The 126921-nt window shown below is 33.2% G+C and overlaps 8 protein-coding genes and 1 long non-coding RNA gene across 10 annotated transcripts in view; 2 read left to right on the top strand and 7 right to left on the bottom strand.

The window, feature by feature from the left end:
• The window catches only part of LOC111702601 (alpha-N-acetylgalactosaminidase), a 27896-nt gene extending 16585 nt beyond the window's left edge, over positions 1-11311 (bottom strand). The window contains exon 1 of the mRNA XM_023474342.1: positions 11156-11311. Coding sequence (XP_023330110.1) covers positions 11156-11311 — 156 coding nt within the window. The remainder of the gene's footprint in view (positions 1-11155) is intronic.
• Positions 11312-26200: 14889 nt separating this feature from the next.
• LOC111702579 (acetyl-coenzyme A synthetase) lies at positions 26201-44152 on the bottom strand. 2 transcript variants are annotated; one of them, XM_023474316.1, is made up of 22 exons: positions 43995-44152; positions 43283-43335; positions 42396-42497; positions 41741-41817; positions 41256-41395; positions 40928-40968; positions 40342-40463; positions 39648-39758; positions 39079-39152; positions 37911-37963; positions 37485-37616; positions 36190-36277; positions 35477-35653; positions 34908-35011; positions 34207-34317; positions 33536-33639; positions 31404-31478; positions 30889-30960; positions 29024-29109; positions 28437-28502; positions 26965-27061; positions 26201-26343 (listed from the first exon to the last, which is right to left on the bottom strand). In XM_023474316.1, the coding sequence occupies exons 1-22, from the start codon at positions 44138-44140 to the stop codon at positions 26302-26304; spliced, it is 2073 nt and encodes a 690-aa protein (XP_023330084.1). In that variant the 5' UTR covers positions 44141-44152; the 3' UTR covers positions 26201-26301. The 2 variants fall into 2 exon arrangements, with proteins under 2 accessions (XP_023330084.1, XP_023330086.1); XM_023474318.1 differs by lacking the exons at positions 26201-26343; positions 26965-27061; positions 28437-28502; ... (1 more) ...; positions 30889-30960; positions 31404-31478 and adding an exon at positions 32039-32131.
• Positions 44109-57990, bottom strand: LOC111702580 (ATP-dependent DNA helicase DDX11). The gene is made up of 23 exons (XM_023474319.1): positions 57818-57990; positions 56951-57093; positions 56566-56637; positions 56224-56265; positions 55751-55879; positions 55214-55282; positions 54898-54974; positions 54664-54704; positions 53978-54039; positions 53250-53346; positions 53053-53182; positions 51558-51688; positions 50918-51021; positions 50343-50449; positions 49764-50179; positions 48987-49220; positions 48496-48585; positions 48177-48271; positions 47686-47792; positions 47190-47314; positions 46644-46749; positions 44836-44892; positions 44109-44429 (listed from the first exon to the last, which is right to left on the bottom strand). The coding sequence occupies exons 1-23, from the start codon at positions 57957-57959 to the stop codon at positions 44348-44350; spliced, it is 2658 nt and encodes an 885-aa protein (XP_023330087.1). The 5' UTR covers positions 57960-57990; the 3' UTR covers positions 44109-44347.
• Positions 57991-59252: 1262 nt separating this feature from the next.
• LOC111702584 (la-related protein 1) lies at positions 59253-68873 on the bottom strand. The gene is made up of 13 exons (XM_023474326.1): positions 68713-68873; positions 68468-68519; positions 66879-66940; positions 65783-65898; positions 65350-65492; positions 65102-65150; positions 64585-64701; positions 63558-63630; positions 63065-63136; positions 62475-62540; positions 61466-61551; positions 60912-61059; positions 59253-60566 (listed from the first exon to the last, which is right to left on the bottom strand). The coding sequence occupies exons 4-13, from the start codon at positions 65821-65823 to the stop codon at positions 60378-60380; spliced, it is 984 nt and encodes a 327-aa protein (XP_023330094.1). The 5' UTR covers positions 65824-65898; positions 66879-66940; positions 68468-68519; positions 68713-68873; the 3' UTR covers positions 59253-60377.
• Positions 68874-69301: 428 nt separating this feature from the next.
• LOC111702600 (la-related protein 1) lies at positions 69302-80635 on the bottom strand. The gene is made up of 14 exons (XM_023474341.1): positions 80460-80635; positions 78647-79217; positions 78152-78228; positions 76263-76386; positions 75659-75710; positions 73210-73282; positions 72585-72768; positions 72361-72476; positions 72150-72273; positions 71122-71187; positions 70439-70561; positions 69952-70014; positions 69578-69752; positions 69302-69393 (listed from the first exon to the last, which is right to left on the bottom strand). Exons 1-14 carry the CDS (start codon positions 80633-80635, stop codon positions 69308-69310), a joined length of 2010 nt encoding a protein of 669 aa, XP_023330109.1. The 3' UTR covers positions 69302-69307.
• A 4898-nt stretch (positions 80636-85533) lies between these two features.
• Positions 85534-86929, bottom strand: LOC111702598 (uncharacterized). Its single transcript, XR_002765447.1, has 3 exons — positions 86802-86929; positions 85943-86017; positions 85534-85578 (listed from the first exon to the last, which is right to left on the bottom strand). It is a non-coding gene; the product is annotated as an uncharacterized LOC111702598 (long non-coding RNA).
• A 2700-nt stretch (positions 86930-89629) lies between these two features.
• Positions 89630-94351, bottom strand: LOC111702599 (uncharacterized). Its single transcript, XM_023474339.1, has 4 exons — positions 94243-94351; positions 92944-93073; positions 90643-90685; positions 89630-89781 (listed from the first exon to the last, which is right to left on the bottom strand). Exons 1-4 carry the CDS (start codon positions 94302-94304, stop codon positions 89630-89632), a joined length of 387 nt encoding a protein of 128 aa, XP_023330107.1. The 5' UTR covers positions 94305-94351.
• Positions 94352-102111: 7760 nt separating this feature from the next.
• Positions 102112-107193, top strand: LOC111702591 (barH-like 1 homeobox protein). The gene is made up of 4 exons (XM_023474332.1): positions 102112-102639; positions 104516-104676; positions 105289-105425; positions 106540-107193. Exons 1-4 carry the CDS (start codon positions 102399-102401, stop codon positions 106769-106771), a joined length of 771 nt encoding a protein of 256 aa, XP_023330100.1. The 5' UTR covers positions 102112-102398; the 3' UTR covers positions 106772-107193.
• A 7859-nt stretch (positions 107194-115052) lies between these two features.
• On the top strand, positions 115053-126781 carry LOC111702586 (glutamine-rich protein 1-like; the record flags this gene model as incomplete). Its single annotated transcript, XM_023474328.1, has 5 exons — positions 115053-115115; positions 124691-124771; positions 125086-125145; positions 126152-126244; positions 126636-126781. Coding segments are annotated over exons 1-5 (443 nt in total), but the record flags the coding sequence as incomplete, so codon positions are not given.
• Positions 126782-126921: the final 140 nt, after the last annotated feature.

The raw sequence follows: 126921 nt of genomic DNA, 5'->3' as shown, positions 1-126921 counted from the left end.
TGACGTATATTTTGTCTATATCAAAACGTGAATATTGTTCTAGTTTGACGTGTATTTTGTCTATATCAAAACGTGAATATTGTTCTAGTTTGACGTGTATTTTGTATATATCAAAACGTGAAAATTGTTAATGGCGAACGTTTCAATCAGTAAGTTTCCAACGTAATTTTAATTGACTGTCCAATTCTTTAAAAATCTAAGTTTGAAATATCAAAGGTTTGCTCCATCATGTTGCAAAGATATAGAGAATAGCAAATTTTAGTTTGTTGCAAAGATTTAGTTCCTTTGCGAAATTGAAAATTATAATTTTTAAGTAACGTTTGATAAAAAGGGTTATTTGAATTAGAGTATATAATCCCTTAAAGGTGTCACATTACACAATGATAATAAAGTACAATAATGGTTTGATGTACATTGTCTAGATTGTACATAGATTCTACATAGATTGTACAAAGATTGTACATAGATTGTATATAGATTGTACAAAGATTGTACATAGATTGTACATAGATTGTACATATAGATTGTAAATAGATTGTACATATATTGTACATAGATTGTACATAGATTGTACATAGATTGTACATTGATTGTATATAGATTGTACATAGATTGTACATAGATTGTTTATTAGACTTCTATTAAGACTTCGACCTTTCTAACCAGGAAGCCAGAAATAGAGAGTTAGGTTTGCATCTGATGCATAAATGCAGATCTAAATGTACATATATATATACATATATATATACATATACATATACATATATGTATATATATATATATTTATATATCACAGTTAATATCGCCAGCTTAATAAAGGGTCATTTCACGCTAGTTTGAACGAAGTCACCTTTAAGTTTTGATCGTTTACGATCTTTTTAAATAATAAATTAGAACTAGTTTTGTTATTCAACACTATACATACATACACTAGTATACAGCCTAATTCAAATTAATTGACCTTTTGATCCTATAATTCTTTAAGAACTAATCAGTTTTGATTTCTTAGACTATACAGAAGAAAAAAAAGAATTAATTCACATTATTTGATCTTACCCTAATCCAGTGGTTGACTTTATGTTTAAATTTCCAGGCAAAGCTGTGTGCCCAAGCTATTGTATTATAAATCTAACGTGTATCTAACTTTCTGTATTCTTACACAAGTAGTTTTTCACAAGAAAGTTTAGATTAAACCAAGAAATTTCAGAATTTTCAAACAAAAGTTAAATCTTTTAGGTAAAGAAAGAGTTTTCTTTAAGTTGAGAAACTTTTGTTTTAAAAAAAATCCACCAAATATTATATTACAGAAAGCACATTTTTATAATTCAAATTCTGAATTTTTAAATAATAATATTAAAATCTAATAAAATAAAATGTGGATTTAAAAGGAACCCTCCATCAAAACCATGCAGCAACCTTTTATTGTACAAAAAATAACGAATATTACGATTGTTTTTTTCAAAATTTCTGAAAATAAAACTTGTTTAGAATTTTTTTGACTATCTGATGATAAAACAATATAAAAAGTGAAAAATATCTTAAACATTTTTCCCGCAGTTTATCTAAATAAATATTAAATATTTGCTTAATCCGATCAAGGCAGCTATTAGCGCTACAAATACGTACTTTTGAATTGTGTGCGCAGAGTTTATACTGTCTGTTTCCTTATATTCATTTCTCCTAAGCAACTATAAACTTGTTTTTCCCCAAATTATTAAATAACCCATTTAAAGACCATATTCAAGGCCGAAGACCTAATTTAAAGTTGGTGTCGTCATATTTTCAAGTTTCAAGTCGTCTTCACAGTCGCATTCTTTGTGGATAACCATGTATAAAGTTTACTAATAAATATCTAGGGTATACGCTAGAGTGTGTAAACGAAGTAATAAAGCTAGACTAAATATTGAATTTGTGGAACATACGGCGTAACAAATAACAGCTGGGTAGTTGGTTGACACAATTCATTTCAGTTTTTAGAACCAGGCATTCGCGGCACTTCGTCCCACATTCTATTCTATTCAATTTCGAGCTTTTTTAGGTAAAAATTTTAAGCTTTGGTACCTTTGACGATTTATCTTTCAATTGTCTCTTTTTTTGTGAATTTGCATGTGAAAAAGGTGAATACAACTAAAATCCAAATTGAATTTATATTTTCAGCCTTTATTTTAACAAAAAAAAATTTTTAAAAATATTGTTATTTTTTTAATTAACATGATCCCGGATAGTATAATTACGGATTAGAATTTCAACCTTGAGATAGATATTATAGCGCAATGGTAGACTGATCTGATAAATAATAAAATTATAATTTATCATTAAAACTATATAAATCTATTTTATGTTAAACAATAAGTAAATATAGTTTTTATTATTGAAGACTTGGAGAAATAAAATGAAAAAATATATAGAAATGAAACATTTATTAATTAAAGAATTTAAAGTTTTAATCTTAATAAATCTATTTTTGTATTTAACTGGGAATTCCGCCGTTTTACTTTAACATCCCGAAATGAGTATACAAATCCAAACTCAGTCTGAAAATGTCATATTTTAACTCTGTATCCCATGTGGATACGTTATGCAATATAAGAATAAGAAACATTAAAAAAAGTGGTCAGCTGGGACAATAAAGTGGTCAGAGGGATATAAAGTGGTCAGAGGGGTATAAAGTGGTCAGAGGGATATAAAGTGGTCATAGGGATATGAAGTGGTCAGAGGGATATAAAGTGGTCAGAGGGTTATAAAGTGGTCAGCGGGGACAATAAAGTGGTCAGCAGGTATATAAAGTGGTCAGCTGGGACAATAAAGTGGTCAGAGGGCAGGTAAGCGGGGACAATAAAGTGGTCAGCAGGTATATAAAGTGGCCAGCTGGGACAATAAAGTGGTCAGAGGGATATGGTCAGAGGGGTATTAAGTGGTCAGCAGGGATATAAAGTGGTCAGCTGGGACAATAAAGTGATCAGCAGGGATATAAAGTGGTGAGCTGGGACAATAAAGTTGTCAGCAGGGAGATAAAGTGGTCAGCAGGGATATAAAGTGGTCGGCGGGGATATAAAGTGGTCAGCTGGGACCATAAAGTGGTCAGCAGGGATATAAAGTGGTCAGCAGGGATATAAAGTGACCTAAAATGGTCCTAAGTTTAAAACCCACTTTATTGGCCCAGCTAAAAACCACACCGGACTAAAAATTGCGATTTGTAATTTTTTCATGTAATTGAGTCGGGATAAGCTATAATTAGAAACATTCGTTACTTCTCTTCTGCGATTTAAATTGTAAATCGCGCGGCGGTACAGTCCAAAGTAGGACTACACAGATTGGCCTAGCTCGGATATACAAATGTACACCGCGGTGGGACGTGTCGTGAATTTAAAAAATTACTTTAAGATGGACAAAAGAAGAGAGAACCCTTAAAGGAGAAAAGGAGAAACTCAATTTCATAAGATATATATTTGAGGGGAAAAGTAATTAAAGATCTGAAAAATAAAAAAATGTTGAAGTATGAATCACATGGTTAGGTCTGTGCTTTGGATTAAAATAAAATTGTAGAAAGATGCAACGAAAACACTCAAAACAATTAGATTCAGTTTGAATTATCGAGACATTACATCTTTTTTCATATCTCTTTATATATTTATATCTACATCTACATATATCTTTAGATCTATGGTTCTGTCAATCTATATATAAAGATATATATCTATATATCTTTATATATTTATGTCTACATCTACATATATCTTCAGATCTATGGTTCTGTCAATCTATACATATATATCTATATATCTTTATATGTTTATATCTACATCTACATATATCTTCAGATCTATGGTTCTGTCAATCTATATATATATCTATATCTTTTTATGTGTGTATTGTAAATGTTCATGTTTGCACATTAGAAAAACCTAACAATTGTTCGTACATACCGAACGCATTGTTCGAACTAAAAAACAGAATGTAAGAGATAAAGAATATCACATGAAAATGTTCTTCCTAACAGTGTAACGATACTGTGTTTATATATATGTGTATGTTTATAAGAAGTATAATATGTTTAAAGGTGACTGGTTGACTGGTACTAACAGACTGTTGCCGACATGTAGAGCACACATATACAGCGCAACATTCCCTAGGGGGGAACAGGGAAACAGCAATCAGAGCAGTATTCCCTAGGGGGGAACAGGGAAACAGCAATCAGAGCAGTATTCCCTAGGGGGGAGTAGGGAAACAGTAATCAGAGCAGTATAAGGGGAGGAACAGGGAAACAGCAATCAGGGCAGTATTCCCCAGGGGGGAGTAGGGAAACAGCAATAAGAGCAGTATTACCCAGGGGGAGTAGGAAAACAGCATTCAGAGCATTATTCCCTAGGGGGGAACAAGGACACAGCAATTAGAGCATTATTCCCTAGGGGGGAGTGGGGAAACAGCAATCAGGGCAGTATTACCCAAGGGGATACTGAAAAAATAGTAATTACAGCAGAATTCCCCAGGGGGTATACGGAGAAACAGCAATCAGAGCAGTTTTCCCCAGGGGGGGAGCAGGGAAACAGCTATTAGAGCAGTATTCCCTAGGGGGAGAGCATGAAACTAACAATCAGACGAGCATTCTCTAGGGGGGAGCAGGGAAACAAAAATCGGATCTGTATTCCCTAAGGTAAACAGGGAAACAGCAATCAGATAAGTATTTCTCAAGAAGAACTAGGAATCATTAATCAGGTCAGTATTTTACAAGGGGGAAACAGCTTCCTGTGTCGCCGCAATTCATAAGTTTTAAGATGTCTATTTTCTACAACAATAGGCCAGATGCAAAGATATATGAATTTAGAAGAAAAAAAATTTGTGGCATAATTCCTTTCTATTTTCTGTTTTTTTTCATAACTTTTGAGTAAACCATAATATAAGTTGGATTGCGTGTTTCAGTGTATTATGACTTGAGAGAAATCCCAAAAATTACTATTTTCTATCTTGTAAGCAGTATATTTTAAAACATCTTTTTATAAATAAATATATTAATATATAAATGGTGGACATTTTTACCTTCTTTTGTAGTATTAAAACTAAACAAAGCAGCTTAACCTATGACCAACTCTATTGTCACTCTTTCCCTCCTCCTCTAACCTTTACCCTTGAAAATCTTTAAACGAGAGTATGAAGAACCAAGTTTGCTATCTCTGCATGTTGAATGGTCTAACAATGCTCTAAGATACATTAATTACTAGTATGGCAATTTTTTGGTTTTTTTGTATTGTAAATAAAGTTTAGGGCACACATAATTGTTAATTTTACAGTGTACAACCAGCATAACTTAGGTGTACATTGTGCATATATATGTAGTAAATATAGTAATAACCATACTTATGTGTCTTGTATATATACCTATTAACTTGGAACAGACCTAACGGTCAGTTTCATATTTACCTGTATCAATAAACCCAAAATATGGTTAGTTGGATATGAACTCTATTAAGGTTAGAAGTATTAGTGGACGGAAGAGAGTATAGAGTATGAGAGAATTATATCTGGATAGATACATACTTAATAATACAGAGAGAGTTGTATCTGGATTGATACATACTTAATAAGACAGAGAGAGTTGAATCTGGATTGATACGCACTAAAAGAACTACTGAAGTAAGGCATTTGTTATATATATATACACTGTACAGCGTATAATGCATACTGTGCAGTGAAACTTGTCTACTGTCCAGTGCCTGCACACACCGCGAACTGTACAGTGCCTGCACACACCTCGAACTGTACAGTGCCTGCACACACCCCAAACTGTGCAGTGCCTGCACACACCGCGAACTGTACAGTGCCTGCACACACCCCAAACTGTGCAGTGCCTGCACACACCGCAAACTGTACAGTGCCTGCACACACCGCAAACTGTACAGTGCCTGCACACACCGCGAACTGTACAGTGCCTGCACACACCACGAACTGTACAGTGCCTGCACACACTGCGAACTGTTTAGTGCCTGCACACACCGCAAACTGTACAGTGCTAGCACACACCGCGAACTGTACAGTGTCTGCACACACCGCGAACTGTACAGTGCCTGCACACACCGCAAACTGTACAGTGCTGGCACACACCGCGACCTGTACAGTGTATAACGTATAAAGTACAGTGCCTGCACACACCGCATACTGTACACAGTGTATACTTTAAAGTGTATATGAACCAGAAATGTTGGGTGTGTTAATGATAACAAAATGATATTTAAGTTTCAAGGTCAATAGTCTTTAATTTCCCAGCTTCCATACTTCTCATACTTCCCCATTTTTATTTTCCACCTTCTATACTTCCCTTGCTTCCCAAGTTAATATTTCACACATTCCATACTTTCCTTGCTTCCCAACCTAATATTTACGACATTCCTTGCTTCCCTTGCTTCCCAACCTATCATTTGCCACATTCCATTGTTCCCATGCTTCCCATATTTCCCATACTTCTAATGCTTCCCATGATTCCTATACTTCCCATCTGTATTGAGACACCTTGTAAATTATTTAACTGGAGGTTACACATCTTTAGTTTCAAGGATATGAAAAATACAGCATGGATTGTTATGAGAAAATACAAGATAGTTTATAGTTACAATTACAAAACGTAGCCATGTATTCTTTTATGTATTTATTTTAAACTAATCATATTATCATTTGTTTATCAACAATTCACCCCCATGGCAAAGACCTAGTTTCATTTCAGTCTGAAATTAGATAAGTATAACATCTTCTTCAGAAATCCACGGTTCACTAAATATAATGCCGTGACTGGATCAATTTTCACAAAGGAAAAGATAAAATCATCTTTTTAATCCTTAACCAAATTTTAGGTAAAGGTTTAATTAGAAAAATTGTGAATTACTGAAAAAAGCGTTGACAAAAAATATAAAATAACCAAAGAGAATAGAATATATTAGAGTGGAATTTAAAAAATCCCTCGGTATGAATTTTGTTAGTCCCTTTGTTCAAAGTGTACAATTCATGTAAATGTTCACAAATTATACGCAGTACATCACACTAATACAGTTTGATCCCTGGAGATATCCCTTCCAATTTCTTTGTTTTATAAAGTTGTTAAATAACTTTAAACGTGTGTATTTGCTATAGGTGAATTAATATAATTATTTTATTAAACATTAAAATGTAAAAATCGTCGTTTGTAAAGTGAATACCTACAGAATTGTTAACTTTTTTGCTTCAGAATCTTTTGTTTCCTGCAATTAATACCTTCGCGCCCACCTGCTATTTTAATTGTGAACATTTTCTCTTTGTATGTCATTGTAAAACAAAACAAACAAAAAGTAACAAGGGTGCAGAACACATACTGGCTGTCCCAAAAAGCAAAACAATTAGAAGACGACCCTAGCAAGGGGATTCTAACAAAGCTTAAAACTTAGCAATCATAAATTAGATTGGTTAAATGTTTTCCTTCCATTTCACAGTTTTATGAGTCCCACTGTAAGTTATGAATTTGAAATTAAAGAGTTAATAACCATTTACCTTCCTCATTTTCAATTTTAATATTTTAAGTATTTCAAAAATATGTATTTTACTGTTAGATTTCCTCGAATTAAAAAATATGTTTTTAATAAATAAAAACATCAAATTTATTTTTAACGAGGAATTATGCTGAAATGGACTCGGGAATGCATGACAGGCTATCAGAGAAATGATTAACAGAAAATCAAATAATTTTCAAGAAAACTTTTCTATAAAATGATGTTTCAGGGCCCAAAAGGTTATATAGCACAAATGTGTAAAGTACACCTGCAGTATGGAAACAGTACAACATAATGGGCCTTTTACACTTTTTTCGAGTAGCTTCCACTCTAGTATATTCTATTCTCTTTGAAAATAACCCCTTGGCGGTAAAAACATATTTCTTCTTTAAATATTCAACCTTACTCAGATCTAATTCAGCAAGAAGAACTGAAAGGAACTCAGTTCTTGCAACAAACTCTTATTTTGTAATCTCTTGATCTTTGAAACCCGATGTCGTCAAACAATGTATTCTGTTAGATCAAATAATTCATCTATCTATCTATCTGTCTATCTATTTATCTATCTATCAATCTATCTATCTATCTCTGACAGTGTAGACTATAATAAATCTTGTTGTTGACAGTAAACTATCTTCAGCACACCACTGTAATCAACTTGAAGCAAACAGTACACACTTTTTTCAGCACACCACTGTAACCAACCTAAAGTACACAGTACACACTATCTTCAGCACACCACTGTAACCAACCTAAAGTACACAGTACACACTATCTTCAGCACACCACTGTAATCAACCTAAAGCACACAGTACACACTATCTTCAGCACACCACTGCAATCAACCTAAAGCACACAGTACACACTATCTTCAGCACACCAATGTAATCAACCTAAAGCACACAGTACACACTATCTTCAGCACACCACTGTAATCAACCTGAAGCAAACAGTACACACTTTTTTTCAGCACACCACTGTAATCAACCTAAAGTACACAGTACTCACTATCTTCAGCACACCACTGTAACCAACCTGAAGCAAACAGTACACACTTTTTTCAGCACACCACTGTAACCAACCTAAAGCACACAGTACACACTTTTTTTCAGCACATCACTGTAATCAACCTAAAGTACACAGTACACACTATCTTCAGCACACCACTGTAATCAACCTAAAGCACACAGTACACACTATTTTTTCAGCACACCACTGTAACCAACCTAAAGCACACAGTACACACTTTTTTTCAGCACACCACTGTAATCAACCTAAAGCACACAGTACACACTATCTTTAGCACACCACTGTAATCAACCTAAAGCACACAGTACACACTATCTTCAGGACATCACTGTAATCAACCTAAAGCACACATTACACACTATCTTCAGCACATCACTGTAATCAACCTAAAGCACACAGTACACACTATCTTTATCACACCACTGTAATCAACCTAAAGTACACATTACACACTATCTTCAGCACATCACTGTAATCAACCTAAATCACTCAGTACACACTATCTTAAGCACACCACTGTAAAAAAGTTACTTGCAGATTCATGCTACAAAGACAAAGGGAAATTCCATATTACGACACGTTTTGCAATAGTTATCTTTCTCAGTGGTGCTCAGATGGAGGTTTAAAGGGTAGCCTATGTAAATTTCTTGGTAAAAAATGATGAACAAATGTAGCTGTTTGCGATCAAATTGAAATAGACAGAAGAATAAGGTCAAAGGAGTTGAGTTTTTGCCACAAACTCTGATTTTATAATCCCTATTTCTTTGCAACCCAATGTCGTAGACCATAGATATTTCAAACTAGGAATTCTGTTAGATCGAATGGTATAGGTTTGAAATATCAAAGGTTTACACTAATGAGGTTGCGAAGATATAGATATTAGTAAATTCGAGTTAGTGGCAAAAACTCAATTTCATTATGCAACTTACTAAACTTTGTAAACTCGTGGCTCCTTTAGTTTTCATTTAACGCATAAGTTTGAAAAAAAACAAATTTATATTTAGTTACATTTTAGAAATTCAAAATACGTTTGTTCCTCTCAAAAATCTCCTTTAAAAAAGGAATTATAATTGAACACAATATAGGATTTCAGTTCTAAATGTATGAATGTATATATACATATATTATTACATAGTATTGTCATGAATATAAGTTCCTGGTTTGGTTATAAGGTCAATAGTCTCTCTATGCTTCCGATCTTCAAATCTACTTCCGGTTCTATCTATATAACTGTCTATCTATCTATATGTCTACCTATCTATCTAACTACCCACCTATCTATATAAATATCTATCTATTTATCTATTTATCAACATATCTATCAATGTATCTATCTATCTATCTATCTATCTATCTATCTATCTATCTATCTTTCTTTCTATCTATCTATCCACCTATCTAACCAAATAAATAAAATCTTTTGAATACATGTCGAAATACAATCCCTCTTTTAAGTTTAAATTTTAGCTTTAAAATTCAGCTTTAACTGCATCTATTGTTTCAAAGTAAATTATAAAAAATTAACAATAAATGATTTCGCAGATTTTTCTGACTCTTCTATTGTCGGATTTTCAAAACATCATTGGTTTAGCTGTTCAGCTGTTCAGTGTTCAAATCCGAGTTAATAGATGATATTTACGCAAGAAACATTTATTTATTATGATTTATAATAATCATTTACCAAAACATATACTACAATAATTAAGTTATTTGGACCAGAAATAAGAACCAAAATACATGTAAGGTACACTAAATCAATCATATACATAAATACTTTTAAAATATATAAAAATTTGTATATATATACAAATATATGTGTATATATATACATATTCATGGCACTGGAATTAGCTAATAATGCCTAGTATAGCGTGCCAAAACTAAAATTAAATCTTCTGTAGTCAAACATCAATCCATACCACCCCCACACTCCCCTCTAGCTATAGCAATCACAGCTTTATCCATAAATATCTACAAATTGCTTAATATCATCAATATCTAAATATTTCTAAATTGCTTAATATCATCAATATCTAAATATCTTCAAATTGCTTAATATCATCAATATCTAAATATTTACAAATTGTTTAATATCATCAATATCTCACAAACCATAATTGATCCAACCCAGCAATCGTTTACATTAAACAAAACCATCTCAACCTTGAACTCTGTCATTATAGTTCTCCTTCATTCTTTCCCTTTCTATCCTTATCCTATCCATCCTTTCCCTATCCTATCCTTATCCTATCAATCCTTTCCCTATCCTTTCCATCCTTTCCCTTTCAATTCTTATCCTATCCATCCTTTCCCTTTCAATTCTTATCCTATACATCCTTTCTTTTTCTTTCGTTATCCTATCCATCCTTTCCATTCTTTCCCTTTCTAGCCTTATCCTGTCCATCCTTTCCCTTTCTATTATTATCCTTTCAATCCTTTCCCTTTCTATCATTATCCTTTCAATCCTTTCCCTTTCTATCCTTATCCTACATATCTTTTCACTTTCTAGCCTTAACCTACATAGCCATTCACTTTTCATTCTTATCCTTTCCATTCTTACCCTTTCTATCCTTTCCATTTCTAGACTCATCCTTTCCATCCTTTCCCTATCTAACCTTATCATGGCCATCCTTTCCCTTTCTATCCTTTCCAATCCATCCTTTCCCCTTTCCAGCCTTATCCTTTCTATTCTTATCCTTTCCAGCATTATCCTTTCCCTTTCTATCCTTATCCGTTCCATCCTTTCCTTTTTCTATCCTTATCCTTTCCATTCTTTCCCTTTCTATCTTTATCCTACACATCCTTTCACTTGATACTTATCTCACATGTCCTTTCCTTTTCCTACATATCCTTTCCTTTTTAAGCTTGTCTTCCCTTGTCTTATATATTCTTTCCTTTTCTATCCTGATCCTGAACATCCTTTATCTTTCTTTCCTTATCCTACATGGTCTTTCATTTGCTTTCCTTATCTTACACATCTTTTCCTTTTTCATCCTTATCCTACTTATCCTTTCTTTTCCCACACATCCTTTCCCTTTCTCTCTTTTTCTTCTCATAAAAAGACAGTGACACCCCCCTACCTGCTTCTTTTCAAATATAACCCCCTAAATCATAAAACTAGCCACACCCTAAAATCACTATTCAAATCAAACAGTTTAACACCTTTAGATCTTCAAAAGATATCTTTTCTTCCTCTGCCTGCTTTACAATTGCCTCAACTTCCTTCCCTCCCCCTCCCCCCTAGTATTTGTCTGGTTGTACACCCATGTGAAGATTACAGTGTATGTGTGTGCACCATATCTTGACGGTGAGCGGAGGGGAGGAAGGCCAACCACATCAATACCTCGTCAGAGCCAAAGTTTCCTCATTTTCTCGTCCAAGCCACCTCGATATCCTCGTCCCTCCAATATTATTTTCTTATAATGTCTAAGCCTTGCAGATAAAACATTTTTTGAAAATCTGGCGACATAAGGGCACAAATAAAATACTAAATTTTCCCAAATAATTTTTTTATTTGTGAATAATGAACGATTTTCTACAAATAAGCATTTTTATCAGTGGGAAGGACGAGAATTTTAAGGTGGCTCGGACGAGAAAATAAGGAGAATGTGGCTCGGACGAGAAATTGTTGTGGTTGGCCTTCCTTCCCTCGCTGAGAGATACGGAAGTGCGAATATATTTGCGCTTGAAATACTTTGCCCCTATCCCCACATCTTTAAGTTTAAATTGAGTTAATTTCTCGTTTCTAATTTCAGATTTGAAAAACTAATGAAATATTTTCAACGGTTGACAAATTACTCACATGCAATGCAAAACCGTGCAAAAGCGTGCAAATTCGGTTAAATTTGCATTAAGCAGAGTAATCTTTTTCATATTTTTAATCCAGGTTATATTTAAAGTCACTTGAATTTGTTAAAACGAAAGATAGAAAAAATGTGCTTTATAAAACTATTGTATTTTCTAATTACTTTTTTGTTTTTTGCAAAATTTATATTCTACGAAAATTGGTTGACGCTGATTTCTGTATTTGGCTGTTTCATATTGGATGTATTGCTGTTCACTTCTGTTTTATATTATAAACAGGTGGATGTATTGCTGTTCACTTCTGTTTCATATTATAGACAGGAACAAATCTTAATACGCAATATGCATACTTCTTGCAGTAAAGAAAATGTAATAATTAGCTTTTAGCTGTGTACTCTTATTCTAAGCTTTCAAACATTTTCTCTAATTCCCTCTCTTTCATTCCGTTTTCTCTCCATTCTCCTTTATAATTCCATTTTTTCTTTTTTCCCTCCATTCTCTCTCCTTTATAATTCCATTTTTCCTATTTTCCCCTCCATTTGCTCTCCTTAATAATTCCATTTTTCCTTCCTTTTCACTTCCTTTCCCCTTTCTTTTCTCCACCTTATCCATCCCTTTTCAATCCCCTTTCCCTCATTTTCCTCTCATTTACCCTATATTTACCAAATATATAAAACTTTATCAATGGAGAGTCTCTTAAAATTATGTTAAGAGTCCCTTTAACCCTCTTTCCTCCCTTTCCCTTCTTTTCCTCTTCTTTTCCATTCTTTTTCACCCTTCTTCATCCATGTTCTCAATCAGCACAAATCCTCTAAATCTACACCTTCTTCAATTTACTCACCCCTTTTTTAAACCATATGTACTGGTATTTGGAAATATTTTAGATTCTTAACAATTCCATATAAAACAAATGAAATAGTTTGTAGTTTAGATCCTGCTAAAAGTGAGGGTTTAGAGTTTAGATTATACTACATAGGAGAGTTTAGAGTTAAGATCCTGCTAAAGAAGAGGGTTTAGAGTTTATATCCTGCTACATAGGAGAGTTTAGAGTTTAGACACTGCTATATAGCAGGGTTTAGAGTTCAGATTCTGGCACAGGGTTTAGAGTTTAGATACTTCTATATAGAAGGGTTTAGAGTTTAGATTCTGCCACAGGGTTTAGAGTTTAGATCCTGCTAAATAGGAGGGTTTTGAGTTTAAATCCTCCTACATACGAGTTTAAATTTTAGATTCTGCTATATAGAAGGGTTTAGAGTTTAGATACTGCTATATAGAAGGGTTTAGAGTTTATTTAAACCATATGTACTGGTATTTGGAAATATTTTAGATTCTTAACAATTCCATATAAAACAAATGAAATAGTTTCTAGTTTAGATCCTGCTACAAGGGAGGGTTTAGAGTTGAGATTAAACCACATAGGAGGGTTTAGAGTTTAGATTCTGCTACAAAGGAGGGTTTAGAGTTTAGATTCTGCTACAGAAGAGGGTTTAGAGTTTATATCCTGCTACATAGGAGAGTTTAGAGCTTAGATACTGCTATATAGAAGGGTTTAAAGTTTAGATTCTGCTACAGAAGAGGGTTTAGAGTTTATATCCTGCTACATAGGAGGGTTTAGAGTTCAGATCCTGTAACAAGGGAGGGTTTAGAGTTTAGATTATACTACATAGGAGGGTTTAGAGTTTAGATCCTGCTATATAGGAGGGTTTATGAGTTTAGATCCTGCTACGTAGGAGGGGTTAGAGTTTTTATCCTGCTACATAGGAGGGGTTAGAGTTTAGATACTGCTATATAGATAACCATAAAACACTAGAATAGGAAGACGACATTTAAGACATATTGAAATCAATTTGACGTTGTTACAAAGCAAATAGCTTTAGTTGTAAGTTATTTAAGCACTTATTAAGTAAAATGGGTCTGTTTACACCACAAAACTGATGTTCTTCATGTTTATTCAGGCTCGTAGTGGAGGGGGGCCGGTACCCCTGTGCCCCCCTAGGCATGCACCCCCCTAGGCCCCCACCTAGAGCCAGAGGCAGGCTCTAATTTATTAAACAGTAAACTTACATATATATTCCGATTTTTTACTTTTCTTATTAATCGACAATGTCACAATTTGTCCATTTTATGATTATTTCTCAAATTCTTTCTTGTACCTTAATATTTTTTTCGCGGGGTTTCATTTAAAATGATTGGTAATTATGATCAGATGACTAATAGTCAGCCTTCAGGTAGATTAATAAAGATTTTAAACTTTTTTTTTTCTTAATGCCGGTTTTTTAGGGGGGTGCACAATGCACATCAACCTTTAGGGGGGTGCAAATAAATTTCGGCGCACCCCCTAAGCTAAACCTCCACTACGCGCCTGTGTTCATTGGAATATTTGAAGTCAAAACTGGAGTCTAAAGGTCNGGGGGGGGGGGGGGAGAGAGAGAGAACAGTTTATACAATACTTATACCTACAACTATAATGGGATCGGGTTCAAGCTGAAGAAGTAATTAAAACCCAAGCATACTTGAGTATTCTTTAATAGTTTGAAATAGAACCCTCCCTTCCTATTATAATTTTGGTTAATATTTAAGTTTTCATATCTAATATTTTAGCCTAAAGATATTTCCAAAGAAAATTCTCACAAATAGAGCCACAGTTTAAAGTTGAAATAGAGATGCGCGTGAAGGTCCCTTAAAGCCTAGTATTTCATACTCATTAAAAAATAGGCTTTTTTATTCCTCGTGAATTTAAATGAACAACATTTGGAGCCCAAAATAATGTTTCGATCCAAATGTAAGATTTAAAAAACCGATTTAAGTCTATCCTATACTTTAAAAAGTATCTTTTTATATCATCTGTAAATTTTTGGCATACACTATTTGATCATTCAAGAATCTTAATCATGTAATCGCTTGGAGCTGTATAAAAGTTTGGATTAATATTCTTATATTTTTGCGCTGTTTTGTCGCGTGAAGAGAGGGTATTTAAAAATGATTATCTAAGAGCAAAATCGTGGTTTGGGTCTGGGTATCATGTATCTCGTATACGGAAGTATTAATTAATGACTTTGATCTAATTTAATCTGAAGAGTCAGGATGCATGTATATGATGAGGGTNAACAGGCGCTTTAACAATTATGTTAAGCATTCAATACTAACGAACTAGCAAGTAGCAATATTCATTCAAAGGAAGCAAAATTTAAAATATCAGATTTTAACAAATAAGTGGTAGAAGAGTTATGTCATCTGTGTGGGTATCTTTGTATTTTGTGATTGTACTGTATAGGCATAACGATGTACTAGTGTGTGATTTTGTGCGTATGTATAGTTGTAATGTGTGATGAGGTGTTTATGTGTGTTTGATGGGTTTGTATGTTACTTTCACGACTTGGAGGTTAGGAGACAGATATATAGATATATGCATATAGAACACTTCCTTCAGGGGGTGTATACTTCCTTCAGGGGGTGTATACTTCCTTCAGGGGGTGTATACTTCTTTCAGGGGGTATATCTTTCTTCAGAGGATATATACTTCCTTCAAGGGGTAAATACTTCCTTCGGGGGGTGTATATCTTCCTTTAGGGGGTATATACTTCCCTCAGGGGGTATATACTTCCCTCAGGGGGTTTATACTTCCTTCAGCGGGTATATACTTCCTTCAAGGGGTATATACTTCCTTCTGGGGTATATACTTCCTTCAGGGGGTATATAATTTTTCAGGNCAGGTGTACTATATACTTCCTTCAGGGGGTATATACTTTCTTTAGATGATAAATACTTCCTTCAGGACGTATATACTTTCTTTAGGGTGTGTGTACTTCCTTCAGGGGGTATATACTTCCTTCAGGAGGTATATACTTCCTTCAGGAGCTATATACTTCCTTCAGGGTGTATATATACTGAGTACTGTATTACTCTTCCTTCAGGTAGATCTATACAATTACTACAATACTTCTTTCATCATGTGCTTATGATTATACATTGTATTCACTATATAGTGATAGACCCAGATTTATAATTTTTGAAAAGATATAAAAGAATAAAAAAATTTTACTCTGTTACCTACACTTCTAAATATTCCACCACCGGGCACCTAGTGTCAGTAGTGTCTGATTTCAATGTTTTCACTGCAACTACTACTGTCTGCAGAAGGGTAGACAGTATACACTGTTTATACACAACATAACATCAGCTGATCAATGTGTACACAATTTAAAGGAGAAACCTACTTAACATGACATGTCTCATTTTGAACCTGTTTTTTAGCTTGGAATGCATATAAGATTTTGCAAAGAAAAGACTATAAAGATTGATAAGAAATAATTAAAAATAAAAGATGTCAAAATCAGTGTAATAAATAAATACTTTTTATTCCATAAATTGCGAGTTCATCGTAAAAGAAAGCTGATTAGTAACTACCTACCAACATTCATTCCTCTTACTTTCATTCCCTTTCCGATTTTTAGAATTGGGGGGAAATATTCCCACAACCTCTAATTTTTTATTTTTTTTAACCAATTCCACCTTTAACACTTAATTTTGTATTTTTTGTTATCATTTATAAATAAATAATTACTTACTTAATATTCAATTTCGTATTTGACTATCTTTACTGGAAAACACTGTACACATGTACAGTATACAGTGTACATAATATATCGTCTGAACATCCCTCGAGCCGGAAATTTAAGAGAGTATTGTTGAGCGAAACTTCCGAGTTTCCTTTTTTGGGTTTATGCATTTGTGCAGATTTTAATTTAAGAAATCTAAAAACACAAAAAAAGCATAGAAATACTTCTTAGAAAAAATATTGATATTTACAAAACTGCCTGATCCCATTCATGAAACCGGGTCGTTGATACTGGGTTTCATCACAATACTCAGTCTTAAGTTTTGGGCTCCGGTCCAGTTGTACATTTTAGTACGGTTATTATGTACAAAGGTAACTTTATGCCTTTCACTTTACAAACGATGATTTTCCGTTATAACTATATATCAAATGGTGTTTTTTATTCACCTAATTCATTTTATAAAGTTTATTTAACAGCTTTAAAAATTCGAAATTGAAATGGATAGTCTAGAGAATATACTGTATTAATGTACTTTACTGCATATAATTTGTGAACATTTACATGAATTGTACACTTTGAACTCCTTTTCAGGCTGAAAATATAAAATGTGTGTCCTTAATGTGCGTCCTTAATATGCGTCCTTAATCTACGTCCCCAATGTGCGTCCTTAATGTACGTCCCTATTGTCGTCCTTAATATGCGTCCTTAATCTCCGTCCCCAATGTGCGTCTTTAATGTGCGTCCTTAATGTACGTCACCAAAGTGCGTCCTTAATGTGCGTCCTTAATGTACGTCACCAAAGTGCGTCCTTAATGTGCGTCCTTAATGTTAGACCTTAATGGATGCACTTAGTGTGCGACTTTGATGTGCATCCTCTATATGTATCCTCGCTGTGCGCGTGTGCGTCTTATAGTTAGAGTTTTTCCACTAGTCCGCCCTTGGAAACAGAAAATAATGATCAATGTTCCTAAAATAAGGGATATATATATATATATATCAAATATACAAAATAGACACATATTAATAATATACATCCTTAAATTTAAACAATTAAATCAGGTTCGAAGGTGAAGGCTTGCAGACCTTTAAACCAAATCTTTCTTATTTTGTTAACATTTTTAAGTTTCGAAATTAAATATGTCATTAAAATTCCAGATTTCAGACAGAAATTGTGGATCATCATTCATCATATTTATAGAATTCAGATCGTCTGTATACAGACTCATACTTTGGGAGAAGGAAGAACTCCGTAAATCCCTGCCATGAGAAGAACGATTTAGTAAGGTTAAACAACAAAAGAGAAAAAAAGAAAAATAAAAAGCGAAGAAAGACAGGAAAAAGCGAATAAAAAAGAGGAACAAAAAATATAAAGTTCCAAAAAAGAATCAAAAAAGTTTAAAGAATTAAAAAAATAGTAAGAAAAATAAAAGAATGATAATCCTCTTTTTGAGCCTTTAAAGTTTCGTTTTCTTACAGTGAAACCCTTAATAACGAAAACATCAAAAGAATTCATCAAATGTCGTATTCTTCACTTTCTGATAATGGAATGTTGCAGATATTTAGTTTTTTAATTAAATGATTATGTGGAGCTCTTTAAAACTGTTCCCGCATATTCATAGGTATTTATTTATTTTCGCAAATACTGAAATTTACGAAATATAGTATTTAACTCATTGAAAAATTTTCAAGACGACATTTNATAATAATAATAATAATAATAATAATAATAATAATAATAATAATAATAATAATAATAATAATAATAATAATAATAATAATAATAATAATAATAATAATAATAATAATAATAATAATAATAATAATAATAATAATAATAATAATAATAATAATAATAATAATAATAATAATAATAATAATAATAATAATAATAATAATAATAATAATAATAATAATAATAATAATAATAATAATAATAATAATAATAATAATAATAATAATAATAATAATAATAATAATAATAATAATAATAATAATAATAATAATAATAATAATAATAATAATAATAATAATAATAATAATAATAATAATAATAATAATAATAATAATAATAATAATAATAATAATAATAATAATAATAATAATAATAATAATAATAATAATAATAATAATAATAATAATAATAATAATAATAATAATAATGATACTTGATAGTTATACATAAAAAATGACAAATATTATAATAGTTTAGTAATTTTAGTATTAAATATTTAGAATAATAAACGTTTCGTGGAATTAAAAAAATTAACAAAAGTACCGGAACTTACACAATATTTGATATATCCGTTTTATCCAAACAAAAAACAATAGAAACATATGTATTATGTAATGATACAGTAAATTTGGAAAACTCACAGGGCGCTTTGCACCAATCTTGTTCCTGACTTAATTAAATAATATTAAAAGTGATAAAAAATTTAGAAATTTCCGTTGTTCTACCAAGTTTCCCAATTAAAATTGGTCCAGGGGTTCATGAGTTTAGAAAGGAAATTCAAACAGACAGACAAACATAGATTACTATTTTAGATACATATAATACATAGATACATAATAAATACATATTACAATGCCAAAATTATGTTTATCAAATAGGAAATGTAAAAAAATCTTTCACTTTTTAATTTTTAAAATTTGTGCAGAGCGGCGCGTAACTAGACATTCAGCAAGAGGGGGGTGGCAAAGTGCAAATAAATCGCTTGTAGTGCGAAAATTTTTGTTTGGCCTCCCCCAAATAATTTCTTTAGAAAAATGTGTATTATACTAAACAATGGGCAAATTTTGTTTTTGGGGGCTTTTTTCAGTTTGGGCAAATTTGTGTGTGGGAAATCTTAAATATTTATTTTGAGGTTAATTTTTTTTATTTAAGGGCATTTTCAAAGTATATGAAGGGGCTTTTTTTAATCAAAGGATTGGGCACAAAACTGATTAATTAAAGTTGGGTGTATTAATAAAACATTTGGGAATAAAAATAAATTAAATTTAGGTGCAAATTATAAATATTCGGTGGCATTCTTAAAAAGGGGGCAAATTTAAGTCTGGTTGGGCAATTTGAATGTGTGAGTATAATTTAAAGAATCCANTCGGTTTGGGGCAAATTTGTGTGGGAAAAATATCAAAACTATATTTCAGGGGCAAATTTTAGTTCAGGAAAATCTTATATCTTTGTTTTGGGGCTTTTTTAATTTTGGGCAATTTCGTGTATGGGAAATTTGTTTATTTAAGGGCATTTTGAAAGTATATGAAGGATTTTTTTTAATAAAGGGTTATTTTTTTCTTTATTTTGGAGTAATTACCTTAACCCTAAACAGACTGAGGGGGGGGGGCGTTTGGCGCCCCCTTCTAGTTGTTTTGCCCTAGCACTCTCATTGTTGACGCTATCACCGTGAAATTGTTCGACTTTTAATAAATAGAAATTTAAAGGATTTTTTGTAAATTTGTTTATTTTATTTTATGCATAGGTTAGGGTATAGGGCGGTAAAAAGTCCAGTCTGTGTAAAAAAAAAGATCTAAACTGGCCCATAACTGTTTTATTACTAATGCTACAGATCTACCCTCCCTAGCACCAAAACTATAAAAGTTATCGAACTAATTTTTTGTTCAATGAGCTGGCCTTGAAAAAGTTGTGTGTATTTATAAAACATTTGGGGATAAAAATAAATAAAAATTTGGGTGCCAATTATGAATACTTCGTGGCATTCTAGAAAAGGGGGCAAATTTAAGTCTGATGCATGGTGGGTCAATTTTAATAAGAATGTGTGAGTTTAATTTAAAAATCAAATTTTGGGGCATTTTTTTTTAAGAAACGGGGATAAAATAAAAAATTCGAGCTTATATTGAAAAATATTATAGTGGAATTTGACTTTAAGAGAAGGAGGACATAAGTGAGTGTAGTTTTAAAAAAATTACTGTGGTGGCCTATTTTCTCAAATTCGAGAAATTTAGTTATATTTGGAACTATATGGACCCATGTTAAGGACTTCTTGCCCCCCCCCCCCCCNATTTTCCCCTAGGGCCTCAAAAAGAAATGTATACCCCTGGTTTTTTTACGAATTCATATGGGGAGAGTGGGATTCCTGTTGTGCGCAATGCCCCGCAAAATTCCAAAACAGAGTGAGGGGATTGAATTTTCTAGATCCAGAAAAATAATATCTGTGGGATGCCTGCGTAGAGACTGGCAGCTGGTGGGGTCTTAAATGTAAGACATGTGAACGCAGCGCTCGGCCCCCTAGCCTGTTCTAGCCGCAGCGCTCGGCCCAGAAAGTGTCAAAACTTAACCTAACCCATGGCCGCAGCGCTCGGCCCCCTAGCCTGTCCAAGACGCAGCGCTCAGCCCAGAAAGTGTCTTAACTTAACCTAATCCTAAATAAATACTAATTTAATTATTTTTCTGGATCTACAAAATACAATCCCCCTCTCGCTGTTTTGGAATTTTACGGGACATGTGCTCACAACAGAAAATGGCAAATACCCATTATAAGCTAGTTATTTCTAGTTATTCTAAAATGCAACGCATTTAAAAAAAAAATAAAATACAAAGTAAAAGCTAAAATTAATTTATTACATCCTTTTAAACACTTGCCACTTGTCATGAATGCCAGGAATTAAGAGGCCCCTATGAGGCATTACAGCGCATTGTACATACGTGTACTGAGATAATTAGCCAGTTGGGCCTCCGTGTAAAAAGTATTTAAAGTGACAAAGTTTAAATAATTTTTCATTCAATTCCGAACATTCAGAGATGAACACTTTACTTTGGACTTTGCTGGCCTCAGGTAATTTAGAGTAAATATTTTTTTATTTTGAATTATTTTTATCTGTTTTTTTTCAGTTATAATTTCTCTCATTTCTCTCATAAAATTCATCAGGCTCTTTGTTATAATCCAATTTTTTTCTCAACTAAACGCTTAGAAACGAGATGTAGGAAAAATATAAAAAAGATAAAGAATATAACTGACAAAAAATAACAAACCAAAAAGTATGTCTCACAAAAATATAACAACAAAAATTATAACCAACTTAAGCTTTAAATTAATCATTTATGAACGAGGTATTTTTTTCTACATGAAATTTGATTACTTTCACTTGTGGTTTCTTAATAACATATTTTTTGAAGAGATTAAGTTGATTAAAATTCACTAAAATTTACTAAAACTCTGTTATGGTGACTTTTTTTATAAAAATTGTTATATTAGAAGAAAAACTGTATTGTACTGTGTTGAATAAAAAGTATTATATTTCTGGTCAATAACTGGTTTATATTTTTCACAGATAAAACAGTGTATAGATTGGTAATGTACACTATCAAATAGGTTAAACAATACGCGGGGTATATTATGTAGACCTCAAATCAAACAATTGTTTTAAATTATCTGACGTTTCATTGAATAGACAAATTCAGATCACTCCATTCCTTTTTAAACTTATGTATAATAGTTTACATTACAACATTTAACAGAGCCATGACTCATGTTTATGGTGATTATGGTATGAAGTTTTGAATTGCACTAAATCTGTACTGCAGTGCATCCCCACACTCAAAGGTTTGTTGTAAACATCAATATGGTGGCTTAAACGTTCTCTATACTTCCTACCGAAACATAGACCCGATTTCTTAAATGTATGCTATAGTATGTAAATACCGTATAATCTATACCTAATCAAGCGTACATTGCCACCCCCTAAGCCCAAAACTTGAGACAGTTTATCGTTATGAAAACCAGTTATAGAGCCCGGGTTTCATGAATGGGGTTAGGCAGTTTTGTGGATATCAATATTTGTATTATGGAATACTATTTTATTTTGTTTCTTTATATTCTCCATTTTTTTCGAATCTCTTAAATCAAAATCTACACAAATGCTAAGATCCCAAAAGGAAACTCGAGAGTTTCGTTGATAGATACTCTTTTAAATTTCGGGCTCTGGTATTTTTGGTTGGTTATATTTGTTAAGATGCCGCTTTTATTTTTAGTTGTAACTTTTTTGGTCCAAACATAGTTTTATTTTTGTCAGTAATATATTTATGCAGACAAAACTTTGAAGGAAGCCATTGTGAATCCGACATGAGTTAACGTAACTTGCCTTTAATACCATCATTTTTGTAATTAAAGAACTAAAAATGAATTTTATTTATTATTTGTAATTTGTCTGCAGGGGAAAGGAGGAGTGTGCTCTACTAGCCAACCTAAAGATGGATACCAGATTATTGACCGATGTGTCGGAACAACAACATTGGAAGGAGCTGCGACCTACTGTGGATACTGCTGGAAAAATACTGTAACTCCATGCAGGTAAGAATATATTTTATTAACTCTATGGGGTGTTTGCTTTGTTTTTTAAAAGATAAAAATATTTTTTTTGTTAATCATAAGTTGAAAGGGTATCGTTGTGAATCAAACAAATGTCTCTTTAAATGAATGGTATCTTTAATAACTAATTGATTACTCCAGGATCACGAAACTCTGTGCCATGAAACGAGGGACATGTGCTCCTACGTCTCCAGGAAAAGGATGGGTATATTCTGGAACATGTGATACCAAAGGCTGTTATTGCTGGACAAGGGGGTGCTTTGGAGCAGAATGTGCTTTGGAGCAGAATCCTCTTTAACAACTTGCTCCATGAGCTGCAAACTATGGTGAAGGTAGTTCTTGAACAACTAGCTCCATAAACTGCAAACTATGGAGTAGGTAGTTCTTGAACAACTTGCTCCATAAGCTGCAAACTATGGTGAAGGTAGTTCTTGAACAACTAGCTCCATAAACTGCAAACTTTGGAGCAAATTGCTCTTGAACAATTAGCTCCTTAAAATGCAAACTTTGGAGCAGAATGTTTTTAAAAAACTAGCTCCATAAACTGCAAACTCTGGTGTAGGTAGTTCTTGAACAACGAGCTTCATAAAATGCAAACTATGGAGTAGGTAGTTCTTGAAAAACTAGCTCCATAAACTCCAAACTATGGAGCAGAATGTTCTTGAAAAACTTGCTCCATAAACTACGAACTATGTAGTTGGTTGCTCTTGAACAACTAGCTCCATCAACTGCAAACTATGGAGCAATCTTTAAACAAAATTTCTCAAAATTCTAAATTTGTTAAAATTTGTATGCTTTAAACATTGAATAAAACTTAATCATTCCTGCAAAAAAAGGTTTATTTTGAAGTACGTGTAAGACAAGCTAAAAATAATTGAACCTTTTATTGTAAAACATACGTTTGCGAATTTTATATTTCGCTAAAAGAAGTACAAAAACCCATTCCAAAATTTTGAAATTTAAACGAAAAGACGCCAATTATTCCACTGTTTTCTGGGTACCACTGTAAACGGATTGTTCTAGAGAAAAATAACCTTTAAATGCGGATAAAAGTTTTTTTCTGGTGAACAGATCGTATTCGGGAATCTCTAATGTATTTATAGGTTATTATCTCAGCAAGCTGTGCTGTGACTTTTGATGACAATTTCACCAATTAAACATTTTACTCTTCTTCTCTTTAATGCGGTCATATGCGATTATATCCATACAGCGAAGACGACTTTCGATATCAAATTTTATTTATATCAAGCTTTTAGATACATGGATACACAAACAATCTTAAATTTTAAAAGTTTCTCTTGAATTATTTTTTAAACTTGTAATTCGAAAAAAGCTTGCTAACCCAAAAAAATTAAATAAAAAAGTCGTCTTCATTATATCGATATATTTACCTACCACCGTACTTTATTGTAATGCGTTTAAGGTGAAAAAGTTTATTGATTATTTCTGAGGTCAAATTTAATATTCGAGCAGGATGACCCAGTAGGTCACTTGCTGGCTGCTAGCACGTCGATCAGAGCAGTATTACAAAAGTTTTTTACTAAGAAATTAATTCCTCGTGCCCAATAACCTATAAATTGACATACAACATGTAAATATGTGGGAAGATGACCCATAAGGTAGCTGCTAGCTACTAGCGCGCAGGTAAGAATGCTCGAATATCTATTTTGACCTCAGAAATGAATTCCTCGTGCCAAATTACCTATAAATCGACATAAAACATGTACTAAGATGACCCATAATGTAATAGTTGGCTACTAGCGCGCCGGTCAGAATGCTCCAATGTCTATTTCGACCTTGGAAATGAATTCCTTGTCCCAATTTTGCTATAGTTTGATGTATATCATGCAACTGTTATTCTAACTTAGGCCAAACTTAGTACATAAGTATTTAAAGATATTTTCTTTTATTGCGCGCGCGCGCAGACATTCAAGCCTTTGGAGGTGAATTTTTTTAGCGCATATTTGTTTCAAGAGTGCCAAGAAAAATGTTCAAGTGCAATTAATGAAGTTAAGATTGATTTACTGTCAAAAAAGTCGCTTTTTTCACAAAAAGCACGGGGGCGCGCACTTTTGCTCCGATTTCTTCAACACCAAAAAAATGCATGTAATATACATAATTCTGAGTTTGCATGCAAAAATTCAGCCTCCTAGGACAATTCTAAGTTATGGTTAAACACTGTTTAAATTTCCGGAGAGTAATACGTTTCATGCCCCCCCCCCTTTGTGATAACAGTAAAAATCCCTGATAATTTGGAACGCACAACGACCGACTTCAAGGCTAAAGATGCGAGTAAAACAATGTTAACTGGCAGTGAACCTGCTTTTGGGTTTGAGCACAAAAATGTCCATAATTTTCATAATTTTCAGTAACGTAGTAATTTTTAAAAACTTAAAACTTAAAAACTAAAAAACTTTTAATCTCAGTAAATTCTGGCACCCGCAGTGTTTTGGTGTTTTTATGTATATAAATAACTTTACGAGAAAAATGCATTTTTATTCAAATTGAGCTAAAGTTTTAACAACAAGCACTTCTATCATACATAAATACAAAAAGTAAATTAACAAAAACAATAACAAAATTATCATAATTTGTGTATCAATGGGATTAAATTTTTTCTTCATTAAGAAGTTGTAAAAGTTGGTTTAAGTAGAAACATCTTGTAAAACAGTGCAAAAACTATGCCTAAAACAAAAGTGCAAGAACAGCTAAGAGGCTGCGAATTTAAAACACCGAGTTTGCATTTATATTTGCGAGTGTCTATTAGTGTAGACTGAGACTGTTCTGTACTGTACTGTACTGTACTGTACTGTACTGTACTGTACTGTACTGTACTGTACTGTACTGTACTGTACTGTACTGTACTGTACTGTACTGTACTGTATGTACTGTACTGTACTGTACTGTACTGTACTGTACTGTACTGTACTGTACTGTACTGTACTGTACTGTACTGTACTGTACTGTACTGTACTCATAAATTTTGCATATGAAGAACAGCTACCGGAATTACAATTCTGATTCTTTTTAATACTTTGCTATATCATCGAGTACTAGTGCCGCTATCTTTTCCATTTATTTACTGTCCAGCATTTCCTGACGTTTTGAAAACAGAACCTGTAAACAAATAAATTATTATTAATGAGCAAATTTCTGGGTAGAAAGGTGAACTTTCGAGACTTACTACGGTGGTAAGCGATTATATCACTACAATGAAGAGGACTTTTTTATTTAAGTATTGATTGTTAACAAGCTTTTTTCGATTTACAAGTTTACAAGTAATCAAAGAGAAGCTTTTTTCATTGATAAATGCTCTTGACTTTCATGTTTTTGTGTATCAATGCTGTTTAACAGCTTAATTTAAATCAAAATTGAATTCGAAAGTCGTCTTCATTGTATTGATATAATCGCCTACCACTGTAATATAAAAAGGCAGGGCTAGGGTGTAAGATCTAGTATTGATAATTGATCGTTTTTTTAATTTTAATTTTTAACAAAACTTTCAAAACTTAAGTCGCAAAATTTTTGCTTTTAAAAAACTTTGCAATATTTTTATTCTAAAAAAATGGATAAACTGAAAACGATCATTTTAAAAAAGGACACAGAAATAAATCAAGGGGGGGGGGCAAAATATGCTCGAAGCGCAACATTTTTTGCACCCTCTGGAGCTGCTTGGGGGGGGGGGGGAAGTCCTAATCGCACCCAGTCCTGACAAACATAAAATGAAACTACACTAACCTCAACAACTGTGCTGTCCGCCATGGTACTAATATCTCCGAGATCAGTTTCATCATTTGCAATCTTCTTCAACACTCGTCTCATTATCTTTCCGGATCTAGCAAATAAACAAGTATGCAATAAATGTAGTTTTATTTTCAGTTTTGAAATTTAAAGGGACAGACCGGCTATGTAAGGTAGTTGAACTGAATATGCAGTGTTGTGGACAAATTCTTTATGATTCATTTGAGACAAAAAAAAACTTTTTAAAGATCTGTAAATCCTGAGTTTGAGCGCAAAGTCGAAGTTCAAAATCGTACTTAAGCTTTCAGAATTGTTTTTTTAAATCATTGAATAACGACGACAAACAATGTAAACAAAATTCTGCAGTAAACTAATTAGTTGTTTAGGAACAGGTTGAGAAAATAAAAATTAATCTTATCATCGAAAATAAGAAATCTTAATCAATTATTAGTTTCTATAACTTTTCATTATTCACAAAGATTTTCAACAGATTTTCTAGTTTTTTTTTAAAAGACGACATTTGAAGAATTTGCAGAAATCTGCGAATAAATTCATAGAAAATTAGAAACTCAATATAATGATGAAAACAAAATAATTATTTCTAGCACTGATTTATTGACAAATTTCTTTTCAGAAATATGTTCATAACCATCTAATTAGTTTACTGTATAATTTAAATTTTTTTTTCGTCGTCGTTATTCAATACATTAAAAAACCGATTCTGAAAAATTCATGATTTTGAACGTCGACTATGCACTCTAAACTCAGTAATTACATCGTGGAAACTTTTTAAATGTCTCAAATAAATTCTTAAGAATTTGTCCACAACACTGCATACTCAGTTTAACACTGTTCTTTTATTTTATTAATCTTTGCTGCTACAGTTAATTGTTGTGTTCGTCTACACATTTATTAAAATCAGAAAATCAGAATGTAAATATTTTTTGATATATATATAGAGTTTATTTTTGTTGTTTGTGTACTTTTTGAAAAATAAATAGATTTGAAAAATTATAAATATCTGCTCACGTGGTTTAATGGTAAACACTAAACATGTTACATAAATCAAACCAAATATCTGGTCAGAAAATTTAATGGAAACGTGTTGCATGAACCAAACCAAATATATGGTCACGTTGTTTAATGGCAAACATGTTACATATCATATCATATAATATCAAGAAACTAGGGAGGTGTCCAAAAGCTCCTTAGCCTATGGTGGGTAATGGGTATGCCATCACCATCCCTTCTAGGTGAAGGCTTTTCAGTCTGACATAGTTTAAGCCTAATGCCGGACACACGACCAAATTTGAGCCATATGTCACAAAAAATCTGGTCACGTGGTTTGAAGTTGAACGTATTGCTTAAACAAACCAAATACCTGATCACGTGGCTGGGAATTAAACGTGTTGCATAAACCAAACCAAATATCTGGGCATGTGGTGGTAAAAACCAAACCAAATAATAACCTGGTTTTAGGAAGACCTGGCGCCTCCTGAATATAGTCTGGTGTTGCAAACGGAGCAATCTTCTCCCTGTATTAAATATCCAATTAGTGAAAATATTTATTATTATTCTTTCCTTTCTTGAACATTAAAGAAATGTTTAGCTTTCAACAAAAAATATTTATATTAACACTTCTTCCAAAGCACTATGCAGTCAAACCTTTATAAATACTCACCGTAACATAGGGAGGCCTAAATTCTCATCTATTGTTTTTTTTCGTAATCAAAGGCCGACAATAATTTTAAACTGCAAAAAAAAACTCCAAGATATTGTACAACTTATACACCCTGATATACATTAGGCCCCATACAACTGCTGAATAGGAAAACGAATACTAGATGTTAAACATTCCATTTCCAATGAACATAAAACAGAGTAATCGTGTCGAAGCATACACACACAGAACCATTTCACTTAATAAGTTTATTTTCAAGTTACTTGTAAACCGATATGCTTTATAAAACCATCAGATAAGATTGCTTAAATGCCGTTTTTTTACTCTAGAGTTGTATGGGTCCTACTGCATGAATATGCACATCAAGTTTTGAACCTTATCATAGTTTTGAGTTGATCTCTAATCTCCTTTGTGTAAACTTCTCCGTCGATCATTGTAACAAAACAGTACAGGGCTTCTCCCTAAATTATAATTCAGAAGTTTTAAAATTTTAAGATTTCAAAAAGAGACAAAATAAGAAAGTGCCATAACTTCCCTTATTTCCGAAATTGTTTATTATTTTAAATAAATTGGCCCTTACATTTATGAAACACTTGTTATTGGGCCCACTTATCAGTAAAACGTTGCTATAAGGGTCATATTCATATAATGTGCATCAGATGTTTTAAGTCTGGTATTTTTGTGAAATGGTTGTTATAAGGCCCACATATTTGTAAAACGGTTGTTTTAAGGGTCATATTCATATAATTGTGCATCAGATGTTTTAAGTCTGGTATTTTTGTGAAATGGTTGTTATAAGGCCCACATATTTGTAAAACGGTTGTTATAAGGGTAATATTCATATAATTGTGCATCAGATGTTTTAAGTCTCGTAAATTTGTGAAATGGTAGTTTTAAGGCCCATTAATTGGTAAAACGGTAAATATATGGCCAAAAATTTGTTAAAACATCTGGCCCACTTATTTGAGAAATAGTTGTTATAAGGCCCTTATATTTGTGGAATAGTTCTAATAAGATCCCTATTTATTTATTATGGCAACCCTAAAACGAATGGAGTTATGGTTGTTATAAGGATCAATAAAATAACAATAACGGCCTAAACTTGTTATAATCTTCAAGGGCGTACTGGGGGGGGGGGCGACAATCCTGTGTACCCCATAAACATGCCCCCCCCCCAGAACCCTAATATATTTAACTCACATTTATATTCACTTATCAATTGAAAATTTCTTAATTAAACCTTATTCTTTTACTTTTGACAAATATAAACATATGACACATGTTATTACATCCATTTTTCAAGGGCTTTACAAATATATAAATTTTAGGTTTGTGGCTTAATTAATTAAAAAGTTACTAACCACTTCTCATTTTACTGAAACACCGACCCTCCGTTTGACTGTCTGGCCTAGGCATTAATTTTTTTGGCAAATTTTGTTCGCAACTTTGAAGTTGAAAAAGTAAAGAAGTTTTAGTTTTTAGCGTTTTAATGTCAGCTGTTTTTAGGTTACTAGCCTTAGAGGGCGCTTCGCGCCCATCTTCTAAATTAGTTGTGTACATCGTAAAACAAAACAAAAATAATTCGCGGATTTTCACAAAAAATTTCGAGGATTTTCAAAATTTTTAAAAATTTAATGACGATCGAATTTTGATGGAGACAAATAGTTGAAATTTTGATTTTTCATAAACCTTCCGTGGGGTCCCTAGATGTTCCACAAAAAATTTGGGCCCGATCGGTTCAGCCGTTTTGACGTTTATTGGATACAAACAGACAGACAGACAGACAAACAAACAAACAGACAAGCCAAATTTATATATAGATTTAGAAAAAAAACAAGGTGGGGTGGAAAACACCCACCGAACCGTGATAGGGTAAGGAATAGTACTTGAAAGGATTCCGATTTTTTTTCTTTGAAATGCATAGGGTAGGGTGCAGGCAGTAAAAAAAGGTTGGTCTGTGTAAACAAAAGATAGCCCATAAACTTAGGTTAATTAAACTACAGATCTAAAAATTACATTTTTGAAAAGCCCTTGAAAAATGGATTTAAAATTTGTGCTTTTATAGGGTTAATATGGAGTTTAAAACGGAACTCTTTTTTTTCTAAATACCGTTTATTTTGGGGGGTGAACTACGACTGCTAGGGTGGTGACTGGTGAACCATAAAGAACTTCACCTACCTAGGCTTAGCCTCCTGTACGCCCCTGATAATCCTGAGTAAAGACAGAAGAATGAAAAATACCTTAATGAGATGAGGTATAGGCACTACTGCAGCTTCTGCTACTAAAGAATGTTCCACTAACACACTCTCAATCTAACAATATAAAAAATGTACAGGGTGTCCCACATCATACTGAATTATACCAGGAGCTCGTGTATTCAATAGATGACGATGTTTAACCGAGATTTGATAAATGACTATCTATTAAGCACCTTAGACATTTCCGTGTAGATAAATATTTCTACATGAAACATCGTTATTCATGAAACATTTTTTCCTTAATTCAATTTGATGTGGGTCTGGGCACCCTGTACATTGTAAAAGGGTGCAGACAGATACAGCCCCCCCCCCCATCCCAATATTGTCAAGAAATTAGATGGCATCACATTTAAAATCTAGTGTTATTTACAAAAAAACCTTCCACTCAATACTCCTGAACAAAAAAGCAAGAAAATTGTCTTTTTTTAAATATAAGATTATTAGTAACCGCCACTGGAAATATAAGAGAAAAGGACAGCTTGAGAATCTAAATATACCTGAGCAGTTGACATAAGATGACCAGAGCAGTTCAACATATCATCAATCCGTCCTGTTATCCAGATATATCCGTCCTAAACAATATATCATTTATCCGTCCTGTTATCCAGATATATCCGTCCTGAACAATATATCATCAATCTGTTCTGTTATCCAGATATATCCGCCCTAAAATATATATCATCAATCCGTCATGTTATCCAGATATATCCTAAACAATATATCATTTATCCGTACTGTTATCCAGATATATCCTTCCTGAACAATATATCATCAATCCGTCCTGTTATCCAGATATATCCGTCCAAAACAATATATCATTAATCCGTCCTGTTATCCAGATATATCCGTCCTGAACAATATATCATCAATCTGTTCTGTTATCCAGATATATCCGCCCTAAAATATATATCATCAATCCGTCATGTTATCCAGATATATCCATCCTAAACAATATATCATCAGTCCGTACTGTTATCCAGATATATCCGCCCTAAACAATATATCATTAATCCGTCCTGTTATCCAGATATATCCGTCCTAAACAATATATCATCAATCCGTCCTATTATCCAAATATATCCGTCCTAAACAATATATCATTAATCCGTCCTGTTATCCAGATGTATCCGTCCTAAAAAATGTATCATCAATCCGTCCTGTTATCGAGATATTCTGTCTTAAACAATATATCATCAATCCGTCCTGTTATCCAGATATATCCGTCCTAAACAATGTATCATTAATCCGTCCTGTTATCCAGATATATACGTCCTAAACAATTTATCATCAATCCGTCCTGTTATCCAGATATATCCGTCCAAAACAATATATCATCAATCCGTCCTGTTACCCAGATATATCCGTCCTAAACAATATATCATCAATCCGTACTGTTATCCAGATATATCCGTCCTAAACAATATATCATCAATCATTCCTGTTATCCAGATATATCCGTCATGAACAATCTATAAAATAAAGCTCTTCGCTCTAATATATTTGTTTGTATGTTAGCTTTAGCTGGCCAAACGACTCGCCCAAATGGGCTGAATTTTTTGAATACCTCGGGGGTCACATAGGCTTAACAAAATTCGAATTTTTTTTTCTGCAAAAATTCGATTTAAAAAAATCTTTTTTGTTTTCCAACGTCCTACTCATCCATATGAACTAACCTTATCTCTCTTGGCTCCATCCCCTGACATGTAGTATCCAGGAAATATATGAACTAACTTTATCTTTCTTAGCTCCGTCCCCGGGACATGTAGTATCCAGGAAATATATGAACTAACTTTATCTCTCTTAGCTCCGTCCTACTCATCCATATGAACTAACTTTATCTCTCTTAGCACCGTCCCCTGACATATAGTATCCAGGAAATATATAAACTAACCGTATCTCTCTTAGCTCCGTCCTACTTATCCATATCAACTAACCTTATCTCTCTTAGCTCCGTCGCCTGACATGAAGTATCCAGGAAATATATGAACTAACCATATCTCTCTTAGCTCCGTCGCTTGACATGTAGTATCCAGAAATTATATGAACTAACCTTATCTCTCTTAGCTCCGTCGCCTGACATGTAGTATCCAGGAAATATATGAACTAACCTTATCTCTCTTAGCTCCGTCTCCTGACATGTGTATCCAGGAAATATATGAACTAACCTTATCTCTCTTAGCTCCATCCCCTGACATGTAGTATCCAAGAAATATATGAACTAACCTTATCTCTCTTAGCTCCGTCGCCTGACATGTAGTATCCAGGAAATATATGAACTAACCTTATCTCTCTTAGCTCCATCCCCTGACATGTAGTATCCAGGAAATATATGAACTAACCTTATCTCTCTTAGCTTCGTCCCCTGACATGTAGTATCCAGGAAATATATGAACTAACCTTATCTCTCTTAGCTCCGTCGCCTCACATGAAGTATCCAGGAAATATATAAACTAACCTTATCTCTCTTAGCACCGTCCCCTGACATGTAGTATCCAGGAAATATATAAACTAACCTTATCTCTCTTAGCTCCGTCCCCTGACATGTAGTATCAAGGAAATATATGAACTAACCTTATCTCTCTTAGCTCCATCCCCTGACATATAGTATCCAGGAAATATATGAACTAACCTTATCTCTCTTAGCTCCATCCCCTGACATGTAATATCCAGGAAATTTGGAAAAATAAGTTTTCTCAAATCTTTCATGATCTCCATATACAGTTCTCATCATACCTGAGTAAATTAACTGATCAATCAATCAATCAATCATCAATAAACAAATCAAATCAAATCAAATCAAATCAAATCAAATCAAATCAAATCAAATCAAATCAAATCAAATCAAATCAAAGTTTTAGGGAATCCCTACTATTGACATATAATGCCCAAGATTACTAAATCAGGAGAGTGATATGGACTTACAGCTTTGTGACAGAGGTGTCTTACGAAAAAAATATTCAATTAAAAAGTGGATTAATTAATGAGCAATTAAACAAAAAAAAGTGAAAATGACAAATAGATCTTTGAATGGTAAGCCCTTTTCCTAACAGCAGTTCAAAAAAAAAAACTGGACCGATCAGGCCTAATGTTTTTGTGGTAACACACAGAACCACAAGGAAGGTTTATGGCCCGTCAAAATATCAAAACCTGGATTCATTTTTTATTTTTTAAAAATGACTTCAGGTTAAATGCTGGCAGACATAACAACATGGTGTAGCCAGAATCAGAACTACATGCGAACGCGCCTAAAAAATCCAATATGTATTGGACAGTGACACATTTATCTAATAAGTAAATTACCTGGCCAGGGTTGTTTGAAGACAATGTATCCCTCCCCCTCCCCCTCGATTACCTTCCCCTCCTCGTCTAGGATCTCAGGAACTACGCCGAAGAATGGAAAACAAGCCGATCCTAAAAATGTTAATAAAATCAAGTAATTTTCAGGCAGTAAGATGACCTGTGCCATTAGTATGATTTGAAATCCAAAAGGTGCAGATTTATATTTCGGGTCAGGGTGTAATATTTACCAGATTTAGAAGGTAGAAGTGTAATATTTACTAGGTTCAATATGAGTAGCTCCAGCTTACCAGGTTTAGTATGAGTAGCTCCAGGTAGTATAGAGGTGTGATATTTACCAAGGAGAATTGAATAGGAGGGGGCGATTGGGTTTCCGTACACTTTGCTGTAACGTTTTTGGACTGCTAAAGATCTAGTTTTTGCGTAACAACAATAATAAAGATTGTAAACAATAACACAAATGATAAACAGACATCTGGTGCATCTCTGGCGTTAGATGAAGATTCACCGTATACTAACTCATGTTTGTTTACATTAGATAGCCTGCCTTTGTTATTGTTGTTACGCAAAAACTAGTTCTTCAGCAGTCCAAAAACGTCACAGCAAAGTGTACGGAAACCCAATCGCCCCCTCCTTTTATTCAATTCTCCTTGATATTTACCAGGTTTAGTATGAGAAGCTCCAGGAAGAGGTGTAATATTTACCAGGTTTTGTATGAGTAGCTCCAGGTAGGGGTGTAATAATATGTCCACCAGTTTCTGTTTGCCAGTATGTATCCGTAATACTGCACTGTCCCTGTCCAACTACACTGAACATTCAAAAATAAATTTTCGTCCGTTTATGTCAGTTGCATCTTATCTATAATACATAATATCATCAACAGTTTAATAGGACTGTTGACCGTTGAGTGTAGACTAAATATCAAGGGACTTTCCAATCATAGAGAGGCATGGACTAACCAGTGACAAGAAGAAGATTTGTTGAGACACCAGTGTGGTAAATGCCCTACTCCACAAGGGTTTCTCAAACACGTATCTATCCAGGTACAACTCAATTTCACTTTACTATTAATGTCAAAACTGTAACTGATCTCGTGAACTATCAATGCCAAACCAATGGACAAATGCCAATCATCCAATCTAGATTTCAGACTTGAGCAACTTAATTAAAAATTTCCACAAAAATAGATATTCCGTTCTAATTTTAAAATACTCATTGAATTTACTAATCGTTTTAATGAACAAAACCCCGGTATTAAAGTATCCGAACCTACCTGTGGTACCACTGCCATGCTTCAGGATTGATTGGTTCTCCTACTGTACCCAGAACCTTGAGACTGGAGAGATCATAAGGTTTGGTTTGATCCGAACCAAACTTCATCAAGGAACGGATTGCAGTTGGAGCAGTGTAGAACTTACTCACCTTATATTCTGATATTATCTCCCAACATCTACAAAATATAGTTTTATATCAAATATTAACGATAGACGCTTGTTATTTCTGGTATTAATGGGACTGTACTGTAGACTTAATTTCATGTGCATTTGTGTAATGTCATGTCTTAATATAGTTTTATATCAAATATTGACGATAGACGCTTGTTATTTCTGGTATTAATGGGACTGTACTGTAGACTTAATTTCATGTACAATTTGTGTAATGGCATGTCTTATTTCTATTGTTGAAAAGTGCACACTCTAAGCTCGCGTGCGATTTCCAAGGAACTAAATTTCCAGACATAGATCTAATGTAGGCCAAAGTCACTTGAAATTACATCAGGAGGGGGTTTAAAATTTTTTTTCAGCAGACAAAATTAGTTAAGAAATATTACTCGCAAAATATTTTTCTTGAAGCCTCTAGTATAAACATTCCCTGGACCCTAGGGCCATGTGAGCCTGAGGTTCTCTTTAAAAAAGGTTAGATCTAATGGGTTAATTGACGTTACAAACAAACAAACCAGCATATTTTATATATGAGATGCCTAACCTTCGGTGATCTGGGTAGAAGGGTGTTCCCTCGAATAGGACGGAGGTAGCAGAGTTGAGAAGAGGTCCATACGTAACATAGGAATGTCCTGAACAAAAAGGGTACTATTAATTGAAATAACACATTAAACCCCAATTTGAAAAAAAAACATAATGCGAGTGGTTGTTCCAAACTATCAAAATTAATTGTGAACAGAGCCAGGGAAAGAGAACTCATCTAAACATTGTAAACAAAATTTTATTAAGCGCTATTCCACAATGCCACCTATCAAACCTCCGGCAGAGAAAAAATGATAAAAAATATCTTTGTTTTTCTTCCTCTATTATTTGCAAAATGTGTAAAAACGATGCCAAATCCTGATGACAAGTTCTGCTACTAAGCGGTAGCTGCCCAAGGAAGTTGCGTGCACTGTCCGCGTTGAATTGCAAGGAGATAGAGATTAGTATTTATTTTAGGGTTAGGTTAAGACACTTTCTGCGGGTAATATAGGCTAGTGGACCGAGCGCCGTGGCTAGGACAGGCTAGGGGGGCCCTGCGCTGCGGATAGAACAGGCTCTCTCCCTGTCTTGTAATTCATTGCGGCATGCGCACGTAACTTCCTCGGGCCGCTGCATACTGTGACGAAGCTTAAAGGGAATCTAGGACGTAGATGTAATTTCAAGTAAATATCCATTTATAGCATGGCCTGTCCATTTTACAACGGTATCCCGTAAAAGTCTGTCCAATCCCAAGATATCCAACATATTCATTTTGAAAATTATCTATTTTCAATTCTAGTTTCTCTATAATTAATATGACTCAAGCACTTCTACTTCAGAAACAATAGAGGAAACTGTCAGAATAAACACTTTTCAAGCAAACAATGGGACAAATTTCGTTGTTTTTCCATCTAAACAAGTGTAGAATGTTGTCTAGGTTGAATAAAATCCGTAAGTCATATAGAAAAACATCGATTACAATTTTAAGACACTATAAGGGGTTTTGAAATTTAAAGTGCTTTACAATAATGTGAGTTATTAATTACATTGCAAAGTTGTATTCTCGATGAGTTTACTTTTATTACATTTTGCGATTTTTTTCCCGAATCAAAAACTTTAATCAATTCTTTAATAGTTTTAAAAAATTATTTTGGTCGGAGTACGATTTTTTACATGTAAATGATGTAACAAAATAAAACTTGAACGGTATGCAATTTTGAAATAGTATCTACATCTTATATTCTTGTGAAGCCTCTTTAAAAGCTAAAAAACATTAAATATTTAAAAACGGATCTTAACACTATGCTCATCATCTACCTGTTATCCAACCTATATCTGCAGTACACCAGTACACATCTGTCTCAGGCTGGTGGTCAAAGGAGTGTTTAAAGGTGGTGGCGGTGTACAACATGTACCCTGCAGTACTGTGCAGTACACCCTTGGGTTTTCCTAAAATGTGGAAATTAACTATGTAAAGTATTAAATGACAAACACACTATTTATTGTTACAGTTGTTAAATGACCAATAAGTAACAGAGTTCTAAACACCAACTCAAATCCCTACATCTATACAATAGTAGACTCCTTTGACATTTCAAACTTATATTATTTGTTCAAACAGTATGCATGGTATGAAATAACAATATTACAAATTCATCACCAGTTTCAGTTTTAGCATTATAAAATACAGCATAAACTGGACTATCTACTTTCTACATGTACCGTACAGCATACATAACATACCTGTAGATCCGGAAGTGTACAACATAAACAATGGATCCTCGGAGTCCACCCACCTGTACAAAAGCAGTATCAGTACAAGGAATTGTACAAGAAAAAAAATATATTAAAAAGAACACTATTAGAAAGTTTATCTTCTTTTGTAAATGCTTTCAACTTTAGTAGAAATTAACCATTTTTCAACATTTTCATTTCTTTAAAGGAACTGTTAAAGCAGTGACCCGACCCTCCATGCAAAGATGTCAATTTCCTATTTACAAAGATACCCTTAAAAACTTTGTCTGATCAAGCATGAATTAGAAATCCATGTTTTGTTATTTTTACTGTTTCTTTTCATCTGAAGTTTCTCTGGCAGAAATGACTTCTTGTGCATTCCTTGATTATAAGAATCAATGGAGAAATTCAGAGAATTAATCATTATTCGAGTCAGAAAATTTGACATTTTCTTCCACATTTTTGATCAGAATTTCTAAACCTTTTATTTTTTGACGAAATATTTTCCAAAAATATTTTCCGAAAGTTTGTGTTGAAAATTTTGAAAAATAATAATAAACGTGGATTTCAACTGAATTTTTTTTAATCCGTTATCTGATAAATTATTTATATCCTTGTAAAAATACAATAAAATCTTTAAGTAAGTTTTTTTTTCACCGAACCCTTTCTGAAAAGTGAACACCCACAGAAAGTTCCTTTTGTTATTCTAGGGTGCTTGCTATCAAAACAAAATGCATGAATAGAAAAATCAAATGAAAAAGACCGTTTACCTTATGACAAAATGTTTTTATTTTATTTTTGAATATATTAATTAATATTAAAATTTCGACTCGAGCTTAAAAACTTTTTTAATTACTATTTTCTAATCTTTTTGTTTACAGTCATAAACAGAAAGACCCGGAATCAATTGACAGTTAATAAGACGACTTTACATAAAAATCTCTGGTAACTTTAAACGCAAAATAACAGCAGACCATATTTTGGAATTGGCAGGACTAGGGTTTTTTTCGTTATTAATCATGTTCGCAATATTAGATTGTAAAGTCGTCTGGTTAATAATAAATTAATGCCGGTTCTTTCTGAGTATGACTCTAACTAACATTTTGCAATGAAAATCGAAGAAAGATGTTCTTAGTTACCAATGGTAACAATAGAAAACATTGGTTGAAAAACTTACTCTGGAGTATGGTCGGGTAAAGCATCTCTCATGAGTTCATGCCACCAGTTATCCCTACCTGTCTTCCAACCGGACTAAAGAAAATTATTTTGATCAAATGTTGTCTTCACTGCCTTCTCAAGGTTGTGCTTGTACATTGCACAATGTAATGTACAATACAATGTATAGTAAATTGTACAACTATCTCACCAAAACAGGTTGTAATGAATACTTTGTGAATTCGTACTTATATTTTCTTTTAAAATGATTAACCCCATCAAGTCCTCAGAAATAATTTGTTTCCGCCAATATTTGCCTTTTTTTGTTAAATCCTTTGTTTTGTTCTTGTGAAAATCGGACCTCTCATGACCCCTGCACTGTGAATCTTACGGCCAGCGGCGAGGCGGTGAAGATTTAGAATCTCCAAAAGTTTGAAATTCATTTTTTTTTACCGTCGTTATAAAAACAGAAAAACAAACAATTTTTGTGTTAAAAACATTATTTAAAAGTTAAGATAATTTGTATAAAAGCCATTTCTTGGAACGTCCTGTAGTCCTAGAATTGAGAATCCCCCTGTTTTCCTTTAGTACCTCTATACTAGCAGTGTGTTCCTGCATCGCTTCCTCTGTGCCTGGATTAACCAGCCTAGGTAGATGAGATACACAGATATGATGAGATACCTCCTGACCTTGCTCAGCGGCCTGAAATCAATTAATTAATCAATGAAACAATGAACTAAAGAATGAAAGATTCAAAGGATAAATAAATGACTCAATACGCCATTGCACCATTGAACTAATGAACCAATGAACAACTGAACAATTGAACCAATGAATCAATAAACAACTGAACCACTTAATCATTTAACCAATAAACAAATTAAAATAATTGAACCAATGAAGCATTGAACCATTTAACCAATGAATCAATGAATCAATGAATCAATAAATCAATGAACGAATAAACAAACGAATCAATGAACCAATGAGTCAATTAACCAATTAACCAATAAATCAATAAACCAATGAACCAATGAATCAATGAGCCAATAAATCTGTGAAACAAAGAGCCTGTAAACTAATGAACCTGTAAACCAATGGACCAATGAACCAAAGAAACAAATAAACTAGAGAACCAATGAACCATTGAACCATTAAATCAATAAATCATTGAACAAATAAACAAACGAATCAATGAGCCATTGAACTAATGAATCAATGAACCATTGAATCAATTAAACCAAAAAATCAATGAATCCGTCAGTCAGTTCAATAACCGTCTTACCTTTTCCATGGCTGCTGTAGCAATCTGTAGAAGTTTGATAAGTTTAGTTCCACGATAAACCCCATCAGCAGTAACTAGTACACGGGCTCCAGCATCAAGTATACGGGTCGCCAGGGAGTCAGCTGAACAGTTATAGAGTTTAAAGCAAATTGAATCAAGAATCTATTAAAATAGGAGTTGTCCGATTCACAATGTTACTCTTAAAACCTGCGTCGTCTGAGCACAAACCTAGGAAGACTTTCTTTTTTTCAAAGTGTTATCAGTAAAAGTGATTTGCTGATTTATGCAGGAAAAACAAATGAAGGAAATTGACAGAATTCAACCCTTTTACAAATAAAAGCGACGATTATCTCCCTCAGATAAAGGTTTCAAGGGGAACCATTGTCAATAAGCGCCCAACTCATTTTATGAACTTAGTCATTTGAAATTACTTCCACAAATTGATTTGTGAACAAATTTGTTAAAAGTAAATATTTTATATTTTAACATACGCATTGTTTTATTGACTCATCTCATTATTCTGTCAAGGAGTAGATACTACAGTAGAAAGCAACAAATAAAAGCTAAATCCGTGGTTAAAAAATACCTGAGTAGCCTCCGAATACAATTGAGTGAACAGCTCCAATTCTAAAACAAACATAATAAAACTCAACCAGATGACTACACTACCAATAGAATTTATTGTTATTAAAAAAGAAAAACTAATTTTCAAAACTATAGCAGCCGCAGTAATGGAGAAGGATTCAAAGTTAGAGTGAAAATAGTTTTTTAAAGCATTGTTTTAGTTATAAAGTTGCGAGTAAAGGAGTAGGGTTTGTTTTAATATTCAGTAACTGGATCTGGGTCCATTTTTCCCGGATATAAAAAGTGTAGGGATCCGGATCTTAGCCCCCGTTGAGTTAAAAGGTTTTTACCTGGCGCATGCTAGCATAGCAACCACCAACTCCGTCACCATCGGCATATAGATAGCAACCCTGTCCCCCTTCTTCACTCCCAGGTTAACCAACACGTTGGAGAACTTACACACCTCAGCCAGCAATTCTCGGTAGGTTATCTACAGTTAAAATGTAGAAGAACATTTATGGTTTTAGATTCACAAGTTTGATTTGAAAGACGTTAGTATCTGAAATATTTTAAGCCGTTCAGGATTGAAATTACTCCCCAGCAAACAGTTTATAGTTTAACTAGCTTGAAAACCCAGCTTTGCCTTAAAACTTTGTTTTCCCTATATAAATCACTCAACTATTGAGCGTTAAATTCAGATTAAAATATTTCTGTTGTTCTACGGAGTTCAAAAAGAAAGGCAAATCGGTCAAAAAAAGCTTCTGATTGGACATTCAAACAAACAAACAGATAGACATACAGAGATTACTACTTTGTATATATATATTGTAGATACCTGACCCTTGTCCGCAGGGTCATTTCCGACCCAGTAGAAGGCGATCTTATCCCCTAGTCCGGCCTCAACATTCCTGTCTGATAATAGAAACAATTAATAATTCAAAATTCAGAAATATTATTTTCTATTTCTCTAAACTTCTATATGTATACTGAACTTCTACATGTATACTGAACTTCGCTATAAGTTAAAAGGTACACTATTTGCTTAATAACAACATTTTATACCAGGGGTGTATATTTTCTCGAAAAATCATTTTCTTCACCCCCTTTTTCGACACTATTTTTTCCCCCCAAGAAGTTGCGATGGGCGAAAACCAATACTTAATAAGGGAAAACCAATACTTATTAAGGGAAAACCAATACTTATTAAGGGAAAACCAATACTTATTAAGGGAAAACCAATACTTATTAAGGGAAAACCAATACTTATTAAGGGAAAATCAATACTTATTAAGGGAAAACCAATACTTAATAAGGGAAAACCAATACTTAATAAGGGAAAATCAATGAATTTTTAGGGTACAAGTATAAAAAGTATGAAAAAAGTTTCAATTTATTGTCAATTTTTTCATCCCCCCTCTCATAAAAATTTATTTCCCCCCCAGGGGGGAGGGTGGGTGTAATTCTGAGAAATATATACCCCTGTTTTATACCTAGAGCGTTGTAGCAGATGTTGGTTTGTGCCCCGCACATCCATTCTATCTTGATCGGGGACTCAGATACGTTAAAATTATATTTCATGAACTCAGAGAGATCTAAACAAAAATACAATCAATCAATCTATCAATCAATTTAAAGGGGTTGTTGAGACGTTATTACAAAGAGTAGGATGTCTGATCACTTCTCTTTCTCGGAAAAATTTATCATTTGCAATTGTTGGTGCGCTATACAAGTAAGTTGCGGATAATGCTACAGAGACAATAAAGAAAATTGGCAGAATTCAACACGTTGAATAAAAATAGAAAATTACGATATCTTGCTGCTCAGATCCAGGTTGTAAATCGGAGATGCCTCTTTTTAATGGAGGATCAATTGAAATTTTGTCTACAATCTTTAATTTATTATAAATTTTGATCAATTGAAATATATTTTCAAATTCATTAATATCTAAGTACATTTTTTTAAAAGTTTAATGAGAATTCAAACTAAATTAAATAAAAAAATAAGTTCTTTTTTTGATTGAAGGGGGATACTATTGGAATGAATAGGTAAAGAAGGAAATAAGATAAGCTTATCTTTCAACAATAAAAATGTTGACAGCAAGAATGTTTATAATATTTATAATGTTCACAATTTGCGTATCTAACCTAATTAATTGTAAAAATGCAGTTGATTAAAACTTAATTGATTACTTTTTCAAAAGCATAGATTCGCTAATGATAATCACCCAGGTAAAAATTCAGATGGCATTTTTCTTTCTCAAATTTTTTAACAGTCAGGCTCCTTTTAAACCCTAGTTTGAAATTTCCATAGATCACTTTTCAAAAAAATGTCCCGGCCTAAACGGCGATGGGAAAATAAATCTTCTTGATCAACTCACCATCAGGGACTGGGGTTTTCCAAAAGAACTGTTCAGCAATATTTCCCCAAAACCTAATTTCATAATTTTATTTAGAAATTAATTAAAAAAAGAGTAATAGTTAAACTAAATGAAAATGAGAAGTATTGTAAACTATTTTGCAAATTCAATCTTTAGTACAGTGATAACCAGAAAACAATGGAATATGAAGACGACATTATAGTATTCAATCTTTAGTACAGTGATAACCAGAAAACAATGGAATATGAAGACGACATTATAGTAATACTTAGGTGTATTTGATGGTGTTACAAAGCAAATAGTTTTACCAAACACTTATAAAAATTGCTTTTTTGTAAAACGGGTCTGTTTACACTGCATAATTGCTGTGTTTCATGGTTATTGGACTTTTCAAAGTTAAAACTTGATTCTCAATGTCGTCTCACTATTCCAGAGCTTTCCGGTTATCAATGTATGTTCTAATTTTAGAGGGACTTCTTGAGGATGAATATTTAAATCTAAAAAATTTAATTGTTTTATTCCGCAGATCTCTAGCAGTATTATTCTACCATGATAATCTAATTTTGGAAAAGGGGTTTAAGATCCCTTTTATCCTAGTCAACATTTAACAACAAAAAATCCAACTGAATAATGCTGGAAAGTATTTGAGAGCGACTATATTAACACCTTTAATTAAAGATGTGAAAAATTAGTTAAAAAAATAAAAGTTTACTTGTGCGGTTGCTTTATGCTCTCGTCGTACATCTTCTTGTACTCATCCATCCCCTTACAGTGGGACTCCACCACCACCCGATCCGGCGGACTGTACACGTCCGACATCGTCAACTCTGAAACATAACCGTACAGAAATGTCGTCATAAAAAAAGTATAAAAAGTTATGACTTAGTTAAAATTTGTAAATGGTTTTAACAAGAAATACAAATGAATGGCTATTTAAGGTACTTCTATCACATAATTTCAATCATACATATATCAGTATGTACACTGTTATACTGCAGTGTTCTGTACATGCATGTATAAGCGTATTGGTCCTTGCTGTATTTATGATAAGAACAAATATGTATCCTATTGGTTAAGAGAGTTTTCTGTTCTTGATTTATAAAACTTCCTGAGATCTCCCAGGACTGGACCGAACTTTGGATGAACCCTAAATTACAAAAAAATAAAATGTCGATTGAAACTGACCCAATTTTTCAAAGGATAAGTCCAAATCAAATGGAACAAAGCTTTAAAAGTAAAATCATTCTTTAAAATAGTTGTACGTGAATAGTTAGATTTTTTACTAAACCATCCTTTCAAATCGTTGTACTAAGTGATCTAATTTGGTACCTATTTTTAAAATATGTTCAAATCTTCTACAAAATAAAGATAAAAAATTACAAAAGGAAATACAAAAGGTAGAGTAGACACCTTCGTATTGTCAATCCATCATGATTAATTTTAAACAAAAAATATAAAAATAGGTTGTTGTTGTATCTCACAATCCTTTCCCTTACCACTGAAAAATTAATTCGTAGCAATGTGGAACTTAAAAAATAAAGTTGATAAAATACCTCACTTGCTTTCTTATCCAAGATGGGAGCTGTTCTTGTACAGTACTTCTGCTGTACCTAAACAATTAACTAATGAGTTCTTGTACAGTACTTCTGCTGTACCTAAACAATTAACTAATGAGTTCTTGTACAGTACTTCTGCTGTACCTAAACAATTAACTAATGAGTTCTTGTACAGTACTTCTGCTGTACCTAAACAATTAACTAATGAGTTCTTGTACAGTACTTCTGCTTTTACTTAAACAATTTACTAATATGTTCATGTACAGTACTTCTGCTGTATCTAAACAAATCACTAATGAGGTCTTGTACAGTACTTCTGCTGTACCGAAACAATTCGCTAAAGAGTTTTGGTACAGTACTTTGCTCTTGTACAGTACTTTTGCGGTGCCTAAACAATCTAAAACTGGGTTTTTGTACAGTACTTCTGCTGTACCTAACCAATTCACTAATAGCTGTGTCTGTGCACAGTGCTTGTACTGTACCTAAACAATACAATTGAGCTCCGTAATCAATGTTGTACTGTACGTTTGTATCTGTTTACAGTTTCAAGCATTCACTTTCATGACAGTGTTTTGAACAATCTTTATTATATTTTAACAAGTGAATCACTTTTCAAAAGTATTGAGAGTGTATCATCAACATTTAACTAACGCTATGCACTAAACCTTTACACACTTCCTGGACTACTGAGTTTACAGACTTCACATAATTTTTATCTTGCTTTTTATGTAAATACTAAAATTTATCTTCTCAGTAAATAAATTAAAACAAAAATGTAGAAACAGCAGGGATGAAGTTAGTGAAGACAAATATAAACTAGAACAATTAAATGGCGAGATGAGAAAGAGCTTTATAGGGCTGTAGACATATCTCTACCCCTTCCCACCCCCCTTTCACAAAAAAAACTTTGAGTCTTCCCCTTTGCATAAATGGAATTGAACTGGTGAGTATAAAAACTAGTTCTACCTAATTCCAGAGCCCTCTCACACACCCGCTCTATTTATAGATAAGATCCTTAGTTGAATATAGTCCTATTGTCAACCTTATCATTGAAGTTATCATGCACATTCAACATACAAAATACAACAAATATAGAGAAATAATTATAGAAGTAAATAATCAATTTAGAATTAAATTAACTAGCTAGGCTCTGCAGTCACTCAGAACAGGAATTAATTGACAATTAATTGATAATGTTACATCGTTTATACGCAACATCCTCCCTACTGAACTTCTGACCTACTAACTTTCCGACCTACTGCAATATCGGACCTACGCCAGCTGTTTATTTTTGTATTATTTGAGAGTTAGGTTAGGTTAAAAGACAATTTCTGGGCCGCAAGCGCTACGGCTAGGACAGGCTAGGGGGCCGGGCGCTGCGGCCACAAGTCCATATAGCCGCTGTTAAACTAAAACTACGTGCTAGTAGGTCGGATGTGTAGTATAGCGGACTTGGCGTAGGTTAGAAGTGGAGTATAGCGAATTTGCGTAGGTCGAAAGATACACCATCCAATTAATTAGACAACTTTACTATTGTCTTTAATTTTTCAAATAGTTTACGGCAATAATTTTACAAATGTGATTGATGAAACAATAATCACAAAATAGCCAGTGGTCCGCCTTTTTTGCTTTCAAAATCAAAGAAGATATGGATGTTTTCATTCAAAATTAGATTTTCGTTTCCTTAAATAACATGAGATCTAACCAAAATTCGTTATATCTCTGGGAAATTTTAAACACACGAAAAAGGCAAACCACATTTTGGAAATGGCAGGTTCGTTCTAACTTCTAGTTGGGTTACCTACCTATGATCCAGGAATAGAATTGAAGCATAATCTGTTCTGTGACGGATAGCTCTTCCTACACTTTGATTCACTCCTTTCATACACAGATTCTCATAGTGTACTTGACCTGTACACACAAGCATTGTACAGTGAACATAAAATGCTGAGCATGTTAATATTTTCTACACATAAACTTTCGGCTTTATTTGATGGATTTCAAATCCAATATGTACTTAAACTTTGTTCACTGGCCCGCCAACTCCGATCAATTAACGCTGATTACTTTTTATATAATTTAAAATATGTCTAATTCATTTAAAGGGACTGTTTACATGATTTACCCTCCATTTATAAAGTGGTATGCCCGACTTACTACAATACTCTTAAACTTTAGCTGGTAATGGAGTAATCCTTAGGTCATCGAGATAACCAGACAAAGGGTATCATTGTCAATCAGACATGCATCTATATAAATGATGTATTACTTGAAATTACGCCGACAGTCCCTTTGATGTTGGTTTTAGTATTGTATGGAAAGACTATGTTTTGGAGAAGTGTGAACCTAACCTGCCAGCTTCCCGTTGATGGCTGCCACGTTGTTGTTGAGATAGTTCATCTTTTCCTTCAGCTCAGGACTGTGAAGGTTAGGATACGGCATTCCTACCATCATCACACACCGGCCTAACTCATCACTAGACAATCAATCATTTAAATAATCAATTATTATGCCAAATGAATCAATCAATAAGATATCAATAAGATTAGAAAAGATGAGATCTGATAGAGCCTTAAATAAATTAATCAATTCTTACAATTGAAAGATAGAAATACGGCATTCCTCACATCATTACACAAATTATTGTATCAATTAATCTAACAGTCAATCAATCAATCAATCAATCAATCAATCAATCAATCAATCAACCAACCAACCAACCTACCAACCAACCAAACAATCAATCAACCAAACAATCTACAAATCTTACCAACCAATCCAATTTTCGGGGAAACATACGAGAATAAAAACAGGTTTGTAAGATAATAAACGTTGCTAGCTACTAACCTGAAATTGATCCCCTCCGACATCTTGCCTCCGACAACTGCAAGTAGGATTGCACCTTGTGTCCCTTCTTTTCTCATCTTTACTGTTCGTGTATACTCATGGAGGATCTAGAAACAAAATATTTGCTAATTCATTATTAAATAGACCATAGAACCCCCTTTTGAAATATAGCAACCACCCATGATTATATATCTATCTATCTATCATATCTAACCTTTTCTGAAATAGTAAAATCATCAGAAGGAGGAGAAGGGGCAGGGGGGGGGGGCCNTTTTCTGGTCTTCCTCTTTCGCACCGACAGTAATGTTTTGAAATAAACTATTGTGCATGCATATCTATACTCTCTATACTCTATAGAAGAAAAAATCAACTTGATTTTTCCCAGAACTTGGTCAATTTAGACTCAAAAGTGCATAAAAAAATAAAACAAAGTACATAAAAAATCTTAAAAATATGTAAAAATAAACACCTTTTAGTAATAATCAAGATACCTTATCTGAGTCCCCTGTTCCTCTGGGTTCTCTGAAGACAAGTTTCTTCTGGTTTATCTTGTCTAGGTATCCAGCCTTCTCCATGTGCTTATACACTGCAGATTCATCCGTTCTAACTCTAGGTACTGCACAATACTAGGATTCCGCTTAATCTTTTCCTTTTTTGTCTTATCATTTGTATTCCCTTTTCCCTTTGTTATTCAATTCCTTTAGATTTCCAAGGTTTTTGCATTTTTACGTCAAAAAAAAATATGGTAAAAAATTATCCTCGGCAAGTGAAAAATAAATCATTTATTAATATTTCAAGTTAGAGAAGTTCCTTTCTCTTCGTAGTCGTATGATGGGAAGAATATGACCAGCCCAGCTGGTATTACAGCAATACAATTCTGCAAAACTCTTCCCAGCTCATCTTAAATACAATCAGTCTTCATTCTCTGTCAAGATAAATAAAGTCTTAGTTGGATTGAATCAAAGTCGAACCTGGAAATAACAACATTTAGAGCAAGTTGAATCAATATTCTACTCTGTTACAGTAGGAATCGTAAAACTGTGGGATAGGAAGACGACATTATGTTAATCCAATGTGTATTAAATGTTGTTAAAAAACAGATAATTTTACCAGTAGGTTAAAATCAACTTTTAAAGTGAATTCTCTACACTATTGTGCAGTGTACACTGCACAATAGCTCTGTTTCATGTTCATTCGACTATTTAAAACTATAATTTTAGTATGTCGCCAACAGTGTGACATGATGAAATTTATTGGATATTTTACTAAAGAAAATAATTTGACATTTAAGAAAATTTTACCCAGTAGTTTAGGATTATCTCTGTGCTGAAAACTGAAATCCAACTGTACCCCTGTAGGTCCTGTACACATGACCACAGGGAGTAGATGATCCTCTGGAACCACGTGCTCACAGCTGAAATCAGAAATACGCGTGGCATCTGCACCAGCGGCGATAAACAGCTGCTGCTTGAATTCGTCAATAGGTTGCATTGTTCCTCCGGCCACTACCACAGAACGCGCACTCTGAACAATCTCTGCACAAGACAATTCGATTAAAGCGTCCTCCATAAAAATAGTTATCACGTCTTATTTAAATTACCGCCCCCCATAGACTCCCAAAAAATAGAATACAATTGCTATTGCAAAAGCTATTTATAAACAATGATCAAATTTAAACATTACTCATGAAAAAAATCTAAACAATTTTAAAAATGTTCTTGAAATGTCCCTTTGAACTGAGTTGCTGGATCTAGCAGAATCCCCCCATAGACTCCCAAAAAATAGAATATACTTGTAAAAGCTATTTTTAAACAATGAGAAATTAAAGATTAAGTAATTAATTACTGATTACTTGCCTAAAACTCAAGTTTTCTAATCTCTTCATCGTTGACACATGATGATGTAATTCTTAGAATATTTCAGATTATTTGAGAAGTGATTGTTTCATATATTAATGGTCGATCTCCATATTTGAGAGACAAAATAATGAGAAATTAGAGCTTGAGGCGAGTAATTGTGAAAATTATCAAATTATGAAAAAAATCTAAATATTTTAAAAATGTTCTTTTGAATTGTCCCTTTGAACTGAGTTGCTGGATCTAGCAGAAGGAACCGAATCCCAGCCCCAGCTAGTGTTGAACCAGTTTTAATCACTATCCTTGAGTCCCCGAAATTAGTGGCTAGAGTTGATAGGAACTCCACTATCCCCAGGAGCGGAGAGGAACCTGGCTTTCGAGGTTCTCCGTCCGTCTTTATCTCCTGTTTAGGCGAATCCTGATTCTTCTTCTGAATAGATTCCAGGAAAGCGCCGACACCTTTCTTCGTCTCCTCCACCCTGGTTGGGTCCACGGCAGGGTTATACTTCTCTACAAATCCCTGGAGCTTGTGTGATATCTGGGAGACGTTGCAGTACTTGACGAGCTTGAGAAGGTTCTGGTTGTAGGTATCTGTGTCAGCCAAGAACTCGGAGACAGTTGACAACTTTGTCTCTTCTCTAAATTTCATCAAGATTAAAATCAAACTAAATTAAAACTCAAAACAAAAATTTACAAAATCTCAGGGTAAAATAAAAAAGATTAGTCTTCATTTTCCTTAGAACAAAATTAAGTAAAGAATGGAAACACATATTTTGTACTTTAAATTTCTATAGACATTACCTAGTGCCGACAGGAAGGGTTGGGTCCTTACCAGGGGAACCTCCCAAGAACTTGATAAAGCTCGAAATCACAAAAAGTATTTGTTTAATATAGAGTAGGTTACTCGCCTAAAAATAAAACAACAAAAATGTCTTTGCATTTTCCATTTAATCCGTTTCATTTTCTAATTAGATTCCCGAGATGCTATTTTTCTCAAAAAATACAACAACGTACAAATTAATATTTTTGTTTTATTTTCATTATTTCTTCCTCTCTACTTTATCCTTGTTTCCAGTACAATACCCTCATGATTTTAATTCATTCTTTATAATTCCTCTATTATCCAGGGGTGTATAATTTTTAAAAAGGGAAGAAGGGGGAATTATTTTTCATGATTTTCTAGAAAAGGCAAATTTTTACTGTTTTTAAATACTTAATCCAAAAAATCGTTTATTTCTTCCTTAAAATAAATTACTTTCCCCCATTCAGCAAAAACGCCCTAAAAACATACCTAACTTTTGGGGGAAAATTGGTTTTCAAAGAGGGGGACGTTTTATCCCAGAAAATATACACCCCTGTCTTTTCTGAGGCGTTACCTTAAGCCTAGTTTTATACTTATTCTTGTATTGAGTGAGTTGTGAGTAGGCGGAGCTGAGTTGTTGACCAGACACACCCACACTATGGATACCCGTGATTGTTTCTGAAAATAAAATCGGGGGTGTATATTTTCTTGAAAAAAAACATTAACCCCCCCTTTTCGAAAACCCCCCCCCCCCGCCAAAAAAAAAACAGTTTGGTATGTTCGATAAATTTTTTCTTAGGATCTTCAAAAAATATGTCTACACTACACACTGAATAGAATTTAAATTAAGAAATCAACATTCTCTAGATATTAAGAGTTAAAAATGACATTCCTTAAAGAAATATCCAGATTTCAAATTTACTTTTCAATATCTGGAAGAAATACAAACATTTAAAGAAACTGTCAAAATAATTTTAAGTGACCCAATATTAAATTTATTGAGGTTAAATGTCCATCTTGAGAGAAAACCAAGTATATCTCTCGCAGACAAATGTTTAAAGGATGTTATTGAGAATCGGGCATCTAACACTTAAAAAGGAGGGTAACTTGAATTTATGTACAGTCATTTTACATTAGCTCTTTTTATCCAATACTTTGCGCTGCCATTCAAACAAACCCTCTTTCTTAAAATATTACTTGTAATTAGTAATTACCTAGAAGATTATGTGCCTCATCTATAATAACAACACTGTTCTTTACGTCGACACCAACAGCTTTCCGTGTACCGGCATGGAGTAGCGTGTTGTACGGTAATACAACCAGATCGCAGAGCGGTACAGCAGCCCTGAAACCGGTTTAGAAAATACAACAAAATTATTAATAATGCCAGCTTTCTGTTATTTCTCTCTAAGACAGAACTTTGAATGTCAAAACGCTAATCCACAAACCTTTACACTTGATTTCCACTATGCAAACCACGGCCCGCATATATGTATGCTTCTATCTACCGATCTATACTATTCTGGGCTAGTGTACATGTAACTTTGTCGGTGGGTCTACTACGCAGCTGTTATATCTCAGTGGACCCTAGATATTTTTAGAAAATTTCTAAAACCTCTGCATAGCAAATTTTAGGTTTTACTATAAAAAATTTTTATTCTGGCTATTGTTCATTCTGTAAAAATAATTTCTACTTTTAAAAAATTTGAGGTGAAGTTCAGGGTCCAAATTAGAGAAAAACTTAGGAAGATAGTGGGCCCTGGAGTAAGCAGAAATGTGATACTGTAGCTTAAATCTTGTGATTATAGCATTTTCTTCAAAGAGTTGGTAGCATCAAAGGCGCCTTGTTTTTAGAACTCCAAAATGTGGTCTGCCGTTTTTGTACCTTATGAATTGACCAAGATATTGAGAAATTTGTTTAAAATTCAAAATATTAAATATAAATATCTCCAACAATTTTTATAATACAAAGAAGGAGGCTAAATCTTATCAAGTTTTAATGACTTATAATGTTTTTCTTTACTCCTTTGACATCTATTAACTTTACGAAAACCAAAGACAAGTTGTAAGTTCCAGGGTCCAATGTCTAATGTACTGCATAACACCCCAGCGAAAAAATTACATCAAACCTCGACTATGATATAGCCATCTATTATATATCCATGATGCGAACTTCAATTTTAAGCGATTAAACGTCCGTAAGCATAAGATCAAGTGACCCTCCATGCTAAGAGGGCAATACCTGTTCTACAACGGTGCCCTTTCAACCCTTGTGCAATTATTAAGTACCGAGATCTTATGTTAACTTATTGAAAATGAATATACTGTATTTTTGACGTTAAATGCAGTTTTTCTAATATTCGAAAGAAAATATTTTCCGCCACTATTATCGATATTTCTTAAATATACAATAGCTTGCAAACGAAGTGTTTCACTATTAAAAGTGCTTTTGTAGATTAATAAGGATAAGTCTGACATCCTTGCTTCACTTAAAGGTTTTGAGGGTGCCGTTGTGAATCCTCTTTAAATGGAGTCATTTGAAATTACGATTACAATCCCTTTAAAATACAAGTCATTTTGTTGAATCCTCGGACCTTTTACAGATATCCAAAAAGAATTAAAATATCCCACTGAGCCACAAAATAGAAAAAACTGCTTTCTTAACGATACACAAGTTCAGGCCTTAGCTCAATTACATTTTTCAGTTACCTGGATGCATAATATGGGCAACTACCAGATTTCTTCCCCGACTCTACAAGGTCTTCAATATCATGAATACCAAGGATAGCATCATCCCTTAGATTCTCTATACCACTAGGTCTAATATAGGGACACACACCTAAACATTGTTAAATATACTACTAGGTCTGTTACAAGGATAACTATTTATAACTATTTCTTTATACCTGATTTTGATTTTTTAACTGTAAGTTCATCCGTGTCGATTTTGGTGGATTTAGACTTTTTCTTCCCAAGTTCGAGACATTTTTCATTAATTGCGGCCTAAAAACGTTGACTAATTTACAAAGATAATGGTAAAATTATCAATAAAAATAAAAATAAAAAACAGTAAATATTAAACACTGTACTGAGTGCATCATTAAATTCATCATTTTTTGTTTATTTTAAAGCTTGTAGTCTTGATATTTAACAGAATTTAAGTTCAAAAAGATAATTTGTTAGATTGAAAACGAATAAATCGATGTTCTAGATATGGATATAGATAATGGATCCGTGTTAATCAGAAATCTCATTAAGAAACTAAAAGCACGCGAGATAAGATCTGAAAGCCCCTCACAAGTCTTGAAGAACACAACACACCCCCCCCCCCCCACCTTGCACGACAAATCTATATAATATTTCTCTTTGCTCATTTAATTATATTAGTATTATATTTATTTTTTAGCTATCGCTGGTCAAACGGCTTGACCGAATGGGCCAACATTTTTTAAGAGAACCCACGGGTGCCCGGGGAGTAACAAAGGCGAAAATATTACGACTTTTTTTCAAAAATCATTTCTGTATCTTCAAAATTCAATTTTTTTTCTACGGGCGACGCCGGGCACTTCAGCTAGTTTTATAATAACATATGTATTCCTTGCACAGTAAGGAACAATTTCTAATTGCCTATTACCTGTGAATGAAGATTTTTAACTGAGGGATTGATGCACATTACACTTCGGCTTGCCAGACTTACTACAATCAACAACAAAATTATGCGGTCATGCAAAAACAAGCATTACAAAAAAGAATTATACCACCAAACAACAAAATCATAACACCTAACACCAAATTTTATAACCAAACAGTAAAATAATAACACCAAAAAACCAAATTATAACACCGAACAACAAAATTAAAACACCAAACAAAAATTGTTATAACCAAACAACAAAATCATAGCACCAGACAAGCCAAATTATAACATCAAACAACAATATTAAAGCACCAAACAAAAAAATCATGACACACAATATTATGACCAAACAATAAAATCATAACACCAAACAACCAAATTATATCACCAAACAATAAAAGTATATCACTTTACAACAAAATCATAACACCAAACAACAAAATTATAACACCAAACAACAAATTTTATAACCAAACAATAATATCATAACACCAAACAATAAAATCATAATAACAAAATAATAACACAATACAACAAAATCATATCACCAAACAACAATATCATAACACCAAACAACAAAATTATAAGACCAAACAACAAGGTCATAAACCAAACAGCAAAATCATAACACAAAACAACAATATTATAACACCAAACAACGTAATTTATAATTCATTACCTACCTAATGAAATATCTTTCCCGAAAGGACTTTTCTTAACTTCTCTATGATATAGAATCTTTAAATAGTGGATTTATTGGAAAAAAAAGAGAGAAAATAAAAATAAAAATAAAGGATTTGTTTAAATAAGGCATCAAAAAGAAGTAAAAATTGAACATGTTTATGTCACATTTTTATTTTTTGTTTAAAAAGAATTCATGAGGGATAATACGAAGGAAGAGAAAGATCTGTATATCCCTGACAAACTGTGTGAGCTGTGAATGAGTACGTGATGTAAAGAATATCTTGAGTCTATTATCTGGTTCATCAGGGTCCTACAAACAAATGGTTAAACCAATGGGAATTCATAAAAAATTCTTTAAAAATCATAATTTCCTCTGTAGATATATTAAAAATAATGGTTTTACGCGGAACTGATTTTTTGGGGGAAATTAAATTATTTTCAAATAATTTTTCCCACGGGCAACGCCGGGCCCTTTAGCTAGTTAGAAATAATATTGTATATTTAAGTCTGATAAACAAACAAACAATTTAAAATGAAGAGAAAACTAACATTTTCTTCATCTTCCTCTTCTCCTTCACTGTTGTAATCTTCTAGAAGAATATCTTCATCTCCAACTCCCTGAATATTATAGCTCAATATGGGCCTGACACGACCTTTTTCATTCATTAACCACCTCAAAAATAATTCCAGGGATATATATTATTTTGCATAATAATTCTATAATAAAATCTTTATTCCTTATTTTAAGGTTAATACTTTTACATGAAAAAGTACTGAACTACAACTTTATATCAACAGCCAAAACTTTTAAATTAAAGTGATGGAGTGCCTATTCTAATCTGTGATGAACAGCTGACTCGTATTATCTCGATCTTCCATTTGCTGCGAGCAGGGGTTTTGAGGCTTTTGATTGGTTGGACCATAATCCGTCAAGCTAGATATTGTATCCGCATAATTAGAGCTTTCTCGGGGGATTAAAAATACAAAGGTTCCATACTCTCATAATTCTTGTGCATTAGATCTTTAGTTCTTTATAAAAAGAACATCCGAAAAAAATATAATTAAATAAAAACGAAGAAGTTTCACCTGTGAAAGCTCTCTATTCACAGCCTTCTTAATCCACTTGACCTCTTTGAAGAGATCGTTGAACTCGTCAACGTTCTGCTGGTCCTCAACAACCTTCAGATGCTTTCGCCGATCAACTATTCGCTTAATCTGAAAATCAAAAAAAACTTTCAAAACAAAAATTATCAAATTTTACCTGATCATTAAATAAGAACACTATTTAAAATCAAATATGTCCAACAGTTTTTTTCTAATAAATTATTGATTTTGTACAGTGCAGTGTGGCCAATATAACTGTGGAATATAAAGACGCCTCAATTTGAGATCAACTGTTTCATTATGAACAATATTAAATACACCTCAGATTGTTTAAAGACAGCCTTTCTATTCCATAGTTGTATGTTCTCCACTGCAGGTCAACAATATGCCATTGCCAATTATTTTTAACAGATTTGATTTAATTTTATTAATATTCTAAAATCTGTTTTAATTACCTTTTCTTCTCGTTTCTTGATTTTATCAAGTTCTTCTTTTGCCTTTAAAAATCTTAATATATATATGTTTATATACATCTTAAAAAAAAAAATTACAGGGGTTTATATTTTCTTGAAAAATCATTCCCCCCATCCATATCCCCATCCTTTAATAATAGATATTTTTCGCAGAGAGAAACATTTTTTCTTAGGGTTTAATTAGCTAAATAAGGGAAAACCAATTTGCTTGAAAAGTAATAATGACCCCCCCCCCCACCCTCCACATCTATAAAAAGTAAGGGGAGGGTGGGCCCGTGGGGGGTTATTCTTGAAAATATATACCCCTAATTATGAATGTTTTACCTGAAGTCTTTGATGATTAACTTCTTGTCTGACCGCTGCTGCTGCAAACCAATCATCCTCGTCATTATCATCCTGAACAGATATAGCTTTCTTCAAATTACCTTCTATGCACGATTCACAACGGTACCTTATAAACCTTTTATGATTACTAATGTGAAAGAAATCTTGGTTTTTCTAGCGTGACAATTTCTTCTTAATTTCTTTTTAAGTACTTAGAATAATTTGCTTTTTCAATCCCAAATCCTTCCGATCTTTTTACATTTACTTCAATCATTCTGTTTCCCTTTCTTTCGTATATTCTTCAATCAGTTTTGTACATAAACTTACTACCTTCTGTACATTATTCTGTTGTACTAGCTCCTCTATATTTATGTATATAAACTACCTTCTGTACATTATTCTGTTGTACTAGCTCCTCTAGCTGCTGTTTATAAGCTGCTTGATATTGAATAAACCATGTTAAAGCTCCGCAAATCAAAGATAAAGATTTTCCAGTTCCTGTTGGAGACTCAAATATACCAAGCTCCCCTGAACAAATTGAGAAGTTATTTCCAGTTTATTTATAAATAATGAGAGACAGTGGCGCAACTAGGCATTTTCTGAGGGAGGGGCTAAATGTGAAAGTTATTAAGGTGGGCTTCCGGGGGTGGGGCTAGACCCCCCCCCCTGAAGCAAAATATTCAAAGAAGAGTATTTTTTAAGGGGTTTGATAGCAAAAAAAAAAATGAAAAATTTCAGGCGTGTATTAATATAAAAATCATATGAAGACGCAGTAGCTAATAAAAATAGGCCTGATAGGCCGGGTATTGTAAAATGTCTGGTCGCCCCTTTAATTTTGAAAGCAAGTCGACATAGAATAGGGGCGGGGCGATATTTGCATCGAGTCATTAAGGCCGGTATAAAGGGTTAGTTTGGTTGGAATTCAAACTAACCCTAGTCCCCTGTTACACCGCGAAATGTCAATTTATACTATGTAATGTTTCCAGAATCAAGACTAAATCCAACTGAATATAATTTTCTGTACTAACTCTTCAGATGATTTTAAGGTAAAGGGAAAATGTTTAGGAAAAAAATTCCAAATAATTTGAGCAAAATCCTTTTTTTCAGGCCGCGAGATGTCGTGAGGAGGGTTAAATTTCTTAAATAACAAACTCCCGTCCTTCGGGCTAGGATTTATCTAATTAAAAAAGTTTAACATTTTTAAGATTTTGTATTCATATTTCAAGAAAAATAGATATCAAAACCGTTATACCTTTATTGAGAGTATTAAACAAAGCTTCCATAAACTGTGTCTGAATTGAGTACGGTGGAAATGGGAAAGGAAATTCCTCCGGAGGTTTTATTTTTAAAATCCCTCCTTTATTCCCTGGACTGGGCTCAGTCACAGAATCCATTTCTATCTGAAAAATAAGATATCCTGAATATCTATATATAAATTTGGCTTGTCTGTCTGCCTGTCTGTCTGTTTGTATCTAATGAACGTCAAAACGGCTGAACCGATCGGGCCCAAATTTTTTGTGGGACATCGAGGGACCCCAGGGAAGGTTTATGAATGAAAATCCACGAAATTTTTTGTGAAAATCCGCGAATTATTTTTGTTTTGTTTTACGATGTACACAAAGAGAACATGTTCACAATTAATTTAGAAGATGGGTGCGAAGCGCCCTCTAAGGCTAGTTATACAATAAATCTCATCAATTCTTCCGTGTAACCGAGTCATCTTCCCTAGAACAAGGTCGGGACGGAACAGTAAAGTTTTCGTGTCATGAGTTGTAGTTTAAGTGTAGTAAATAAGCTGCAGGTAAAATATCGATTTACTCATGACCTCCAAACTCCCATGACTCCAGCTGCCGTGTGATCTAAGAAAAGGTTTTCTTCGTTGTTAACATCCGTGAATATGAAACTGTTTAGTAAAAATACCAAAAAATTGTTTTTATGTTTTAATTCCTATTCAACATCACTTCGCGCGCTAAAAGCATCATGTGGAATGCGGGACCTGCAGTTATCGAAAATTATAAACATTACAGAGCGAGACATTTGATAAATTGCCGCGTTCTAAAGAAAGCTCCTGGCGCTGTATTATGGAAGAAGAGAGGCACCGCACACCTGGGTCTCATTTTGCAGATATTAAAATAAAAAGTAATTATCATTTCTTAAGCTAAAGCTAATTAATGTTAATAGAAGGAATGTTTGCGGTAAAACATGTATTTTTTACATAGGGACTGATCTACTTGCTGTATATATTCATGTATACTTTTGTAAAGGGACTACTTGCTGTAATACTCACACTTTTATGAAGGGACTCTTGCTGCTTTAATTCATGTACTTTTATAAAGGGACTACTTGCTGTAATATTCATGTACTTCTATGAAGAGACACTTCCTGTATATATCCAATCCATGTACTTTTATAAAGAGACTATTGCTGCGTATCATCAGGCGACTCCGGAGGTCATTGCAGGGACTGCAGGAGAGAAGCAAGGAATTACTGCCACTAAACATTTTATACCTTACCTTGAGGGTACCGATGTAAATCGTGCATTGCCATCTTCACCGGAGGGTCAATTAAAATTACACTCCTTTGAAACGAAATGGATTCCTTCTAAGCACTGGTTCCACGAGTTCCACTGGTCGTATCAAAATAATAACATTATAATTACAGCTACTCATGAATATAAAAAAAAAATGTTCGTTAAAAAAAGAATTTTATTCAAAAATATATTATGAACATAAACAATCGAGGTCATAAGATGAAAATTGAACAGTAATGTGCGGGAAAATATTTACAGTTTTGTTTTTAACAGAATAAAATAAACAACAGCAAGTTTGAAAAGAGTTTAAATCAGAAGCAACCTTGACCCAACCTCTTCAATATTCGAACTGTTGATTTTTGTGATTATTAAAGTTTTATGTTTCGACATGATAAACCTGAAAACTGAAGCTCAAGACTAGGAGCAAGTTGGGGGCTGAATGAATTTAACGCCTCCTTATCCCAAATTTAACACACTATTTACAAAAGGCGTGCCGGCCGCTTGGCCGGCAAAACCTAACGTCGACGATTCGACAAAAAAACTGGTTTCTTTACAAGTAGCATAAATACATTAAGTAACAAATTGAAAATATTACGTTCAAAACTGTTCAGGGGGGAAAGGCGACTTAAAAATATAAGTGTTCACCCTGTTAAATCAACATTATGAGACGAACGCATTTAACACAGGCGTACTTTACTGTACGCTGTACACTGTACAGCGTACAGCTTTTCTTATTCTAATATTAATTATGAGGAGTACGATATTACGGTATTACATAGAAGACTGGAGAATGGGACTTCAAAAAACTACAAAAATCAGATTATCAGTTTAAATCGGAATTAATTAAAAATGAAAAGGGGGATTTGTAAAAACTGAAAAATAATTGCATTTAGGCGATACGAAATTCAGTAGAGGTGAAGGGTAACAATACATCTAAATATAATATTTAACTGATTCATTTTAATTTTTAACATGGCAATCGAAGATATTCCTTTAAAAAAAGAATAAATTAAATGTTACTTTTAGATATTTAATCATATACGTTTACCCAGGAAAATCAATGTGTGTACACTATGGAGAGGGGTAAGATCTGTGTACAAATATTAATGTGATGTTTTTCTTTCAACAAACCAAACATCGGATTTTTCCTGGGTAGATTGAAATCATTGATATAAGTTTTCACCAAACTCTATTCTCAGCGTTATTTCTACATACGTTGGTTGGGGATAATGGTTCACTCTGTATTCACGACGGGAAGCAGTTCTATTGTGTTATATTTATTCTATTCCTCCTTGTTTGTCTCACTTGAGCTGACCTGACGGGACCGGCGTCCCTTTACGCTCACAAATTTATCACTTGCGGAGACTGTACGCTTCCTTGGTCCGGAGGGGTTGGTTCTGCCGAGGACTGTAGAGGTTCCACTGCTAGGACCAGAATACCGGCCTCCGTAATACGCCTTTGCACCCGTATCCTAGGAATTTTAAGAGTTACATATGAATTTCATGGATTTTCAATTTAAGTAGTTTAGCGGATTTTCCCAATCAGTCTAAATTGGATGCACATGGATGCATACCACTAAACAGTGGGTTCACAAGAACGAATAAATGTGCAAGTATAACTATTACACTAGATTAGTAAATCCGTGTACTAGTTCGGAACACGCAACAATTGAACCCAACGATAAAGTCCGAGAGATCATTAAATTTTAGACCGATGATTTAAAATCAATACTGCTGTGATTTGTCAAAACTCAAAAAAGTGTGAACAGTTCTTATCAATCTATTTCTTCTAGTTTTAGTTTCTATAAATTTAATACCTGGAAGCTTGAGCTGTAGATGAACTGACCCTGAGTTCCGTCCTCGCTGCCTCGTCCCTTGTAAGATGACCTCGAGGATCCCCTGGATACATCCCGACCTCGGCCTCGGGCATCACTCCAACGATCTCCTTCGCTAGCACACCGTGATCTTAAAAAACAGTTTTCATTTTCTTTATAATTTTACGGTTTTTTGTCCCTTAAATCCCCCCCCCTAAAAAAACACGTTAAGATATAAAAAAATATCGACATAAATGCTCATGGATGCAATATAATGTTTCCTCCATAATTTGTGGTAAAATCTGCCACTTTACTAAACACCAAATTGAAACTAACCAGTTTTAAAAGAATAGAATAATAGAATAAAAAATTGGACATCACAAGTCGGAGTCTTCCATCTTTTTTGATCCTTTCCCCTCAAGTTCCTTTTTGCAACCTAAAAACTATTTATTTTTCCCAATTCAGCGAAACCCCCTTTTAGAAACTACCTAACAAATAAAAAATATACAAATAAATTTCCCTAATACAGGTTGTTTACTAACACCCAATGGACCAACCTGTTTCTGTTGTTGACAATTTGTATTGAACAACTGGAAGTTGAACTAGGATTTCTTGACCTCTTACCACAGCTCAAAGAGTCATCCTACACAGATTTGTTAGTCAAATATTATTTTAAATAAGGGGGGGGGGGGGAAGCCGTAATATTTTAAAGTGTATTTACATAACTTAACATTGTCGTTGGAAGCTGATTTAAAGCACGCGAACTCAAAAATATGTATATTTAATGCTTTTACTTTTAATATTCATATTTTTGAGTTAGATGCTTCCTACGACAGTACTAAGTTAGTTTATACACTATTTAAATTTTACCAGAGTAATAAGTTTCGTGGGGGGCACTTATGGAGATTTTGATAAGAATGTATATGGAGCAATATCATTTCAAATAATTATGGAAACTATAATAAGAATGTCTAGATATAGGGAGTATTTCTTGATATAAATATAATTTCAAATAATTCTGGAGATTATAATAAGAATGTCCAGATATAAGGAGTATTTCTTGATATAAATACCATTTCAAATAATATATATGGAGTATTTCTAGATATAAATATAATTTCAAATATTTCTGGAGATTATAATAAGAATGTCTAGATATAAGGAGTATTTCTTGATTATTTTTTTGATCTTGATATTTAATCTTTAAAATAATCGTGGAGATTTTGATATAAGTGTTTAGATAGATTTCTTGATTCAAACATCATTTCGAATAATTCTCGAGATTATGATAAGAATGTCTAGATATCAAGAGTATTTCTTGATATAAATATAATTTCAAATAATTATGGAGATTAAGAATGTCTAGATATAAGGAGTATTTCTTGATATAAATATAATTTCAAATAATTCTGGAGATAATAATAAGAATGTCTAGATATGAGGAGTATTTCTTGATATAAATATAATTTTAAATAATAATGGAGACAAGGATGTCAAGATATGAAGCGAGCATTTCATGATTCAAATCTTTTCAAATAGCGGTAAAAAAATTTATTCTCTATTTACCTTGAAATCCTCGATAGTTTTGAAAGGTTGAAGCATTGCTTGAAGTTTAAAATCAACATCAAGTTCCTGAAAATATAATTAGTTAAACACTAAACATATGAATAAAATAATTTCCAGAGACATGTTTGACTTATTTAAGTCTCAGAACATCTGTTGTTGAACCAATTAATAACTAAAAACTAATAATTGCAGCTTTCAAATAATTGTCAGTAATAGTAATCATAGTGATGTTAAAAGAAACCAAGCAGCCAATCAAAAGTCGGGATATTTGGCGCGCAACCAATGAGAGAACTCTGATTAGTCGGAACCCAGTAGGGATCTTTAAGAGAGGATTTAGCAGAAAATCATAAGTGTCCACAGTGAATATCGAGATTTATCCACCACAAGAGTTTCCAGGGCTGAAAACTTTAAAAATTGGATATCCTTAATCCCGAACGGTTAATTAATCTGGATATTAATAACAAGAGTATTATTTTGTATTATTTACTCTGGAGATTAAGAAAAAGTGGTTCAAGCATTGATCTAGATAAACACCATTCAAGAGTTCCGAGCTCAGTTCAGGTAAAATTGGTCGAATCCTTTATAAATACCTCCGCATGGGGATAATACTTCATGAAGGCCCAGAACTTTTCCAATCCATAGAGCTGACCTGCCTCGCTATCCTGTAGAAAATAGAGGTCAAATCAAATCATAAGTTTCAGGGATGGCCTTAGACTCCAGTAGTGGATTGGAATTTTCAAGTCCTCCAAGGTCAAAGTCAAAGTCAAAGTCAAAGTCAAGGTCAAAGTCAAGGTCAAGGTCAGTTGAGAACAAATTTAGCTGATCTCTAATAAAATAAGTATTTTCATAATGAATCCCGAGGGCGTTTTAATAATTAATTACAACTTTTTTACAGAGAAGATAATGTAAATTTAATTTACTAAGGGTTCCCAAGATGATAATGCGAAAATTCATGAATACTTGGCAGAGGGGTTTTTATTTTACTGTATTGTCCCAAGGGGCAAATAAATATCTTTAACTCACACTGTTGTGTGAATAATAATTAGGTCAGAAGGCTGTAAAATAAAATGCTGAAAAACTTGCCTTTATGGTTTCTGTTTGAAAATCTCTGTAAAGTTCAGGACGAAATTTCTTTTCCAGTCCGTAGCTGTAAAATCTAAACAAAATTGTTGTGATCTTGTTCAGTATCTACCTTTCAAATCCTTAGTACAAACTTCATTAAAAATTCAGGAAACCGCCATTCAATTTTTAAAATAAAAAGTTCAGACTTGAAAAAATTTGGTTAAATCTAATCAAATCAAATGATTCATGGATTGCTTGAGGCATCCTTCTTTCGGTTTAGAGTTTCAATTCTTTCCCACTTCCTGGATTTTAAGCCCCATCTATAGAATTGGGCCATTTCGTAGAAAGCCATTTTAGAGATACGACATTTCATAGATAACAAAATCATAGATAGGACATTTCTTTGATGGGACATTATCATATATAGGACATTTCATAGATGGGACATTATCATAGATAGGACATTTCATAGAAAGGACATTATCATAGATAGGACAGTTCATAGATACAGTTCATAGATAGGACATTTCATAGATAGGACAATTCATAGATAGAACATTTCATAGATAGGACATTTCATAGATAGGACATTTCACAGATGGGACATTATCATAGGTAGGACATTTCATAGATAGGACATTTTATAGAGTTTCAATTCTTTCCCAATTCCAGGATTTTCAGCCCCATCTATAGCGTTGGGAAATTTCGTAGAAAGCCATTTCATCGATAACAAAATCAAATCAAATCAAATCAAATCAAATCAAATCAAATCAAATCAAATCAAATCAAATCAAATCAAATCAAATCAAATCAAATCAAATCAAATCAAATCAAATCAAATCAAATCAAATCAAATCAAATCAAATCAAATCAAATCAAATCAAATCAAATCAAATCAAATCAAATCAAATCAAATCAAATCAAATCAAATCAAATCAAATCAAATCAAATCAAATCAAATCAAATCAAATCAAATCAAATCAAATCAAATCGTACAACAAAAGCTGAGAAAAGGAAGGTTTGGGGGGGATATCTGCCTAGAGCTAACCTGAAAAGACACTCTAGACCGTATCTGTATCCAGCAACTGCATCCTCCCAGGCCAAGTTTCTGAACTCAGTGTACATCTTCTTATTGAAGTTCTCACGAAGGAAGAAAGACCAGAATCTGGACAAACACATTTACATAGATATATTTCTTGCCTGTTTCTTTGTATCCAATAAACGTCTTAACGGCTAAATCGATCGGGCTCAACTTTGTGTGGGACCTCACATGACGCCAATGAAGATTTATTGATGCACAGAAATATAAAATGTTGCGACCAAAATAAACTTTGTATTTCGTAAAATTTTGTATTCTTGTTTCATCGATGCAAAAATGCTTTAAGATAGAAAACAATCAAAAGTTGAAATAGTTGGTTCTCTCATGGTATTATGCCAAAATGAGAAAATTTATGATTCAACCACGATGGTATCACGCCGTACAAAATATTCTCAAATGCACTTTATTCTTTTTTGCGAGGGAAAACATATATTCACTTAATGATAAAAATTTCTTAAAATATTACCTGAACAAAGTGTTCATTTCTTGGGAGTCATTTCCAAGCTTTTTCCGTTCTGAACAGAAGAATTCCGTTAAAATATTGTGATTAAAAGATTTTTGTTTGTACTTTTTAGTTGATATTTTGCTCCTTGGATCCGGATCCGTGGATCTGCATATTTTTGTGTATCCGGATCGAGGAAGACAAAACGTTACGGTTCCAACGGATCCGGATCCTACGCACTGGTAAATCCGTTAAATATTTCTAAAACATACCCTTGAGACATCGTGAATGATATTTTGTGTATTGGAGCTGTGTGAACCCGTTCTCCTTGAGAAGGGAGTGAGAGGGGTGCTGCAGGTTAGGGAGGGACTGGGGGGTTCCGCCCCCACTACTTGTTACACTTCCAACGCTCTCACTAAATTTAATAATTTAATGCATGTATCAAGCACATACGGTAACGCTGAAAATTAACAACTTATCTACTAAGATTTTCCGACAAAAAATTGTGTTAAAATATTCAGTTTTCAATTTTAAATTTTCCTTAATTAAGAGCGTCATCATAATTTGTTAACCCAAATTTATTTTTATTTTACCCAATTCAGCAAATATACCCTAAAAAAAACGTAACTTTAAGGGAAAACATGATTTTCAGAGGGGGGGGGGGGAAGAAAAAAATGGCCACCCTTGTATAATTAAATGGTATACCTGAGGCTCTCTAATCTCTCTCTGTGTGCCCGTTTATCCATTATCCAACCAACATGTTCCTCCAGGGGAGGATTACTTGAGTGCCGAGTTTTACGTTTACGGACTGCAGAACCATCCTACAAAATAATATTACCAATATAAAGTAGTAATCAATGTGTTTTTGTTTGTTTGAATGTCCGATCATAACTCATGAACGCCTAACTAATTTGCCTTGATTGATATGATTGCGGAACTCAGGCAAACCACGGAAATGTTCCTAGCTTGGTTTTAAGATTTCAAGTTTAATGTTTCCTAATTTACGACTAAGCGCGGATAAACGGCGGTAGAAACTATGAGCACACTGGGCAATGCCGGGTTCTCAATCTAGTCTATAATAGTAAGATTATGTAAATGTAACTTCTTAGACCTGGAAGAACTGTTTTATAAAGAATAAAGATTTTAAGTTGAGTGGGTAGACTTGTATACAAATCGTTATTTACGACCAAGTGCGCGTAAACGGCGAGACTAATAATGAGTAACCTGGGCAACGCTGGGTTCCCAGGCTAATTCATTAATAAAGGAACTGTCGGTGTTTTTTAAAATGTCCCTCCGGCATCCATGTGGAGCTTACTACCCGAATAACATTGGCAATAAAAAGAAAATATCCTGTTTTAAAGTAGTTGTAAGCTTAAACTTAATTGACCCTCCATGCGAAGATTACAAAGCTTCTTCTTATGGAGGGTCACTTAAAAATACGCGTGCAACACATTCAATTTGTTGATTGGGGTTTCTCTTTTCCAAGTGGTCAAACGGAATCAAATGTTTTGATAATAAAAATCGGTTACAACAGTTATTATTATTATTATTATCATCATTAAATCAATCTACGGTAAAATTATCATGTCCTATAGGCTATGTGATGTTGAACTACAGGGTCATATCTCCAAATTGTAAAAATGTTTTATTTAACGATTTAACTAAAAGGCAAAATTTCCAATCACGGTGGACAAACAAATAAAGAGACCAACTCATAAAACACTGACAATTCAATATTAGAACTATTATACAGAATATCGGGTTTATCCACTCCATCTTCAAGATGTTCTATCAAATTTACCTGAGATCTTGGATCTTTAGTAACCGGGTAGAATCTAGCAGCATCTTTACCACGCCGTGATCCTAAAATACAATTTTCCGCCATTTTTCTCAGACATTTTAAGGAAAAAATAAACATGTAGTGCAGGAGTGGTAAAAAATACAACCCCCCCCCCCTCAAATTGTTCTTTATTCCATGGTTGGCATGAAAAAAAAAGCCAAAAACAAAACCACACCCCCCAAAAAAAAACAATAAAACCCCCTAAAGAAAAACACCAGTAAGTTCGCTTTTTTTTGGTTTTATAGTTTTTTTTTCTCTCGAATTTTATAATTATTGCTTTTTCTTAATTTTTTAATGATAAACTCTTCCTTCTTGAGCATAATTATCTAGTGATTTATCTGAGTATCCCTACCCCCAATCAGAAATATGTATCAAAGTGAGAAAAAAGAATTAGTCTAAAATTTATAGAACTTAAGTAGCAAAAAATAGTAGTATTTCCTCTATGAATAAGGTTGGTGATATTATTGTCATTGAAGAGTATTTATATATGATTGTAGCCTTTTATCACAACAACATTATTATTTTTCATAACTATAAAGTTCACCTTTTGTTTAAATTAATAATTAGTACATAACTTTTGAAAAGTTACGTCTTAATATTGTGATTAAGTATGAATTTAAGAAGATTTCAACTGCTTTCATAGTAAAAACATTAAAAAAACCCCCCAAAAAAACCAATAAAACCAATAAAACCAATAAAACCTATTGGGCTGGTGTTTTATGAAGAAAAAACGGGGTTTTATTCCAACCCTGCTTGATTCCCCCTTCCCAAATTCGTCAACAAAGATGACATAAATTTCAAAGATTTATTCTACAGTGCCTAATAATCCCCAAAATCATATTTTTGAATAACATAGTTTGCGGCGCCCGGGCGCAGTCAACTTATTTAAATAGTTATTAAATACGATGCCACAGGATAAGAAGTGGAGCTTAGATCATTTGCCAGTCCAGTGAAATTTAGTTTTTAGAAAATCTTTAACCAGGATTTTAATTGGGATTTTTATACTCGTTCTTTTCAAGTTCTCAAAAATATTATTTATTGTATTATTATCAAATGTAGTTTTGCGCGTAGGGGGAACATTTTTTTGTCGTTTTTTTCAATACATAAATACTATTGGGTGAAAAACGGAGTGATTCCTAGGAGAAAATAAATAAGTGTAGGTAAAGACCTTCTTTTCTTTCCATCCCCCCTCATATCTTCCATACCTTTACCTTTCTTACTTTTCCCTTTACCTTCCTTACTTTTCCCTTTACCTTCCTTACTTTTCCCTTTACCTTCCTTACTTTCCCTCTACCTTCCTTACTTTTCCCTTTACCTTCCTTACTTTTCCCTCTACATTCCTTACTTTTCCCTCTACATTCCTTACTTTTCTCTCTACCTTCCTTACTTTTCCCTTTACCCTTCCGGACCTTTTCCTGCCCATTTCCTTTTCTTTAGTCCACCCCTCTGCTTGAGTCTTTGATTTCCCCCCCTTCATATAGTGTCAACGTACCCAAAAAAAGAGATTCTAAATTTTAATTTGGAAGATATAATTAGAAAATAATCCCTACCTGCCCCTCGTATTCTGAAAGAAGTATCACCAGCAGTATCCTTGGCATTATCCTAAAAATATTGAGGGTTTAAAACCTTCTTTCAAAGCATTCATGAGAATTTGCGGAATGTAAATCGTGAAGACTTTTACGGTTGTACAGTGTTTGATTTGAAATTTCAACGTCCGCGTCAGCGAAGACAGGGTATGTACTGTAGGTTTTACACATGGACAGGAGCTGCAGAGAGGGGGGGTGTCAGGGTTTACCTGGACAGGAGCTGCAGGAGGTGAGGAAGGGTTGGTATGAGGTTTAGAGGGTTTAAGCTTCTGAAATTGCTCCTGAGAAACTACACTCACTCTGTCTCCAGTTAAGCCGTCAGAAGTCTCAATCTGACAAAAAAGGTTTTAAACATAAATTCATAAAATCATATCAGATTTCTATGGATGTCTTGCTTTTATGCTTCAAATTGAAAAAGTTCTCATCGATCAGAAGAAACACATCCGTCCCTATTTTGATATTTAGCACAACCTCACCTGAGGGATCAGTAACGTTTAGTATAGTACATTTCCTTAAAGTAACATTTAGTATAGTACACTTTGTCTAGGTAACATATCATTAAGGNCTGGGGCCACGTGAGGTCCCACACAAAATTTGAGCCTGATCGGTTCAGCCGTTTTGACTTTTTTGGATAAAAACAAACGGACGGACAGACAAGCTACATTTATTGAAAATTCCAAGAGTCTCAGATTCATTCCATTTGGTACAGATTCGAATCCAGCTTCGAAATATTGATGTTAGATCATTGAATACTTATCTATCCTAACAATAAACTCAGATTTTTTTTGTTAAATTTTAGTCTGCTTACGTGTTGTTTTTTACAGCAGGGAAATCCATCTCTTCATCAAACTGGAAATCCAATTCTTCTCTCTGATCTCCACCAGATTTACCTTAATATTCGTATTTCAAACAAAAATTAAAATAAACCAAAAAATAAAAAAAAAGTTAGTTGATTTGACATGATTTTTCTGAGCTGGAGACAATACCATTTTCAGAGTTAAAATGCAATTATGGTGTTAATAATTCTTTTATTGGTGGATAATAGCGACATAAAAAAGATTTTGGTCTCCGTACCTTCAGTTTCCTTGGGAAGACTTTTCCGTTCCTCTTTACTCCTTTTCCTAACCTCCTTCCATTCAGGAGGCGGGGTAGGAGAAGGTAGAGTTCGAGATTCCAACAGTTTTTCCATTCCTTCCCTTACATCCCCTTTCTCCTCCTTCAACTGGAGGCCGGGCTTGGCAGGAACCACCTTCAAGATTATCTTTTATCAAAGGGTAATTTGTAAAAAAACTAACTTGCCTTGTCAACTATTTCATCCCCCCCCTTGACAGCTTTTAAATGACGACAAACTTCGGAATGTCAAATTTTAAGTTACAAACTTAGGAGTGATGAATCTGAAGGCAAATTTCGGGATGACAAAAAAAGAGAAAAACAGAGAAAAAAATTACCTTTTTCTCATCTTCTTCACTTTCATCATCTCCATCTGTTCCAGCAGTATCCTCATCCTCACCCTGCACACGTCGGTCATCATTACGAGTATTAAATCAAATTAAATCCGAAGCCAAAGCCAAATTCAATCAAATCCCCAAATCCAAACCAAACCGATACAATCTAAACCGATTCAATCTAAACCGATCCGATCCAATCTTTAATCAAAAAATTAAGTTAATAAATGTTTAAAGTTTCATTTAAATTGGAAGAAGAATTAAGCTTTGGTCACAATCCCTTTATCTGTGAACCTGATGGTGTAAACTTGGACTTATTGACTTGGACTATTCGATGAGATCTTCAAGTTAATTTAAATTGCGTAAAACTTGTTTAAAATTAACATTGAGAAGAACGACGAAGCTTCTTTATCGTAGTGAATTACAGAATTTGAAGTGTTCAGACGACGAAAAATATATTTTAGAGGGAAAAAATGATTACAAAACATACATTATCCTCTGCAGGTTTAGGAGGAGCAGTGGAGGTAGAAATTGTTGGAATAAATTCCGGCACATCTGGGTTCAAATCTGTAGACTTCAAGGGCCAGGACTCAGGCTCGTATAGAGGACGAATCTAAATATTTTGATATTTTAACACAAACAAAAACTTCAAATTTTATTCATCGATACCATTAAAGGGGTCGCATTAAATTCGAGTCACTCTACATGCAATGATGACAGTGCCTGATTCACAAAATCCCCATGAAACCTTTTTCTGATTATAAATGTTCTGTTGATTTCGATTTTAATTTGTTGTAAGTTTTAATTGTAGAGAACCCACAATGGACAACAATCAGTTTTCAAAATAATAAACATTGCCCTCTTATTCAGACAAAGGTTAAAATCTTTAAGGGTGAATCGGACATTTCCATGTTTGCATTAAGGATCACTTGAACTTACGCTTACAGTCCGTTAAAAGAAAGAAAGATATCATTGCCATTCTTTCTTTATTAAAAAAGATTTATGATTTCCCTTTATCATACGCATTGATATGTCAATATTTAGAAATACAAATATATTTTCGTCATATTTCCTAGATTTATAGAACAACAGCATTCTAAATACTATACGTTATTTCTTAAAAGAAGGATTAATTTGAATAACGTCAACTGTCACTTAAATAAAAAAAATTACCAGCAATCCGTCTTTGACCTCCACTACGTCAGAGTTGTCCAAACTTGAAACGATGAATGTTATATCCTAAAAATAATAAATATCTTAATTCAGTTATCGGCGTTGATATTACTACAATGAAGACGACTTTCTCATTTAAGTTTTTAATTTTCGAACAAGTTTTTTTCCATTTCCAAGGCAACCAAAAGAAGCTGTAATTTGACAGCTTCTCTTTTCATTTTTGTGCATCCATGCAGCAGGTTTAAAAAATTCAAATCTAAAGTCGTCTTTGTTGTATTAAAATATACGAAGACGACGCATTGAATCTTTTAATGCTTAATGAAATGCCAACGCAAGTTGATGAAATTTAAAATGAATTTAACGAACATCTTATTTTTTAATGAGAAATCGATAGCATTCATATATATTATCCTGAATTTTTTTTGTCAGCTGCTTTTCTACCTGTGTCAGCTCTTCATCTACCTGTGTCAGCTATTGCTCTATCCGTCAACTGCTGTTTTACCTGCGTCGGCTGTTATTCTACCCGTGTCAACTGTCAGCTGTTCTTGTTCTTCTACCTGTGTCAGCTGCTATTCTACCTGCGTGAGCTGTTATTCTACCCGTGTCAACTATCAACAGTTATTCTACCCGTGTCAGCTGTTAATCTACCCATGTAAACTGTTATTATACCTGTGTCAGCTGCTATTCTACCCGTGTCAGCTGCTATTCTACCTGTGTCAGCTGTTATTCTATCCGTATCAGCTGTTATTCTACCTGTTCCACCTTGTTATTCAACATGTGTTAGCTGTTCTTCTACCTGTGTCAGCTTTTATTATACCTGTGTCAACTGTTATTCTACCCGTGTCAACTGTTATTCTACCTGTTACAGCTGTCATTCTACCTGTTAAAGCTGTTATTTTACCTGTGTCAGCTGTTATTCTACCTGTGTCAGCTGTTATTCTACATGTGTCAGCTGTTATTCTACATGTGTCAGCTGTTATTCTACCTGTTACAGTAGTTATTCTACCTGTTACAGCTTGTTATTCTACCTGTGTCAACTGTTGCACTCTGTTAAAGCTGGCAATAAGAGAGATGGGAAGATACCCCTCAGGAGTCATTTTCCGACGAAGGAAGAAGTCCCTCTGCAGATTATCCAAAGAGAAGTAATATTCACTAAAAAATATTTCTTTGTTAATTTTTTACATAACATTAATCTAACACATTCAATTTAAATTTAGAGCGACAACGGTTATCACTTACATTTGATGCTTGACGTAGTTCTTGAGAACGTCCTCCGACACTTGGTCGTTCATCCTGGCGTTGATTGTGTCGTGGTAGTAGGTTGTGCCCAGGACAGGGGTTACAAATGTTGGATCCTGGATAATTACATTTGTTAAATATCGAGAATTAAAATTCAAGTTATAAATTTATATAATATAAATAATTTTTGAGAAGAAAAGAGCTTTAAATCTAAAGCTGGCTACCTGGCTGGGGTCTCCATAGGCTGGAAGGAGACCGTCTAGACTGAAGGTGAAGAATTCATCCCCCGAGATACGACGAGGTTTAGATTTAACCGGTTTCTTCAGTCTCGAGGATGGTTTAGAGACTGTTCCGCCGGATCTACGGTTCCGACGATTCCGTTCCTCCTCACGGGTATTTTTTGTGTCTCTAAACAATTTTTAAAGTAAATCAAGGGAGTAGACTGTAGATAAAAATATTACCCCCCTGGAAAAAATATATTTTTGAAGATCTGAAGAAAAATGACCTTTTACATCTGGATTTTTTTTTTTTAAATTCACTCATGTAATAGTAAAGCAATCTCATCGAATAATTACACCATCTATCTTTGACCAGGTTTGGCCATGGCTCTTTTATTGTCCTAATCATCTCTTTCTGTTTCTTGCAGAGCATCTCTCTCGGAGGAAAGTCCATATAAAAAAAAAAATTCACTCATGTAATAAAGAGAAGTAACAAAATGTATGAATTAACGAGTGAATAAAGGATAAAATATTAGTATTGATACTGAACTACTGCACAAGTGAAATATTAAAGAAATAGATGAAAGAATAAATTAAATATAGCGTAGATAAAAGTAAAATAATTTTCTACTTGAGTGTATTGTTTCTTCGAGGTTTCTTCTTGTTAGAGATGTCAAGAGGAACAACTGTCCACTGTTTTTTCACTGAAAATTTAAGTTAAAGGGAGTGTTCGCGAAAAATGAAAGGGGGTATAGGCATACAGCGAAAAATAAGCGCTTTTCATCGCTACTAATCTGTTGCGTCTATAAGGAGAAAATTGTAAAAAACTACTCATGATGAGAAACCTAGCGTCCAAATAAATTCAGATTAAGTTGCAGATTAGTAGCGATCATAAGCTCTTAATTTTCGCCGTAAGCCTATACCCCCTTTCATTTTTCATTTTTCGCGAACACTCCATTTAAGTCCACGATTTTTAACAAGATAACTAATACGCATTAATCTTTAAAAATAAGGAAAATGTCTCAGACAAGTTTATATTTCATATTTAAAAGACGCTTAACATGTGCTCTCGAGAAAACTGCGCAAATGTACGCAACAGACCTTTCTACTTGATCCTCGTGCAAGTTGGGACTAAAGCCAAGAACTTGATTATTTTACTTAGACAGACCTATACGCAAGCAGAGTCTGGCGTAAATTTCGTAAAATAGCTCATAATTCAATTCGTTATATTTTCATAACTATCAAGTGAATTCATGCAATTCTTTAAAAATGCAGTGTGCAAGAAAATTTGTGCATTCATAGTAAAAATTGTCTGAATTGCGAAATTTACATATTGCGTCGTATAGAAATAGTAAATTGCGCAGTTTAAAGATGTACCGGCCGGCAACACATTTATGCTGGTGAGGGGTTACTGGGGGGTAAGGAGGGGGAAGGGGGGGGTTAACCTACAGCTTAAATAGCTTCCAACCCCCCCCCCCCCCACCTAGTATTAGGACATCTCTAGAACAGGGGCGTATCCAGGAATTTGTCCGAGGGGTGGGGTGGGGGCTTAAGTATTATTTATTTCCATGTTATGGGGGAAACGGGGCAAGGCACCCGTTTTACAAGTATAAAGAGCCTTGTTAACTTTTTATAAGAATATCACTTTACTTGTCCTAATGTGGTTATATGTTAACAACACTGGCCCTATCCTTATTTCTGTTCTCATTTGATTAAACAAAATCAATAATATAGTTCTAATAAAACCGTACAATTTGGGGTTAACCATATATACTCAAGGCGATTATAACCCAGAGTTTTTACAACAAAATTTACTTCACTATCTATATTGAAAAAACTAAATTTTATATTGAACAATATAATTGGTGAGAATATAGATGTTCCATCAGCTGTTATTCTACCCGTGTCAACTATCAACAGTTATTCTACCCGTGTCAGCTGTTAATCTACCCATGTCAACTGTTATTATACCTGTGTCAGCTGCTATTCTACCCGTGTCAGCTGCTATTCTACCTGTGTCAGCTGTTATTCTACCCGTGTCAGCTGTTATTCTACCTGTGTCAGCTGTTATTCTACATGTGTCAGCTGTTATTCTACCTGTTACAGAAGTTATTCTACCTGTTACAGCTTGTTATTCTACCTGTGTCAACTGTTGCACTCTGTTAAAGCTGGCAATAAGAGAGATGGGAAGATACCCCTCAGTAGACCTTTGATATTTCAAACTTTGACAAAAAGATCTGGAGCCGACTTCATACCTTGAAATATTAAGGGTCTGCAACATCAGGTTGCAAAGATAAGATGGTTTTAAAAGAGAATTTGAAGCAAGTATTCAGTTGTATTAACAAAAATTCTCTATATAACATTTGCATAAATACTTCTGACCGATAATTGTTTTGCTGAAGTTTAATTATTTAAATTCCATACTCGCGGGAAATAGGAGGGGGGGGGGGGGGGGGGGTTGAAAAATGTCAGAATTCACTGGAAGGTCACTTAAGCCCTCTTCAAGAAGGGGAACTGGAAAAGGAAAGCCAGGGTTCAGAGGAAAAAGACAAAACTGGAATATTTAATTACAAAAATAAAAGAGAAGACAAAATGAATGAAAAACAACAGATCATGTTCAAAGTATAGGGAAAAAAAAACACCGAGTCGAGAAAAATGAGAAAAACACATTTGTCCAAAATAGTGCTAAAACATTGATAACTAACAAGCATATCCATAAAATTTGAATTGACAATATGGCGTCACTGAATACAAATAAACACAAAATTGAGAAATATATTAGAAAAATATTTCAAATTCATTATTCCGAATTATCTTTCTTTATAAAACGAAAATATAAATTTGGATATTAATAATTTTCAGAGAGAAAAAACAAGGATATGAATTTCATGTTAAAACCATAGTTACAACTTGCTGATTATTATATTAAACTTTCTTGATATTCTTCATATAACTTACGCTACAAACTATGTTGTTTACACACAAATACCCAATCCCAAATAACTAATCTATCCTCCTTCAAGAATTAAGAGACGAATGCAAATCTGAGATAAAAATCCTTTAAAAAGTTAAAGTTTTACCAGTTTTACTCTTCCTTTTCTTAGCATCAGATTCTCCACTCTTAGACGGGGCCTGAACAATATAACATTTAATAAAAATATTTATATTTGATTTATTGATCCAGTTAATAAAAATATTTATTTTTGATTTATTGATCCAGTTAATAAAAATATTTAAATTTGATTTATTGATCCAGTTAATAAAAATATTTATATTTGATTTATTGATCCAGCCAATGAAAATATTTATATTTGGATTATTGATCCAGCAAATAAAAATATTTATATTTGGATTATTGATCCAGTTAATAATAATCTTTTCAAGTAAAGAGACAACAAAAGATCCACGCCTTACAGGGGCTAAAGCGTAATTCTAAGTGATCTTCCGGAGAATATCGAATATATTCTTATTTATTTAGCGGGAAATTAAGTGCGAGTGTACTCTAGCACGGAGTGCACATTGTACAGTGTACAATATAACCTCTAGTTTTCCGGCACTCAATCTTCTGCTTTACAAATGAGGGTAACATGCCTCAATTTTTCTTTTTTTCTTAATGGAAGGTCTCTTGAAAGATAGAGGGGGAAGTGGGTAGATGAACTGGATTTTAAAATATGGATTTTTTACCTGATTTTCCTTAGTGTCGGAATTGGTCTCCATCCCAGAGAGTGCTCCGCTGTCTCCGGTCGTCTCCGTTAGGTCGCCAGTTTTCTTAGACTTCAAAGGTCGAGTTTTGTCGCCAGTTCTCTTCCTGAACGGAGTAGGTCTAGATATTTTTTTGAAATTGGATAAAAATAAACCTTTATATATTTCCTTAAAGAACTTGGAAAAAAATTGCAAGCTGTTGTAACGCCAATAAACATACACCTTCCCCAAGTCCAATTTTTTTTGTATTTAGAGGCTAAAGCTAGGAAAATAGGTGCTTTGAATATCATAACTTTACGGATCTAAAACATCCAGATTTTGGATCCGTAACAATTTGGCTCCCTAGATCCGGAAAGATATGCGGATCTTGGCTCCCTAGATCCGGATAAACATGCGGATCCATTGGCAAATTCTGGTAAAAAATGTTTTAACCTTTTAACACACATCTCAATTATCTAGCAAAATATTTTAGAAATTTTTTATTTGTTCCCAAAATCTTTAATTAAATCTATATTTCTGATCCAAAAACATAAATTTAAACATACAATTTAACGGGACTTAATATTACAACTGTACATTTCAATATTAAAAAAAAAATTTTTTTAAATGTTTAGATCAGCACCATCTGCTTTGCACTTGTGTACAAAAGAACACTGATCGTTCTCAGGACAAGCAGAGAAAAAAAAAAAATTTAAAATTTAACTTTAAACCAGCACAAACTTCAACACAAACTTCAACACAAACTTCAACACAAACTTCAACACAAACTTCAACAAAACTATCAAAACGAAAAAAATACGAGGGGAACCTATGCTATGCACTTACAGACAACAATTGAGGGTAAAAGTTAGACTAAAACACCAGGACTTTAATAATATTGAAATCTAAATGAAGAAATATTGTAAAATAAAACAGGGGAAAAATTTAAAAGCCTTAAACTGAATTTCTCCATCAAAAATCAGGTCCATGCGCTATGCACTTAGGTCAAAATTAAAAAGAATAAAATTGTGGTTTTCTAAGCTTTGCGCCGAGATGTTGAGAATTGAATATGAAAAATTATTTACCAAGAAGTAACAACTTGAAAGTTACCGAGATCATGAGAAGCGAAAAAATAAATGAGAAAAACCAAACTGTTTATCAAAAAGTAAGATTCGGCATCTATTAGCAGTTTTAGATGCTTCACTTATATCCTTGATCAAAGGAGATCTCCTAAATTTTGTTCCCAAAATCAGTAAACGAGGCTCCTAATAGCGCGAACACAACCAGTTACCCATCCCTAGTCCCAGACAAAACCATATTAAGTACGTATTCTGGACCCGTTAGCATCGCAGAGTGCAATGGTTTATGCTCGTGCGGATCGAGCAATCGGACTCAAAGCCCCAAGAGAAAGCCCGATTCGATGAAAGCCGCATCCAATGGTTATGTAAACCTAGACATAGAACCATTTTGAATAGACGCCCATTTTCCCTGATTAAGGCAAAGATATAACTGCTTTCAGTCTAAGTGACAATTTTAACTATTAAAAAATACGTCACTTTTTATCGAGCGTGTGTGTGCAATTACAGTAACAGGATATGAAAAAAGACGCTTCAATTATTGAGTGGATTGCATGATTCACAACGGTACCCTTTAAACCTCATTTATCTTAAGGTGCTGAATTCTGACAGTTTCTTTAATTGTTTTTTTTGTACACAAATCCTCAAGTCACTTTTAAAAAGAAACCACAATTGAAAAAAATTCCATTGTCCAATCTAAAAGAAAGGATATCTCAAATATTCTTGATTTGATGGATAGCGCTGGATCGTAAATAGAACTTAATAAATGGAATTACTTGAAATTATGTCTTCAGGCAATTATTACAACATAACTACCTTGGTTGTTCGCTTAGGTCGGGCCAGGCACTGAAATCACTAGCCTTCTTGTTTACACTTGGATCAGATTTTATGATCTAAAAATGTTTTAATTAAAAATTTGCATTTGATTTCTTAGAGCTTATGAGCATGCACAACCAAGTCAAAATGAATCTTTCACTTTGAATCTATAATTCAAAATTTGAACTGGCGCTCAGGTAGATGAACTACTTTTGAGTCGCGGAAATCAAATAATCGGGATAAATAATGATAAAATAAGTTAACCAATATATTTATTGAACTTGTCTTTAGTTTAGTACATTTGTACAGTCCATGAAAATGATTTCATTGTGAATTAAAGACTTATATATAATTTAAGTACGTACAAAATTCTCTTATAACCTTAACTCGGTTTTTGCTACTTATTTGTGTCCCTGAAATCAACTAATAATGGCGGATGATAAAAAGGTTCAAATATTATATTTATTGGAGTTATCTTTAGTTGAAAAGAAATACCTTTGGCTCCGCTTCCTTAATGGATACTGGAGGGTCCGACCCAGGAACTTTCTTCCAAGGATTTGATTTAGGGGCAGGAGGTAGCACCTTCTTCTTCTCCTTCACATCTTCAACCTTCACCTCCTTCTCTACCTTCACCTCCTTAGGTTCTTTATCTCCTTTCCCCTCCCTCTTGCTCACCCTTCTCTCCTCTCTTGGTCCCCTTTTTCCTCGGGGTTCATTTCTTTTATTAGATTCCTTTTCAGGTTTAGGAGCGGAAAGTTTAGTGACAGGTTTAGGTTCAACAGGTTTAGTTTCGGCAACAGATAAAGTTTCAGCAAGAGGTTTAGTTTCAGCTACAGGTTTAGATGTTTCCAGGTTGGGTTCACCGTTGTTTAATCCTGGAGGGTCCGGAGTAACAGATTTCTTCCAGGGGTTGACCTTGGGCAGGGGGGCCTCCACATATACTACAGGGTCTGCCTCCTTCTCCAGGGTAAGGTTAGGACTGACAGGGGTTGTCTCCTTGCCAGGAGCATCCTCCTTTTCATCTCGCCTTCCTCGACTCTTCCTCCCTCCACGGGCTTTTCGCTTCCTTCAAATAATTCACAAGTTAAATAATATTCATTATCTTAAGTAACCCTCCATGCTAAGTTGGCATTGTCCGATTTACAACGCTACCCTTGAACCCTTTATCTGATCACAACTGTGGAAGAAATCACCATTTTCCAGACTCGGGAGAGTCTAATGAAAATTGACAGTTAAAACATGGATATCTAATTCGCTCTTGATCAGACAAAGCTTTAAATAGTGCCGTAGTAGATCGGACATTGCAATTATTGGATGGAGGGTCATTTGAAATCTCGTTTGAAGTCCCTGTACGCAACATTAAACTAAGAACAGACAGATAAATTTTTAGAAAAATAATTCATTTAATTCTCAGATTTTAGTAGTACATTTTATTATAAACTCATGAAAATATACAGGGTGAGCCTTGAAGCAATTGCTCACCCGTGGAAATTGTCCCCTCCACCGCACGTTGGGAGCTACGGAAAATGGAGCGAAAATTCTGAGTTGACTCACCCTGTATTTGCCCCTGTGTTATGTTTGTTATCTTATATAATTTCGTCTAAATTTAATTTTGATTCCAAATATTTTTTTTTATTTTTCCAGAATTATTAACTTAATTAAATTAAAAAATAAATAGTAGATTGGATGCGATGCAATAAATACAATTTATCTCTCAAAATTGTACAAAATAATAAATGTATATATTTTTCTTGTCATGATCAAAATTTCAAAATTTTGCCTCTAAATTTGGAAACTTCACGAATTTGTTTATGAAATCCGGGAACTTTAGTTGTTTCTGTTTAACAGTGTATATAAAGAGAAAATGTTCATAATTGAAATAGAAGATGACTAGTAGTATAGTTAAAATTCTCTAATATAATATAAGATTTCAGTGTACCAATTGAAAATTAATTAGTTCATGTTATCTTTCATGAGCTGGAATATTTGTTGACTTTCTTTCTTAAAAAATTGTAATTATAAAAACTGATACAGGACCATAACTTCTATAAAAACTGATACAGGACTATAACTTCTATAAAAACTGTTACAGGACTATAACTTCTATAAAAACTGATACAGGACTATAACTTCTATAAAAACTGATACAGGACTATAACTTCTATAAAAACTGATACAGGACTATAACTTCTATTAGATCAATGTTCAAAATGATGTGAGGGGGGAGGGGGTCTAAAAAACGATCTCTAGAAAATTACTTGCTTTATTCCTTTAGCAATAACATTAAAATCAAGTAATTGTAACAAACCTGAAGCTTTCATCTTCTTCCATATCTTCGTAATTAGGATCATTAACAGCAGATTCGGCGGCTACAGTCTTCTCAACTTCAGGGATTTGATTAACGATCGACGGTTTCACCTCGACACCATCATCTTTCCGTACAACCTTGGCGTAGGAGATGGTGGCAGGTGTAGACTCCGCCATATTCAATCACCAATTGTGTAAGAATCACGTCACACGATCTAATTCAACTATTTTCACAATAATATTAATATCACTAACGAAAATATGAGCATTATAATTTTAAAACATGGTATCTGAAAGAATAACGGGAAATTAATCATTATGTCAATAAACAAATATTTCAAATTTTTCTAGATACACTGGAAATCATCACAAAATATTGTTGTCAGTGTCGAAGGAAAAATTCAACAAAGTTTTTGTTTTTATCTTTTAAGAAAATTTGTCCCTCGTGGGCTACCAATACAATTGCTGGACTAACTGGAACGTGGGCCTAGAACAAAGACAGAGTACTCACTTTATATTCACTTTATGTACATGTGCTTTTCAAGGATTGTGTTCTAGGCCCTTGTTCTTAAATCAGCTGTTATTGGAGAATGAGCCGAGTGCTGTGATTGGTGGAATTGATACAGGGTGACTATTATAACGCAAATTTTCAAATAATTCACTCAACGTGCGTATAACATGGAATGATACTATGGATGCAACTTGTGCCAAAGAAGTATAAAATAACAAGTAAATATAAAGGTATAAGATGCAGGACTGCAAAAATTTGAAGACCAGGCATTTGCATCTAACAAGCATGCTTGATCAGAGCAAGGAGATATTGAATATAAGGAGGGTGCGATAACAACAATAACAAAGGCAGCCGATCTAATGTTACGATGAGTTAGTATATACTGTGAAAGTGGTATTATCTTGTTAAAAAAGATTAAAAAAGTTAAGGATTTTAGTTTTATACGAAAAGAACCTTATTACAGAGACATTTTCAATCAAATTCAAGGTTATCCTGTCCCCCCCCCCCCCCCCTAGATGTCTGTTTATCATTTGTGTTATTGTTTACAATCTTTATAATATTGTTGTTATATGCTAACGGAAAGGGGAAATAGAATAGAAGAAGGGGAAGTGGAAACAGTAAAGAAAAGGAAAAGGGAAGCGGAGAAGGGAAAGGGGACAGAGAAAGGGGAAAAAGAAAGGAAAAGGGTATAGAGAAAAAGAAAACAGGAATGGAAAGTGGGAAACGAGAAGGGGGAAGGGAAAGTGGAAGAGAACGGGGATGGGAAAGAGGAAAGGAGACAGAGAAAAGGGAGTGGGGAAAGGGGGAGGAAAAGACAAAGGGGATGGGATGGGAATAGGAAAGAGGAATAAGGAAAAGAACGGTTAAGGGGAGGGGAAAATGATATGAGAAAGAAAAGAAGGGGAAATGAAAGGATAAAAGGGGATAGGAAAAGGGAAATAAAAAGGGGAAGGGAAAGTGGGAAAGGAGAAAGAGCAAGGGGAGGCATGCGGATGGGAAATAGGGAAGGGGACAGCTAAAGGGGAAGGGGAGGGAAGAAGGGGAGGGAAAAAGAGGAGGAAAATAAATTGGAGAGGAAAAAGGAATGACAGGGAACGAGGAAAGAAGGAGAAAATGAAGGGGGGAAAGGGGAGGGGAAAGTGGAAAAGGTGGAAAGGGGATCAAGGAGGATGGGGGTAGGAATTGAAATAAAATGTAGGTAAAGGCCATGAAAGGGAGAAGCAATGGGAAATGTAGGTAAAGGCCATGAAAGGGAGAAGCAATGGGACAAGGACGGGGAATGAGAAAAGGCCTAAGAAAGGGGTAGGGTAGGGAAGGTGAAAGGAATGGGGAAGGAGAGAAAGGGGAATTAAGAATAATATGGGATAGGAAAAGGAACAGAATAATATCTTACCCATCCCCTTTTGTACATTTAATTTCACGCAAGTCCCCCCCCTTATACTAACATTTCCCCTCATTCTTTTGCCTTGATGCTAGAATAAAAGTTGAATGTGAAGAAATTTGTGTGAACACTTTTCAGCCAGAACAGGTATTTAACTCCCTAGAATTAGTAAAAGATTATATATTTTTAATTGAAAATAACATTAAGATGATACAAAAAAAACGAAAAGGCAGAAAAACTTAATAAATGCAAAATATCATTCTATTTCGATATTTATACTTACGTGAGTAGTTATAATAATTCCAGCGCCAATCACTTTAAAATCATATTTGGGAGTAAAACTGACCTTTAATGACCGGAATTATAAAAGCGGTGGACTACATTAAAAAGATAAATGTATTTTCATGAAAAATATCATTGAAATAGGTTATGCTGCACATGCAGATCCACTTTTTCTGAAACTTGAAATTCTAAAAATAAAAGACATGATCAAATTTAATTCTGCTGTTTTTATGTTTAAATATATGATTGGCAAACTTTACCTTTCCTCTATCTACTACTTTTCCTTTTCCTCCTTTTCCTTCAGTTCTAAATTGTTTTTGTTTTATTTTGTATTGTTTAAATTGAACATGTATGTATCGCTGAAGAAGGGCCTCACATTCAAAACAACCAACAATGGTTAGAGAGACCCTGACTAAATTAAAATGTAAAAATTGTGCAATTGAAATTGTTTTTAATTAAATATTTAGTCAAATATATATCTATCTATCTATCTATCTAAATACTAAAAACATTGTGCTTTGTTGCGCTGCTTAACCTAAGCTTTTGAAAATAGGTTAAACTAAAGAACTGGGAGTAGTAAGTAGGTCAAAAACTTTTTATTACAAAAATCAATGAAATTGAGAAAAATAATTAATTGTTTTTGGACAAAATGTTAGTTCTCATGAATGCAGACTTATGCCAATATAAATCATTTTCTTGCAAGTCAATTTTAAAGTTTTAGCCTAAAATAGGAATACAAAATAAACATATACTAAGGCCGTGAATAAGATCAAAATTGCATTTATCAGTAATACTTTTGTGTGATCCTGTGGCATATGTTGAATAAAATGGAGAAATTATGCAATTTCCCCCCGAATAACACATGTTTGGCTCCTTACAGGGTTAAGAGATTTTCTACAGGGTTCGGAGACTGTTTCTGCAGGGTTTCTGAGACTTTTCCATAGGGTTCATGGCCGCTTGGCCTTCCCTCCCTCCCCCAAGTCTCATACTTTATTATAACTCTTTAAATGAAACAAAAATATTCTAATTAATCTTACCCTATCAACCAGGGAATGTAAAAAGGACGTTGCAGGGATGTTAAACACACACTTTTTTACATGCTCACGACCTATTTTTTGACATTGAAATGATGTCACTTTGGAAGTCGAAATGACGAAACTTTTGACATCCAAATGACCAAACTTTTGATGTTGAAATGACCAAACTTTTGACGTTCAAATGACCAAACTATTCATATGCATTAATCCTACACTTAACCACAGAACAGAAACTAATCTATTCTCTTTGTATTGCTACCCCAACAATAGATGAACTACCTTGCTCATATAATTGAATTAGTCTTGTTTTGAGTCAAATTTAGGATTAAAAACAGAATATCATTCCCGGACGACTGTTTAGGGGAGGTTTGGAACTCCTATGGGGACAAGCACTGCTGCAAATAGGTAAAATGATGTTCGGAAGCTGTGCAGGGGAGGTTGCCTCCTTATGGTAGTATTGAGAATTGGAGATGCCTCAAAGATAATGTCTAATATATATTTTTGATTCTCAACTTCATCAATTGTCTTGATGTTTTCATATTCCTCGATTTATTTAAAGCTAGGTTATCCAAAAATTGATGAGACTTTAATGACAACTGAGCATCTTTAAATATTTGGACCTGAAGGCCTTGAAAAAAGTTTTATGGATAAACTGATTGATAAACTGCGTAATTTGCCGCAGAAAGAAATTAAGTCTTGTCGGATCACATCTTAAGTGGGTGACCCTGTAAAACACTGTTGTTCACATAAATACNCCTGGCTCCTTCATGGTGATGATACAGATACCTAGCTATCAACAGACGATGCTTACATCCAGCTCAATAATGTTCCAAAAGTTCCTAAATTATCATGCAAACATTGAGACACAACTCTGTCTCAGGGAGCACCCTGGCTCCTTCATGGTGATGATACAGATACCTAGCTATCAACGGACGATGCTTACATCCAGCTCAATAATGTTCCAAGAGTTCCTAAATTATCATGCGAACATTGAGACGCAATCCTTCAAATTCGAAAATGATAAACCCGAGAACTCTCCCCCCTAATGTGAAGCCTGGTAAGAGGTCCGGATACCTGTTGTTCCAGTTGATCTGCACCACCAACATGAAGCTCTACAAAGCTCCCATGATGTGACTACAGATATTCGTCAATAGTTCCTTGTTAATTTCTAACCAACCAATTTCCAACCCTGACTGGGAAAAATATTTCAAAACTTTCGTTTTTTTAAATAAATGTTAAGAAATATCCTTATTGATCTCTTTTATTTTACTAAGAAGACTTTGAAGTCAACAACTGTCTTGTTAACAAGTTTGCACAAAATATAAACTAAATTGATTGATATAATTTTATTCAAAATTTACATGAGCACAGCCAAAACATATAACACAGGTGTTAATACTACACAGGGGGGGGGGGGTCCAAACATCGTTCACTAGGACAGACCCGAAAGGAACTAGTGCATTTAAATAATTTTTATTAAAAATTAGACCAAAATTAAAAATTCTGAATTTTCTTATTACAATTTTACGAATTTTCTGTGATTCTTTGATTCAAAATTTTAGATTTCAATAAAAATAATTTATATACATATTTTTGCTGTTCTGAACTTTTGATTTTGAGAGAAATAAAAGGTTCGCGGATTTTCTTTTGGGCCATTGGGGTACCAAAAAAAAATTCAAAAAAATATTCAAAAAATATTGAAAAAACACCATGCAGGAGAGTTGCACAAAAAGGTACAATTTTGCACAAGGCGCCGCAAATCATACTTTTTTTGACTCATGAACGAAGAGTTTGGTTATATATATAATTAGATGATATTACCATATTTAACACAAACTCCCTTGTCACAGGTCAGTTCTTTTTTAAAAAAATCAGAACATTCTTTGTTTGTCTCGCAAAGTGCATTCCCCTGTAGAAAATCAAAATGTATTCTTAAATTACAAAAAAGATAGTATTCATTGTTATAAAAATAAAAAAAAATCTTAATAGATTTATAATATGCATTGCATACATGTATCATCAGAAAACTGAAAAATAGGAAGAAACAATTAATCACAGTTATTAAGTGAATTGGGTCTGTTTACACTGCACAATTGCTGTGCCTCATGTTCATTGGGCTATTTAAAGTCATAAATTTAGCCTAAAAGTCGACTTCCTATTCCAGAGTTTTCTGGTTATCACTGAAATGGTTTGTATTAAAAATAGATTAATATAATTTTTTGTGAAACTTTTCAATAAGTTCAGAAAAAAAATATCTCACTGGGTTTTCATACCTTAACTTTGATTTCAGGATCCTTAAAACAGTTTTTGTAAACTTTACACAAACTTGTGCAAACTCCAACACAGGGCTAAAAACCATAATGTTATTAATTGGATTTTGTATATAAAAAAGGACTATCAGAGCCCAAACTTAAAAGAGTCTCGTTGACCGAAACTCCCGTGTTTCCTTTTTGGGGTCTTAAACATTTGTGTAGATTTTGATTTAAGAAATTCGAAAAAATAGAGAATATAAACAAACTGAATAAAATAATATTTCATTACAAAAATATTGATATTTTCAAAACTGCCTAACCCCATTCGTGAAACCCGGGTTTTAAAACTGGTTTTCATAACGATACCCTGTCTTAAGTATTGGGCTCAGGGGTCGTTACAACGTTACTCTTAAACGGTATTTTCAATAATAAAAGGATATCCATTGCTATCAATTTAAAAAATTCATTATTTTCAATTCTGGTTTCTGTACAAACGACATTTCTTCTGCATGAACAATAATCAGAGGAAATTATAATAAGTTCACTAATAAATCTAGAAAACCGACGATATCCTCCCCATTATTGCTCCAATAAAGTGTTAAAAGGCAAGGTTTAAAATCAGACATGTACATTGCCGAGATTCACAACGTGGCCCTCTAAACCTTTAACCTTGAACAAATAATCAAGCTTGTTTATTTGTTCAAGGTTAAAATTGATTATTGTAAATATGCAGCTTTAATGTCATCTCTGTGCTTACAATGAAAATTTGAATATTGTTTATACAGACAATTAAGTTATTTGTAAGTCTGCTAAATATTGTTAAAAAATAATATCCATCTTTACCCAAATAATTACATTTATATTTATATAAAAAATTTACCCCATTTATGCAGATTTCTTCACAAATATGCCCCCTGTTGCAATCATCAGATGTTCTACAACCATTATTCACGCACTGTCCCTTTTTGCATATTTGCCCTTTCTCACACTCTGCAGATGACTGAATAAAGAAAATTGGTAAAAAAAAATCAAAATTTTAAATGAAAAATGTCAATTACAGTTTATTTTATGTATCTAGCCACCCCAGTCTAAAAGTTGTATGATCCGAGCCGGTACAACATGTACTGTACTGTATGATCCGAGCCGGTACAACATGTACTGTACTGTATGATCCGAGCCGGTACAACATGTACTGCCTTTGCATTTACTTGTACATGTCCTGTCAGAATTACCAAGTGTAGAATCGACTCAGTACGTTTATGTAAAAAAAAATTAGCCTGGCAAAATCACAGTGAGCAGGTATTTTTTAATGCTTTCTGAGGACGGTTCTTTTCAATCGATAATTCCTTCCTTGAATGTGATATTTGTCAGATTATGTTAATTCGTTCTTTTTAGTAAAATCCATATGCTATAGCGTTTAAGTACCAATATCAGATTTCCAGATATTAAGCATTGTATCGCTTCTCATTAAAAGTTTCTACTGTGAATAATAAATTGAGGGATTATAAATAAGCTCATTTAAAAGTTTGGACCTCCAAACGTGTACCTTATTTCTAAACGACATTATAGAGCTAGGGCCGGGCTTCGGTAACAATCCAAGTCGATTTTTAAAAAAAATTAGGCTGAAGTTTTACTACATACTAGACTTTCAGAGCCCTTCGTGCCGGTGCCTATCTTCTATTTCAACTCTTTTATCTGTGATCATTTTGTCTCTGTGATCATCTTAAAACAAAAACAAAAAGATTTTCTGTATTTAATCATATTTTGTCGTGGATCATCAAAATTTGTGGAGGCAAATTTTAAAGCTCTAAGCATTCATAAACCTTTCCTGACGTCATGTAAAGGTCCATGCAAAATGTTTGCCCGATCGGTTCAGCCGTTTTGACGTTTATTGGATACAAACAAACAGACACCCAAACAAAGTATGTATATAGATTTTTAGATTCACCGACAAAGGGTCAAACGACCCAGGGTCAAACGACATGGTTCAAATATCAGGGTTGGTTCTAGAATTCAAGGCTCAAATATCAGGGTTGGTTCTAGAATACAAGGTTCAAATATCAGGGTTGGTTCTAGAATTCAAGGCTCAAATATCAGGGTTAGTTCTAGAATACAAGATTCAAATATCAGGGTTAGTTCTAGAATACAAGGTTCAATTATCAGGGTTGGGTCTAGAATAGAAGGTTCAAATATCAGGGTTGGTTCTAGAATTCAAGGCTCAAATATCAGGGTTGGTTCTAGAATAGAAGGTTCAAATATCAGGATTAGTTCTAGAATAGAAGATTCAAATATCAGGGTTAGTTCTAGAATACAAGGTTCAAATATCAGAGTTGGTTCTAGAATACAAGGTTCAAATATCAGGGTTGGTTCTAGAATAAAAGGTTCAAATATCAGGACTAGCTAGAATACAAGGTTCAAATATCAGGGTTAGTTCTAGAATACAAGGTTCAAATATCAGGGTTAGTTTTAGAATACAAGGCTCAAATATCAGGGTTTGTTCTAGAATACAAGGTTCAAATATCAGGGTTGGTTCTAGAATAGAAGGTTCAAATATCAGGGTTAGTTCTAGAGTACAAGGTTCAAATATCAGGGTTAGTTCTAGAATACAAGGTTCAAATATCAGGGTTGGTTCTAGAATACAAGGTTCAAATATCAGGGTTGGTTCTAGAATAGAAGGTTCAAATATCAGGGTTAGTTCTAGAGTACAAGGTTCAAATATCAGGGTTGGTTCTAGAATACAAGGTTCAAATATCAGGGTTGGTTCTAGAATACAAGGTTCAAATATCAGGGTTAGTTCTAGAACACAAGGTACAAATATGAGGGTTAGTTCTAGAATACAAGGTTCAAATATCGGGGTTAGTTCTAGAATAGAAGATTCAAATATCAGGGTTAGTTCTAGAATACAAGATTCAAATATAAGGGTTATTTCTAGAATAGAAGATTCAAATATTAGGGTTAGTTCTAGAATACAAGATTCAAATATCAGAGTTGGTTCTAGAATACAAGGTTCAAATATCAGAGTTGGTTCTAGAATAGAAGGTTTAAATATCAGGGGTTAGTTCTTAAATACAAGGTTCAAATATCAGGGTTCTAGAATAGTAGGTTCAAATAGCAGGGTTGGTTCTAGAATTCAAGGCTCAAATATCAGGGTTGGTTCTAGAATACAAGGTTCAAATTAAATATCAGGGTTGGTTCTAGAATAGAAGGTTCATATATCAGGGTTGGTTCTAGAATAGAAGGTTCATATATCAGGGTTTGTTCTAGAATAGAAGGTTCAAATATCATGGTTAGTTCTAGAACACAAGGTTCAAATATCAGGGTTGGTTCTAGAGTACAAGGTTCCAATATCAGGGTTGGATTTAGAATAGAAGGTTCAAATATCAGGGTTGGTTCTAGAATAGAAGGTTCAAATATCAGGGTTGGTCATTCAGAGAGTCATTGACAAATAGAAATAGAGACTACTAAAAGGACTGTAAGCGTAAGTTCAAGTGACCCTCCATTCAAAGATTGCAATTTCAGATTTAAACTCTTCAAAGAGAAAAACATGCATATCTTATTCATCCTTTTATGTGAATGTGTAGTATACCCACAAAAAATTCCAGATAAATGAGACGATGAAATACTACTTAATATGCCTCCCCCCCCCCCTTATTGAGACTTTTCATAAACAAAGTATTGTATTGAATTTCTTAAAATTAAGAAATGAATTTACTTGCACTGTGAATCAGGTTCTGTGCACTGGTAAGCCTCGTTTTTACAGAAATCACATCTGTTATGTTTACATCCTAGCATACTCATATCTTCAGGACTTGACACTTCACTGTACTTAGCCAGACATTGATCATCAGAAAAACACGTATCTGAAATAATTAAATTAAGGCGTAATATGACCCTCCATCAAATATCAACTAATCAACTATAAATGAGATATCAATGTTTATAGTTTTGAAAATTCTAATTTCTAGTTGTGCAGTGGTTTCTCTAACAAAAATAACTTGCGTATTTTTAATGCAGGAAACTACATAGGAATTATAAGAATTAAACACTTGTACACTTAAAAAACGACAATATTGATCAGAGAAAGGTTACAAGGGTACCATTGTGAATAGGAAACCCAGCTTTGCATGGAGTTTTCCTAATAATAAAAGTCAACCCACTTGAATGAGAAGTTTCAAAGCAAGCTAAAACACATTGCTGTAGTAACACTGAATTCTCCAATCAAAACCAGTCAAAGGGTTCCTGAGTTATGATCGGACATCCAATCAAGTAGACAAACAAAACACCAAACAGAGATTTATATGTAGCTTATAGGAACCCAGCGTTGCCCAGGTTATTCATAGTTACTACTTCCGTTTACCCGCGCTTGGTCGTAAATTACGATTTTAGCTATTTTTTCAGTCATTTAAGAATCTCAAAACAAAGCTGAGAACATTCCCATGGCTCTCCCGAGTTTCCCAATCAAAATTTGAGACAAATCGGTCCAGGGGTTACCGAGTTATGATCGGACAAACAAACAAACACCAACCCACTCAAGCAGAGATTATATATAGACTAGCTTGGGAACCCAGCTTGCCTGCAATCCAAACTTTCTCTATTAAAGTCATACCACTTAATTTAGAAGCTTTTAAAACTATTAACATTTCTGTGGGACATAAAACTACTATTTTATATATTTAGAATATAATTTTTATTTTCATTCAAGATGTGAATATTCTTCTCACCTCCATCCCCTCCATTACCATCATCATAGGTTTCTCCTGCACCCTGAATATATATATAAAGGTTTCCCCGGACTAACCAGAGTGAGAAGCATTCGGTTTCATTTATTTTAAATCAAACGTGTTTTGGTCTATATTTCAACAATCTTTAAACTTACGGATTTGTTTACTTAATACTTTTTCATTCAAAATGTATATGCCGACAAAAAAAGTATTGAAGAAAAAAAAGATAAAATATTATGAATAATTGTTCAAATTGTGATCGAAAGCCAAAGCTTTCTGATATATTGACAGGAACCGTTAAATCCACGTGCCCTGCACCCTGATTTATATATTTAAAGGTTTCCCATGCACCCTTAATAACAAAAAAAGTAAATTCAATTAAGAATTTTTTAAGTAAGAACAAGGATACAGATATGGTTTATTCTAAATAGGTAAATAAACATGTATTACTATATCCAGGAGTACATGTTCTTGTGTTTGAGGAAGGAGACTGACTGGTTCCTGGTTTCTGGTTTTCCTGTTCCCGGATTTTCCTCATAATTCTCGAGCATTCTTAACTTTCAGTTAGACTCGAATTATTGCTGCTACATAGGTCCCCCCAAGTTTCTAGATCCATTGTAGGTTGAGACTGATATGGAATCATTTGAGAATTCATTGGAAATAGGTTGCTTTGGAAGGCTGTTCCATATAGGACGAAGTTTATCTGAGTTGCTTGTTGGTTCCATTTGTATGGTATAGGAGTTTCTTTTTAGATTTTAGCTTCAGAAGTATCTGTATAGCTAATTAGCTCCGGGAGTAGCTCTGTAGCTAATTAGCTCCGGGAGTAGCTGTGTAGCTCATTAGCTCCGGGAGTAGCTATATAGCTGATTAGCTGGAGTAGCTGTGTAGATGATTAGATCCAGGAGTAGCTGTGTAGCTGATTTGCTTGGGGTGTAGTTGTGTAGCTGATTAGCTCCGACAATAGCTGTGTAGCTGATTAGCTCCGAGAGTAGCTGTGTAGCTGATTAGCTCCGGGAGTAGCTGTGTAGCTCATTAGCTCCAGAAGTAGCTGTATAGTTGATTAGCTCCCAGAGTAGCAGTGTAGCTGATTAGCTCCGGAAGTAGTAGTGTAGCTAATTAGCTTCGGGAGCAGCTATGCAGTGGATTGCTTCTAGAGTAGCTGTACAACTGATTAGCTCCGGGAGTAGCTGTGTAGCTGAATAGCTCCGGGAGTAGCTGTGTAACTGATTAACTCAGAGAGTAGCTAAGTAGCTGATTAGCTCCAGGAGTAGCTGTAAGATAGAGTGCCAACAAAATGTTTCAAATAACATGATGTAAGCAAAAGCTTGCAGATAAGGAAGTTGAGATTGTTCGTGAGATTGCTTCTTTGGCCAAATCTTGAGCTGTTTCCAGTTTGGAGGCTGCGTTTTGGCCGTGGCTCAGTTGTTGTCTGGGGTCACCACATATGTGTTTTTTTCTGAATAGGTATATTAATATCCAGGAGTACATGTTCTCGTGTTTGAGGAAGGAGACTGACTGGTTCCTGGATTCCGGTTTTTCCTGTTCCCGGATTTTCCTCATAATTCTCGAGCATTCTTAACTTTAAGTTACACTCGAATTTTTGCTGTTACATTTTTTTTAAATGTTATGTTTTGGTTTCGGTAAAATTACAAATGTGAAATGTAAAATAAATCTAGATATTTTTGTAACAATTTAACCAAATCGTTAAAACGCTTTTTTGTAACAATTTAACCAAATCGTTAAATGCTTTTTTGTAACAATTTAACCAAATCGTTAAATGCTTTTTTGTAACAATTTAACCAAATCGTTAAATGCTTTTTTGTAACAATTTAACCAAATAGTTACAACGCTTTTTTGTACATTTTAAACAATCAGTTACAACGCTTTTTTGTACATTTTAAACAATTAGTTACAACGCTTTTTTGTAGCAATTTAACCTTATAGTTACAACGCTTTTTGTAACAATTTAAACAAATCGTTACAACGCTTTTTGTAACAATTTAACCAAATCGTTACAATGCTTATTTGTAGCCATTTAAAGCAAATAGTTACAACGCCCAATATAGTATAAAAACATATCTTCATTAAATCAGAGATGGAAATTAATGAATGAGAGTGAAGTAGTTAAACTATAGTTATGGTTCAGTTAGTAATCGTATGGGTTGCTTCATGGTGCACAATGTATCAGATTTCCTGTTGGTTCGTTATCAAAGAAAGAAATGCTTCCATTGTTGAGTTTGAATTTGCTTGAAGTTAAAGCTCATTCATTAAGTTCCAACTCCCTTTATTAATAAATATGACCAGTAGTCCGGCATAATCCTCTCCAATGGCTGAGCTGTTAGTCCATCTGCTGGTTCCGTTAAAAGGTTCGGTGTCATAGGGATAGCTTTCTCCATAGATATCTTCAGGGGCGTAGGAATCAATCAGTTTACTAAAGAAAAAAATGATTTTAAAAGCAAGCTTCTAGGCTTAAAGATAAGTAGCTGAAGTGCCCGGCGTTGCCCTTGGAGTTAAAAAATAAATCTATCTTGAAAAATGGCCAATTTGGTCCAGCCGTTTGGCCAGCCATACCTAACATATATCTATGAGCGAAGATAACATATATGACAAAGTGTGTATAAAAAAGATGTGCAACTTAAGAGCTTTTTATGATTTCATGTAACTCATTCATGTAGTAAATTTTATCAAAAAATTGTACTTTACGACAATTTTGGTTTTTGTCAATATAATTTAAAACCTAAATTAAATGCTTTGCTTTTCTAGAAATTTTAAAAGCAAAAAAGACTCACAACTTTTTAGAAATTTCCGGACCTGAGATATTTTGTAATTCTGTTTAAGAATCAAACACAATAACTTACTTTCTAGAATTAGAAAAAAAGCACTCCCGAAACACAGTTGTGATTTTGCCAGAGATAAAGGTCAGGGAGTAAGGAATAGAAGGGAAATACAACTGACGCGGTTCTCCCTACTATATGATTAAGCATGCTTTGCAGACGGGTACTTCATTTGTATATGAAATTTTCAGAATAGGTTATTGTATACGCGGTAATTGTACATCAGACAAATATTTCTTATTTAAATGGAGTACCGTCTGCAAAGCATGTATCATCATATGGTAGGGCGAACCGCGTCAGTTATATCTCCCTTCTATTCCATACTCCCTGGGTAAAGGAACTGAGTCTTTACAACAAATTCAAAATTGTCTAATCCATATCTTTGTAACTTGATGGTGTAAATCTTTGATATTTTAAACTTAGCGTATTTCATCTAACAGAATTCCTTCTTTGTAATATCTAAGGTCTACAACATTGGAATGCAAAGATATTGGGATTATAGAATAAAAGATTGTGGAAAAGACTAAATTCCATTGCACGGATTTTATTAATGGTTTCCAAATATTAGACTGTTCAGTGTTCAATCCGATACACATTGATAGATTTACAAAACGAAATTATTTACACATGTTTGTAAAATGTATATTTTTAGGTAATAATACTGTAATATCATAACACTTTTCACTTTTAAACACAAAACTATCTCACTATTTTTTTATTTCAATTTTATTATTTATTAATATAAAAACTTTGATTAAAAATTCACCTTGAAAGTCCATTTGCAATTTGAAAAATAAAAATATTTAAGATTAATATGTATAGTGGCATATCTAGATGCCTACATATACTGCTTTAATTCAGACAATTTAGAATAAATCATTCTCATGTTGCACTATATCATATTATAGGTTACAACAGCTGCAGAAGTCGGATTTTATGAATAGAAAGATACAGTTTAACGAAGTATGGTTAGTTGAACTAATTCTTGGAGTATTGATAACATTAGTTAAACTATCCGTCTCTAGTTCAAACACCTTTCTTCATGTTTTAGTTTTTAACGGAATTAAGAGTAAATATTTAGTTTCTAATGTTAAAGAGATTGTAAACTATATTTAGTTTCTAATGTTAAAGGGATTGTAAATTATATTTAGTTTCTAATGTTAAAGGGATTGTAAATTATATTTAGTTTCTAATGTTAAAGAGATTGTAGACTATATTTAGTTTCTAATGTTAAAGGGATTGCAGATTATATTTAGTTTCTAATGTTAAAGGGATTGTAAATTATATTTAGTTCTTAATGTTAAAGGGATTGCAAATTATAATTAGTTTCTAATGTTAAAGGGATTGTAAATAATATTTAGTTTCTAATATTAAGGGATTGTATATTATATTTAGTTTCAAATGTTGAAGGGATTGTAAATTATAATTAGTTTCAAATGTTAAAGGGATTGTAAATTATATTTAGTTTCAAATGTTGAAGGGATTGTAAATTATAATTAGTTTCTAATGTTAAAGGGATTGTTTATAATATTTAGTTTCAAGTGTTAAAAGGATTGTATATTATATTTAGTTTCAAATGTTAAAGGGTTTGTATATTATATTTAGTTTCAAATGTTAAAGGGATTGTTTATAATATTTAGTTTCAAATGTTAAAAGGATTGGATATTATATTTAGTTTCAAATGTTAAAGGGTTTGTATATTATATTTAGTTTCAAATGTTAAAGGGATTGTATATTATATTTAGTTTCAAATGTTAAAGGGTGCCTTTAATTAAAAAAGTTTCCCTGTAATCATAAAATGCCGTTGGTTTGAAAATGTGATCAGAAAGAGTTTCTATTATCAGAAAGAGTTCCTATAATCAGAAAGTGTCCCATTAATCATAAATAGTTCCTTTAATCAGAAAGAGTTCCTTCAGTGAGAAAGAGTCCCATTAATCAGAAATAGTTCCTTTAATCAGGAAGAGTCCCTTTAATCAGAAAAAGTTTCTTTAATCAGAAATAGTTCCCCTAATCAGAAGGAGTTCCTTTAATCAGAAATAGTTCCCCTAATCAGAAGGAGTTCCTTTAATCAGAAAGAGTTCCTTTAATCAGAAAGAGTTCCTTTAATCAGAAAGAGTTCCTTTAATCAGAAATAGTTCCTTTAATCAGAAAGAGTCTTTTCAATCAGAAAGAGTTCCTAGAATCAGAAAGAGTTCCTTTAATCAGAAAGAGTTCCTTTAATCAGAAAGAGTTCCTTATATCAGAAAGAGAGTTCCTTTAAACAGAAAGAGTTCCTTTACAGAAAGAGTTCCTTTAATCAGAAAGAGTTCCTTTAATCAGAAAGAGTACTCTAATTATAAAAAGTAAAAAGCGATTAATGTTTCTAAGACAAATCTGCAATAATTAAACCAGTCATATTTCTTTGAATCCGAGTCCTTTAGGAAACTATTTCAACAAAAAGACATGAACAATCAATAAAAAGTTGAAATTTGTAACTTATATGTTAAAATTATCATAAAAGTCTCCTATGAAAAACAAGCACCTCTCTCCTCCCTCCTTGAAACGGGCTTTTTTAAAAAAAAAGATTAAAAGGCGCATTACTTCTTAAAAATGTATATTAATTTAAATAATTGTAAAATTCAGTTTACCACAGTGGACAATTTAATATTTTACGTTTTTTACGTCTCTAAAATCTTCTGAAGCGTTATATTTTTATATATATTTATTCGATTTATACTGTCCATGATTAAACAAAAATACGTCTTATCGAGAGAACTTTAAGAGAGCGCTTTCTTCTCTCTTTGGTCTCCCTGGCAACCTGTTCAGAGAATTCTCTCCCTTGAACCAGGTTTATATACAGTTTATAACATATCCTCCACTTTTTAACATGTAACAGAGAATTCTCTCCCTTGAACCAGGTTTATATATACAGTTTATAACATATCCTCCACTTTTTAACATGTAACAGAGCTTTTAAAAAACTGTAAACGTAATTACAAGTAACCCTTTATTTATCATAAAGGTATTTCCGATTCACAACAGTACCCCCTCGTATTTCAATTATAATACAAAAAACTTTCTTTATTGTTTCTACAGCATAAATCCAAAAGTCCCTTAGAGAATCTATAATTGGAAATTATCAATTTTCAGCTAAGTAAGTAAGGATATCTCATTAATCCATAACCAGAGAGTAAATCAGAAATGCCAGTACACAAATTTTGTGGCACTTAAACTTAGTTTCATGTAAACCCTAGAGTTTTATACAAATCCTAGAGTTTTATACAAATCCTAGAGTTTTATACAAATCCTAGAGTTTTATACAAATCCTAGGCTTTTATACAAATTCTAGAGTTTTAAACAAATTCTAAAGTTTTATTTATAAAATTCTAGAGTTTTATACAAATCCTAGAGTTTATAAAAATCCTAGAGTTTTCTACAAATCCTAGAGTTTTATACAAACCTTATAGTTTTTTACAAATCCTAGAGTTTATAAAAATCCTAGAGTTTTCTACAAATCCTAGAGTTTTATACAAACCTTATAGTTTTTTACAAATCCTAGAGTTTTATACAAACCCTAAAGTTTATATTAAATCCTAGAGTTTAACTCAAATCCTAGAGTTTTATACAAATCCTGGAACTATATACAAATCAAAGAGTTTTTGAAAATCGTAAAGGTTTGTTCAAATCCTAGTATTTTATACAAATCTTAGAGTTTTATATAAATCCTATGGTTGTATACAAATCCTAAAGTTTATATCAAATCCTAGAGTTTTATGCAAATAATAGAGTTTTTTAAAAATCCCAGAGTTTTAAACAAATCCTAGAGTTTTATACAAATTATAGAGTTTTTAAAAAGCGTCAAGTTTTATACAAATCCTATTATTTAATGCACATCCTAGAGTTTTTTTTAAATCCTAGAGTTTTATAGAAATCCTAGAGTTTTGGGAAATCCTAGAGTTTTATACAAATCCTAGAAATTCATACAAATCATAGAGTTAAACTAATCTGAGAGTTGTCAACAAATCTTTGAGATTTACTAGTGCAATTTATGTTTTGAAAAAAATATATTCGTATTCAGACGACTTGTCCATCAATCTAAAACTTGAATGTCGTCTTCTGTTAAATTTTTTTCAAGAGCAAACTCGAAAAAGAATATATAAAGAATGAACATTTTTGATTCAAGGTTTATTTCTCAAGAATTTGTTTTATTAAATCAAACGCCTTAAATAAGTCCAATAATGAAGATCTGAAATGTGCATCATATTGGTTATATCAATTTAAAGTCTGTTGTCCTCAATATGTTTTCATGATATATTTTCAGAAAAAATAACAATCTTTATTTGAATATTCAAATATCACTTTATTACAGCTAGCAAAATGACTACAAAAACAGAAAATACCAGGTAATATATATTATTTAACATGACAACAAATAATTACTAATGTTGTGATAAACAAAACAATAAGAAAGAAATATATTTTAATCTAGTGATGAGGAGAAAATCTATGTTCCTCTGTCCGAAGAGGAATTACAAATGGAAAACTGTAACATTATTCTTCTGATATGTAAGTTTAAAATTAATTAAAATCTAAATAATCTTATTTGTATTCCTAGCCACCTTAGCAAATAATAAGAAAATTGACTCTGCACAATATTAGATATCATGCAAATTTTAATGCACTTACATTTCTCTTACTCTATTCATCCTTACTCAAAATTTTAAGTTTCCTCAATATTTTCAATCACTTTGGTTTTTAAAATAGTTAAACATTAAGGTAATTTCTTGTCAGTGCACCGAACTGCCTTCTCAAGTTTTTTTATTTAATATAAACATCGCATGCTGGGAACTTGTGTGTTTGCTACTTTCGAAAGTTTAATCTCGATATCCACTTTTAATTCGACGATCAATTATTTCAGTATCTATTCCTCCCCTGATCAATACGATTACCAACCGGTTTCAATTGAGCGCCGACTTAAATTTTTAAACATTGAACACAATATTTGAGACGCCTCTCAAGTTTAGGCCGCGGCTCAAATTCTTTAAATTCGGCCTCTGATCAAGCTTTGATCTCTATTGCCACAAGACAACAGAGTTACCAGGGAGGGTTTACTGAAAACAAGAGATTAAGTATTGATCTTTAAGTTGAACGAGCCAAGCGTGTATATCGAGATCAAACTATCTGGATTAGAAGTATCTCCAATGCAACAGTTCCCAGTTTAGTTTATTTTCAACTATAGTTTGTCTAGTGTGTATCTGTATGCTGGCGATAATAATCACCAGCATCAAGATTGGTTTCGTGGATGCTGAAACCTACCCTCACATATTCGGCACACTCTCAGCGGTAACTGGCTACCTCATCAACAGTGGTCGGCGGTTATATCAATACAATAAAGACGACTTTTAGATTCAAGTTTTAATTAAAGTCTACAATTGATAAAATAGAAGCTTTTTATTCTTTTTGTTTTTATGTATCCATGCTTTTCATTGTATTGATATATGCGACGAAGACTGTATTCAAAAAAATATATAATCCCGTTTTTGAAACCAGAGTGAAAACTTTCTTGACACAGCTATATCTTTGCAACGTAATGGTGTAAACCTTTGATAAATCAAACTTAAACTATTTGATCAAACATATTTCATAATGTGAATTATCAAATACTTACAACATCAGGTTACAGAGCTAGGTGTTACAGAGCTAGGGGTTAGTCAATCCTAGTTTGTGACAAGAACCCATTTTCTTTATAAGCGTAATAAATATATATTTTAGGTTCATTATCCAACTTTTTCATGATCTAAGTTGTCTTCATTGCTTTAAAGAATATTTATCCGAATATTATTTACATTTGAACAAAAATACCTACTCCATAACAATTTACTCGAGACATATCTATCCAGGTCTATCCGTTACCTCAATCAACCAGGACCGGCTCTACATGCCACACAGGGACACAAGCATCCAATAACATAGGACTAAATCTCAGGCTCTTACACAAGCCGTATCGGTCCATACCAATTATATTGGCACACCCTTCCCTCGTTTGTTTCAACAAGAACCCAAGCTATTTTGCAAGCTATATCAGTTCAATGCCAAATATCAAGGCACAATCTTCACTCGTAGGATTCAACGAGGACACAGGCTATCTTTCAAGCTATATCGATTCAATGTTATTTCTCAATGCACACTCTAATAAGCTATCGACGTCAATCAAACACTAGCTCGAATCAATCAAGCAGAGTTTCAATCAACTAACTTTATTCAATAGCTTATGTTACAAAGTTAACAGAAATTGACGTAATACAATTCCTATGATGATATCTATATCACATGATTAATACCATCGTATTACGTATTTCATAAGATTGGAGAAAATGGATATCACGCAGTATGAACCATCTATGTACATGTTTTATAGCGTAATTCAATTATGTTGCATGATTCAAGCTTAAGATGTTAAGTATTCCATTAGAACGCAGTTTCAATGAATAATGTCTTTATAGATAAGTTTACAATTAGCAATGTACAACGTACTGCAATTTCACAGAATATCATGTTTACATACTTTTTGCTACAACCTTACAAATCATGATATTTTAGGATGGCACCTTGAACGTGACTGGTGTGGAATACAAATAAAGACAATAAAGAAACGACTCTTCAATGGTGTTAAAAAAAAACACTTTATTTTTTCCTCATAGGCTTAGTTATGATCCGATTACAATGAAATTAATTTCACAATATCTCTAGGATATCAAGACTATATCTCTAGGATGTCAAGACTATATCTCTAGGATGTCAAGACTATATCTCTAGGATGTCAAGACTATATCTCTAGGATGTCAAGCCTATATCTCTAGGATATCAAGACTATATCTTTAGGATGTCAAGACTATATGGTTAAAAATGTTAATCCTTCTCTGCATTACGGCTCTTTATCTCTTGTGGATGGAACTGGATCGGAATATAAGTCAGCCTCTGAGGGAAAAAAAAATTTTGTTTTTTTTTAACATCCTTTATATCATTATGGAAGTAAATAGAGGGATGAAGAAACTTGAAAATAAGAAATTGTCCACATTTAAATAGTTTTATGATAAAAAACACTTTGGCCGGTGGTTTGAATTTGTTATCATAAAAATCTTTCAATTGTTACTTTACATATATACAAGTTAACCTAATTTAATTTTTCAAACCTTAGTATAGAAAAATAATTTTTTCATTTTTTAGATCTAAAAGCCAAAAAGTAAAAAAAATGTTTGGGAAAAGTTGAAGTATGTAAATAGGAGCTTTGTAAAATGTACATTTGTTATTAATTTTTATAAATATATCGTTGAAAATTGTATACTTAAAGAAAAAAAGATAGAAAAAATTAGAAAGAAAGAAAGAAATTAAGTAAGTAAACAAGATAGAAAAAAAAAAATTAAGATAGAATGCAAGAAATGAAGAGGAAAGAAAAAATGAAAGAAAGGAAAAAAGAATGAAAAACAGAAAAGAAAGGAAAGAAGACAAAAAAATGAAGAAGCAAGAAAGAAATAAAGAAAAAACGAAAAAAGAAAAATAGAAAGAAAGAAACAAAAAGGAAACAGAAAGAAAGAAGAAAGGAAAGAAAGAGAGAAAGATATAAAGAATGAAAGAAAGAAAGAAAGAAAGAAAATCAAAAATCTTATAGTGCAGAAAGAAAGAAATAGAAAGAAAAAAAAGAAAGAAAGAAAGAAAGAAATAAAGAAATAAAGAAAGAGGAAAGAAAGAAAGAAAGAAAGAAAGAAAGAAAGAAAGAAAGAAAGAAAGAAAGAAAGAAAAAAAGAAAGAACGAAAGAGGGAAAGAAAGAATGAAAGAAAGAAAGAAAGAAAGACAGAAAGGAAGGAAGAAAGAAAGAAAGAAAGAAAGAATGAAAGAAAGAAAGAAAAAAGAAAGAAAGAGAGAAAGAAAGAATAAAAGAAAGAAAGAAAAAAAAAGAAAAAAAAAGAAAGAAAGAGAGAAAGATATAAAGAATGAAAGAAAGAAACAGAGAAAGAAAGAAACAAAGAAATAAAAAAATAAACAAAGAAACAAAGAAACAAAGAAAGAAATAAAGAAAGAAACAAGGAAAGAAACAAAGAAGGAAACAAAGAAAGAAAGAAAGAAAGAAAGAAAAAAGATATAAAGAATGAAAGAAAGAAAGAAAGAAAGAAAGAAAGAAAGAAAGAAAGAAAGAAAGAAATAAAGAAAGAAAGAAAGAAAGAAAGAAAGAAAGAAAGAAAGAAAGAAAGAAAAAAAGAAAGAAAGAGGAAAGAAAGAATGAAAGAAAAAAGAAAGAAAGAAAGAAAGAAAGAAAAAAGAAAGAAAGAAAGAAAGAGAGAAAGAAAGAGAGAAAGATATAAAGAAAGAAAGAAAAAAAGAAAGAAAGAAAGATAGAAAGTAAGAAAGAGGGAAAGAATAGATGAATGAAATAAAGAATGAAAGAAATAAAGAAAGAAAGAAAGTAAGAAAATCAAAAATCTTATAGTGCATAAAAAATGTCCTCACAGATAAGTGAATTAAATATTCTTAATCAATAAACTAAAGATGGATTTATGTAAATATATAATTATTACTCCAGAACTGTCCAAAGCAAATTTCTCCTTCACNACCAATTATAGAAGCCAATTACTCGGTAAAATATATGTCTGTGCACATGTCATTCTCCTCTTCATATTTCAGAATATTCCCTTCCTTCCTTCCCATTGGCTAATTCGACGTTTATATCTCCCTCTGATTGGTCAACGTGACGTTAGCTCTGTTCTTATTGGTCCCCTTGCCGTCACATATAAGCCTCCTTGAATCCTATTGGTTGCTTTATTTCTGTCTCACGCTGCTATTGGTTGAGTAGTTTGAGCTGACCAGCGCAATTACTACCGCAACAAATACTCCCTTCAGAACTATTCAGTATTCTTTCAGAAGTTGATTAAGAACAAGGTTTAAGAATGGAAGATAAGGATGTGTGCAGGCCTGAACCTAGCTCTAGATCTAAACCTATATTTTCACACGGAGCCTTTTCCATAGATAGCTTACTCAAACCTCAGCTCAGTACCAATCTCGGAGACAGATTCCAGGGTTTCCGTCCTACACCTCCCTACCTAGGCTTGCTCCCGGAGAAGATGTCAGGTTCAGAGGACACCCTCCAGGATAATGGAGATGATACTATTGAATATAATGAAGATTCAGGTCTGTTAAAAGTTAAAAGACATCTGAGATCGTTAAAGGCACTGTTGACTGAATTTCAAGCCACTCTCAATTGATAAGTTTAGCCCAATAGTAGGGAAATTATTGTCGAATATCTGTCTAGAAAATATATAAATTCTCTCTTTACATCCTTCATTGTTTTTAGGAAAGAACTGGATAGTTCTGTTCAGGAAGGAAATAAACAATGTTTTAAAAGTATAATGTTTAATAATTATGTTTTATTGTTTAAAATAAGGAGATTTTTAAACTAGAACAAATAAAAAAAAATAGTGTTTTAGTAAGAAACAGGTTTTAAAAAATTAAAAAGATCCAAAGAAGAACGAAACAGTTAAAAAGGAAAGAAGAATGATGGAAAGAAGAAAATAATCTAAGAGACGAAATCGTTTGATTTTTAGAAAAATAAAGCATTAAATAAAACAATTAGCCTATCTTGTTCTATTTGATTACAGTTAATAATAAAATAGCTTTGAAAATATTATAGAAAATTATAATGATAATAATAATTAATGATTGCAGTGTAGAATAATAATGATAATGTTATAGATTTAATAATTACAAAAATTAGTTTTCTTTTTTTCACCGACACGTAATTTCAAGTAACCCTTTATCTATAGAGTTTGATATCATCGATTCACAACGATTCCGTTTCAACCATTGCCTGGGCAAAAATGATGGATCGAGATATTCCTCTTTCTTAATTTTAAAATTGATTACTTTAATTGCGATTCTCTGTAATAGAGACTTACGCATTTATGCAGCAAGAGAAAAATGAATAAATAGTTAAACTTTAACCATTTTGATCTAAAAACTTCGGTTAATGCATTATTTTGCTAAGGTTAAGATTGAACATTAAAGTTCTAAATCCGACACGTTAGATTGTAAACTAATAACATATTGATCTGCGAGGGAGGGAGTCCAGAGTTCCTCCAATAGTAATCACCGCCACCCAATTCTGTTTTGCGGCAAGCGCGCTCCTCAATTGGTAATCTCCACCACCTCAAATAGTAATCAGCCCAAAAAAGCATAAAATTAAATCGTTTATTTCTTAGAAATAAGACCATATTGACCTCTTTTAATGGCCCTATGGTGTACAATATTGTTAAAGCTTTCTTCATTTCTCCTTAGTTTCGAAAAATCAATAAATATGCCACACTAAGTGCTAGAAATATATTACGTTTTTTAGTTTCAAGTTTCGCTTTAAGAATGTTTGCGGGATTTTCCTCTGAATGTTGTTTTAGACTAATTTTTCAAAATTTTATGTTCTTTCTATGCATATAATTAGTTTTGTTGTAGATGTTGAACTCGAGTAGGCGAATACAACTCGAGTAGGCGAATACAAAAATCTAAACACTGTAAAGGTTTTATGAAAATATCTTTTAAATAGAGATGGATATTACTTTGGGTGGGATGAGCCCGACCTTTTTTGTATCTTGACGCCAATCATGAAATGCAGTCATTAAAGTGGCGAATTGGATCTAAGATTCGGCTAAAATGAACTGTGCCTTGATTCTCAGTTTTTGTTGACCAAACAAATCTGAAAATAATTTGAAAATTTAGTTAAAGTCAATACAGATGCCGTAAAACCCCGATAGATGTCGAAAATTGTGTTAAACGTGCATTAAATTCAAATCACAGAAAACAAAATTTTACGGTGATTACTAATTGAGGTGGTGGAAATTACCAATTGAGGAGCGCCCCTTGCCGCAAAACAGATATGGGTGGCGGTGATTACTATTTGAGGAACTCTGGACTCCCTCCCTCGATCTGCAGGGGATGATGAAAGGTTCTCTGTTATAGAGACTTAATCGCGTTTATATGCAGCAAAAATTAAAAATGATAATAATATAATAATCTGCAGGTGATGAAGATGGAGCCGAGGATGACCGGAAGAAGCGACCTCGAACAGCCTTCACAGCCTCGCAGATTAAAGCTCTTGAATGTGAGTTTGAGAAGAACAAATATCTGTCTGTATCTAAACGTCTTCAACTCTCAAAGCATCTTAAACTTACAGAAACTCAGGTAAAAAAAATATGCAAGAAACTCAGGTAAAAAAAAACCTATGAAAATTCTGAAGATTTAAAATTTCAAAGTGAAAAACAAAATTGTTAGTTTACTAATCATATAAATAATGATTTATTGAAATAAAATCAATAATTGATTGTCAACGTACTTAATACTTAATTGTACTATATTGTATAACTAATTTTGGTTTGGTTTAAAATTGTAATATTCAATTAAATATTAAATTGTTGTGCAAATTTACTGATTGTACCGTACTGTTGTCTTGAATTGTACTAAGATTACCATTGAATTTTCCGGATTTTTACTGAATTTTACTAATGTGTATTAAGTAATAAATTAATGTTTTTATAAATAATAATTAAATAAAAAAAAATAAAAAATATTGATGAGACAAAAGTAATTGAGTCTCTGTCACGAACTCTTGTTTTTAATTCTTGTATTTTGTAACCAGATGTCTTAGATATTTCAAAATATGAATTCTGTTAGATCAAATAGTATAAGTTTGAATTATCCAAGGTTTACACTATCAGATTCCAAAGATATGAGAATTCTTAGTTTGTGTCAAAGACTCATTCCATTGAACTATAATTTAACTTAAATAATTTTCAGATAAAGATCTGGTTCCAGAACCGGCGAACTAAATGGAAACGTAAATACACAAATGATCTTGAACTGTTGGCCCAGCAGTACTATTCTAGCCTGGGTTCTCTAGCCCCCAGACCTATGGTTCTTGGAGACAGATTATGGTCAGTTTTATTATTTACAGGAGTTTTTACCACTAACTCAGATATTCTAATCTCTGAATCTTTGACATTTTAAATCTAGATTATTTCATAGTTTGAAATATCTAAAGTCTACGACAATGGGTTGCAAAGATATAGGAATTAGAAAATCAGGCTTGTGGCAAAGATTCAATTCCTTAGATTTTGCATAAGGAACTGATTACTCCTATAAATCCTATAACTGCATCTGTGTAATGTAAAAACCTTTTGATTTTTAAAAAATATTAATTCTATTAGGTAAATAGTCAAAGTTTGGAATATTATAGATACAAACCTGTCTGGCCTATTTCAAAGATATTTATTTTAGAAAATACAAATTTGGGGGAAGTGATTAGTTCTTTTAGTTCCTAATATTGTATTGATTCACCACGTCTAAATTGGGCGTGAAATGAAAATATCTCAAAATACAAATCTATGCCTTATTTGTAAACTTTCTATGAAAAATATTTTACTTAAGCGGAAGCCAAACTTAAAGAATTTGAGCCGTGGCTTAAATTTAAGCCACGGCTCAAATATGGTTGGTTCCACTTAAAATCGTATTTATTGTTACAAGATTTAAGCCGGCGCTCAATTGAAACCGGTATTTGGCAGATTTAAGCCGCGGCTTAAATTTATTAAATTCGGACACATTTTGCTAATTCAGACAATCTGAAAACACATAAATTAGTTAGAGCCAAGTCCCGTTTTCTTTTATAATTAAAATGCATACAAATACAAGAAGGAAAAAATTGAAAATCTGAATTGGTGAATTTCAAAGTTTTTTAATCCATATATCTTTAAACTTTTTAAAAGTTTACACCATCATGTTGCAAAGATAAAAGGATTAGAAATTTGAGTTTGTGGTAAAAACTCAAGTCCTCTGTTCGGTGCACAGTCATCTAACTTTCCAATATCAAAAAAGTAATTGAGAGAAACCATAAATCTAAGACTCGCAAAACAAAGATTTAAAAAAGAGATTTTATGAAAGTTTAAATCTTTATAAATTCATAAATGCTCAGAATTGTTCCGGCTAGTTTTTCTACATTTGATCAGAGTAAAGCTGGAATTTGATCAATAATATGATAATATTTATGTTTAGGTTATTTGGACCTAACGGATCCGGTATACCTCTTCCTCCTACAGGAGTTCCACAGATATACCCTCCTTCTACTATGTCCACGCCCCCCTTCTCCTTCATGGACCGCCCCCTGCCCCCCTGCCTACCTCAGGCCTCCTCCCCGCCCAGATCCCCGCCCACCTGTCCCCCCTACCTATACCCCCACCTGCAGACACCTAAGCTGTCTCCGATTGATCATTCAAACTCCGACTAATTAAGTCTAATTGATCAGAGCTAGCTGGGAACTCTTGTTTTGTGAATATCGAGATGTCAATGCTTGATCTCGATTCTTTGCTAATCTGCAGATTAACTTAATCTTTAATCGATCCCGCATGAAAATCGTACCCAGTGAGGAGTTGAAGGGAGCTTTGATCAAGGGAGAAATAACTTTTTTTGTAGATCCTCAAACTGCAAGTGCCCAAAGTGAAGTTAGAGATCAAGGTATCGGTATTAACAGTATCCAACACAAGAGTTCCCAGATCAGAGCTGAAAACTTTAGAATGTGATATCCTTAATCCTGATCTGTTAGTTAATCTGGAAATAAATTCATGAGGTGAACAAGCAATATGTAATCTGGAGATTAAGATAAAGAGTGGATCAAGCTTTAATCCTGATATCCAATATTCTAAAGTTCCCAGCTCTGATGAAATAAGATTGTAAAATATTATAAATAAATAAATCAGTAAAATATAAAAAATAAGAAATTTAATATTTGTTTTTTTTCATAATGAATGATGGCAAAGAAAGAATTATTTTTAATTTCCACACTTATTTATATATTTGCTCATATTTAGGCATATTTGATAAATAAATTCAATAAATATGACGATTTGAAACTTGAGTTTGATTCTCAGTCTTAAATGTAATCTTTAAGGGTAAACTAAATTAATTGGAAAAAAAGAAACAGGTGAACAGATGCATGGAACCAATTATATGCAAGCAAGCGAGTAAAAGAACTGATTTTTTGTCACAAGCAAATTTTGTAATCCCTATATCTTTGTAACCTGATGGTGTCAATATTTAGTATTTCAAACTTAGATTCTTTGATCTAACAAAATGCATAGTTTGAAAATCTAAAGTCTACGTCCTTGGATTTCTAAGATAAAGGGATTGGGAAAGAAGAGTTTTAGGCAAAGACAACAATTCCTTTAATTTCGTGAAATCAACTCTGGAGTCTTATTTTCTCCGGATAACCCTGTAGAATATGGTATTTTTAGAGATAAATCTTTTTTATTTTACAAAAATTATAAAAAATAAATTATAAATACATTGTTAAAAAGAGATGAATGTTGTTTTCAAATCTTTAATATTTCTGTTTATCGTCTGTTTGCCTTTGAGGCCAATTTCTGGGGATATTAAAATGTGAAAACAAAATAATAAAACTTTTATTAAAGAATCATCTATATTCTAATTTGTGGGTCATCAAGATGGAAAAAAAAACTTTTAAAGATTTATAAAAAAGGAATATTGTTTTTTTCGTCGAGCTTCGAATTACAAGTTTACAACTAAAGCTATGATGTACTCGAGTCGAGAATAGTGATTTTGTTAAAAGTTAAAATGCATTTTTAGAATTCTAAAGAGCAGAATTAATTCCTTTAAATTGAGACCCAAAACATTTTGGAATACGAAGACGATATATCAGCGACAATATGCGAATTTGATGTTGAAGTTCAGCAAATTATAGTTTTACCAGTTTTTGAACAAAAAAATTGAGAGTAAAATGGGTCTGCATACATTGCACAATTGCTGTGTTTCATGTTTATTGGATTTTTTAAATATCCAAACTTTAGTCTAACAGTCGTCTTCATCTTACAGAGTTTGATGAATCTCACTGTAGTATGCACTATACAATATACATACATGGACTTTACTAATTCATTTACACACATTATTTCGAATTTGTTCCTCAACTCCCGAATTTATTTATGGTAAACAGGGTGTTGCAAACTTGATATTAAAAAAAAGTTCGTAGTTTATGTGTTNTTCTGTATCCTGTATCCTGTAACCTGTATCCTTTATCCTGTGTTCTGTATCTTGTATCCTTTATCCCTTGTTCTGTATCCTGTATCCTGTAACCTGTATCCTTTATCCTGTGTTCTGTATCTTGTATCCTTTATCCCTTGTTCTGTATCCTGTATCCTGTAACCTGTATCCTTTATCCTGTGTTCTGTATCTTGTATCCTTTATCCCTTGTTCTGTATCCTGTATCCTGTAACCTGTATCCTTTATCCTGTGTTCTGTATCTTGTATCCTTTATCCCTTGTTCTGTATCCTGTATCCTGTAACCTGTATCCTTTATCCTGTGTTCTGTATCTTGTATCCTTTATCCCTTGTTCTGTATCCTGTATCCTGTAACCTGTATCCTTTATCCTGTGTTCTGTATCTTGTATCCTTTATCCCTTGTTCTGTATCCTGTATCCTGTAACCTGTATCCTTTATCTTGTGTTCTGTTTCTTGTATCTTTTATCCCTTATTCTGTATCCTGTATCCTATAACCTGTATCCTTTATCCTGTGTTCTGTATCCAGTATATTCTTTGGCTTTAACCTGTATCCTTATTCTGTATCCTTTATTCTGTATCATTTATTCTGTATCCTTTATTCTGTATCCTTTATTATGTATCCAGTATTCTGTGTCCTTTATTCTTTCTGTATCCTGTATCCTGTATCCAGTATTATATCCAATTGTCTCATCTATCAGTTTTCATATGACCTCATTAGTTTCTAACATACAATACAACTAACAAGACAATGATGGAATATCTTCTTTAAAAGAATAGAACTCAGCCATGGAATATATTTATTTTGACAGGATTAAAGGGAGTGACCGCCAATGTATGATAGATGAACTGAGAATGCAGCTCGCACTCCCCTCAAGTTCTATTGTCGACGTACTTCTGATGAATTTAACTATATTTTATACAAAATTGAGTAAAAAATGTTCAAACTGAATTGATCAGTTTTTTCTTCAGATTTTGGACGATTTCAAAAAATTATTATTTCACAATATCAATCCCCCTCTCTTTAGATTCTTGGGCTACTATCTAATATATGATGCATCGGAGTGTACAGGTTAAAATGCTAAGCGAAAGCTAAATAGGAATCCTGTCATTAATCATAGAAGTAGAGAGTGTTAATTTAGAAGTAGGAGGGGGGGGGTCATACGGGAGAGGTGGGGGGAGATATTTCATTTTAAGAGGAACATAAGGTGAAAAAAAATGTAATCAGGCTCTTTGCTCATCTATATATAAATTTGGCTTGTCTGTCTGTTTGTTTGTTTGTTTGTCTGTCTGTTTGTATCCAATAAACGTCAGTAATAAAAGGGGGAATATAATTATGCAATAAAAGGGGGTTTTGTGTTGTGTAATAAAAGGGAGGGGGAATCTAATTATGCAATGAAAGGGGTTTCGACAAATTATATTCTCTAATTTACCCTGTATTTTAAACGTCCACTTCAATGTATTATATGTAAGCGTATCCTGTGTAAACATAATTACTTAGTTCCCATGAAACTCTTCAGACGTTTACTAATATTCTAATTATATCAGATAATTAGGACATCCTCATATATGTAGCAAATATTGAGACCTATTGCAATTTTCAGAATACTTTGTTAATATAGTAATTAAGCAAATCATGGATTGCGATTAACCAATTCCATATACGTAGATATATATATATATAGCTCCGTCATACCCATAATGTGATTGTTAACTACGTTATATATATTATACCAGCGCATAACTTGTAATTACGCTGTTAATGGCCCAATTCTAACATGAACTAAGAAATAAACCTGAGTTGATAGATAAACTCCGTAATATATACTGTTTACTGTGAGAGCGTAAACCTTAAACCCTGTCTCTATATTTAGGTCGAAGATTTTTTTAAATTTGGGATCGAAATACTCATCCTCATCCTTTCATATATTCGTTCTCATCCTTTAATATATATATTCATCCGAGCATCCTTATCTTTTCATCTATAATCCTTCATCCTCATTATCCATTTTCATCCTTTCATACTCATTCTATCATCCTTAATCTTCCATCCTTATTCGTTCACCCTTATCCATTCATCCATATACTTTTATTCTTATCCTTTCATCCTTATCCTTTCATCCTTATCCTCTCATTCTCATCATTTCATCTTCATCATCTCATCCTCATCCTTTCATTCTTGTCCTTTCATCTTTATCCTCTCGACCTTATCCTTTCATTCTTGTCCCTTCATCTTTATCCTCTCATCCTTATCCTTTCATCCTTGTAATTTCATACTCGATCCTCATTTTATCATTATCCTTTTATTCTTACCCTTTCGTCCTTATCCTTTATCCTTATCTTTTCATACTCATCTCTTGCATCCTTTTTCCAGTACTTTGTATCCTTAAGTCTGTTTCATATAGTGCGTGTCCTGGATATGTATTTTTTGGCTTTGTCCATTATCCTTAATCCTGTTTCCTGCTTATGTATGCTTTTGTTTTGTCCTGCATCCTTATTCTGTATCCTTTATCCTGTGTCCAGTACCTTGTATCTTTTATCCTTTGTTCTGTATCCTGTATCCTTTATCCTGTGTTCTGTATCTTGTATCCTTTATCCCTTGTTCTGTATCCTGTATCCTGTAACCTGTATCCTTTATCCTGTGTTCTGTATCTTGTATCCTTTATCCCTTGTTCTGTATCCTGTATCCTGTAACCTGTATCCTTTATCCTGTGTTCTGTATCTTGTATCCTTTATCCCTTGTTCTGTATCCTGTATCCTGTAACCTGTATCCTTTATCCTGTGTTCTGTATCTTGTATCCTTTATCCCTTGTTCTGTATCCTGTATCCNGCGCGAAGCGCCCTCTAAGACTAGTATCTTTATAAATCTATAATATATATATTTAAGCCATAGCTAATAGCTATAGCTGGCCAAACAGTTGAAACAAATTGGCAGATTTTTAAAGAAACCTACATATACTCCATTAACAACAGCTAAAAAATATCGATTTTTTTTCAAAATTCAGTATTTTTTAAAGTGTTTTTTTAATTCAACGGGCAACCGCCGGGTGGGTTTGAATTGTATATTTGCCAAAAGAAACATTTTTCGACATTTTTGATTTGTGATCACTAATTCTAAATCAGTCAAAAAAACTGAAAAATAGCAAATGGAAAAAATCCTGTTATAACGAGTGAAAATGGGTTCTATCTTAAGGGTTAAGGCATTATACCGGCCATGTTAGGTCCCACAGAAAATTTCTAATTATCATCTCCGCCGTATTGAAAATATAATATATTTCATTGTACGAATCTACATAATAAAACAAGTCATTCGTATATATGTTGTGTATAGCAGGCCAAACGGCTGGACGGATTGGGCTGATTTTTTTGTGGGTGGCCGGGCGGTGTTAAAGGCAAAAATAAATTAAAAATTTTTTTTTCGTTTTTTTTTTACCCAGTAAATAATATTGTTCAATAAATAATTTAATAATTTTTCATGCTCAGTGGAAGATTGTAAATCGTAAGGGTGAAGGATTAGGAGAGTCTGAGGTACAGAGATGGGGAATATTTGTGGAGGGGTAGGGGAATNGATAGATAGATAGATAGATAGATAGATAGATAGATAGATAGATAGATAGATAGATAGATAGATAGATAGATAGATAGATAGATAGATAGATAGATAGATAGATAGATAGATAGATAGATAGATAGATAGATAGATAGATAGATAGATAGATAGATAGATAGATAGATAGATAGATAGATAGATAGATAGATAGATAGATAGATAGATAGATAGATAGATAGATAGATAGATAGATAGATAGATAGATAGATAGATAGATAGATAGATAGATAGATAGATAGATAGATAGATAGATAGATAGATAGATAGATAGATAGATAGATAGATAGATAGATAGATAGATAGATAGATATATAGATAGATAGATAGATAGATAGATTTAATATACAGTTGTCTGTTTGTCTCTTCTATCGGTTTGTCTTTTTCAAAATTTTAAAATTGTCCAAGACAAAAAATTTAAGTCTTTGCCACTAACTCGTATTTATAATTCCAATATCTTTGTAACCCAGTACATGTCTTCGATATTAGATATTTCAAATTATGAATTCAGTTGGATCGCATACTCTAAGTTTAAAACCAGGTTGCAAAGAATAGGAATTGGAAAATTTGTGGCAAGCCTCGATTCTTTTGATTTTTCAGAAATGTGGAAAATCTTTCATTGTAAATTGTTATTTTAAAAAGTTTAAAGAAGAAATTTTTAATTAATTAATTAGTTACTATAAATTACCACCTAGGGGCGTGAAGCGCCCTGTGTGTCAATGGTATATATTTATCTTTATACTTGGCTTGTCCGTATGTATGTTTGTTTGCAGTCCAATAAATGTCAAAACGGCTAAACCGATCGCGCCAAATTTTGTGCGGGACCTCAAGTGGCCCCAGAGAAGGTTTATGAATGATCAAAATTCTATTTTAATCAAATTTTAGAAAATTTTGAAATTCCATGAAATTTTTTCTATGTAATCCGCGAACTTTTTTTGTTTTGCTTCACAATGTACACAAAGAGAACATGTTCACAATTGAGATGGAAGATGAGCGCGAAGCGCCAAAACACTAACTTTTAATATGTCATACAAATGAAGCTTGATTCGTATGCATAGAGAAAATCTTTTTAAATTTCCTTTTTTCCGCTCATTTAGACCTGGATATTGCTTTGCCAATTTGCAACTCATTTTAGGTTAAGCAAATTCTGGATTCGCATGAATTATACTTTAAACAGCCTGGAAAACTATTTCATCGCGGGACTTACAGAAGCGCACTTAAAGATAAGGTTGTCGTCCAATCATAAGACAGGAATATAATGAGCTGACCAATGAGAGTCCGATCTGAGGAAGCTGGGGTGAAATGCGGGAGAAATAATTGTGTGTGAAAGGGTGAGATAAGAAGGTTTAGTTTAAACAAACCTCAAATATATCTTTTATAACAAGAGAGTTCGACATTTTTAAAATCTATTTTAGAGATTGTCGAGAAATTGGGGGAATATGTAAAAAGGAGAAATTTTACGCTAATGCAATAATTAGATCTTGTTTCCCATCAAACATGATATTTTTTAAGGAATGTCGTCTTTTTATATGAATATTTGAATAAGTAATATACAATTATATCGAGTGTGAAGAAATTTTAATAATTATTAATAAAAAGTGTTTAGAAAATAACTCTAGTTATCGGCATTTTGTCAAATTACGTTCGATGGTGCTTTTTTACATATTGTGAACCTCGTACATTTTAACATTATAATTATTCTACGAAGGAACTTAGTTTTGGTCACAACTTTAATTTCAAATCCCTAGATCTTTGCAACTTAATAATGAAAACCTTTGATATTTCAAACTTATGGATTATTTGATCTAGCAGAATTCAAAGTTAGAAATATCTAACTTCTAAAATTTACAACATCGTGTTGCAAAGATATAGGGATTATAAAATTTAAGTTTGGGGTAAGAACTCAGTTCCTCTGTTTACTAATATTATCAAAATTAAAATTACTGAAAAATATTTAAATATTCTAAAATTGAAACAAATGTGTAAGAGCGTGTTGTCTGGCGTAATTGACACCAGAATGTTATAACTTCCGCCCGCCATATTCTGAAAAAGTACTGGGAAACCTATAGGAGGGGGGGGGGAGGAGGGGAGGATAACAGACGAGGTTAAATCTGGAAGAAAATGTTTTAAGCGAAATATTTCCGGGTCAAGATTTAATTATGCAACTAATGAATTAATGACTGTGGAGGTCAGTTTAGGTTAGAGGACTGTAGATTTATCTGTTGGGGGGAGGGAGGACCTAAACAGGTTGGGTTCTGTACTTTTATTCATATTTCATATTTCTATTCAACTACAAAGCATTAGATATTACAAATAAGCAATAACAACTTACTGTACAATATGGACCCGCCTAACCAGGGTAGGTTGTTTTAAGTGGTTGGCCCTAAGTTAGGTAGCGATAGTGAATATGATTGGATACGCACATCAAATTCACACGTTTTGGGATAGGTAGGGAGTGGATTGGAAGGCAGTTGAACATACCTAGATATATTACGTTGTGCATTGTCCGTAAATAAGCTGAACTTGAACAGTGTACTGCGATTTCGACTAGCTACGTAATGTAATTAGCTAAACTACGATGGAATATATATGCGTAAATCTTGTAAATATTTATATTAACTTAACATCCAACATAGATTTCAAAATACACATTAGTTAGTATAGACTCCGCTTTGATTACAGTGATAGATTAATCCTCGTTGAAAAATACGAGCTGAGATCATGCCCATTGGTTTGGCATTGATGATTAAAACCTCGTGTCTATGTTGACATAGATGCTGAGAAGATTGTGCCCAATAGTTTGACATTGAATGTTTAAGAGCTTGTGTCCCGGTTGACATTGATAGCTGAGCTTGTGTCCGTGTTGACATTGATAGCTGACAAGCGGTACATGGATTGCTATAGGTCTAGAAGCAGTTTTACGAGTACGGCATTTACTCCAGGAGATTGTCAGGTAGTTTTACAGGTTAGGTTCCCTCCAAAAATTCGATTTCAATCAATTTTAGAAAATTTCGAAATCTACGAAATTTGTGAACGAAATCTGCGATTTTTTTTGTTTTGTTTTACAATGTATACAAAGAAAACATGTTCACAATTGAAATAGAAGATGTGGGCGAAGCGCCCTAAAAGCCTAATTAATTTATATTTAAGCAGTGCAGGTGTTTTTACTCTCTTAAATATTTAAGTCTGCTCGATCCTTAATTTCAGACATGATTACGCGTCTAAATGTGACGCTTTAGAGACGACTGTATGGAATAATTACTGTTTTTCTTTGCCAAATCATGCATCCTGAACAAGATGATATTCAGGGAAGCTATTGTTTTTGTTTCTTTCAATAGCAGCTTCTCTGTAAATGTGACTTCCGCATACCTGCTAAGAAGCAATGGAGAAAATTACAGAAATAAACACTTCCGAGTCAGGAAAGCGACGGTATCTTCCACGTTTTTATCAAATTATAGGTTTCAAGGGTACCGTATTAAATCGGGCATTGCCATCTTTGAAATTACGCTTGCAGTTCCCTTAAAAGTCATTAAATAGGATATATGAGACTATCTGTAGAATATTAGAGGAAGGATGATTATTGAAGAATGAATGAATGAAATATTTAATTAAGTACCCAAGGTTCAAGGGTTAAACGGAGAAACTTCAAAACCGGATATCTGTCTATCTATCTATCTGTAAATCTAGTTAACTGTATAGCTAAAATCTATCTAACTTTTAAGGTCGCGATAAACAAATTTGTCCTGAGCTGGGAACTTTTGAATGGTGGATATCGGGATTAATGCTTGATCCACTCTTTTTCTTAATCTCCAGATTAAATAATGCTTGTTCTCCTCTTGTTATTAATCTCCAGATTAATTAACCGATCTGGATTAAGGATATCCCATCCTAAAGTTTTCAGCTCTGAGCTGGGAACTTTTGAATGGTGGATATCGGGATTAAGGCTTAATCCACTCTTTTTTTAATCTCCAGATTAACATAATCTTGTAAGATTATCTTAAAAGTGTATGAAAAACGATAAAATTCAAATTAATATTTAATCATCTGAGAAACTGTAGCAGCCAATCAGAGAAAAGCGGGCAACCAATGAGAGAACAGAAATATTCTCATTGGAGAAAACAATTAACGGATATCCAAGGAGAGAGAAAAAGAGTGGATTAAGGACAAAAATGAAAAGTTTCCACAGTGGATATTCGGATCAAGAAGTCAGGATTAAAGTTTATACATTATAAAGTTTTCAGCTCCGCAGAGTGTGGAGATGGTTAAATGAAAGGAAATTTTGGCTAAAAGGGTTTTTGTTTCCACTGGAGGAGCGGAGAGTGTTATATTTAGAAGAATTGTCTCAATTTAAATATCTATTTATCCCTGTCCTTCTAACTATTTATCACTCCATTTGAATTAATCTATATTAATTTTTTTTTCTTAAAAGATGTTTTAATAAACCAAACAAAAACCAAACAAAATAGCTAAAAATAAGTTTCGTGTTAGGAAGATATTTTAAAATCTATCTGTCTTAATTAAGTTCAAAAGTCAAAGCTGGAAACTTATGAATGGTATAAGAATGAAATTAAATATGTGCAGATTAGTTTAACTTATTCTTCAACCTCTCATTGGTAAAACCCCTGAACTTATTTCCAATTAAAAAAAAGGAATGAACTAGTTCAACAATTTGAACAGATTCAAATCAACTCCGTCAATTCAAAAGTTAGAAGCTCATGGAGACCGATTTCTTTAAATAAATGCCTTAAAACGGTATTCGTTTTTATCTATAAACAACAAGTTGTCCCACATATATCCAAAGCAATGATGCTAGCTATAGAACATATATCACTCATTAGTTTTTAATATTCTCATTGTATTAAATTACTGTAAGTTTAAACAGCAATGTTCAGGTCGACTTATTATTTTAATGTATCAAATACAACGTCAACTTTTACCCCCACCCCCCCTCCTACCTCCCAGCTATGATCTTATATGAAACTTAACTCCTAGAGAAAGACAGAGAATGACTGATATGGTCTTCATCTATCTTTCTATTTATCTATCTATCTATCTTTCTATCTATTTTTATACCAATCTATCTATCCTTGAGATCAACAAGTTCTACTAATCCTTCTTGTCGATCCAACAGGTTATCAGCTCACCAGGCTCGCGGGTCAACCTACACCTTTAGGTTTACGGTTTAAAAGGTCAATTTGTTCTTCTAGGTTTACAATTACAGTTAACATCTACATCAACCCTTATATCTAAGGTGTCACAAATACTAGCTTTGTGATTTTTTCCTTTTCTTGCTAGCTAGCTAATAATGAATAAATTTATTGAACATAAAGGTAGAGTTCCTGAGGTCTAAAGTTTGTTGAATAAAATCATATCATATCTCCAAAATTTAACGCCAAAATACTCACATAATACTCGAAAAATGTGGTATTTTTTACAAGAAAATTTCTAAATTAGCCTTTTACATTTTTTTAAATGATTCATTTTTGAAAATTTTCTTATTTACTAAAACACTAAATTTTGACAGAATCTAGAAAAATTTTGATAGAATCTAACAGAATTTTGTCTAACCATTCTTTGATAGAATTTAACAAAACTTTGATAAAGTCTAACAAAATATTGATAGAATATAAAAAATAAACTTTAATAGAATCTTTTAAAAAAAACCAAGATAGAATCAGAGTTCAATTCAGAAATTCAGAAGAAATTGTCAGAATTAAACACTTCTCAAATCAGAAAAACGTCGATATCGTTCATATCATTGATTAGGTTTATTATCGTCCATATCATTGATTAGGTTTATTATCGTTCATATCATTGATTAGGTTTATTATCGTCCATATCATTGATTAGGTTTATTATCGTCCATATCATTGATTAGGTTTATTATCGTCCATATCATTGATTAGGTTTATTATCGTCCATATCATTGATTAGGTTTATTATTGTTCATATCATTGATTAGGTTTATTATCGTCCATATCATTGATTAGGTTTATTATCGTCCATATCATTGATTAGGTTTATTATCGTCCATATCATTGATTAGGTAATGGTTTAAAAGGTATCACTGTGAATCATGCATACCCATTTATTAATGAAAGTTAACTTTCAGTGTTGCACGTAATTCAAACAGAGGAATTGAGTCTGTGCGACAAACTCAAATTTTCTAATCGCTATTTTTACAATTTTGCGGTGTAAACCTTTGATATTTTAAACTTAGAACATTTAATATTTCAAAGTTTGAAATTATATCTCAGGTTACAACATTGGGTTGCAAAGATATAAGGATTAGAAAATCTGAGTTTGTAGCAAAGACTCAGTTTATTATTTTATTGTTTGACAGTATGAAAATATTGTAAAATTATCCCTCCCAGAAGCTAGGAGGGGGGGGGGGGGGGGGGAATATGAGCCGCTACCCGGCATCCCAAGAATGTCAATATTTACAGACGCACAGACACACACTGCCACACACACACTCGTCTTTGCACTTATTTTGACAATAAACATGATACATTCCAGCAGAGATAGGTATTCACAGAGACTTAGAAGAGTTCCCTGGGGGAGGATAGGGGATAGGGGAATAAAGGGGAATTGGAATTATGGATGAAAGAGGCTAAGCAGAGTTTATAATGAAGAATGAAGAGGTAGTGAATAAGAAAGTTGGGAATGGTGAAGGAAGGATAGAAAAGGGAAGAAAAGGGTATACAGTGGAAGGAATAGGGAATGCAAGGGAAGGGAATAGTATACAGGGTGGAGAAAAGGAAAGAAAAGGAATGGGTATTTAGGGCAAAAAAGGTGAAAAAGAAAAAGACGAAAGAGGAGAGGGGAAAAACGGATATAATTGGGGAGAAGTGTTAATAAAGGAAAGTGTACCCAGGGGAATGAAAAAAAGAAAGAGAAAAAGGAAAAGAAGGAGAATGGAAAGAAAAATAGGGTTTACAGGGAACGGAAAATGGACTGAAAATTATTAATTAAAAATTTGATATGAGAAGCATAGAAAGGAGTTGTTTTAAGATTGGGAAAACAGAAGAAAAGAGATAGTTGAACGACGAAAGGTAATGGGAAGGGAGTGATGGAGAGGGGGAAATAAATGGGAAAGGGGGGGGGGGAATAAAAAGAGGAGGAAAGGAATGTCTACAAGTATTTACGGGGTTAACAGAGAAAATAAAGTAAGAAATCATAACTGACAAATAAACAGATATAACGTTGAAAAATAGATGCAGGGTGTACCAAATAAACAGATATTAAGTTGAAAAATAGATGCAGGGTGTCCCAAATAAACAGATATAAAGTTGAAAAATAGATGTAGGGTGTCCCAAATAAACAGATATATAAGTTGAAAAATAGATGCAGGGTGTCCCAAATAAACAGATATAAAGTTGAAAAATAGATGCAGGGTGTCCCAAATAAACAGATATAAAGTTGAAAAATAGATGCAGGGTGTCCCAAATAAACAGATATAACGTTGAAAAATAGATGCAGGGTGTACCAAATAAACAGATAATAAGTTGAAAAATAGATGCAGGGTGTCCCAAATAAACAGATATAAAGTTGAAAAATAGATGCAGGGTGTACCAAATAAACAGATATTAAGTTGAAAAATAGATGCAGGGTGTCCCAAATAAACAGATATAAAGTTGAAAAATAGATGTAGGGTGTCCCAAATAAACAGTTATAAAGTTGAAAAATAGATGCAGGGTGTCCCAAATAAACAGATATAAAGTTGATAAATAGATGCAAGGTGTCCCAAATAAACAGATATAAAATTGAAAAATAGATGCAGGGTGTCCCAAAGAAACAGATATAAAATTAAAAAATAGATGCAGGGTGTCCCAAATAAACAGATATAAAGTTGAAAAATAGATGTGGGGTGTTTCAAATAAACAGATAAAATTGAAAAATAGATGCCGGGTGTCCCAAATAAACAGATATAAAATTGAAAAATAGATGTAGGGTGTCCCAAATAAACAGATATAAAATTGAAAAATAGATGCAGGGTGTCCGAAAAAAAATATTTTCTCTACATTTAAGATTATCAGAACGTGTCCTAACGTTTTGAGCTTAGGTTTAGCTATTTATTTTTTTTGTGAGAAAATAAAGCCAATTTTGAAAGGATCAAAATTCTCAACGAAACTGTGCTCTTAATACCTAGGTTTCGAAGTTTGATGTCTTAAGTTTCAGTCTCCTTTGGGATTAAAGAAAATATATTTTTGATACTTGATGCTTGATAATAAATCTGCAGATTTGTCTGATCAGTATCCGCGGTTAATGATCGTCCTAATGATGTAATTAATGATCATTAGGCGTTCAATCTTTAATCTTAGCTTCTCAAGCAGTTTGTATCTCAGCCTTACTAACGAGTTGTATTATATAAACTTGTAAATAAATGAGAATTAGGGGTTAAATGCTAAATAACAAATTAAAAGCAAAGAAAATACTAACTAAGCTACACGGGCAGCCGTAGTACATTTAAATTTCCGAGCCGGGTCAACCTCTCCGGTCCCAGTTTGTACTTTGCCGTACGAACATTGGGGTTAAAAAAGCAGGCAATCAACAAGACTAGCCGGTGCAACAAGGTTGACGCGCGGTCAGACTTTATGCTTCATATATGTTGAATTTACTCTGACTAAAGGGGCAGAGGTGCGTTGCTAGTAGGGTAGGTAAAAAAGGCCTATGATAGGCCAGGTACTGTAAAAAGTCTGGCCGCGCCATCAAAGTTGGTCTGACATAGAATATGGACGGGGCGGTACTTGCCGTGAGTCACTAAAGCCGGTACAAAGGGTCTGTCCAGTTTGAATATAAATCGACCCTGGTCCACCGTGAGAAGATTTAAAGTTGAATACGTTTTTTATTCTTATATATTATTTTTGGTTTTAGATAAATTAACTTCTTTTTGAAGGAGATTATTAAATGTTCCCCTCATCATATCAACAACAAAAAAAGATTTTATGATTTATTATATTTAGTAATATTTTGAAAAATGTTCGTACTACAAAAATATTTCTGTAATAGAGGACAATTAGAATAGCAGACATTAGACACAAAGATGTTTATCGACAAATCTCATTAATACTGAGTAAAAAGCTAGGTGGAACCCTACACCCTACTAGAATACCCTGTCAACCTGATAAAGAGCAGAAAATTCTAAACTCAGATAAAGAAAGAATATTTTTAGCTTAAAGGGTTAATTAAGATTATGTTTAAAGAAACATTAAAGGGTGTGTTAGCGAGAAATGACAAGGTTGTATGCAGTGATGATTGATTATGAATTTTATAGGCAATAGAAATTATTCCGCAGACCTTAAAAATGCGGTGGAACCACAGTTTCTCACTGATTGTACAGGGTGTCCCAATAAACATGGGAGTTCAGTGACGAATTTGAGATCGTCTATGTTAAGAATTAGCATTGTGATACCTGATTTTAAAAGCAATACTATTGTTATGTCTGCTAGAGTTTATTTTAAGAAACAATAAAAGACTGTAAAGATGTGTCTATAATGTCAATTGAACAGGGAAGACGTACAAGACAAAATCTTAAAAGCTTAAGCTTTCTCAGAAAGTATCACTATACTAAATCAAAGAATTACTTTAAAAAGACGATATCGAAATCGTCACTCAATTTCAATGTTTATTGGAACACCCTGTACTGACGAACGCTTCTATACATACTATCTGCATGTAGTAAATATCGTAGTAAACCTGAACATACCTGTATAGTATAGTATAGTATCCTACGTTGTACATTATCTGTAAACTTACTACGCTCATTATTAATTAACTGCATTTGTAACCATCTACATAGAACTTGTGTTACGATTTAGCTAAATTACATTCATCAATTTAACCTGAATATTAAGACTCAAAATATACCTTAGTTGGAATAACACTCCGCTTGATTACAGTGTAAGAGTAATTATATTTCTTCTATCAGGATTGATTACAAACTATGGTATTACGTATCTTAAAAGACAGATTCCTAAGAATACAGATAGGGTCTTATCCGGATTGATGTTGATTAAAATATTGAGGAACCTGGAGTTCTAAATTGAGTTGTATCTTATAAGACAGATACCTGAGAAAACAGATAGAGTTCTGTCACGTTTGATATTGACTAAAATATTATTAAGGAACCAGGAGTTCTAGATTGAGTTGTATCTTATAAGACAGATACCTGAGAAAACAGATAGAGTTCTGTCACGTTTGATATTGACTAAAATATTATTAAGGAACCAGGAGTTCTAGATTGAGTTGTATCTTGTAAGACATATACCTGAGAATGCAGATAGAGTTGTATCCCGTTTGATATTGACTAAAATATTATTAAGGAACCAGGAGTTCTAGATTGAGTTGTATTTTGTAAGACAGATACCGAGTCGTATCGTGTGAGACATATACCTGAGAATAGATAGAGTTGTATCCGGATTGATATTGCCTAAAGTATTATTGAGGAACCTGGAGTTCTAGATTGAGTTGTATTTTGTAAGACAGATACCGACGAGGCCTTTACTACATGCATGTCTATGAGGTCCGGTAGCAAAGTATCACAGTAAAAGCTACTAGAAATAAAAAAAAATTAAAAATTCATTAGTTAACTTTACCACCTTTTATGTTATTTAGAGTTAGCATTTGGATGAATGAAATAGTGATTAAGTGTAAAATTAGCAAACTTTATTTTTCTTTTTCTATATATAAATTTAGCTTGTCTGTCTGTTTATTTGTTTGACTGTTCGTTCGTATCCAATAAACGTCAAAACGGCTGAATCGATCAGGCCCAAATTTTGTGTGAGACATCACAACGTAAAACTAACAAAACGAAGTGCATCCTGTCTGTATCGGTATTCCTTTAAGCCATATTTTGATCTCTCCTTCAAAATACGTCAATAAAAGCGTAAACAACCTTATATACTTAAATATTCAAAATATATAGACCAACAAAAAAGTATAAAATATCAAATACTAAATATCTACATTTAATGTTTGATAATGGGTTAAGTTAAGTTAAGTTAAGTTAAGACTCTCTAGATTTTTAACCAAGGACCTCTAGTTGACCGTGTCACGTGACCCCAGGGAAGGTTTATGAATGATTAAAATTTAAAAAAATTGTGTTTAAAAGTTTTTATTTTAGTAAAATTTAGAAAATGCGCGAAAAAATATTATGATTTCCGAAAACTTTTTTTGTTTTTGTTTTATACTGTACAAAGAGAAGATGCTTAGAGATAAAGCCACAGTTAAAAGTTGAAATAGAAGATGGGCGCGAAGCGCCCTAAAAGCCTGGTCATTTAGATTTTATTGCATTGAATGAATTTTATTAAATAAATAAAAAAGTGCTCTAAAATTATATACATTTAGGTCAGATAAGTTTCTATGTTTATTTTGTGTTTTTTTTTAGTTATTAAAGACCATCAAATAAGTAGGATGAGAACTACAAAAGAAAAAAATAAAGATAGAATTGATGCATAAAAACATTTAAAAAAACATGGGTTTATAAATTTTCTGAGTCTAGGAGCGGAAAAGAGAATATTTAAAGTTTCTAGGACTATTGTTTAACTTCTACTAATTATCATGTCTAGGCCCATAAACCTGGACAAGTTCAACAATGAAATGTTAAAATGAAAATTAAAATTCTATTCCCTAAGTATGTCAGACGCCCAGTAATATGTCTTATAGCCAGCGAGCCTTCCCACATTCTTACCTTACCTGTCAGCCTATTTCAGAAGCAAAAGAAGATGAAGGCCTTTCAGCATGATGAACGCCTCCGCCTAATCATGCAGCATGCTAAATTGCCAGCCTACTTTTTCAGTAGGCTGGTTGCTGACCGATCAGCCTACTCTTGTAGCACGCTTAATCATGCTGCTTACTTTCAAATCAATTCTGCACCCGGCCTGTCCTTTTTAGCATACCTCTACAACATTCTGGATCTTCAAGCATACTTATATAGCAACCTGATCCTTCAGCATGCAGCCATTTATGTTACGTTTTAAAAATGCTGCCTTTTCAAATAACTTTTCTAACATGCTCACTTTTCAATGGCATGCTAACATTTCAGTCACTTTTAGATGTTTTCTTTTTAGCTAGCGACTGGCAACATATGCTAACCTTTTTCTAGCTAAATGGTGCATGTCAAGCTGTATTGGTGTAAACTGCCCCAAAATCAAAATTTGGGTTATATGTCGATATATCCGTGCGTTTGTGCGTTATCTTTTCTTTATGTGTGTTTTCAATTGAAAAATATCAATTTATTTTGCAAAAACGTGCGTTCTTGCGCCGCGGAAAAACGCATGAAAATGACATTAGAAAAAAAATTGGATAATGTGTGTCATTTCCTTGCGCTTGTGCGTTTCCAAAAAATACATAAAAAAATTTAAAGCAAAGTGTTTTCTAAAACTCTGATTTTGATTTTCGTTTATTCAAATTGACTAACTAATTAACTCACCCCCTCCTTAACGACCGTAAAGGGGGGGGGGGGTTTAACTTAATAATATATTAAAAATAAACTTACTACATTACACTTGACTTGATTTTGTTAAGGAGTTCCTGTTTGAGAATGGACGAATAGACAACGTTTTTACAGATGCATACTTCGACGGATTCACAACTGCACTGCACGAGGTAAATAATGTTTGCAGGGATATAAAGTTGTTTTATTTTACGGACTCCCTGGGCGCTTCGCGAGCTCTTTTTGAAACAATTTAATCATTTAAATGACTATTTTTTCTGTTTTAAGGGGGGATTTTTAAAGAAAAAAATAAAATAGAATAATTTCCTTGACCGGGCATTGGACCTGTTCAGTTTGGTCATATTGTCGGTTATTGGATACCAAAACTAAACTAACAGACAAGCCAAATAAGTATATGCACACGACAGCCCTGTCACACCCTAAATAATAGCATGATTGATATTAAAATAAAATGACAAATGTTTAGGTTGTGAAAGAGTTTAAACTTCCAATGAACGAGCTTGGATACTTTGTTACCAGAATAGAGGTGATTTATTCATTTTTTTCTCATGAATTCAATTGTTTTAATAACTATTTATAACACTGTTATTTTGGTGCGCAGTGTTTAAAGTTTTTGACAGAAATTTTCTCTTTCTCTTATATTTTGTTCCTCGCTACAGCTCTGGACAAAATTAAATCTAAAAAGGATTGAACCTTTGAGATATAGAAAAAATTTAAGTCCATAAACTGTTTAGCACGTCGTGCCAAAATAATAGTGTTCTAGGTAATTTTATGAAACGTTTGTGTACTAGTCTTATATGGCTATTTCTAGATCAAATAAGCTTTAAAACAAAGCAGGAGTCAAAATATAAAGTTGATTTCAATTTTATTTTCATTTCAATTGAAAAACATATTTTGGAAATATCCAAAAAAAAAATGGAGAAAATCCGGGTACCAATCAAAACTTTTTAGCACACGTCCTATAATGTACACCTAATTAAACTTTATAGCATTATGATTACTTTAGAGCACGTTTATTATGATATTCACGATCCGGATTTTTTTAATTTTAATTTTTAACTCCTAACCCCGAAATCTGAACTTTTGAAAAAAAGAGAGATTATAAATATTTCCTCATTTCTGAATGGGTCATCAAGTTTTAGGATAAAATTAAGCGAAAAAAAATAAAACTAAAAATTTGAAAATTATTTTTTGTTAAAGAAATTCAGTAAATCTTAAAGAAATGACCCGGATCCGGATCGGATTTGGATCCGGATCCAATTTTTTCCAGTGCGGATCCAGGATCCGGATCCGCATCAAAATTGAATGGATCCTTAGCACTGATGATAAAGTACACAAAAAATTCATAAAAACTATTACCACTTTTATCAATGGACATGGAGAAATTGAATGGTAATATGGCTCAAATTGGATGGGATCGGGATCGGGAAAGGAATTTGATTTGGATTTAATATTGAGTGAGCCTCCGCCATGTACATACAAAGAGAATGTTAAAAATAAATAAACTTTTTTTCAAAGTTTTTAATATTTAGGAAGAACATCTGTGGGAATCCAAGCAGCTCGGTGCACACTCACCTCACGTTCTTCTCAACACACTAGTCTACTTCAATACTAAATACTTCCAGGTTTGTTGGTTGGTCAGGCGGGTGGGTGGCTGGCTGGTTGGTTGCGTGGATGGGTGGCTGGCTGGCCGGCCGGGTGGTCTGGCGGGTGGTTGATTGGGTGGTTGTTTGGTTGGTTGGCAGGCAGGCAGGTATCCAAACCCAGTGCTAGATTTGGTGTTACAATTTGCCTATCTTCAGAAAATCTAGCGTAACAAGATAAAATCCTAATACTTCAATTAAATATTGGTCATCTGAAGCTATATCTGAAAAACACAGATTATTTTTTCATTTTATTGCTGTACAAATTGTTAAGTGTTTTGCACACTCTTCGGCAACATGAGATGGATGAGATATCTGAAGTTATGTTCATATTTACATATTATTCCTCGCTTGATCGTTATTATACTTGCAGCTGAAGGGTGTTGACGCGCACCTCAAGCTCTCCTTCTCCCACATAATGAAACACTGGAAGAAGACTGCTGTATCTAAACCTGGACAAAATCAGAGAACAGTTTTACTCAGATACTATCCTCCTCCAGCTAAGGTAAGGAAACAGGGGTATATTTTTGAAGATCGGGGGGTGGGGGAGTTGCAAATTGAACATCAGAAGGCAAGTTTTGATGCTTTTAATTCAAAAATTTATTTACTTTCCCGAATGCAGCTTATAAAACCATTCAGATAAATTTCCGTTTCTCACA

This window comes from Eurytemora carolleeae, unplaced genomic scaffold, assembly GCF_000591075.1.
Source record: "Eurytemora carolleeae unplaced genomic scaffold, Eaff_2.0 scaffold257, whole genome shotgun sequence".
NCBI lineage: Eukaryota > Metazoa > Arthropoda > Copepoda > Calanoida > Temoridae > Eurytemora > Eurytemora carolleeae.
Note: the sequence above shows the minus strand (reverse complement) of the source record. Positions and strands in the feature narration are given on the sequence as shown.

Bases quoted from the DNA above. Each gene is read 5' to 3' on its own strand.
- LOC111702579 (XM_023474316.1), bottom strand. From the start codon at position 44,140: ATGACGACATTTCTGTACGGTTATGTTTCAGAGTTGACGATGTCGGAC. The intron at 40,464-40,927 runs GTATTTTTTAAC...ATAACTGTTCAG, and splicing joins TGTATTCGGAGGCTACTCAG to CTGACTCCCTGGCGACCCGT. The intron at 34,318-34,907 runs GTAAATATTACA...TAACATTTTTAG, and splicing joins AGCTACTCATACAAAACCTG to GATCGGCTTGTTTTCCATTC.
- LOC111702580 (XM_023474319.1), bottom strand. From the start codon at position 57,959: ATGGATTCTGTGACTGAGCCCAGTCCAGGGAATAAAGGAGGGATTTTA. The intron at 50,450-50,917 runs GTAACGCCTCAG...TTTTATTTTTAG, and splicing joins AGTATAAAACTAGGCTTAAG to GCGAGTAACCTACTCTATAT. The intron at 48,586-48,986 runs GTAAAATTTTCT...ATTGTATTTAAG, and splicing joins AGATAATCCTAAACTACTGG to ATGAGCTGGGAAGAGTTTTG.
- LOC111702584 (XM_023474326.1), bottom strand. From the start codon at position 65,823: ATGGATAAACGGGCACACAGAGAGAGATTAGAGAGCCTCAG. The intron at 65,493-65,782 runs GTATACCATTTA...TATTAAATTTAG, and splicing joins GAGAGATTAGAGAGCCTCAG to TGAGAGCGTTGGAAGTGTAA. The intron at 63,137-63,557 runs GCAAGTTTTTCA...TATTTTCTACAG, and splicing joins TTCAAACAGAAACCATAAAG to GATAGCGAGGCAGGTCAGCT.
- LOC111702600 (XM_023474341.1), bottom strand. From the start codon at position 80,635: ATGGCGGAGTCTACACCTGCCACCATCTCCTACGCCAAGGTTGTACGG. The intron at 76,387-78,151 runs GTAGTTATGTTG...TACTCCGTTCAG, and splicing joins GACCTAAGCGAACAACCAAG to GAAGAGAACTGGCGACAAAA. The intron at 69,753-69,951 runs GTAATTTTTTTC...ATAATCTTGAAG, and splicing joins GTGAAGAAGATGAGAAAAAG to GTGGTTCCTGCCAAGCCCGG.
- LOC111702599 (XM_023474339.1), bottom strand. From the start codon at position 94,304: ATGCCACTATACATATTAATCTTAAATATTTTTATTTTTCAAATTGCA. The intron at 93,074-94,242 runs GTGAATTTTTAA...TTTTTTCTTTAG, and splicing joins ATTGCAAATGGACTTTCAAG to TAAACTGATTGATTCCTACG. The intron at 90,686-92,943 runs GTCATATTTATT...ATATATATTCAG, and splicing joins AGGATTATGCCGGACTACTG to GGTGCAGGAGAAACCTATGA.
- LOC111702591 (XM_023474332.1), top strand. From the start codon at position 102,399: ATGGAAGATAAGGATGTGTGCAGGCCTGAACCTAGCTCTAGATCTAAA. The intron at 102,640-104,515 runs GTCTGTTAAAAG...AATAATCTGCAG, and splicing joins TGAATATAATGAAGATTCAG to GTGATGAAGATGGAGCCGAG. The intron at 104,677-105,288 runs GTAAAAAAAATA...AATAATTTTCAG, and splicing joins TTAAACTTACAGAAACTCAG to ATAAAGATCTGGTTCCAGAA.